This window comes from Rhinichthys klamathensis, unplaced genomic scaffold (genome assembly GCF_029890125.1).
Source record: "Rhinichthys klamathensis goyatoka isolate OS25496 unplaced genomic scaffold, OSU_Roscu_1.1 h1tg000191l_1, whole genome shotgun sequence".
NCBI classification, from domain to species: Eukaryota; Metazoa; Chordata; class Actinopteri; order Cypriniformes; family Leuciscidae; genus Rhinichthys; species Rhinichthys klamathensis.
This window is the reverse complement of record NW_026606717.1, coordinates 1,270,049-1,386,787: the sequence shown is the minus strand read 5'-3', so window position 1 is coordinate 1,386,787 and position 116,739 is coordinate 1,270,049. Positions and strand designations below refer to the sequence as shown.

The following is a 116,739-nucleotide window of genomic DNA, read 5'->3' as shown; positions in this document are numbered from 1 at the left end:
TATTTTATAAATATGACAACAATCAAATAACCCATATAGAGATCACACTGTTAGAGAGTTTGGGAATACTCATACATATACACATAAAAACACGATATCAGAGTTTTAAATTCAAACATTTTAAAAGAGAACAATACATCACGGTTGTTTAAACCAATGAGCATTAAGCTGTATCGTCAGCTAGTCTCCCATCATGCTTTTGATCAGCGCAGTCGGTGGAGAGAAACTGCGCTCGACTGCAGAATCCGACACGTGCGCCTTGCGATCGCGAGAGTCAGGATGATATCAGAGCAAGTTTCAGGGGTACCGCACTAACCGGCATGCATCTCGCGGTGATCGGTTCTGCGCAGATTTAGCTAATCTCTATTGTTGAATAATGGCGTTATTTTTTTTATTTTTTTTGTGCACAAAAAGTATTCTTGTTGTTTAAAAAAAAATCAAGGTTGTACCACTGTAGTCACACTGTGTAAACATCAAATAAAAATTTAACATGAATTAAAAATAAATAAATAAATTATCATAAAAGGTAATGGACATTACCTTTACATCTACTGTAGTAAAATTAAATATATTTATGATTTAAATATTGTTGGCAAATTGTTTTGAATAACAGATATTTTGCATAACAGTCAGTGGAGAAAGATTTTGTAGCCAGATGGACTGTGATAAATACCAATATGTTGCATGTGCTACAGTAAAATATAGATTTTATGAAAATGCTTGAACAATCGGAATCAAGTAATCCGAAGAGCTGTGTAGTAAACATGTATTATTATTACAACCAAATCAGAAATCAATATTTATCTGGCACAAAAGGGAGGCTTTCACTTAGATTGATATAGGGCGAATTAAACTTGAGCGTGGAATTTGATCAGTTCTTTTCATCAATACGAGTTAATAAGTCTACTTTTAGATTTTTAGAATCCATTTTTTGACTGTATGTAATGTATGTTGCAGAACAAAACTATAAAGTCATTTCAACCACATAACTTTTTTTTTTTTCAAATTTGAAAAAGAGCGTCGAGAAAACGCATTATTTTGGCAGTTCCGTTCGTTGCCGCTAGTGGTGCAGAAATCACACATTTCACCTTTAATGGTTCAATGCTATAAAAAAGAAAAACTAATTTGTTCTTGCAAGGTCAGACAAAGACACTAATTAGTTTATTAAGTGGTGAACGCCAGCTGCTCGCTTTTCACAGAGAACAGAAATGCTGCTATTAAAGGGTTTGAATGATTAATAATCTTGATTGCTTATGTTATGCACACTGCATGTATATTGCTCATTGCTGATGCATTTGTGTGAATTTTATGTTCCTTGAACATCTTCAAGGAAAAGTGTGTAACGCATGTTAAACATGCAAAAAAAAAAAAATTCAGATTTGTATTTTGTATTATTGAATAGTTATACTATAAAGAAACGGGATGTGTATACCCATCTGTTATATCAGCCTGACAACATACGAATCCCATTCTAAAACAATAAATAAATAAAGAGATGTGTCATATAAAGTATCCTGACAGTTGTGCGTCAACAAGATCTTCAGTGACGTGCTGCTGTTTCTTGTCTCTCCAATACGGTAAAGCATTGTAGCAAAAAGAAATGACTGGATAAGTGACAGACCAGTTTACAGTGACAGGATGCACTAACTAAACTACAATTAAGTCTGTGGCATCAAGACAATTATATGACATGTCCTATTACTTGCATAATCTTGCTGCATCCTAAAAGTGCGTATACTTTCCCAAAGAAAGTGCATTGTATAAATAGGTGAATTGGCCTTGGCAGGCGTCATTGCCATCATGCCTTGATGGTACTTTATCAGTTTGATGACAGCATCACATATGGTCAAATTGTCATAAATATATGGGTGCGTCTCAATCAGCTCCCTAGCTCCCTACCTAGGTCGTGAATCATGTAGTAAATTCAAGCACTGCAAGGACAGTAAGATCCCTGGCTCACTACACATTGGGACACTGATGGCTCTATTTCCGGCAACATGACAACGTCCTCATTGTATGTCACTATTGGTATGAACCCCATGCAGCAGCACAGATATCTTTCTGACATGTTTGTTATTTAAAGTACTGTAGATTATGATAAATACTTTGATTGTTACATATACCTGCAACATTTCATTCGTAAATTATGTTAGCTAGGCCTAGATTGTTTATTATCTGATGTATGTTTAGGTAAAAGTATAATTAAATAAAGGTTAAAAGATCCATCACGTGTCATCATGTGTAGTGAATTGTGTGCTTCAGAATTTCCTTTAAGGTAACATAGGCTGCGTCCAAAATCTTAAAAACGCTGCCTTTGGAATATGCTTTGCAAGTAAGGTAGGAAGGCTTCAATGCACGTCCGAATCCAATGTTAGCTTCACTTCCTGTCTCCTGAGATCCCTTCATCTGATCGATTTTTGAGGTCAGCATAGATCCACCTCTGCCTTTGATATCCCACAATCCTGTGCTTTCCATTCTGCGACAGTTGAGCTAAAAAATAAAGATGGCGTCTGAAAGTTGTGGTTGATGGTCAGTTTGTGTGTAAATATGTTTTTGACCAACGTTTTCCACTTTTGATTTCATTCCTAGCGAGAATTTACTATTGTAGGTATTAAATATTCGCTTAGTTATCAGCAAAGCTTGCTGTTTTGCTGTAGATCATTAAACCGTTACCCTGCCTCAGAAGTCTGTCCAAAATCAGTTTCTTGAGGTGCCTTTGTATGCAAAAGTTGCCTGCAAAGTCAGTCCCTGATAAGGTAGCGAGGCAACATGTCAGCTGCCTATAGGTTTTCGGACGCAGCCATAGTGGGCATCGATGCTTCCATGGTTTTCATAGTGCATTGTGAGACTTTTTTAGGGAGCGAACGGTTTAGTCCACTGGAAGGATTTTGCGATTAAGACAGCCCTTAAAATGTCCAACTCCCTGATCAGTGCTCTGACTACTGAACCAGGGAGCCGATTGATGTAGTGTGCATTTACATCTTTTTGAAATTTCATAGTTTCTTTTTTTCTTTTTCAAAGTTTTTCAGTCTTTACCTGTTAATTTAAGTGGTTTCACCTAAATGCATTTATTTCTCCAGAAAAACAAATCTGCTGATGAAGTTTTTGTGCACTGACAAACCTTTTATGCATCATTGTGAATTGTACCATCATTGCAATGCCCTGAGAATATCAAATAAATCTGGTTAAAATGTATAACATTTTAAATAATGGTTCATTAGAAGGTATTTTCCTCAATTCACTTCTGGTCTGTGACCAAAACAATCTACATGATCATAGAAATAATGCATACTATTACTGTGCGCAGCCTTATAATTGCTGCTTGCATTAATTAATGGTTAAAGTTGTATTTTGTTATATCTGATTTATGATTACCCAACCAGACTTTTTCATGATTAGTGGTTATTTATTTTATCAACAGAAGCAGTTATTTTCCATATTTTATCACAATTGAAACTTACTTCATGTGCAATGATAAGTGATTTACAATTTTTTTCTAAATAAAAAAAAAATGTACAAATATTTTAGAATCATAATTTACTGAAGATTTACCGTGTAAAACTGTTACTCAAATTCCATTTCGTCACAAGGACAATAGAAATGTCCATAATTCAAAATTTTGGCTGGATTCAATGCCTTTAAATCTATGTAGCATGACCATAAACTCAAGGGCCATATCAAATAAAGATTATTTCATGTTCAAAACCAGTTCAACTACTCCAGCACTTTCTTTCAAAGTCAAGTTATGCTAACAATATTATTAATGAAGAAACATAAATAAAACTAAATTAAATTAAATTAAATTATTGGTTTGTTTTGCAGCAAGAACATTAGAAATCTGTCATACCAAACAGAGGTCAGACAGTTATTATAATATTATTTTTTACAAAGTATGATGAGGAGAGCAAGAGATCAATTTCCCGAGAATCTGCAATATTTTGTGAACATATGATTTAGTATAAAGCACAATTAAGACATAAAATTAGCCTACTTCTTGAAATTACAAATGTATATGATTTTTCAGGATATACATTCAACAGAATGCCTTCTGAACTGTAGCTCAAACCGTATCAGTTAAAAAAATCTAATATTATTATGTTGTTATTGTGAGAAAGACCCCTGTAGTAGAAATATAAGATGATAAAAGGCTTGGATATGATCATACATTCTTAGAAATTGTAGTGGTATTACATTGGTTAACCACTGGAACCAACGAATATACAGCAAGAGATCGCATCAAATGACATTGACATGTTATTCAAATAATATTGGTTAATCTGCATGCTTCAGATCATAATTCTATTCCTTTAACAACTGTGAACAGAACAAAACATCACTGAAGTCAGAGCCACAATATCAACCACTATCTGAACTTTCACACGAGAAAAAGAAACACAGAAACATTGATATTGAACATTCTTTTCGTAAGAGGTGGGTAAATTAACATTTCTTTTTATTTTTTTAATTTGTAAAATGTACATAAATTATATTTGACTCATAACCGCCGAATGAGTAATTCGGTGAACCTCTTTGCAAAGGGAAGGAACATAAGTTAAGAGATAAAGAAAGAAAGAAAAAACGGTACAAGGCATTCCTTGTTGAGATAATTTTCAAACAAACATTGGTCAAACATTTTTTTTTTCTCCAGCTGGAAAAGCAATGTGCTACTGAAGACAGAAGAGGTCATCACACACCTTCATCATTAGAATCATCCCATGTATGTATTTAGAAGGGAAATTAAGGATACATATTCATTGCCCCTAACCCAAAGGCCTTCACACCCCCATTGTTTCATATGCCCATTTCTGTAACCTGAACAGAGACGAAACGGGGTGGCAATTATGACATGAACGTTCACAAAAAGTGCAGACAGGATATATAACTGCTGTGTGTTTCCTTCACCTGGGTGAAGTTTGTTCATTGAAATTGGTTTCTTTTCCAGATACAGACCTTTTTTAAGTGCAGATAAAGGCTTTAAAGAGAGAGAGAAAAAAACCTTTTAAAGAAATAAACGTGGAATTCAGCCACATGCTTTTCAAATATTAATCATATATTTAATTGATATACATATATTGCCAACATTGGCACGTTCAATATTGCACACAGTAATGAAATATAGCACTGGGAAGAGAAAATAAATCCTAAAGTTTCCAAAATGACAAATTACATGAAGCAACACTGAAAGGTTGGGGAGAAAACAAAAATCCTGGCCACACCCCTCAACTAGGCTTTTGGTCTGTGACAATGACACATTACTGCCAAACTACAGAAAGGCTTCAGTACGGAAGTTTTCCTCACATTTTTGCCTGGTACAAAGCATTTGATAAACTAAGGGAAGATTCATCTTGCTTTCGTCAAGGTGGGGGGGAAAACGCCTAGGTGATTTCGAAATCACGTGTTGTGATCAGAATCTGCAAATAATGATTTGCTTCTCAACCGAAAAGACCATGAGTTATGCAATAGCATCCAGGAGGGCCAGGACCAAACAAAACCAGACGAGGAAAAAAAAAGAGGGAGGGGGGAAGGGCGGGATGGGGACCCAAACTTAGATCCAAAGCACCAGCCAGTGTATAAGCATGCAGAGTCTGTAAGGCACCAGGTTGTTTAATGCTGAAGAGTATGCTCCCCAACAAGTTTCATTAAAGTCAGGGTCCTCAACACAGGTCCTCAAGGGCCCCCATGGAAAAAGGGCTTTCGTTCCATTGATGTCTGATCAAACAAGTGTTGATATATTATCTTATGTACACTCATTCTTTGAAAGAAAAACGAGTATCAACTACCTGACCAAACATTACTGACTTCATAGACATTGAAACCATTACAGAAAAGAGTCCTTGAGGACGAACATTGAGAAATCCACCTCAATGTGGCTGTGTACAGGTAAACATGCAACTGCAGCATTCCTTGGCGCCACTCATCCTCTCATTGGTAGACTGATATATATCTATATATATATATCTATATATATTTCTCTATATATTTTAAACCCTTTAACAGATTGTTTGTCAAATTCCCACTAAAAACGTGGGTTGTTTTCTTCTCCACTGAAATATATCTGATTCACAAAATCATACTTTGTATGTTTTTCTACATGAGCATTTTCATACGACTCTTTGTATGTTTGTGTCGAGGGGTCCAGTTTCGTTTACAAAAATGTTTTCGAGAGCTCTTTCTCTTCTGTTGTCATTGCTCTTACTTATCGAGTACCTGTTTTATACACTGAATGACAACGAGACACAAATACATGGCATATCATCTGCAAGACAACTTCAATTAAAAAAATACACTGGTAATACTCCTCAGAATGTTTGCGAAGAGGTCGACTACCACCTCCAGACACCTGCACACAGGACCACTCTGCTGACCTCTGTACCTCTATCAATCAACAGGTTGATTTTTTTTTTTGTTCCCCCCCCTCCCCCCCATCAGGGTTCCTATAGCTAGCCCTCAGGTGATGCTTGGAAAATCTAGTAGTGGCATGACAACCTCTTCAGTTGATTCGAAAATTTGGTTAAAAACTAAAACTAAAACATCTGATTTGTGCTGAAGTCATAGCGTTAAGGAACCATTTCCTCGTAATCTCGGCAATAACTCCATTGCAAACACTTCTATAATATCTTGGAACGTGTAAAAAAGTTCTCGGTTAATAAGGGAAAGAAACACTCAGTTCTGTTGTCGTCAAGTAAGAAACACAGTTCATATATAATGTTATTACTTGGTTTAGCAGCCGCTTACTGGTATTAATGGTGGGTAAGTGGATGACATCCAGCGATGGGTGGACTGTCAGTCTGTGGAGAATTGTATTTTTTGTGGGTAGTGCTCCCGTGGAGTTAAACAGTTACTTATCTTTTATGTATCTTTCTCTTTTTTCTTTTTTTCTTTTTTTACAGCAAAGTACGTATAATTTCTCTTTAGGTTATTCGGATTATTATTTTTTTTGCATGTTTCCCTCCACTATCAATCCTCGTCCCCGTCGTCGGCGTGCATCTCCTCTTGCTGCTGCTGCTGAAGCTCGCATGCCCTTTTTTCCCTCTGTTTCTCTTGAATCTTTTTCATTTCGTCTGCGTATTTACAGAACGTGCTGCCGAATTTCGACCACACTTTGTAGGGCACTGTGATAGAGTTGCGATAGGTGGGCTTGACCTCGCTTACCCTCATGAACACCCCGTACTTATTGGAGCCCACGTCAAAGAAAAAGCGCTTGTTGTCCACAGTTAACGAGGTTCCCTCGGGCAGCTCCGCCGGCTCGTCCTCCACTCCGTAGTCGTCGATGAGTTTGGCGAGAGCGTCGCGAAACTCGATAAGTCCCTGGGCTGGAAGAGCGATGGTCTGGCCTTGCGTGGATCCCAAGCCGGGCCCCCGGTTGACGGTTTGCCTGATCCTCAGAAAGCGGCCCCTCTGGTTCTCCTTCAGATCCATGTAGTACTTCCGATTCTCCCGGACCAGAAACTCACTCTTCAGCGCCCGCCGCGGCTCGTCCTGCGCCACGTCCGGATTGCTCGGCCCTAACTGGGCATAGTGCTCGATGAAGTCTCCCAGGTAGTCGCGGAACTCGACAGCAACAGACATTGAGAGAGTGAGGCGGCTCTTGTTTCCCCCGGCCCCGACTTCTGCTATCTTCAAGAAGCGGCCTTTCGCGTTCTGCTTTACGTCTAGATAGAAGCGCTTATTCTGGATGTCAACCCGCTTCGAAGCGAGCTCCTGCGTCTCGTGCTGCAGCCCGGAAGCCGAGCCCGCCCCTCCTGTCACTGGGTGCATGGAACCGACACCCGGGCCCGTGGCTGCTCCTCCCTGCTCACTTCCACTGTCTCTGTCCGCCATGATGCTGCCTGCCTTCTCCCTCTGTCTTACTGCAAGCTACTGCCAAGCAGCCACGCCACCGCTCTCGCGAGATCTGCGTGAGGAGAGAAGACGAGCGCTGTTCAGACTAGTGCAGATTCCCAATAAATTCATCGTGCTGAATTCAGGGCTAACGCTGCAGCCGTGATGTCTAATCACATATTATCTCTGTCCTGGAAAATGAGGATAAATTCACTTCAGAGCGAAACTGAAAATGTAATTAATTGAGTTCCGAGTTTTGTGCTGCCTTACCGTGTATCTTAATAGGCTAACACAGCCTATATTTCACAGCCGTCGATATTCGCTATAATATCGACATGGAAGTCCTTTGCTGACGTATTCGTTGTCATCTAGTTTTTATTATTATTAATTTATTTATTTTTAATATTATTATTAGGCTGTTATTATTATGTTACAAGCGGCTAATTTTAAACGATAGTTAAAAAGGTAGGAAGATTATGCCGAAAAACTGATTTTTCTAATTCTGAAGTGATATAAACTGGTTTGGTCTCATTCTTTAAGATCTCGCTGGAATTTAGGAATATTTAATTTTGATATTAAGAAATATAAGAAATTATTAAGACATTTTTCAAGATATAAACTGGACAAATATGGATGTTTAAGGGCAGACCGGTTGTGCTTGGAGTCATTTAGTTGTTCATCCTTCATTCAATCTAGTTTATTGTCATGTCAAAAATAAAAATAGATTATTGGAAATATATTTTAAGATGCATCCGTATTGCATTAAATGGCTGGGATTTTGAGCTAATAAATAGATTAAAGCTTTTGAATGGTTGCATTTTATTTGGGTTAAGGTATGCGTTATGATATAGGCTATTAGCCTATGTTCTGCAGGTTTGTGTTACGTGTAGCCTATATTACGTTACCAATATAGCCTATTATTTAACATTTGCGTTGCTGTATGCATTTATACCAGATGCAAATCATTTATAATCATATAAACCAGAATATTTGTTGTTTTGCAGTTATTCACCTTTTATTTTCTTATAGAAAATATCTCCTTAAAAAAACAATCCGAGGTTTCTAATTAAATAATGTTCACCTTCGCCTGCATGTAAGAATCAAGGCAGTTGGCGTGAAAATACTTTTGTGGTTATTTTGTTTTAATGGCCTGCAAGAAAACAACAGATTAATCTTAGTAGTCCATCAATATTATGTTTTCTAATTTACATTGGTGGTTGTTTGTGATGGATGCTTTACATGAATATGTAGGCTATGTGTTGTGTGACGGTTAAGCAGAAGAAAAAATCTCGAGCTACTAAAATATGTAGGCTACGTTTAAAAAGAACAATAACAGTTCATGCAGTTTGTCCCAATGCAACTGTATCGTTTCTCGGATATTATATAGGCCATAGCTTGTACAAAATATTTGTCATTCGTATATGCATATGCAATTGAGTAATGAGTTTCAGACATTTATTTATTTATAAAAAAACAAATACTAAACTAAACGAGTAAAATAATATTATTTACTATATAGCCTATCTAAAATGCATAATGTAATAAAATCTAAAGGCCTTGTTACTATTCCGCACAAAATCCTTTCATATGCTTAATTTTAATGTTTGGCAATGTAATACACAATTAAATGATGCATTCGTTTCTAAACATGTTTTTCTAAAGCAAACTGTTTTATAAACGTAGACGAACATGACTTTGATTACGATTATTTTTATCAGTTATTTGATTTATTTGCGTGTATTCCTGTAGTTGTAGTAATATTGCCCATATTCAAGCGCACAGTTATTTTACAAAAACATCCAACAAAAGTAGAAACTGGATAATTACACAAATGTTTCGAATGAATTTTCTTTAATTGAATTTAACAGTTCTTTAATTTAATTGAAATTATAGGTTTTAACCCTAGAAAGTGATTACCTTTTTTTGTGAGCGTTACATTTTTTTTTGCGCTCCAAGAATGATCGATTCTCTTTAATAATTTAGAAAACATTAAAAAAAATTCATCTCTAAAATAATTCATCAGCGTGTTCGTTAACAATAAGTCAAACTGAGATAGATTTGTATCGGTTTCGACACGATATATATATATATATATATATATATATATATATATATATATATATATATATATATATATATATATATATATATATATATATCACGTCATCATTAATAAACAATTTTCTTGTATTTTGATATTATTTTAATCTTAAAGTTGCAATCTCAAGTCTCAAAGTCTCAAAAATGTTATCTATAGGCCTAAGTCTTCATTTAAGAAAGAACCAAAAGTTAAAATATTTCCAAGATGAAAAGTCTGCATTGTAATAACGTAGATTAAAATGAGATATTTAGAATCTCCTTCTAAAAAGTTACAATTTAGATAAATATACTCACTTTATGCCTTGGAAAAATGAGTGAATATATATATATATATATATATATATATATAGCCTATATATATAAGAAGGACAACATCCAGATTACCCAAACAATATTTTGGTAGGCTACCTCTTTACAATAAGTTAACATTAGTTAACATGGACTAACAATCAACCATACTTCTACAGCATTTATTAATCTTAGTTAATGTTAATCTCACACATTATTAAAATCAAAAGTTGTATCTGTTCACATTAGTTAATGCAAAAGATGAAAATTAACAAAGGGTAATACATTCTGTAAAAATTGCTCACTGTTAGTTCATGTTAGTTAATGCATTAACTCTCTGGGGTCGGCGGTCTCGCCGGCGATACCAGCTCACTTTTTTCCTTATCAGTGCAAAAGAGACTCAAATTACTCTGTTAATTTTGATCTTACATATAAGTGTTGTACATCATTAGATCCTGTTAAGTTTCTATTTTTTTTGTGGATACTCACAATAAAAACAAAGTGTTGTGCTTTTCACCAAATAAAGAAAAACAAACATGATGCGAGTTCTGCGTTCTCTCTGTCAGTGAAGTCCATTCTGAAACGCGTCCTAAGATTAACTGTAACTCCGCGATTACTTGTCACACAGGCACGAGAGGTTTTTCTTTATGAAGCTTAAATTCTCTTCTTTTAAATGAAGTAATTTATATAAAAAACAAATATTCTCAGTTTATGCAATCTGTATGAAAAGAGAGTGCTGTCAGTATTTTTTCCCCCAGCTCATTACACTTCATTACGCGTTAATCTGACACGCCCACGGAGGACGCGCGCTATTCAAACGCAAATGTCGAGGCAAGCCATGACAATGCCCACATCAGCCGTTCCACCGCGGCGGTAAAATGTGTGGTGTATTTGATGCCTTGTACCGCTAAGAGGCGCTACAATCATAGACTCTGAAAAGTGTTCGTTTATTCCGGTTTATTCTCTCTAATGCGTAATCTGCTGCCGCACCGCGCTGATTCAGAGCGATTGAAAGCTGGTAGCAGAAGAATTCAACAAGTGAAACGTAGTTAAAATAATTCATAATCACAATACTGAAATTAGGCTACTGAAATGTAATTGAATAAATAATGAAAACATTTCAACATAAAACATTGCAATAAAAACATTTAGGCTACATGAATGAGGCTTTACAACTTAAACAGCATACTGAAGACAGCTCAGTGATCAACGCAACGAAACGAGCTTCGAGGAGCTTCAATCCACCCGAGATCGAATCTCAATGTAGCATACATGTTGTTAACCGATGTTGTCCTACGTTTATATTTTCCCACCTTGATGCTTAAATAGGTAACTGTTTATATCTGTTTACTTATTTAAAGTCAAGAGTTTTGTTTGATTATCATTACAACATAAATTTGCTACATTCCTGTAGAACCGCAGCCGCTGCACAAACGACAAAAACTGATGAAGATTGTCAGCCGATCAGAAAATGAAAATGAAGAAGCTCGTCTTTAGTCTGCTAAATTATTGTGTAATGTAAAAGAACACTAAAATTACTTAAGTTTGAAACCAAGTTCGAACATTTCAAGGTTTAAATTGTTTAATTTAAAACAGGGTTGCATCTTGTTTAGAGTTTATTTCTTTTGCGATGCAAAATAAGAAACACTAGGCTAATCTTATTCTTGCGACATTTTAAATTTGTATTGCCAAAGAAATTACAGCTAAATTAATTAAAACAGTAGGCCTACAAAACGAAAATTGTCCAAAGTAACATAATTAAATTAAAAACATGCGTTTCTCTTTGCCTCTCTCGCGCTGGATCTCTTTTTAACAAGTTTATTTAGTCTCCCTCGCTGCGCGCGCGGGTCTCTCTCTCGAAATTAATCATTTCAGGGTAAAAACACATCATACAGCTGATAATACTGTATATGTCGCTGCGTGTCAGCCATACAAATCACGGAAAAATTATTTAACCTTTAATTGTTGCTTCAAAGACACAGCATGCCTTGTTGAATTCACCTTACAATAACTTCAATTGAAATTTTGTGTGAAAAAAAACTTTAAATAGGCTACAATAAATAAACTACAATATTTATAATTTAATAAGATATGGGGCCTACATTTGGACACAGATTTATCCTTACAATAATTTTGCCTGCTCATCAGGCTGGCTATCCGACACTCTCCATATGAAAGAGGAACATTAACACCTTTGTCCAGCAACTGTCCCTCCAACCCCCCACAGGCTATCGGAGTCTGAGGCTGACTTAACACAAAGAGAAGTCGCAATTCACACTTAAATCGCCATTCTAGACAGTGTTGATAATGAAGGAATTAAATGATTTAAGTTACATGTAGCCTAGTGATATTTCTGTCATAAAAGTTTATTACTAAATATTTCATTATTTCAATAATTGATGAAATAAAACTGGTTTGGGGCAGCTTTTTCCAAGCAAAACTAAATATAATCTGAAAAAACGCTTGTGAATTTGTTGTCACTTAATATTAAAGTCTACAGGGATCTTTGGATCCTTACAACCAGGCATGCAATTTGTGAATTAAGTTTTTATTTTATTTTGTATTATTCAAATAAATATCGAAACACGGTGCTTCGTGGTAATGCTGCTAAATTAAATAACATTTATAGAATAATTATGAACTTAAATGAAACAATATCGCAACATTTCGACAAATACATTATTATGTTTTTACATTTTAATTCAGGGCGATTTAGCCTACATTTAATTAGAGTGAGATTTTCACCCATGTCTTGTCATTTTCTCATTGGGAACCGCATGTTTGAGTAGATCCTCTGTACCTCTCGTTTTCATATGGATTAGCCTACATAATCAGATAACATTTATTAGCCTAAATATTTAGACATTTAAAGGCTTTAGACATAGCCGATTTCTTATTGTGACTGAGCTGAAGTGGCTTTCGGTTCATTTTTGTGACGCTCAGTTCCCGGAGACAGAGACGACAGATATACTGTTTTTGTCGTTAGCCTAATATGAATACAAGTTTACAGTTTTGAACGATGTAAGCTATACTCTACTCTTATCTGTATGACCAAAAAATTACGGAGTCGCCTATTAAGTTATTTTAGCTGTAATAATGAGATAAATAAATTAATCTAAATGAACGCTCCGCCGCGTTTGTCGAACACTAACTCACGATGCCAGAATAAAACCCGACTTTAGAAAAATGCATAGGGTCACTCGGCGTGGTGTGCCAAAACACTTAATTATAAACTTCAATATTTCATTCAAAATAATCTCAACACGCTTTGTGAAATTTTGAAAAGCCGTGCATGCATTAAGGCCACTAATGAACAACTGAAACGCTGGTTTTGATTTTATTGTTTTTCGTTTAAACGTGCCTGTTGCATATCTCTATTTTATATATTTGATATTGGTGAAGTAGCCTATAGCATTGATTAGCTGTGGAGGGAGGGGTGTGGGGATTAAAATAATTCAGCAGAAGTAGGGATGTTTAGACCAGAAGGAAATCCCAGTCCCCCCTGGCAAATCACACTTTACTTAAAACCATGTTTTTAAAAACTCTAGGTTGTAGGGAACAGACCTCTCTGCCATGCGCGCGCACGGTTTGGAGCACAATATCTGTCTCGCATGCACGCTCGCTCTAAATAGATTACGGAATATTTTAACTAATTTACGGTATAACTAGTCGATCACGAGTGGCTCAACAGGTAGATCTATAGATAAACTATATCTTTCAGGAATTTGACCGACCGGGTTGACACTTCAGCGTGAGAAATCGGGGGTGTGGCGCTCAATGCGTGAGAGCCTGGAATAAATAAATAAAAAATATATATAGCCTATATAAAACAAAACTGTATGGTGTAACAGAGTTTTAGAGCTAGACAAATCTCTCTGCAATAATAAATATAAAATATACAGCAGACCATGTTAGTGCGGGATTTGAACCTGTGTCATCTTGATGATCGAACCGTAAGTTCTACCGCTCGGCTATGAATTTTGTTACTGAGAAATAACCAAACGTTTGATTCTCACATGAGCGAGAAAACGTTTTGTCTTTAGCCTGTGAGTGTAGGCCTACTTTAACCTTTTACAGTTTTAAAAGATTATATCTTATCTGTATGACCAACAATTTGTTGTAGGCTTATTTGGAAATTACCATAACTTGTAGTATTTCATCCTTAGGCTACTGTTAATAGACATTAGCCCCACTTACGTTTTGCTAAATGTCCCTTTGCGCCACCTGGCGGTCATTTCGCGTACGACTTTGAAATGCGACTGGTTTATTTTTACCGCGGTGGATGGCTAAAAATGGTATGTGGATGGCTAAAAGGTGTGACTAAAAATGTGCTTTTGGCTTTCATTTATATTTTGATTGTTTGTATATATATATATATATATATATGTATATGTATATGTATATATATATATATATATATATATATATATATATATATACTAATGAGCCTTTCATTCAGGGGTGTCACACAAGAAAGAATGCAAGGACAATAAATATATATAAATAAATAAATATTTATATACACACACACACACACACACACATATATATATATATATATATATGTGTGTGTGTGTGTGTGTGTGTGTGTGTATAAATATTTATTTATTTATATATATATATTGTCCTTGCATTCTTTCTTGTGTGACACCCCTGAATGAAAGGCTCATTAGTATGCAGTCTGCTCAGGTGAGAACTGCCTAATTATTCATGAGGGGGTTGGGCCGATCCGCCCATCCGCATATTGCCTTTGCAAACAAAAAAATGTTTTTCACAATTTAAAACAATCTATTGTTTTATGTGAATGATTAGCCAGAATGATTTTCAGATCAATTTGAAGCAAATACTCTAGGCGACAACATCCACTAGTCAAAAGTCTTGTGGACAGATATTTAGTATGTTATTTGTGGCCATATATTAGAAACTTTATTTTTTAGTTTTTTCAATAACCACGCATAAACAATATTCTCTCAAAAATACAAACATGTACATACATGTTGCTCACATATAATGGTAGCCCTGTGTGTGCTATATAGAGTGTAATTTCACCTGTGCCATTAATATGTTTATAAGCAACTGAAAAAAGCACAAATGTCAGAGCATGCCAAAACATCTCAAGGACCCCGAAAACACCTCAGACCCCAGAGGGTTAATAATGTTAACATTGTAAATAGTTACCAATATTATTATAATAGTCCAGTTGACAGAACCTGACGTGTTTTCCATGCAGACATTGTTTGTGAGGGAGGTAATAAACAGATAAAAAAAATATTTACATGCAATTTTCCTTAATATAACAATAAAGAACGCCTTGAGAAGAAGAAACTCTATACTTGAAGTGGGATTCATAAATGCAATATTTACATGTTGCATTGCAATACCATTTTTCCCTCCAATGTTTAATGTTTCAATCCATAATCTAAACACCGAGCACACGTCGAATACAAGCAGCATTCACGTTGAAAATTTCACGAGTTCGTTTGCCCATATTATCTTTATGCTATTAAGGTTAAACATATTGCATTAGAGGGGCTCGAGGAAGCAGCTTCAACTAGGGCTTAGATACTCCTACTAATCCTTGGAAGATGAGTCTGGTAGCCTAAATGATGTTTGTTGAGTTGGGGGGTGGAGGGATGTCAAAACAGCTGATGAAGAAGCAAGGTGAACTGCTTCTTATGCTCCGGCAGTTAATTGAAAGATTAGATGGCTTTTAGGCCTACTTCACGTATTCAATTGCTTACACATGTATGTCTACTCTAGCATATGCTTTAATAAACAAAGTGCATGTATTTTGTTTGTCATTCAATATATTTAAATATACAATAAAATAAATATACAATAAATACAAAGCATCTAAATAATAGGCCTATTTGCTTATTTTCCCCATGATTAAAAGAAAATTATATTACCTCATGGCAAACCATTTAAAAAGTTAGTGGTCACTAACTTTGTGTGGCCTGTTGCTTGCTAGAATGAAGAATATCTTAACTCGTTATTCTTAATTGAAACTTAACATGTTCTTATTTGCAACTTCTAGTGCACGTGTAAACTGCTTGTCATGGGCCTAACATAAGTGACAGTGCGTAAAAAAGACACTGAGTGAAGGAAAGAAGGACCGTCGACTCTCAACTCATGAGCGTTTACTCAAAGGTGTGCTTGCTTTTGGTCGAAGGTGAACTCTGCAAGCTTGAACTCATAACGGTATATCACAGTCACATTAAATGGCATTGGATTTGCCGCAACCGACAGAGTGTGTGTCAGCCTCGCAGTCTGTCAGCACTGTAAACAGTTAACGAGTTTGCGCAAGCTGTCTGTGCAATCTGCCCACGGCTGCGGATATTAATTCCGTGGTTATACTGACCAGAAAAAAGGTATACCGCGGAATACCATGACATAGATCGTAAGTGCAGTGCTGTTGCCAAAGTCGCAGACCTCATAACGAGCGACGTGTCTCGGCATATCTTACCCCGCTCAGTCTGCAGGCAGAGCGTTAGCCCCTGTGCAAGCCCTTCGCAGTTGAACACTGTCAAAAACAAAGATGAAAACCTGTAAGCCCCGAAGGCCTACTGTAAACACTGTCGCGGTGCTGCTTCACCGATGCGCCGTTCACAAGATGGAACGAAAGAGCGAGTCGTGGCATGGAGACGGACGCACGCACGAGCTCAACGCTGTGCGCGTGCAGTCTGATGTCAGCACGCTCAGCTGGAGAAAAGCTCGTGCGCCTCGCAGTGTTGCTTTCGCGAAATTGCAGATGGGGATGCTATTGAATCTGGCAAACTTGTTCATATATTGTTCACATACATCTCATATGAGATTTATTCTACATTTTATGGGTAGATTCGCTGAGCTAGAAGTGGTTGTAGAATCGAAAACCAGTGTCATAATAACCTTTTTACTGGGTTGCGAATTTAATATGCACCGATTGTGTTTTATTATCTTCCTTAAATGTCACAGTTCTTTATCCTAGCCTCCTATGAAAAAGTTGGTTTTACCATATCATTGTAACATAATAGGTTGTTTCAAATAACTCATAAGCTTGTATTGTCAACGGATGATACCTAGAACTAATTTGTTTGTAACCTGATGGAATTTTAATTCTCCAAAGAAACATATAGGCAACTCAGAATCTGGGGGGAAAAAAGAGGGTGCTGTATTATACTTACAGTGCTTCAATGAACCATTAAATTATCTTTTTATTTTTAAGGGTGTAGCAAGTGGAGATTAAAATGATTTATTCAAAAGTTTTTAGTGTTTAGAAAAGCGTGATCGAGATGTTTATCATGTTTGATATGATCAAACGATTTATAGAGATAGGTGGATGTGTAGCTGAGGACACGTGGATTGTCTCAACTCATGTCAGGCCTAAGTTGTAAGTGTTTTTATGGTATAAAGACTTTTATGAATAATTTCGTTAAACTGATATTTAGATATGTAGGCTGGAGTAGTTTTATCGGGGCAGCGCAGTTTCAGAACCATGGACAGTAACCGCTGTCTCCGTCACGCGCATCGCTGCGTTTCTAATGATCTATCGGTTTTGAATGTTGTCTTTAGCAAGTTGGTAGTATGCCTGTGTAAAATTAACCTACAATTAATAAAGAGATTTGTAACTCCAGTACTCAACCTTCACATTACTTAAACAAAAGATCTAGAAGTGTTATAGCCTATTGATTTCATTCCACGAAAATGGTGCCGTTTGTGTCAAAACTCTTATTATATTGAGCTGTTATTGTGTGCTATAAGGCATTTTCTGAACATATCAACAAAACAAAATGACATGTTCGTCTTTCGCTCTTGCTGTTATTACTTGCAAATATTCTTTTGACTGAAAAACATAGATAAAAGAAATGTTTGTATCTAATTTAAAAAAAAAAGTCCTTGTTATTTGTTACCTATCACAAGTCTATTAAGAAGAATGCACTATATAAACACTTTCTTTCAAGATATGCCCTTTAAAGTGATAGTTCACCCAAAACCCACCCTCGATGTAGTTCCAAACCTGTAAGACTTTCGTTCGTCTTCGGAACACAAATAAAAGTATTTTTGATGAAATCTAAGACATGTCTGTTCCTCCATTGACAGCTACGCAACTACCACTTAGACGTTACAAAAAGTTAATAAAGAGATCGTAAAACTAATCCATATGAATTGAGTGGTTTTGTCCACATTTTCTGAATTGACTTGATCGCTTTACATGATGAACAGAATTTAGGATTGTATTTATATACAGTATAAACATTGATCAGCGAACTTAACCTGCTTGATGCGCGAGAATAAACCTCATTGGTTCTTGCGGAAGCTCTGGTGAGTAACACAAGAATGAACCTCATTGGTTCTTGCTGAAGCTCAAACATGCTGTGTAACACGAGAATGAACCTCATTGGTTCTTGCTGAAGCTCAAACATGCTGTGTAACACGAGAATGAACCTCATTGGTTCTTGCTGAAGCTCAAACATGCTGTGTAACACGAGAATGAACCTCATTGGTTCTTGCACATAAAACGATCATGCTTGAGCTTCTGTTTACCATAACTGCTCTTTGCATTGATGAATGTGTATATGTGAATGACATGTGTATGTGAAAAGGCTTAAATTAAATATGTTTAGTGTATAAAGCGGTTGTGTCTCTTCGGGAAATTTGGACTAAACCGCTCTCTATTCATATGGATTAGTTTAACAATTTTTATGAACTTTTTGAAGCATCAAAGTAGTTGTGACTGTCAACAGAAGGACAGAAATTACTCATATTTCATCTAAAAGATCTTCATTTGTGTTCCGAAGATGAACGAAAGTCTTACGGGTTTGGAACGACATTATCCAATTCATCTTGTTACTTTATTTGCGTATTTATGTTTATCAGCTGGAGACAATCGCAAATAGTCAACCCTGTTACAGATTTATATCTGATTATTTAAAAACGTGGCATTTGTAGAAGTATTGGCATTAACCTTATTCTTTTTTTCTGATAAACACCCTGAAGGTGTCATTACCTTGTAAAACTGCCTATATCAGCATCATGATCATTTTTTTTTACCAATTTAACTTGAGATTGCACAATATACATCTTTAACACTTAAATACGTTCTTTGTCTGATAGAATGCATGAAATATAAAGATGTATAGGCCTATCTTAAATCACTTGACAGTTAGGCAATGAACAGTATAGCTCAGTTTATTACAATTTTGTCTTGAAGAAAGCAATAAGCATCCTATGAGTAGTAAAAACTCGGCAAGGGGCAACTCATGAACTATTACCACTGTGCATTGAGCAAAACCCTATGACCCCAAGTTACTCCAAGGGACACTGGTCCTGTCCCCCTACTACCAATACTTTTCGTTAAATTACAATTGAGTAAGTAGGCCTATAAGTTTGAGGGACCCCAATTTGCGCTATTTCTGACCCATGTTTCCCAGTCATCTTACATGTTAGAAAAGGGTTGTGGCTCTGACGTTCTGTGCGCAGAGAACAGCAGATGTCGCCCTTAGTGAATTTGGAGCTACGTTCCTTTGCAGATCCACAGGTTCAGCCTTCATTTAGTTCAGGATTTAGGTTATTTTATACATCGTTCCTAACCGGTGAAAGTCTAATATTGATATCTATCATATCCTTTTAAACATTGTGTGTCTTTTTCTACCATACACCACAGTATGCGTCTATAAATCTTTTACCGTCTTGTTCACATATTTTGTGTTTGATGCAGTCTGCTGCTTCATCCGTGATGTTCCTTCCTTTCATTTGTTAAAAATGTTCTCACTCGGCCAGGCATCAACAATGCAACGAATACCAGACGTAGCCTATAGATTTGATGCAACGCCTCACTATAATTTTTTTCTTCTCTGAGGCAGAGCAGCGAATGTGACCTGAATGCAGGGCATGATTTAGTAATGGAATGAGACGCAAAACTCATTCAAAGCTCATTCATTCGCACTGTTAGCCATCGTACTCAAAGCAGCGCAAACCTAAAAAAAACCTCCTCTTTTTTTTTATTCGATGAGGATTGGCGATGGGAGAGATCATGGACTGACCATTTTTCTCGGGGTGTCGGAGACTAAAGACGCACACGCCGGCGCATGGGCGTTCGTTTCAGCACCCCAGCCGTGAATCTGCCGTTTGTGCGGGGAATCTTGCCCTGATAGATCGGGGTGGCGGACAGAGACGGGGCGCGAGGGATAGCCTACGGCAAACGCGTTTTATCGCTACGAAAGTGGATTCTTACAACGTTTGTGCTGAGGGGATATCGAAAGTAGCCCTAATAGTTTACTGCAGTATTTCACATTCGACTGCAGTGGAAGATGCACAGCACCAGTGGCGAGTAGGGCGCTCACCACTGCAATTTCGGGGCAAAGATTGACTGGCGGCGTCTTGCGGATACCTGCTCGTGTCTTCGGAGGAGGCAGCGTCCACGACTTTACCTGTATTTTAGGATGCGCTTCGGCAGAATGCAGTTGAGGGATCTGTATTAACCCAGCAGCATTACGCCGTTTCCGGTTCCCAGCTGGTGTTTCCCGATTGCAAATCTATCGGAAAAAAGCAGCGGATCCCGATGGCATGGACACTTACGCAAGTTCTGCCGCGCCGCCGTGCTACTGGAGCCTATTCGCAGTCTCTTCAGCCTTCAACCCAGCTCCACCGCCATCGCCCCGCAGCCCTGCCGCAACGCGACCACCGACCATCGAGCCAAAGCAGGCGGCATGAGGAGGCTTGATTCGGTACACTTATCCATGCTGCTCATCGGGGTCTCCTTCGCCTGCTACTCCCCGAGTCTGAATTCCCTGCAGGACCAGGCTTACAGATCCGCCGTGGTGATTGAGGGCAAGGTGCAGTCCGCGCCTCAGAACGTCTCAGCGGAGCCGTACAGTGTGAATGTCAAAGTCCTGGACGTGTGGCCGCGGAACAGCGGGGGTCTGGAGCGGGAGCAGCTCGTCACCGTGGGGGAATTTGGCTCGGAGGCTCCGTGCGCTAAAGTGAAGAAGAATCACAAGTATATATTTTTCATGGACCCAACTGATGAACCCTTGGTTTTTAAAGCGTCGTTTGCGCCCTTAGATACAAGTGGGAAGAACCTGAAAAAAGATGTTGGGAGGATCTTGTGTGAAGACTGCGGTAAGTTTATGCCCACAAAATGTTTGTGCAGGGGCTTGCAAATTGACTTTGGCCGTCGGCATCGGTTGTATGCTTATGTGTAGTGCGGATGACATCCAAATGTTTGGTGTAAGTAACAGATGGGGGCTTGTGGGGGCGTCTCTGCAGCAATATTGGGCAGGAATAAAGCGCTCAAAGGTTTTTCATGGTATCATCAGGCATATGCAAAGACATACGCTGTAGGCACACGCGCGCTCCTTGCTCATTTGTAGGATCCAGAATTCTTTCCTTATAAGACAAAATTGTAATAAACTGATATAATGTCCATGGCGTCACCATTGACAGGGCCCATAGCCAAGTAAGGCTTGTATGTCCGTGAATGAAAAGGTGCAGAAAGTCAGAATGACTCAGAATATCTTCAAACGTGGCCGTCAGGACCTACAGCTCATTGCTCTGTTGGGAATAGAAAGTTGCTGGTCTGCGCTTGTGTAATGGGCCTTCAGAACAACTGCACTGGGAGTGGAGCCTTAAAAACTCCACTCAGGACGCAGGGAATATCTTCCAGCCAACAGCAACTGTTTTGTGTCACCTGTTTGCACGCCGCATTCGTATTATATTTTTTATAATAAGAAATAGGTTCATCCCATCATTTTTCTTTTTGACGGGATATTCCTCGAAAGCACATTATGTATTGGAATGGTTACTTATGGCTTCAACGCGGTAACTCAAATATCACTATAACAATAAAAAACACAAAAATCCACCACTGCATCTTTTCTCAATGTTGTGATACAACTAGAAGATGCTACTACTGTGTCAGTAAATGTTTTCCACAGGCCTACTGTCAGAGGGCTCTGATAACGCGTTGAGATGGTCGCTGTCCAGGGTGCTGTAGGGTCAAACAAGGAGAATGGAAATATGCGAATGTAGGCCGTTTTCAGATGTATTTCTTTAACATTACCATTGTCTATGTTAATGTTAATTGTGCTTTATATTAACTACTATTAAGTAACTATACTACTAAGTAATCAAATAACTTCAGGTGGTTTTTTTTTAAGTTTCACGAGTAACTTTTTTTTTTATTAGATCGCCTATACTAGTTCTTATTCTTTTGTTACTAGTCACTGTCCCAAGTGGCAAGTAACTATTCCATTGCTATGGTTAACAAATAGCAACATTTTGTGAATTTTATGGTGATTCAGATATCAACTTTGCATTTCAATTGTTGCTGTAGGCTACCAATTCCAGTTTTACTATTAACTCTAATACTTATTGTTTAGTTACATGTAACTATTCAACCATTGGTATTTCAGTTGCATGTTAATCATAATAGTAAGATATTTGTGCCATTTAGAATGTTCATTTTATTTGACAAGTAGAAAATCAATTGAGATGGATAAGAATCTAGTGTGTCTCATTAATAGGCACTAGTATCTAAGTACTATAAAATCTAACCATTGGGATAGTTACTAATTAGATATTGAATGCAATGAAAAATACTACTATCTATAAGTTAATAGTGAAAAATAATGGTTTACTTAGTAGTTATTAATGCAAATAAAATTTTAAGAAATAAAAGTTTGCTTCAAAATGCTTTCATAAGCTGCATGTGCTAGCATATTGTAGCACACAGAGGCCTTGAATGAACTATATCGTTTTGATTTTTCTAAGCACATCAATAATTTGAGAATCTTGTCCCATGGTTTCTTTTCAAAGATCAACGAGTGCTCACTAGATGACTTTGCAGTTTCTTCTCTTAAGTTTCCAGGGGAGGTTTCATGAATCTAACCTCTGCATTGAACTAACTTGTGTGATTCCACAAAAATATTTACACCATTTGCCTTGCAATGAGACCGCAGCCCACCATTCACTTACAGTGTTTCTGTTCATCATCATGCTTAAAGTGACCATACATGTTTGACAGTGATGTGAAAGGGTTCTGTAAGAAATTTAAGGGGTAAAAACAAACATGGCCACGATCTGACCTCCACTGGCATGACTGTATGTCTCTCTACGATTCAGACAGGAAGGCACAAGTCTTATTCAAATATGTCAGGTCTAATGGGTGCCTCAAGTTTTGTGTCAAAAAAATATGTTTCTTCTTCTGTCCCTAATGGCTCAGCCTAGATTGAAAGCCTGTAAATGCAGGTATTTTGACGAGTTCTTTTCTTTTCTTTTTTTTTGTAGAGGGAGACATATCACCCATGAGGAGTGACAAGTGGGTGGGTGCTTGCTGTTGTGTGGCGTGCTTCTCCTCCAAAATGTGTTTTACAAAAGATATTTAGTTAATTATGATTTGAAAATGATGATAGTGATGTTTGGAGTATTTGATGCTCCTCTTTATGTGCGATCCTGATTTTCCCTTCCCCCTGTGTGGAGGTCACAGCTGTATCGAGGTGGCGGTCCAGAATATGCCGGTGGCTCAATATCATTGATCCGAAAGAGCTCTCGGGCAAAACTGCATGACACAGGACAAGAATAACAGCTGGTGATTGACATGCACAGAGGGAAGGACTTATTTCACAGATGCATATGAAGGATTTTTGGCCATGCAGACCAAACGCGGAAATTTTGTCGTAACAAAAGCCAGTGTATTTTTTTCATTCTGACTGACATGGATAATTTACCTCAGGAAAATAGCGCATGATTTAAAAGGCTGTAACAAGAGAACTGCCTGAGGAGATTTAGTTATGATTAGCCACATCTCTCAGCTACAAGCTGGATTCGGCTCTGGGAAGGAAATTGATGATTGCCGTCTTATTGCTGAACACTCATGGTGGGTTGTCGTCTTGTTAATGGGATGGCGGCCATATCAAAGCACTCGTTTTATAAACTTGGTCATATTTAGGAGGATACTCAACTGGCATTATGAACTCTCTTCTTCAACATGGCCCACTTTTTAGCTCCAAGAAAAGGAAATCTCTCTCTGCAGCTCGCCCACACATATTTCATGAGCTGGACACAAGTGAAAAAACCTTCTTGTTTTGTTGCATTCAAAGTGTAAAACAAACCAATATTGATATGCTTTAGTCAGTGGTTTGTTAGACTTTCTCATTGGGTTGTAAAAATTCCGCCATTGTCTATTATTACCCGTCATTTGAATTTTTATATCTTAATAAGACAATATTTTGTTTTCGTTCCAATTTTCATTTTTAATCATAAACTTACAGGACGAGCATGTAGGCTATTTATTTATTTATGAAGAGAACAGATGAACAGAGACTGCGCATCACTTTTCATGTCCACACGAAGCAGATTCTTTGACAGCAGAGGCCACTAAAACACGGTCGATGCAGTACAAAATACAGTTATGATTAAAATATGAAGAAAACATGAAAAAAAAAAAAACTGAAGTAAACTCATTCAACTTTCTGTATCTGCCTGAACTCAAACATGCCTCCTGGCCCGCATGGATTTAAACTGTACGCTTGCCTCTGTGACGGTAAACGATCATAGACAGTATAAGTAAACGATAAACATTGTCTGTTGTTTGTCCATCATCTTCAGTGCTCGCCACCAACTGGACAGGGGTGAGAATTACAGTTACAAGTTAGATATAAATGATGGACAGACTTCAGATTCTCACGTCACTGCTAAAAAAATTCCGACAGAAAATATTCGGTTTACGCGACCACTGGCTTTAGTATATGAAATTGTTGGCAAACGTGGGCCTACAGTTTGGCTAAAAGGCAGTATAGCATCCTCTCTCTGTGAAGGGATATTTCACCCAAAAATGAAAAAGTCATTATTTAATATGCTTTTTGTCCAAAGTGCCTTTTGTCCATTAAACATAATGTTGCTTTGGTCCCCATTGACTTTCACTTTTTCAACTGGATTATTCGATACATTCTTGTAAATATTATCTTTTGTATTTTAAAGGGATAGGTCACCTAAAAATTAAAATACTGAAAATAATTTTAGAAGAATCTGAAAAAATTCCATTACGCACACACACACACACACACACACACACACACACACACACACACACACACACACACACACACACACACACACACACACACACACACACACACACACACACACACACACACACACACACACACACACACACACACACACACACACACACACACACTTTGGTGCACCTATCATTATGAAGACATTCCATGCGTAATGGTTTTTATACTGTACAAATTTAAGGGGTAACCCCTAACCCTAACCCTACATTATATCCCCTACACTAACCACCCCTAAACCTACCCATCACAGAAAACTTTTTTCAGAATTGTTACTTTTTTAATACTTTTTTTTAGTATGTTAAGCCATTTTAATTACTCAAGTAATGTCCTCATAAACCATGTTTACATTGTAATAGTGTAATACCCATGTCATTATATATATATATTTGTGTCCTCATAAATCCTAAAAACAAGCATACACACATTGAGACCTGTATCAAAATATCTTCTTTTTTGTTCCACGGTCATTAAGTGGCGAGAAAACGATGACCGCATTTTTATTTTTGCATTAAGTATCCCTTTAAATGATGATGACAATGTTTTTTTTTTTGTGTGTGAACTCTTTAAGATTTTCTGGTAACACTTTACAATAAGGTCCCATTAGTTTGCATTAGTTAATGCATTTGCTAATGTTACCAAACAATGAACAATGCATGTGTTACATTCTTTATTAATCTTTGTTAATGTTAGTTAATAAAAATGTAATTGCTCATTGGTAGTTCATGTTAGCTCAAGTCATTAAATAATATTAACAGACAATTTGGACAGTTTGTCCCCTGGTAGTCAAGTTGGGTTTTCCTTTAAGCATAATATTAGCTATTTCATGCCTGGAAGATACAATTTGACATATTCTGCTTCTGAAATGCAATTTAAGACACAATTAATACCCTGTCTTGAACATTAGGTTGCGTATTAGGTTTTCATACAGACTATCTATACTGTAGGTTCACTTTTCTAGGTAGAGGAGAAAACAAAGCAATCAATTCATAATAACATAATTCATAGTTACGATTCACCACAAATTTACAGCAGCTGATTTTGTCCCATCTTCTTGGTTTACGAGCCTGTCCATCCATGTGCAGGCCTGTACTGTCCGTCCCTCTGAGCGCCTGCTGTTGAATGACTGCTGTGAGTGACTCTCGGGTGAAAGCAGCGGTGTGGATCGACTGGCTGAAAGTGGAATACCGAAGATGGGCTTCCCATTGATCCTGGTCACGCATGATGTTGTTTGTGTTGCTCTGCATCCTCCCTCTGAAGATAGATTCATATACTGTGACCCTCTTCGTCGCTGTTGTATGGAGTGTAGGGCTGACAGGAGACATATGGAGGGCCTCCCGAGTGTCAGCTGTACTCTGGGACATATATTGTTACCTAGACTTAATTACTGCATTGATAATGGCTTTCAGCTCTCAGTCCTGCTCTCTGTAACATTTCAGCAGATCATTTCAGTTTTGGCACGTTTAAACAGTAGAAAACTAGATGATTCTTATGTAGGACTTGTGCCATCGCTTGTTTTAAATTGAAAAGAGTATTTTCTTGTGGAATATCCATTTTTGCATATAATATAGAATTTACCCCTTTATTTTATTTATTTTTAAAGCCGGGTTCACATTGTACGATTTTGGCAGCGATTTTGCCCTCTGAGACAAATTTTGTGAATCCTGAAAGATTCCCCGGAACCTAGGCTAGAATCGTTAGTTTGACATGTTCACTGACAGCCAAATTTTAACTTTGTTAAATTTAACAAAATGATGGCACTGTCAGAAGATTTCACACACAGTCCTGCAGTGTGGCTTCTCCTATGACAACGGTCAAATCAAAAACCATAGGGGTGCTTTTGTTCACATTTAAACATTGATCAGCGAATATAAACAGAAGCTCAACCTAATCTGCTTGATGTGCGAGAACAAACCTCATTGGTTCTTGAGGAAGCTCAAACGTGCTCACTCAAAACTCATTGATTCTTGCACGTCAAGCGAACATGCTTGAGCTTCCGCTGATGTAAGAGTTGATGAATGTTTATATGTGAATATACAGGACCGGCGAGTGCACTTCTGCCGCTCTAGGCGAAAAACAATTGTGCCGCCCCTCTATTTGCAACGTACCAGCAACAACACACAAAGACCAATATGCCATACATATAACGCAAAACCACCAGCAACAAAGACCAATAGCCTATGCCATTCATATAACGCAAAACCAGCAACAACACACAAAGACCAATAAGCCATAGGCCTATATAACGCAAATAGTGCGCAACGCGAGTGTGCCCAAAATGTCAACAATATTAAAGTTTATGCAGGATGCAATGCCTGCTGGCATTTTTCTTTAAAGGCACAATATGTACGATTTTTTCGCCACAAGAGGGCGCAGTTTCCAACAATAACAAAGGCGTAGGTTGATGACGCAGTGATGAGCTGAATGATGGGACTTGCTGTCAAGCTGATGGATCTAATAATGTTTATGAATGAGTGCAAAGATTCATGTTTTTTAACATTACAATGGGATGAAGCAGGTCACGATTGCTAAAGAGACAGATATCACACGCGAGTCCCGCGGATATAAAGGAATAAGGACATTTAATTCTTCCGAACTACCCGCAAGTGCGGGATTACTCACACAGGTCAGTTTATTAGACGAATTAAACTTGTGAGGTAACGCAGCGCTGCTTCACTTGGTCTAACGTTACACTATCACACTAAACTGCATTTAAATGTGTGTTGAAAGTTATAATGTTATACTACGTGTTAGTTCGTTTGCTATACGAAACTAGCAGTAAGCTAGATCAACATTAGAATAAGATACTGATCATATTCTAACATTTTATCATGTTGAGCTAACGTTATATAACATTGATTTGTTTTATGTACATTTGCTCACCTGTCTAATAAAGCTGTCAAGTCGTGACTCGTGAAGCTCTGTCAAGTCCAAGTTAGTCGCGGACGTGGAGCTCTCGGCATCTCAAAAACCGAAAAAGCTAATATTGATCCTCATTTTAGTTCTCCTTGTTTGTCCCAAATTCTGCTTGCCATGGTCTATGTTTGAAAGAAACAAGAACTGCGTGCCGCTAAACATTATGCACTACGCAGTTGTCCACGTCTGTCTTCATGGTTACGTCATGGCTATGGCAGTATGAACGGAAATCCAAGGGGGTAATCCATCGACCGGAAGTTGAAGCCGGCCGGGTGCCGCCATCTTGTAGCAGAACGTCACTTGCGTTAGCATTTCCATTGACTCCCATTCATTTTGGCGTCACTTTGACAGCGAATAACTTTATATCTGAGGCGTTTAAAGACTCCATTTGTCCATTATTTATTTCTAAAGAAACACGACAATGTATAAAGGGCTCCATTACCTTCTATGTAGGTAATGTACCTTCTAATGTAGACCTTCTTCTACATTATGGCCCAGTAGAAACAGTTTTTGTAAAAATAGGCTAACGATTGCGTCATAACCACTCGACTCTCTGTCGCGCTGTACAGAAATTACCGTACAGACAGGAGGAGAAGCTCGCAGGCAATCGGGGGGACGTCCCGTCAAGGGAGAAGCCCATAGATAATGAGTCCATAAAAGCAACGGAATACTTACTCCTGCTCACTTACACCAAAGAACTCTTTGCTCAAGTTCCCCGTCTCTGCAAGATTAACGTTGGCAATTTTCACGCACAGCTACTAGAAGATTTACGTCTGTCAGACAGGTTGCTCACGTCATCAAGCTTAGTTTGAGTCGGTTTGAAACGGAAGTGCTCAAAAATCGCTAAAAATGGGCTTCAACTGTCTCAACTGAGTTCCAATGAGATGGCTCTGTCCACTTCTTATACTGTCTATGCGGAAACCGAGGATAGCGCTGATATTGCGTCATTGACAGGCGACATTTTTTTTCTGGGACGGCCACTTCTTTAAAATTGGAATTTCTCTGAAATAAAAAATCTTTGGAGACTTTTGGGATATTGTAAGTACACAACTGCAGGAAATATATCACACTGTGCAAGTGATTTTTGGATATTTTATTACAAAATTCTTACATGTTGTACCTTAGTCATGACAGCACTTTTCCAAATAATCACATTTCAGCTCCTCAAATTACCGTTGCAAATATATTTACACCACTTTCTTATGTGCGTAAAACACACACAAATTAAATGTCGGCAAGCACATTATATCAGCAGGTTCAGCATCTTAAACAACTACTAAAGAGCAAATAAAGCTTAACTTACCTTTCAGAAGCGATGCGTTCATTGCGTTAGCCTGGTTAGAACCAGACCATTCTCAGTTGTAACTGAGTTGGTCTGGCAAAGCGTCAAATCATTTCCAGAGGGGCGTCACCAACGGACGTCGCGGATAGACCTAAAACCAATCAGAGCGATGAAGGAGATGACGTATGCAGAGCGGCCGAGTGTTGTTCTTTGCTCGGTTTTTAACAAAAAGGAAACGTTCAAATCGCTTAAAACAGACGCGATAGCTGATTCGAACGAGTGATGTTCGACGGCGGCATCCATCTTTGTAATGTAGGCTACAAAATCTGCTTCAAAATCCCAGCGCTGCCTGTCGTCATCGTGTAAAGCTCGCCCCAACGTTTCTGATTGTGCCGCGATTTCGACGGATTGGAAATGGGCTTGAATGAGCTCTTTGCCAGACTAATTTCAGAGCAAATCTAAATTTGCCGGAAGTTGTCTGGGTTTTCCCAGGCTATCATTGCGTATGTTCCGTGAAAAAATTAACGAAAGACTCGGAAGGTAAAGTAATTATTTATGTTCCCTGTAAATTATTTTTGACTGCATTATAATGATTTCTTAATTCAGAATATGATCAACATTGCGTAGGTGGATGTGATCGGGCCGGGGAATTTGGCTGTTAAAAGTATAACATTTCATAGCCACTTAATTTAACGAAATGACTCAAATAAAGATTCGTTCATTTTGATGAAGGAGATCGAACAAGAGAGTCAGTAAAATGATCCAAACTTCCCATCACTCAGTCATGACTCGTGAGAGCAGGGGGCGGGGCGGGGCGGGGCAGCGGAGGAAAACGGGATTATGGCAGAGTCTTCAAAATTTACTGTCCTCTCTGAAACGAAACTTTAATACGTTTAGATGTAATTTTATATATAGTTATGTTTATTTAATATAATAAACACAGAAGCATAAACAAAATGAGGAGTGTCTGTTTTGTCTGTTTTTGTGACTAACGTTTCTTTAGTATAGCAATAGAGTATAAAAACCAATATAAATTCTCGGTATAGCATTGGACTCTACGATCGGCGGAAGTAATCCAGCATCCTTAGACCTTCACCGGAAATACCGCCGTGCATAGAGCCCATTGCCTAGTTTGCATATGGACGATATATAAAAATGCCTAAATTCAATATTCATCATATAAAGCGATCGTGTCACTTCAGAAAATTTGGACTAAACCGCTCAATTCATATGGATTAGTTTTACAATCTCTTTATGAACTGGTATGAAGTGGTAGTTGCATAGCTGTCAACGGAGGGACAGAAAGATCTCAGATTTATGAGTTTGGAACGACATGAGGGTGAGTAATGACAGAATTTTCATTTTTGGGTGAACTAACTGTTATCACTTTAACGTTAGAGGTTGGTTTATTTTGCTAGCCACCATTTCAATCTCACATGTGGTAAATGCAGCTCACACTCAGTCACCGAATGTGTCACAGATTGATGATGTAAAACTCCTGACGAGTCTTCTTGTGTGCGTCCGTTTTTAACGTGTCTTGACTGCCGTACAGTTTGACATTAATGACAGCTGAGATCCTAGAGTGACATGGCTTACAGCGGGTATCATGCTCATACAGTCTGACAAGCAACAGTCGCAAAGGACTATTATTAATCCTACAGTGTGCACCCAGCTAGAATTTAAAAGTGTTGAGGATGAGAGAGAATGTTTTGCTCATTTGCATGGTCGCGGTTACCCCCGCTATTCCTACTACACCTAATGGGGCATTCAAAAGAATGTATTCAGACTAAATAATTTTTTTTAAATGATCTAAAATCAATGTTTTTCTTACAAAAACACACACAAAAAAAGCATTTAAATTGCAATTAATTCATTAATTATATTAGTAAATATTTTACCAGTGCCCCGATTTTTTAAGATCTTAAAGTCATAAAATCATATTTGATTATTATGTATTTATTTATTTTAAATATGCTATGTTGCACAATTTCTGTTTCACGCTGACTTTAGAAGTTAGAAATAAACTTATATTTTCCCCTGTCTGCTGCTTTTGACATCACAGCTCAGGATAGTGCACGTTCATGTGGTGCGATCAGCCAATCAGAGTTGTCATGATGTAATTTACCTGCAGCTCCAGAGTCATTAGCCACATGACATTTTTTGCTCAGGTGATTGATTCAAAACCTGGCAACAGAACTGAGCCACTATGAGCAAAGATGTGAAGTCATGTACTTCTGCAGAATCCAAGAAAGTGGCAGTTTGATAAACAGGAATGCTAACTTTGTTATTAGGCTACAGAACTTCTTGCTTGAGTACTACTCCGACAACCAACCTTCTTAGGATGGACTCATTGTATAGACCTCATTTAGCCCTGCCACTTTTCAGCATGAGCTCTTTGTATTCTATCTTCCGGTTTGTATTTCCACAGCATGAAGGTAAGATCTTACGGATTTGTGAACGAGCCGTTCATTTTAAAATCTTCTCGGCCTACTGATATTTGTTATGACATTACAATGATAACTATCATTAACTTTACAATAGGTAAATCTACTTTACTAGCTAATTACTCTTCGACAGCGATGCCATAGAAATATTCAGAGCTACCGCAAAAACGGAAGTGCAAAGACAATATTCTAAATATGACTGCACGCTTGGTTCTCTGGCGCACAAGGTCTATAGGGAAAGAGAATCTTGACTGTTTGGCCTCATTCTGTCTGTTTTCCTCTGGAACTTTTCGCCAGCTCATGTCTCCTCATATACTGTAGCCCCCGTGTGCATATTCATTACTTCTCCCTCTACTTCGGAAACAATCCACCTTCTATCTCACAATGTGATATCAACATCCACACAGAACAGTAGAGTTCAGAACTTATACGATTCAGTGAACAAACACACCAACTACAGAATGCTGAACTTCTCTGTGGAGAATGCATGTACTTCATGGTCTGAATGGAGTTTACATTTACACTAGACCCTAAAATTGGAATGACGTCTCACTCAAAATGTGTGAAGATCATTGCATTATATTACAAATTCTCAAAACAGACATTTGCTCTTTGTGCACCTTTTGAGACTTTCATATAAAACTTTTATCTTCTGAGAACCGACATACTAATCTTGTGATTGTTGCTGTTTGTTGGTGTCGTGTATATTAGCCTTTAGAATGATTGATTGAATTTTTAAAATGCATTCACATAGAAAAGTTATTTCAAATTCTAATAATATTTCTTAATATTACTGTTTTTACTGTATTTTTGATCAAATAAATGCAGCCTGGGTGAGCTTAAGAGACTTCCTTCAAAAACAAACTTTTGAACAGTAGTGTATGTAAATTATTTAAGAATTGCTGAATTTTTCATAACATAAATGCCACTGTCATCCCCCAATGTAATTATATTAATTTTATTTAAGTGTGGCTAAAGTGACCACTTAAGAACTATATTTGGGACTACTTTTACTTTAACTTTAAAAAGATAATCTCTACATACACTCACCTAAAGGATTATTAGGAACACCATACTATTACTGTGTTTGACCTCCTTTCGCCTTCAGAACTGCCTTAATTCTACGTGGCATTGATTCAACAAGGTGCTAAAAGCATTCTTTAGAAATGTTGGCCCATATTGATTGGATAGCATCTTGCAGTTGATGGAGATTTGTGGGATGCACATCCAGGGCACGAAGCTCCCGTTCCACCACATCCCAAAGATGCTCTATTGGGTTGAGATCTGATGACTGTTTAGTACAGTGAACTCATTGTCATGTTCAAGAAACCAATTTGAAATGATTCGAGCTTTGAGACATGGTGCATTATCCTGCTGGAAGTAGCCATCAGAGGATGGGTACATGGTGGCCATAAAGGGATGGACATGGTCAGAAACAATGCTCAGGTAGGCCGTGGCATTTAAACGATGCCCAATTGGCACTAAGGGGCCTAAAGTGTGCCAAGAAAACATCCCCCACACCATTACACCACCACCACCAGCCTGCACAGTGGTAACAAGGCATGATGGATCCATGTTCTCATTCTGTTTACGCCAAATTCTGACTCTACCATCTGAATGTCTCAACAGAAATCGAGACTCATCAGATCAGGCAACATTTTTCCAGTCTTCAACTGTCCAATTTTGGTGAGCTCTTGCAAGTTGTAGCCTCTTTTTCCTATTTGTAGTGGAGATGAGTGGTACCCGGTGGGGTCTTCTGCTGTTGTAGCCCATCCGCCTCAAGGTTGTGCGTGTTGTGGCTTCACAAATGCTTTGCTGCATACCTCGGTTGTAACGAGTGGTTATTTCAGTCAAAGTTGCTCTTCTATCAGCTTGAATCAGTCGGCCCATTCTCATCTCAACAAGGCATTTTCGCCCACAGGACTGCCGCATACTGGATGTTTTTCCCTTTTCACACCATTCTTTGTAAACCCTAGAAATGGTTGTGCGTGAAAATCCCAGTAACTGAGCAGATTGTGAAATACTCAGACCGGCCCGTCTGGCACCAACAACCATGCCACGCTCAAAATTGCTTAAATCACCTTTCTTTCCCATTCTGACATTCAGTTTGGAGTTCAGGAGATTGTCTTGACCAGGACCACACCCCTAAATGCATTGAAGCAACTGCCATGTGATTGGTTGATTAGATAATTGCATTAATGAGAAATTGAACAGGTGTTCCTAAAAATCCTTTAGGTGAGTGTAGGATAGCAAAAGTAGCATAAAAGTAAACCGGTAATGATCCAAATGCCATTCTTTTTTACTGTGGGCTCTAGTTCTCAGTATTTTCCCCAGCTTGGCTCTTGTTGTCAAATCCCTGACCATTAGAATCAGACATTTAGTTATTTTTTTGTAACTGGTTTTGCCTGCTGTTAAAGTTTGAGTGTTTTTAATCAATTCAGAGTGGGTACTTTAGATTTCTAAAATTGCAGTTTATGGGTTACAGTATTGTTCTTAATGATGGCTTACCTTCAATGCTTTGATTTCACATTAGAAGCTGATCAAAATAAACATGACCATGAACAGTGATCATACTGCAAATGGGTGCAAGGTTAGTTATATTGTGGTCAATCTTTCTTTAACAAGGGCTACCCTCTTATAATTAAAGTTTTCAATGCACTGGGAATAAATGAATCCCAATCCCATAATAAAGAACGACCTCCATTAACGTAAGTGGTGCATCATTTTGCTGAAAATGCTGACTTGCATGAGGGTTAACTCTTCTGCAGTCCTTACCCATGAAGGTAATAATTTCTGGCTTTAAACACAGTATCAGTGACTAAAGTGACCTTGCTGGGTTACAGTAGTGGCAGAGCTGTCCATCGTGTGATAAATTCAAAGAGCTCTGAAAATAGGCCCACAGGGATTGGATTGTCTGCAGAGTGTTACGAAGGCACAGTGGCGGCAGAGACAAGCCTGTGTAATACCTTGTAATTGACAAGCTGTAAATCTGAGTAAGGGTGTTTTAGGCTCCGGCTGTAAAGGCAGTTGAGTGTGAGCCGTGTGTTTTTATTGGAACTCAATGTACTGGTGCATTGTGACCATTTGAGAGAGAAACTGCACACCCTTTATGAGTTAACTGCATATTTATATTGGCAATGAAAACATGTTCTGCAAATTACGTTTAAGAACCTAGTACATGCTTCTTTACCCATATGGGTAATAAATACCAGCAATATGTTATGCGTGGGCAGTGTCAGAGTCAGGTGTAGGATGAGTGTGTTTTGCATTTTACATTCTCTAAGAAGTAGTTATGTATGAAGGAAACACTCAAAGGAAATAATAAATGATTTGCTAGAAGTACAGAATTTAGAACATACTGTATACTTGTTATGCTATATTAAAATATATAATAATAGAATGCATCATTGCTCACTATTTGTTTCTTTTTGGCTCTCTGGGGTTTTTCCACAGAAGAAGGGACAGTATTCACCACTTAGAGGCAGTATATGAACAGGATTCTGACATCCCCCAAAAAATTACAAACAGGCCCAAGAGTTTGCACCCTGCAGCAGACGTGGTGTTACTCTCATCAGGTCTGACATTAACACACTGGGAAATCATGGCTAATCACAAATGTTTAAATTTCTCTAATGCACAAATGAATCTTGTGCCTCATTGTCTTGCCATGGAGAATTAATTTAAACTCCTCTGAAACATTTGGCAAGTGTCATATGTGAAAAGACACGTCTGTAAGTCATTAGAGGTCTAAGCAGTGAAGCTGTTGGAACCCTGTTCTGTTTGCTCTGAATTTGCTCTATTCCCACCCAATACTCATCAATTGCATATCAGGCAATGGTTCAGATAAAAGCTGATGCTATTATAAACACATATACATTTCTGCTACTAAATCTGTTTCTGTGTCTGTTTTTAGCCCAAGGCTGTTTGTCTTAATACACAGATTTTGGTCAAAATTACAGAGCACCTGGTGATGGAAAAAATATGAGATGCAAGGGAAAATATATTTCAATGCTTTTGCGTTCACTCGCACAATTTTTGCCTTCCCCCAAGAAACTTTGCATTCCCTCGCAAAACTTTTGTGTTACCCAGAGAAACTTTGCATTCGCTCACAAAACTTTTGTGTTCCCCAGAGAAACTTTACGTTATTTTGCAAGCGAACTCAAAGTTTCAGGGGGGACACAAACATTTTGAGGGAGAACGCAAAGTTTCAGGGGGGACTCAAACATTTTGAGGGAAAACACAAAGTTTCGGTGGGAGGACGCAAACATTTTGGGAGAGAATGGAAAGTTCTTGGGGGGGGGGGGAGGAATGCAAAGTTTCTGGGGGGACCCAAACATTTTGGAAGAGAACACAAAGTTTCTGGGGGGACGCAAACATTTTGCGAGAGAATGAAAAGTTTCAGGGGGGACGCAAACATTTTGAGGGAGAGTGCAAAGTTCCTGGGGGGGAGGAATGCAAATTTTCTGGTGGGACCCAAACATTTTGGGAGAGAACGAAAAATTTCTCAGGGGAAACCAAAACATTTGCGAGAGAACGCAAAATCATTGACGTACTTTTTCCTGCCATCTCATTTTTTTCCCTTCACCATGTCCCTTTAGGGGCTCCGTACAAAAGTTTGGCCTCTTATGCTCACCAAAGCTGCATTCATTTGATCAAAAATACAATTCTTACAATTTAAAAGAACTGTTATTTATATAAAAATGTGATTTACTCCTGTGAAGGCAAAGCTGAATTCTCAGAATAAAATCTAGGGACACACGGCACCTAACAAAAACATTTCTAAATAATTTTTATTTGATTTTATTTGTATTCTGCAGATATGAAGCCATGCTTTTTCCGTGCGTTGTTTATAATGAATTGACCCGTGTGAGTCAACACGATGTTGAAAGTTGCCACCAAAACAACTGTATCTACAGGATCTTTTCATGCGAATTTGGCAATTGGTTCTAATTTTCCAGTCTGCTCAGACTTGATTGTTGTTTATGGTTATAAGTGCACTTAGCTTTAATATTCTGAATGCTTTGTTCAGGTTAATTCAGATAAATCATTTGAGCTGGCAGGTTGGTGACAAAAAAAAAAGACTTGTACTTGTGTGGCGAGCAGTAAGCAGTTACTTAGCCGCAGCTGCATGAAAACTGACATCACTATTAGAGGAAGCGGTGATCATGGGAGGTGATCTGGCAAATATTAGTTTTAACTGAACTTCTGGCCCCCTTTTTACAAGACCTTCACAGGGAAAATAAACTGACAGGCTGCTTGAATGTTTAGCTGGGAGTATTTGGGTGGAGGGGCGTCAGAGTTGACATTTTTGTGTTAGTCTTTGCTGTTTGCTATTAAAATGTTTTCTTTTGCCTTCTATTCAACTGAAAAATTTAGGAATTGGTTCAATAATGAAACTTTTACACTATTACACTTTTGGATAAACTAATCCTCTTGGAAAGCATCACTATCACTGCACATAACCAGTAATATGACTTGAAAACTGTTGATTTCTCATTGTATTATTTAGTCATTTCCCTCCCTGTTGCTATGTTTCTTTCCTTATTTTCCGTTGTGGGGAATTCCCCATTATTATCCCTTGTATTAAATAGATTACTCTTTGGAAAGGTAGTTGTGCTTGTTTATGCTTGTGATATTTAGCAATATTACAGAGGCTACATTTGTTCTTAAGTGCAGACTAAACCCAGCTGTCCATTTACTCTGCTGTTTACTGAACTAAACGCAAACTGGGCTCTCAGATCAGGGTCTCATATGCTCAAGTGCTCACTCTCCACACGTCATCTCCACTAAAAGTAATGTTTTCTAGATTCCCTGCCTCGAGTGCGTTTCTCTCTGTAGTAAATAATGTATCTGGTGCACATGTAATGTAGGCGCACATGCGGCAGAGGAAGGATGTCATGACAGGTGAGGCGTTCACAATGCACGAACTGAGGTTTTTATGCTGTATGAGGATGCATGACGCTTTTTTTCTATCTAACAAGTTATTAAAAATGTATTACTTTCTGTATTAAAATGTTTTTGATATCATGTGGTACGACCTTGACAAAGAAACATGCAAAAAAAAAAAGAAAAGAAAAGGAAGTTGCATCATAGAGAGATACCTGGAGACCCTCATGACTGTATTGTGGTCAGAAATATTGTAAAATAACATAATTTGACCTTTTTTATGACAAGGTAATTTTAGTTCATGTTGTAAAATGTCATGTGGGGTGACTTCCAAAAATATAAAATATTTATGAATAAAAAAATATGTATACTTTTTCACCCCTCTGTATTTTAAAACAATATTAATTTGTACATTCACATGTATTCAGGGTGTATGGAAAATTTGTTATTATTTTTTACCTAAAGGGTTAGTTCACCCTAAAATGAAAATTCTGTCATTAATTACTCACCCTCATGTCGTTCCAAACCTGTAGGCCTAGGCCTCGTTGATGTTCAGAACACAAATGAAGATCTTTTTAATGAAATCTGAGAGATTTTTGTCCCTCCATTGACAGGCGAATTTGCTTGAGCTTCTGTTTACCATAACTTATGTGTGAGTTGATGAATGTTCATATGTGAATAAAAGACAAAGTTAAATCTGTTCATCATATAAAGCAATCGTGTCTCTTCAGAAAATTCTCTTTATGAGCTTTTTGAAGCGTCAGAGTGGTATTTACATGGACTGTCAATGGAAGGACAGAAATATCTCAGATTTCTTTAAAAATATCTTCATTTGTGTTCCGAAGATCAATGAAAGTCTTATGGATTTGGACCAACACGAGAGTACTAAATGATAACAGATTTTTCATTTTTGGGAGAACTAACCCTTTAATGGTTACACTACATGAGTCATTAAACTTAAACTTTGTCAGCACATGTTTCAAACTGTTATTTTAGTATCGTCGAGATACTATTATAGATATTTTTTTTTTCATTTTAATTTTAGTTAAAGTTTGTCATTTTTTTATATGTCTATATTTCAATTATTTTCTCAGTTTAAACTAAATGGAAACGAGAAATGTTGCTTTGGAAAAATAGCTGCAAATTAAGGTTACACTATTTTATGGTGACGTAATTACATTGTGCTTACTCAAATAAGTATTGAGCAATATTAATTAACCAGAAGTACTTACTATAGAGTTATGGTAAGGGATAGAGTTTGGTTTAGGGTTAGCTACTTGTAATTATACATAATTTACTAAGTACAACTAGTAATGTGTAACTACATCACCTTAAAAAAGTGTTACCTAAGTTTAAGTTTTGAATTTTTATTTTATTTCAGTTATTTGTTTATTTTATTTCAAATATTTTTTTTAATGGTTCCGGTTTTATTTAATTTATATATATATATATATATATATATATATATATATATATATATATATATATATATATATATATATATTTAACTATAATAACCCTTGTTTTAAACTTTCCTTCTTGTAGCAAAATTTGTCCTTTTCTTGACAATGGACACTTTTTTTATGTCATTGAACCCCAAACACAACTCCTCTCAGATCTGTGGTTGAGGAACATTCAGTTTGGTTTTCTCCTCTGTAATCATCCAAACACACAGCCTTCCAATAAGGCACAGTAGTGCACATGCAGCCTTGACAGCAAGGAGAAAAAGGAGTGGAGATGTTGAAGGAGAGAAGTATACAAGATGTAAATGAGAGAGAAAGAGAGAGGGAGAGATTGTAGCTAGGAAAAAAAAGGGAAAAAATGCCCCTCTGCTTTCCACCTAGAAGCTGCTCATCAACTATTCATCATTAAGTCTCTGCACTTTTCTACTGCAGTATGGCATGTGTACAATCCTGCCACTCAGGACTGTGTGTAGTGGTGTTGCGCACTCGTGCACACCAGGGAGGTGACCTCCTGCTGCACCTGCACTCAGACCGCATGCATGCTTCTCCACACACGCGTCTGCAGGACACTGCAGCATCATCTAACTTGTCATTTCCAGAGGCTATTAATATGATGCCACGTAGAGCTGCACGATTCTGGATGAATTGAGAAGCACAATTTTTTTTTAGACAACTAAAATAGAACAGACAACTATACCAAATAATGTAATTTACTAGAGGTTCTGACAAAATGCTAATTGCTACTGTCTACTTAAAAATGTTTAATTAATTTAAATGAATTATATTTTTTAAATGAAGTTCAAAACGTAGGTCCGGGAGGAGCCTAAACATTCAGTCCTGTCAATTATCATTACGAGCATACTATATAACCTTTAAGTCTGAATGGGCAGGCGAACTAGTGAAATCGGTATGATTCAATGACTCACTTGTTTCATTACTGGATGAATCAGCGTTTTTTAAATTTTTTTAGGAATCTCTTGAATGAACGATTAATGGGCTCTATGTACGGCGGTATTTCCGGTGAAGGTCTAAGGATGCTGGATTACTTCCCCCGATCGTAGAGTCCAATGCTATACCGAGAATTTATACTGGTTTTTGTACTCTATTGCTATACTAAAGAAACGTTAGTCACAAAAACAGACAAAACAGACACCCCTCATTTTTGTTTATGCTTCTTTGTTTATTATATTAAATAAACATAACTATATATAAAATTACATCTAAACGTATTTAAGTTTCGTTTCAAAGACGAGAGGACAGTACATTTTGAAGACTCTGCCATAATCCCGTTTTCCTCGGTTTTCCTCCGCTTTAAATCTCCCCAACCGGAAACGCAAGAGCATCCTTGCATCAAACCGTCCTTCGGATGAGACGTTAAACCGAGGTCCTGACTCTCTGTGGTCATTAAAAATCCCAGGATGTCTTTCGAAAGAGTAGGGGTGTAACCCCGGCATCCTGGCCAAATTTGCCAAGTGGCCTCTGTCCATCATGGCCTCCTAATCATCCTCATATATATATATATATATATACACTGATTGGCTTCATCACTCTGTCTCCTCTCCACCAGTGAGCTAGTGTGTGGTGGGCGTTCTGGCGCACTATGGCTGCCGTCGCATCATCCAAGTGGATGCTGCACATTGGTGGTGGTTGAGGAGATTCCCCCTTCCACGTGAAGCGCTTTGAGTACCTAGAAAAGCGCTATATAAATGTAATGAATTATTATTAAACGCGCAAGTTATGCGTGCATATACCCCATTGACAAATACATTTTTTAACAGTCACTTGTCGCCACCTACTGGTGTAACGATGTCATTGATACAATTATTTGAAGCGCCTAGTTACTTTCAAAAGGTGATTTCCTCTATTTGATCGCATACATCCATGCATGTTTATCTGAACTGTTTACTTTTATCCCAGTACTTATGTAATAATTTGATTATTTGTAACAGAAATAGCCATACTGTGATGTTGAAAAGACTGAAGCCATTTCATTACCTATACATGATAACTGCTCTCTCTGGCTCAGCGGCAGCACGAACACAGATTTGAATGTTCCGGTGTGATTTTTTTTCCCCAAAGGTTTAATAGACTTAGCCGATTCATTAGCTGTCATTTAGGAATGAGATCGAGTGGGTGTTGGAATCGAAATCGCGATATTTTAACGATTAATCGTGCAGCTCTAATGCCACGGTTGCCAAAGACACGGGGTGTGTTTCTGTAAACAATCCCATGAATAGCTGGTGCTTGAAAGCACTGTTTGTGTTGCATGCAAACTATTAGGAATATTTGTATGCTTTTGCATATCGTAGTGCACATATTCTTACATATGTCTGTAGAGACTGACATATTTCACTGATCTTTACTTTAAGTTTGTCCTTTTTTCTAGACGCCATGGTGGAGTGGTTAACACGCTTGCTACTGTTTAGCTCCTGTAGCTATTTACAGGTTTGTGTTGTATCTTTTTGCATTATATGTGCCCACTTTCTCCACCAACAAAATCCTGTCATTCTTTATTGTAAAACTCTTTACACAATCAGATATTTCAGGGCACAGTGAAACAACCTATGCCAAGCCAAGGGACAATATGAGTCATCAGCAGACCCACATCTGCCATAACTCAATATCTCTTGTAAATTAAAATACATATTAGACCTAACTAGAAGGGGGGAAATACAGCCCTCCCAAAAAGGCCTTTTTCTGTTGTGTTGCTATTTACACTGTCAGATATTTATAAAAAAAAAAAAAAAAAAAAAAAAATATATATATATATATATATATACAGTATATATGTAACCAAAAACACCATATCATTGTGTTGTATTTGCTTTAATGCTCCTGTAGGCATTATGTGTGTACAGCAATCCGGCGTGATATGTGTCCGAAGCAAAACCTGACAAACGAAAGGTTCAGGAACAAAGGAGCATAGGAAGGGCGTCCATGTGTTTGTGTGCGAGTGCCAGATAGTTGAAAAGAGGGTCTGCCGACACTCCCGTTGCGAGCCTTGCGCTCCACTTGAGGGACGTGTCCGGCCATGTTTGCTGCACACTCCATGCACAACGACCGCCGGTGTTTGCTTCCTCAGGTATGTCGTAGGAGTGGATTGATGTGTGTCTTAACATGAAAAGGCTTTAAAAACGAATGAATAGTTGTCCTTTTGCTTGTGTTAAGAAGTGGACAGAGAAGGATTTTGCTGTGTGTGATTGGGCAGTAGCTGTCCATAGGGAGAGAGTTTGATGAATGCAGGGACCTGCGTGAGATTGAAAACCATTTATCAGGCCTTATTCATCTAAAGCCCAGCCCATTAAATGACACATTTTACATTACAGCAAAAGTAGAAGCGGTACAGTAAGAGACAATGATAAAAAAAAAGTTTGTTTGGGAAAGCTTTTCCTTGAAATGATGATGAACTGTTGCCTTTGATATCATTATGCAGATGATATGACTTTTGTAATGCATTTCAGTTTACATGAACTTGCAGGAGCACATCCTTAAAATGAATTGAATTGTTTGTTGGCGTGTGTTGGTGTGTGTGTGAGTGTGCTTTCCTGTATGAGTTAAGGAATAAGTTAAGAGATTTTTGCTTGTAAACGCTGTGACCCGACATAAAAAAAAATACAATAGCTATTATAATTTCAAACAAAATACCTACCTACTTGCTAACTTGCTAGTTATTTACTAATGTGAAACCATAATAAATGTATGTGTGATCTCTTTCAAAGAAAAAGCTTTCTGAATCTGTCTGCAATTTTTATTTTATGTTATTCATTATTTTATTTGAATAGGAAAAAGTACAAAAACATGATTCCAGCCAAAAGCTGAAAAATATGCATTGCACATAGAGAGTATAGCATATGCTAATTTGCATCTCAGGGCCCTAGAGAGGCTTTTCTAAGAATACTTTTGGCTAATGTAATATACCAAACATACAGTACATATATATATATATATATTTTTTGTGTTTATCAAAATTTAAGGTGTGAACCTAAAACAGACCTAAAACCTTAAACTCGTCTTACCTCCTCTATTTCTTTGCTATGTACCCTTTTTTTCTTTCTTTTTTTTTTTCTATTAAAAAAAAACATTTTAAAAATGTTTTCTTAACATTTAAAGTGAGATGATTTTCCTGGAGCCACATGGATATCCTCTCGATATCTTTATTGAAAAATCCTGCAACTTTCCTCTGCATTAAGTTGACATTCAACATCTGGGCAACAACATGGCAAATCATTTATAAACTAAAAAGCAATGGACCTAATACTGAGCCTTGAGGTAAACCCATTTTATAGTTCATGAACAATGACTTTACATCCTTGGTTTTCACACATCGCTCTCTTAGATTTAGATATGAGGCAAACCACTCAATTGTATGTTTGCTAAAATTGAATGATACAAGAATAGTATGGTTAACTGTGTCAAATGCCTTTTTCAGGTCAATGAACAAATGATCCAAAGATTGCCTTACCTTTTCCAAAAAATAACAGTTTGCTGTGTCTGTGGAATGTTGTGGTCTAAAACCAAACGGATGTTGGTGGAAGAGGTTATTACTCTCTGGGTTATTAATTGTTCTGCTACAACCTTCTCTAGAAACTTGGACATGACTGTTAAAATTGATATTGGGGGATAATTGGAAATCAAGCTTGAATCCCCTGATTTAAAAACTGGTGTAACTACAGCCTTTTTTCTGAATTTTGGTAAAACACATTCTCCGATTGATAGATTTATCAAGTGAGTTAATGGAACTATCCTCAAGGAGCTGTATTTCTTAATAAAATTAATATCTAAATTGTAGACGTCCTTTGCTGTTAAACGTTTTCTTTTTGTTTATATGAGCCTTACTGTAGCTCAAACAATAGAGCGTTGGCACTTGCAACGCCAAGGTCATGGGTTCGATTCCCAGGGAAAGCAAGAACTGATAAGAATGTAAATTTGTACCTTGAAATCCAATGTAAGTCGCTTTGGATAAAAGCGTCTGCCAAATGCATGAATGTAAATCTGAAGATCACATTAAAACTTTCCCCCATGCCTTCATATTTTGTTGTTGCTACTTTTAAAATGACTTTTTTAATTTTAAACTATGAAAATCATCATAATTATTGCATGTTTAAAGATATGATGATCTAAACAAAAGTGTCTGCTAAATGCATAAATTAAATATTTATTGTGTGGAAATGTGTGGGTATTTATATTTTTATTTTAAAAAATTGCAACTACATTCCACCTCAGCAAACAAGGTAATTTAAAAAAAAAATTGTTATATGCATCTTTGATGCATTAAAATTGGCAAGACAAAGGAATCTGACATTTTCTTACAAAAATGCATCCTTTTCCATCACATAATGCTATTGAACAAATGCATAATATGAGTGCTGAAATTGTTCATGACTTTCAGAAATAATAAATGATTTCTCCTACGCAGTTGAACATTGTTTGTAGACAAATTAAACTAGTGAATGAGAAACATGTGGTCTAAGAAAGTATAGAGCCGAATATGCTTATAGTTGAAGAAACACTCTTATATTCTCATGTTGCTGACAGTGTGACTATAAATTTAACAACAACTATAAAATGCTCTGCCGGTATTTTGGTGAAAACTATGGTTGCCATAGCAATTTTTCATAAGGGCCTATCAGGTCACGGGGTTTACCATGCGAGAATCTCTTCAGCGACGTGTTTGTGGAATCTGTTGTTTACGTGGAATAATTAATCCAGTAATTATGAGGGCTTTGGGAGGAAATGTGACGTGGATGCTTTTCCTTTCACACTAGTCACAGCATGTCAACAACGCTCATATTCCCTTGTGGTTTTTATCGTGTTGTTTTGGCTCTGTAGCTCTCATTTCCGTTTTTCTCTCTCTTTCGCTTTTTTCATATTCATAGTCTTTTCTCTTTTTTTTTAGCACCCTTTCTTATCACAAACTCTGTATTTGTGAGGTGAGAGTCACCTGTGTGCCACTGTGCAGAGCAAGAGGTGAACTCAGTGGAGTTGGCTGGAACTGTTCCCAGAATACTTTGTCATTGAACAAGTTGCCAGGAAGAAAGTAGATGCATACAGGGTGATTGCCTTCTCTCTTTGTTTCAAGATGCTCTCTGGCATTTTTGTTGCTTGGAAAGCTGTTTCTCTCTTTAACGCAATGCTGTGTTTATCTGAAGTGAAAAAAAGAGAGAAAGAAAACATTCCAGTGATTTAAACAGACATCGATTGAGATATTGCCTCTGTATTGATTTACCTCCAGTTGTAGATCTTGAGCATTGGCTTGAGCCAAGTATCTGGGCAAAGGTTGTACATGTTCAGAGTGTCAGCAGAGATACAGCTTACCGTAAGTCTTGCTTTCATTCCTGTCTTATATTAATCTCTGGCTATGTTGCTGATGTCATGTTGAGTGGCCCAGACTCAGGGGTTCAGGAGTGTCTATCTTCCCGTACAAACACACGCTCTTTCCGTCTGGTCTCTCTCTTATTGTTGTTGAAAGATAGTTGGGACTGCAAAAATAATTTTCTTAATCGGTGTTTATTTTACAAATATCTAAACATCTTTAAAACAATTTATTGACGCAAAGTTACATACGTTTTTTTAAGGGAATTATCTAGGTTTATGCTTAAAAGCAAGAAAAAAATTCAACATTGCTGACAGTGGAGAGCAAGCAAATAAAAATGTTATGCCCTTGCTGAAAAATTGGTATGAACAATGGTGGCTTTGGAATTTTTAGGCACTTCTCTCTGCGAGTGCAATGTGTGTGCATATTTTGCTAATATTTTTATTCTCTGGATGCTGTGGAATGCAAATCCTCTCCCCCGCGTGGTCCATCAGAGAGGAGAAGTGAGCCAAGGTCAGGGACATTTAGGGCTGAACGCGCCATATCCCACAAACAAAACTGCTCTACACACAACCCAGCATTCCCAAACCTTCCCTCGCAGTTTGTCGTGTTTCCATGAATTCTAGGCTGCATCTCAGTTTTGCCTGGGCATCAGCTTTTATCTAGAGTGCAGTATGTTGTATGTCTTATGTCCAGTTCAATTTCGTCTTGCATTTTTATCTATTTATTTATTTCCAATCACTTTATTTATTTTACCCAGACAGCAAAGAATAGCCAGTTGAAGACGATGACTGATGAGGGACTGAGTCCGAATGAGTCCGTGCGCTTCTGGCATGCAGTGTTGCTGTCGTTGAAACAGCAGGGAGCGTATCTGTGACCGGGCCGTCTGCCTGTCCCACTGACATGGCACAGTTACACTCCGGGTTTCCTGTAATCCCTCCTCCCAAAAGAGCCGGACCATGGAGGGGCCGTCCTGCCACTCGTACCCCGGGGCCACACACTTGATCTCTCACCAGCTCTCCCCTCAAATTATCTGAGGCCCCTCCGAAAGAAAACCTCAAGCCGTTGGTTTTAACCAGCCGAGCCCCAGAGGACGCTTGCCGCTAGCAAAACTCTGTGTTTTTCAGGAAGGCTCTGCTACGCTGGATGAGAAATTGAGAGATAAGCTGGGCCCTTGATAAGACACAGCTCTTCTCGTAGAATCGAAAACAGAAATGCAAATGATTGGTGTGTGTGTGGTAGTTTGGGGGGGGGGGGGGGGGGACATGTGTTTTTTTGGCAAGCATAGAGACTTTTGGCTTCCTCACTGTGACATGTTTGTGCTCTGCTCTGCGTACATTCTCCAGATAAAGGACGAGTTGAGAGCTCGCAAGGAATTTGATTTGATTTGAAGAATGCGGAGCTGGGAGCGGACGTGTGTGTCTTTGTGTGCGGAGGGGTATTGATAAGAACTGGACCCTTTCCCATGAGCATCCATTTCTTCTCTCCTTCCTATCAAATCCTAGCAAATGTCACTACGCTAGTTGCCTTTTTCACAAACTAGACCTGGAAGGGCAAAAAAAAAAAAAGAGCATGAGTGCATGTTTGTACACTTGCATGTTTACTTTCGGCCAAATATACATTTGTGTCATTTGACTGGTGTTTGGCTGGCTACGCATTGGCCCTTTCCGAAGGCATGCATTGCGAACATCATGTGTATGTGTTTGTGTTAACGCTGCGTGGTGATGTGGGCACTTGTTTGTTAAACTGCGTGAGAGTGTGTGGGAGTGTGTTTGAGAGAGAAAGAGAGCAAAATCATGGATGGATTAGATCTCTCCCCGACACTATCTCAAAAACAATCTGTCGCACACTCGGGTGAGACTCTAATGTATCATCCAAAGACTGCGGTATATCTGAGTGCCGCATATTGAAGAGACTTGAATAACTGTCATACTGGATGGAGACAAAAGCCTACCACAAATAAAAAAACATTCCAAAATTAGACTATTGTTGGCATAGAGTAAAAGTATAGAGCTAGAAAACGTATTGTGGTTAGCATACTATAGCTCAGAAAATTTGGTGTTGGAGAAATATTTTAGGTGATACTGAATTGAATGCCAACTGTTTTGGCAAAAAAACAGAGCATAGTTTGATACATTCTTAAAGGGATAAAAAATATAACTGGACTGATAAAAACGCCCCCAAAAGTAAATGTTATCATCATTTACTCACCTTCATGTCATTCCATACCTGTATGACTTTCTTTCTTCTGTGAAACACACAAAGAATGTTTTGAAGGAACATTATACAATGAAAGTTGGTCTACAACAGCATTGGACCCCACTGAATTTCATTGAATGAACAATAAATAAATAAATAAATACAAAAATAATACTCTTCGTTATGTTCAACAGAAGAAAGAAATGCATGCATGATGATGATGAGAATTTTTTGGGTGGACTGTTCCTGTAATATCTCTTCTGTAACTAAAGTAGAGCCTTGTTAGATTACATGGTCTTTTTGTCAGGAGAAGAATCAGAGAAGCCATTCTCCATTTGATGTCATCTCTAGGAGAAACCGATATTTTCTTGTAATTTTTCTTTCATACAGGGTGTCATATTTACGCAAATGCCATAGGGATAGAAATAGACCTTGGTGTTGATTTGTCTTTTATACCAAAATTTAAATGGACAAAATTCAGACTATAAATAACATCCCTCACAGCCTTGTTTTTGATTGCATCAAATGAAATATTGAAAATACCCTTATTAAGGTCTAGGATTATGATCCTAATCAACAATGGTGGTACAAACAGAGGATGAGCCACACTATCATGACGTGCATCTATGAGGATCTTGGATTAGGTTAGTAAACCTTAAACAAGATGTGCAACTTGTTGTCGTCGTGTCTTTGACTTCATTCCATTAGGCTTTACCTGTGTTTGTTTGTACTGTCATAGCTCTTAGCAGACATGTGAATCCCTCTGTGATCCGATGCACCTCGGTTAGCATAAGCTGTGAAAAGGCGCCTCACAGCACTTGCCAGGGCTAAATTGTGCCCTATTGGCTGCCGTGTTGCTATGCGTATCGCTATATGTCCTTTCTGGTGAAATGAATCTTTGATACATTGAGCACTCATCAGGGATACACTCTGATGGGGATGCATACCAGCCAGCCTTTCTGCCATCCTTTCATTCATAAATCATTTAAACACTGGCTGGATTGATTTGCCATTGCAGTGTGTGGAAGGCAGGGTATACAGTAGGGGCGGGGCTAAGCGGTGGCAGCTCTGATTGACAGCTGTGTGATGGGACAATCTGACAGCTTAAAAAGTGAGGATTTGGAATGTCACTCTGCCTGTGAAGCATGCTCTCTCTTGCCGTCTTTCTAACTGCTGCCTGCTTCTCTCGCCGCAGTGTTTCCCTGTGGACTAAGCAGCATGGACGTCTCTGTTTTCATGTGGTGCAATGTCTCTCTCTCTCTCCTCCCTTGTTCTGAATGGTTTCCATGGTGACAGCTGTGCACAGTGGAAACGGTGCAGGGATGAATTCACATCATCTCACCATTAACCACCTGAACGTATACGCATGCACACAGGGGTCAAGCTTCTTTACACGCAGTGCAGAAAGCTTACACACATAACCACTTGTACTGAAACATATGCAGGTTGCCTGTGAACAATCCTTAGTCTCTGTTGCATGCAATGCTTGCAATCACTCAAACTCATTCTGCCTTTTCATTCACACGTCTTATTGCTTGTGATCACAAACACAGATGGTTGTTTACTACAACAAACATGGCTGTGTGGTTAGAAGTTCAATGGCTCATCTGCCCGAGATTTGACCACTGCAGTGGTACAAGAGGGTCTTTCTGACTTTGATTGGTCAAGCTTTTGTAAGTGCCCCGAGACATCCCGTCTTGGACCCCACACTCTGCCTGTGCGTAGACAAGGGCACCTGGAACCACAGATCCTTCCTTTACCATTACGGATGTGTGTGATTTTTCAATGAGATTTACCTTCAAAGAGATTGACTAGAGATTCAACCCTTTTCCGACCCTTAAGGAGCTCCACATTAGAAACATGCCGTGCTCCCTGGCAACGGGCCTGGGCACCATGATCGTTCACAGATGATCTACGTACAGACTAGTTCAAGCTGTCTTTAAAATGTAGGGAGGGCACAGACTTGGGCCTGATTGTGCACATCTGCATCCAATGATATTGTGTACATGTCGTATTTAGAATCAGCACCCCATCATGGATGACAATCACCACGGTTCCGTCCATCAAGGTACCACCTAATGCAACTGTTGGGCATTTCAGCAGTGTTACGAAATCGACAGTACATCTACAATTTCTCCATTTATCCTTGCCTCTGCAGTGCCTCTGCACCCCCCGGGTGCACTTGATTCACCTCTGTCAAGTCAACAGGCGAGTGTTAAACGCAGGGATCTGCATCCCTTTACCTCCCACTCAGATCCACCATCTCCCCCCACACACACCATGCCCTAGGAGAAACACACTGATCTAAACAACCAGATGGGTGTTTAAAACCATTAGGTCTCCAAAGATAAACTCGCCAAGCTTGTGAAATGCCAGCAGTGTCTTGGGGCGGTATATATTTGTGATGGTGTGCAGGTACTGCGGGAGGCTGGTAGAGGGGGAGGTGGGCTACACTTATCCGCTGTGATCTTTGAGGAAGTAAAGGGGGGGGGGGGGGGGGGGGGGGGGGGGGGGGGGCAGCAAATTGCATGGGGCCTGGTGAGGGTACAGGAGTGGGAGTGATCCAGGAAAATCCAATCCAGGACTTTTAAGAGGGTGGCTCCACATTCTCTTTATTTACTCTTAATGTCAGGCATCCCCACCCACCCGATCAGAGCAGCGAGTGCCTTGGGGCAACCTAAGTTGAGAAACAGCAGATGCTTTTTAATGGAGCAAAAGAGGAATATTTTGAGAGATTTCCAAGAGAGGGAAAGAGAGTGGGCGACGGATGGGAAGAGAGCTAATGACAGAATAGAACAGGGAAAGCTTGACAGTGCCCCCTATTCCTGTATTGTTTTTGTTTGAATGGCTGTCATTACGGCGAGCAATCCGTCCATACAAATGCTTGTCAGTCTTTTATTTCACCTTGAGCTGGAGGGCTTTGTGTTTCTTGCCAGTTGGGTGGTTCACAGCAAAAATAAAGCAGAGCAAGTGGCTGATACACCCAATTCTTTTTCTCTTTCTCCTCCTTTTGTTCGGTAACAGCATATTGCAACATAGCACTGGTGGTATTGTATCCTGTGATGTTAGCCCCACCCACCAGAAATGCTCAATACCTGTGTTGTAAATGTAACATATTCACTTATGCTGTACGTCAGGGCATATCTAACACAGGAGCCTTACTGCATTTCAAGGAGGATAATACTCTTTTAAGGGAGTTCCTCTTTGAAAGAACAGCACCTGTATTCGGATATCTCACACTTCTGCATGTATACGTACACACACATAGGTGCCAGAGAGGAGAGTGCAGGTCGGGTGACAAGTCCCATCATGCCTGGCAACGAAGGGAGGGTGACCCACACATCGCGCTCAGTGTCATTACCGTTGACAGATTCACTCACCACAAGGAGGTTGTCGTGAGGGAAGCACTTCCAGACACACGCACACACACACACACACACACACACTGTTTATGCCTGCAACGTGGTCCTTTGATCTTCTCTAAAGTGAAGGCTTGCACTGAATGGTCAGATGTGTTGGGACATGCCAGTTAACGCCCCCCACCCCCCTGTGCACACACACACACACACACACATACAATCCCATCAGCTGAATGATGACATGGCTGTGAGGAGGGTAGAGTCATGAGAGGCCCCATGACGAGGTCCTGATACCACAGCAAGTCCTGTGAATCACTTCGTATGGGACGTAATCCTCCACTTCCCCCATCATGGTTTCATTCTCATCACCATCTTCACATCCTTCTATTTCTGCTAGCACAATCCTGAACTGTTTATGTTGATGAAACATTGCTCTGTGGAATTATGAAATGGCTCTATTTTTGGGATCAAGGTGCCGTTTCCTTGATGGGTGTTTTTAGATGACAGGATTCTTTTGTTGCAGAATGATGTGGAGAGGTTTGTTTACAGAATGACATCATGTCAGACAGATGTTGGCCTTGATGTATCTTGCACGATTAGAATGGTGATACGAGTTTGTTTTGAGGAAACCCTTATAAAGACACTTTTGATACTATATCTTGCGTCTCTTATCTAAGCTTTGGTGCCTTGCTTAGAGGCACAACGATACCACGTGCAATCACAGGGATTTGAACCCGTAACCCTGTTGCTGTCGGCATTAATGTTATCTGAGCTTAGCACTCACCCTTTGATTGAAGTGGAAAATGTCTCTTCTAAAATATTAATTCTTTAAGTGTATCGTCATTGTTTGTTATTTGAAAATTGCATTCCACATGGGCCCTGACACGACATAACCTGTATGTTATAAAGCTCACAATTCATAGGAAACTTGTCAGTATTAGTCACAAGGGATAAGACAGAGAATTGAATGAATTGTACTTTTATGTGTACTTTATTTGCTGCACATCGTAGAGTTCAGTGCTCTTGAACATCTTTCATTCCAGTGCTGGTGTCATATAAACGTCAGTTCAGCTGTTTTTCCTGTTTAGCTCTATATTCCTCCCTAGTAATATTTTTTGGAGAGGGGGTATGATGGCCTCTGATATTTTCATCTCAAGAATCATGTGACTGGCTTCCAGCCAACCAGTGCCCCAAGCTTTTGGATGGACCCTTTAAAACGGTCCATGTGGGACTGCTAGATTTATACCAGATTTATTCCCATAGCTGTAGTTTAGATTCCTGCACATTTCTTTCTTTTATTTTTCCTCACTATCTTCATAAAGGAAGCAAGGATAGTTCTACCTTCCTGTCTGTCTTCCTGTCTTTCCTTATTTCTTTCCTTATTCTGTCCATCATATCTTTTTGCCTGTCTTCCTTTCTGTTTTTCCTTTTTATTAACCTTCCTGTATTTTTCATTCTTTCATCATTCATGTCATGTCTTTCTGCCTTTCCTTCCTTCCTTCCTTCCTTCCTTCCTTCCTTCCTTCCTTCCTTCCTTCCTTCCTTCCTTCCTTCCTTCCTTCCTTCCTTCCTTCCTTCCTTCCTTCTTTCCTGTCTTTCCCTTTTCCTAATCTTACAGTATTTGTCTTCTTTCCTATCTATCTGTCTGTCGCCAGTATGTTTGTCTTGTTTGTCTTTTTCTGTCGCTTCTTTCCTTCCTTTCTTTTTTCTTAAACTTTTTGTTTTTTTCCTTCCTTCCTGTTTGTCTTCTTCCTGTGTTTCTTATCTTTCCTTTCTTCCTTCTTTCCTGTCTCTTTTACTAACTTTACTGTATTTGTCTTCTTTCCTATCTATCTGTCTGTCTGTATGTTTCCTTCCTTCATTCCTTCCTTCATTCCTTCCTTCTTTCCTTCCTTCCTTCCATCCTTCCTTCTCTGTCTGTTTGTCTTCTTCCTGTTTCCTATCTTTCCTTATCCTTCTTTCCTGTCTTTCTCCTAACATTACTGTATTTGTCTATCTATCTATCTATCTATCTATCTATCTATCTATCTATCTATCTATCTATCTATCTATCTATCTATCTATCTATCTATCTATCTATCTATCTATCTATCTATCTATCTATCTATCTATCTATCTATCTATCTATGTCTGTCTGTGTGTCTTGTTCCTGTCGCTTCCTTCCTCCCTTCCTATCTCACTTTATAGATTTCCTATCTATCTGTCTGTCTGTCTGTATGTTTCCTTCCTTCCTTCCTTCCTTCCTTCCTTCCTTCCTTCCTTCCTTCCTTCCTTCCTTCCTTCCTTCCTTCCTTCCTTCCTTCCTTCCTTCCTTTCTTCCTTCCTTCCTTCCTTCCTTCTTCTCTGTCTGTTTGTCTTCTTCCTTCTTCTCTGTCTGTTTGTCTTCTTCCTGTTTCCTATCTTTCCTTATCCTTCTTTCCTGTCTTTCTCCTAACATTACTGTATTTATCTATCTATCTATCTATCTATCTATCTATCTATCTATCTATCTATCTATCTATCTATCTATCTATCTATCTATCTATCTATCTATGTGTCTTGTTCCTGTCGCTTCCTTCCTTCCTTCTTTTCTTCCTTTTTTCTTAAACTTTTAGTTTTTTACCTGCCTTCCTGTCTGTCTGTTTGTCTTCTTCCTGTTTCCTATCTTTCCTTTCTTCCTTCTTTTCCTGTCAGTCCATTTTCCTAACCTTACTGTATTTGTCTTCTTTCGTATCTATCTATCTATCTATCTGTCTGTCTTTTCTTTCTTTCTTTCTTTCTTTCTTTCTTTCTTTCTTTCTTTCTTTCTTTCTTTCTTTCTTTCTTTCTTTCTTTCTTTCTTTCTTTCTTTCTTTCTTCTTTCTTTCTTTCTTTCTTTCTTTCTTTCTTTCTTTCTTTCTTTCTTTCTTTCTTTCTTTCTTTCTTTCTTTCTTTCTTTCTTTCTTTCTTTCTTTCTTTCTTTCTTTCTTTCTTTCTTTCTTTCTTTCTTTCTTTCTTTCTTTCTTTCTTTCTTTCTTTCTTTCTTTCTTTCTTTCTTTCTTTCTTTCTTTCTTTCTTTCTTTCTTTCTTTCTTTCTTTCTTTCTTTCTTTTCTTTCTTTCTTTCTTTCTTTCTTTCTTTCTTTCTTTCTTTCCCACTCTTGTAACTGCGGGACAGGTATTGGAGGTGTACAGTAACACTGTGGCCTTATTTTTTCTGTGCTCTCAGTAGGTTCCCACTCTGGTTGCGTGCTCACTGCTGGGATTCCTGACGACACTCTAGCTGGGAGAGACACTATCAGGAACGTGTTCTGACTCGTTTACAGTAGAGGATGGGAAACTGGAGCAAAGCTGAGAGAGAGAGAGATAAATGGAGAGAGAGAGAGAGATAAATGGAGAGAGAGAGAGAGATAAATGGAGAGAGAGAGAGAGAACAGTAGGATTGTTTTGTGTCATGTCATACATGCATTATTTGAATTAAACGCCAAAATCTAAAATAGTGGAATTTTGACCTTTTTTGTTACTGTGTCACTGAACACTTTTGCCTGGATGAACTCTTTTTGTATATATCTGCGGGTGCTAGAGCAGTGTGTGTGGGGGAGAGATCAGGACAGGGGTCAGCTTTACAGATCAGCTGAGGTGTGGATTCTGCAATCTGCTCTCCTGCTGCCCTGAGACTCGGGAAGAGAGGTGGAAAGAGGGACAGGGCCACAAGGTGCATGTGAGCTGAGAAGGCTTGATCATTGTGGTTTCTCCAAGCAACAGCTTCAGGGCCTGGAAGACATTGAAAGATCTGAAAGATCCAGGCAGGGAACAGTTAATTGCTTGACAGCGATGGGAAATGCCTCCCTTTGCTCCCTCCCTCCCTTTCTTCCCCTCCCCTTCTCTCTCTCTCTCCCTCTCTCTCTTTTCTACTGTCTTCCCCTCTCTATTTGTGATGTGAGAGAGTGAGTGTATATAGGAGCCCAAACGCTCTGACAAGGTTCAGAGTTTCAAGTGCGCCAGTCACACTCCCATAGGACTATTTGTATTTCCTTTCCATTGTGGATTTACATTTTCTCTCTTATTTTGGTACTGACACAATGTCAGAAGGTAAGAAGAAGGAACGGCTTGGGAAAAAAAAGGGAGGAAAGAAAGGACGAAAGGAGAGCAAAGATCCTTCACAAGGTAAATAGAAAACATACACAAGGTAATGTGTGCCTGTGGCAGAAGGGGGTTCTGGGGTGTGAGACATGTGAAAGTATCTCTTCCCTTGTCTTGTCAAAGCTTGCTGCATAATGCTTGTCACACAGGTGGACATCTTAAAGCAGTCAACGTGTAGCAGCATATCTAGTCTTTGTGCATAAGTGTGCAATTGTTGTATTACTGTGTGTTTTGCGTGCAAGCCAGATCCCCATTCAGTTTGGCGTGGTTGATAAACTCCTACTCCTGTTTTCCTATGTCACGAGTGTTGGCGGCTTTTCCCAGCACTCTCACCTACACCACTACACCTGGTTTCAGCATTTTGTCGCCTAATGAGTTGCATTGTTACCGAGATTCAGCCAAATTGTGGGCTGCCTCTCATAGACTTTCGTCCCTCAAGTACTTGTAAAGGGCTTGTCTTATTTCTGCACTGGTGCTGACTCTCTGCACTTCTGAAAGTGGCTGCCACACATTTTCTCCATTAGATTGCACTTCAGGAGATGGTCGTTGCTGTGAAACCTTTCAAACGTCATGGCTTGGATTTTCTTGAATGGGGGCTGAAGAGTTTGAGCTCCTTCTCTTTCAATCTGCACTGCTGCAAGTCACGGCTTGTCACAGGAGTCTGACCCTGAGGTCGAGGAGGGAGACTCAGCAGGAGAGAGGCAAATCCCTTATTGCCTGGTCACATACCCCACTATGCTAGTTTATGATGGGATGATTCACACTTCTCATAGAAGACTCCCGTCTTTCCCCTGTTCCTAGAAACATTATGCCGATTCAAAGTGGCACATGCCTTATAGTTTTTAGTCAAGTGTATTGAGAGCAATTCAGAAAAAGTGTTTGTTTAAAAGGTTTCACTTTATTTTGATGGTCCCTTTAACACATTATGTTGACTAATGTTGCATCTACATGTCTACTAACTCTCATTAGAGTGTTAGTAGAGTGGTAGGGTTGGGTTTAGAATAAGTTGACATGTAGTTGCAAAGTCACTTAGTCAGTAGAATGTCTTTTGGAGGAGCATCATAATAAAGAGTTAGCAGATATTAAGCAGACAGTCTACTTATAGTCTAATCAGAGTTAGTTGACATGTAGTTCCAAAGTTACTTATTGTCATCAGAATGTTCAAAAGGGACCATCAAAATAAAGGGTTACTGTTTAAAACACTGTGACAGAAGTCACCCATTCACGTCTAAATTTAAGTCCCTTATAATTTACTCTAAACCTCAACATTCTGACATCATTTTCATACCTTGAAACACATACTGTACTATTTAGCAGGGCAGTACAACAGGAGGTATTAGATATGGTCAAAGCTGATATTTCCCATCTAACCAATGTGCATTCACTCTGGCTGTCAGTTTAATTTGAATTTTGTTTAGTATATTAAAAAATAGATTGTATATTAGGCTGGGATTTGAACCTGGGTTCCCTTGTTTGCTAATCAAAAGCTATACCACTAGAATAGTGCATCTTATACTCACAAGAACAACTACTAAGTGTTCGTCACATTGAGGTGAGGAGCTGCTACAGTCCAAATGGCAGGTCCCTTCTGAGTTATTTTGAGTGCTTGGTAGAATCACCTTGATATTATACTCTTCAATTACATTAGCGGGTGAGGACAAGGAGGCTTAGTATTGTGCTGTCTTTCTCTCTCCCACAACTCCCCCCCTTTCATTCATTTACAGACATGTAAAAGTCTTTCAGTGTCTGATCCCTTCATGATGGTGTTCTGTACCCTGTGTGCCCCGAGGCTTGATTTGAAGGGAACTCTGAAAGAGAGAGTTTGTGTTTCCCAGCTTTTATGTGGTCCTAATTTCTGACGTTTGACACGCTTGACCTCCCAATACAAATACAGGTGTAATTTAACAGTGTGCTTGTGGCTGTGTAAGACATAACATTGTATAGATGGTGTTTTTTGTCTTCTCCTGTCTGTGGTCATAGATATATACGTCAAAGTGTGTCATGTGGTACAGAAGAACAGTGTCTTAGAGTGATACTAATCACCTGTGCTGTGTCTACGGAAACAAAGCACAGCTGTGAATAAAAAAAAAAGAGTGCCCAGGAGAAGTTTTATATACTGTGCCTCCTGAGAGAAAAGACATTCATGTTAACCCTGTGTAGTTGTGTTTTTCTGGTTTGGTTTACACTACACCTTCTTGCTAAATTTATCCGGGTCCGGATTTAGCAGGTCTGAATTTGAAATGTCATGAAAGCATAGCGGGATTTATGACTGACTTCACAAAGTACTTAACAAACTACTGAATCAGAGAATGCGCAGTTGATAATTCTGAGAGATGGCGTGCTTTCCTCTGTGATCTATTTAAAAAACAAAACAAGCAAAAGGATTTTAAACTATATACACATTTTTGAAGTGATTGATTGTGTTAACATGTGGCTATATTTGGCATACGCACTACGAAACTGATTGCCAAGACCACACATGCATATGGGTTTCTGTCATTGTGTCTAACTGAATCGTTTCTCTCCGAGTGATAAACCACATTTTAGTTTATACACAAGAATATCTGGAAATTGTTCACTGTTCCTGGATATCTTGATACAGATATTCTGCTCAGTTTTGTACTCTACATATTGATTGGGTTTTATTTAGTCTGTTGAATAACTGTGGCTAGATAGGAACTGCTGATACTTGAATGTTCACACTTGCCTCTCAGATTTTGATGGTCTCTTTAGATTTTATGTGATAATTTTCAAGCTGTACTTATCTTGTTTATATTAATAAGTGTTTGAATAAGGAAGAGGAAACTATTAAGGGGTTTTTATGTGATGAATATGATATTTACATATCATACCTATTTTGGATATTATGGAATCCTATCTGATTGGCAACACGCGAGTGGCGCATTGGCCGTGGCTCTTCATGACGGTTGAATCGCTCAAAGTCGTGAGAGATAGCACGGCATCTCCTCAGGCTATAGATATTTACTGTTCCTCTAAAACAGGCTTTGCCTTCAGTAAAAATGCATACGTGTGAATTGTGTGTGGGTGAAACATGCTACTTGTTCAAAAGGTATATCCCCATGTGAAGAAATATACTGGAGTTAGGAGGGTATATCCTCATGACAGAATGTTTTGCATTTGTTATTTTTTTTTTACCATTTTTTGCATTCAGAAGTGTTTCCATTTCCAGAATGGATGAGGAAGTGTTTCAGGATCATGTTTGGCACAAAAGGAATACCTTCTTTAACTAAGTTGTAAAATAAGCCTTCTGTCAAAATATTTCAGATTTTTTACAATTATTTTTAAAAATCTTATGTTTGGCAAATGAGGGGCGAATTTATGAAATTATTTCATTCTTTTTTTGTGTGGTATTTTAGTCCAAAAACAACTAACCACATGAAATCTAATAATTCACATAATTCAATTAAGTAATTGTCATTTTAGCAGAAACATGGCTTTTTTTTTTTTTTTTGCCTTTTTTAATGCAAAACTCTATATATAAAGCACTATTTGATTGGTGCAATAAATGTCACACTATTACCAACCGCAGAAAACATACAATAAATGAAAATGTATCATATTGTTTATATTTTCGGTTTATTTTTTTCACAGCGATACAGTATACAGTATTTCAAAGCACATATTCAATGTTGATCACAGTGGTGGATGAATGCTGTACAGACAGTCCCAATAAAGTATGCCAGATTGAGGTAGTGTGCTGCATCATCTACAGCCAGTACTCAGACCTCATGTCATGCAGTATATGTTCAACACAACATTTTTGCATAAAATATTTACATAGGACTGAATTAGGTACTCAAACAACTGACAGTTCCTTCTTAGTCAATTCCCCCCAGAATATCTATTCAGTATGCTAGCATTTTAATTTTGCATTGTTACATCAAAAGAAAAGTAAGCAGCCAAATTCCATTGCACAAGCACATTTGCATTTTTGCCCCGTTGTGAAATATTTCTTGATGAACCAGGTTTTAATTGCAGCTGAGGTTGCAACTCTACTTCAAATGTTGTTTCAGAGAAAAGACAAAAAACTGTACACTTGATTATAGAAAAATAAAAATTTACAATTTACACAAATGTAAAAGTTTAGATCTCGCAATTCTGAAAAAAGTCTTTCCTCAGAATTGGACTTTATAACTCGTAATTACGTGTATATCTCACAATTCTGACATCATAACTCGCAATTGCGAGTTTGTATCTTTCAATTGTGAGAATAAAGTCAGAATTGTGAGATAAAGAGTTGCATTTATCTTTTAGGCCTATTTTTTTTTTTTCGTGGCAGTAACTAGTTTCCATAGAATTCATTGAAATGGAATTGTTATTTTACAAAAATCAAATCGATTGCAATAAAGAGAAGTCTTATTAAACCTGCTGCAGCAGGACCCTAAAATAATGCTAAAATAAAGTCCCAAGCAGGGTTGCCATGTCTGTGCAACAAAAGTAACCCAATGGCCAGTCAAAAGAAGCCCACAAATAACCCAATGCAATTTTCTCCTGAATTTGTATGTCTGGGGGTCGTTTTTGGGGTGTTGGAGCGCTGAAATCGTGCTTACGGGGGTGGAAATCAGCTCCTCCCCCTTTAAAAAAAAAAGCCAATAACGTTTAGTTTATATCACAGCTCGGCCAGAGCCGTTGAGATGAACTCAGTAAAGCCCACTAATCTCTAACCGTTTTTCCTCCTGATATCCTCCCTTATTGCTTTAAAATATATAATTCTGTGCAGAATTGACCCTTCGCTAAGCCACGCCCGAAAACCGCCACTGGCCAATCGTGTCTTAGCAACCGTAACTAGGCGCGGGAGGTCTGGCAAGCTTTCGAGCAAGGGAAACATGCCGAAGCATTGTGGGTATGGATTGTGTAAATCTGATACCCGGTATCCTAAAAGTTTGGACGGGGAGAGGAATTTTTTTCCTTCCCGAAAATCTAAAAGCCGAGGGGAGAAATGCCGGGCGTGGATCAAGCAGTGTGTGAGACCCCATTCACAACTACATGTCCACAGGATTAACAAAAACACCTATTGCTTGGAAGTTGGAAATGATGACGGTTCTTTGTTCATAATGCATATATTTTAACGTAAAATAAGACGATTAAAGACAAGATGGAGGCTCACTGACATACTTTAAAATATATTTCAGCATTTTGTTAATCGACAGCCTACTACCCCTGACTGAGTAACGTTAACTTTAACCCAATCCGACCGCGGCTCTCCCGGTGTTGTTCCACAAGATTTATTTCCTGTTTGATTTATAATTATTCGATTATTTTCACATCACTTACCCTGCTGTGCACGAACATAGCTGTTCCTCAATTTGTGTGTTTCCCATTTGAATGGTCAGCGTATGAGGCCTTGCGCTGGGACTATAGGCTTTAGCTTCAATTTTTATGAAATTATTCTCTAATCGGTTGCATATTATGTCGTGGATATATCCCTCGAATGCATACTGCAGTCCCTTTTGTCTTGCTCTCTCAGATATTTCACATGTTCGCCAAAAATGACTAATTATCTCCTTGGGAATGTCTGACACCGGTGCATACACACTGTAATAGACGTGTCAGGCACGAAAGCTTGACAGGCGTAGCAACAGTAACTAGGGAGGGCGGGGCTTAGCGAAGGGTCAATTCAAATGGGTCCAGTTCGTTTTTGTGGTCTGCGCCAACTCACGCATATAATCCGCTCTCTAATATTGTATCTTTTGCCCAGAGCAGACTGTGTTCGCGTTGCGGCGGTTCGGCGGTTCGGCGCTTCATTTGCTCCAATGGAAAGCATATTTACACTGTCTGAAACTCTGAATCGTTCCCCATCCCCTATTTAGTGCACTATGTGCCGTTCACCATGTAGAAAATATTGATTTGACGATTTTAGCCTAAGCTTCAGCGTCCATTTATAATGTAGGGGGCTGGACGCTTCTGATTTTAGAGAGCATTTGATTGGAGAGAAAATCTGATGATTTTTCAAATGCTAATATCTTCTAGATATGAATTGTGTCATTGTTTTGGAGCACACTTGCTTATAGATAACAGTAAGGCTAACATATCATATTCCTACTAAAAACCGAAAAACGTCAATTTTGATTTCATGGCAACTTGGCAAAAATCCAGTGAATTATTTTGTGTTGTCACTCTCAACAGGAACACAACAGCCATAGACACAAACTGAGATCTTTAAGAACACACACACATGCCACACACCCGTGTGTAAAACATACACCTCCAGCACGATTCTGCACCTCTGACAGCTATTGCGTGAGGAATTTTCTTGGAATACTTAAACTATGTATCCAAACGAGATATGTGTCATAACATGAAAGTGAAAATAAACATTCGGTTCCTTGGAAACAGCGGGAAGGTGAAAGAACTGCGATTTGTGCCATGGCTAGATAGCAAAGATTGTATGGTTATACCTTTTTTTTTCATAATCCTTCCCGTTCTCCTGACTGCAGAATGATTCCGGCAGCTTAAACTGAGCTTTGGCACTGTCCCTCAGGTTATGCATTTCCAAGCCGTTTCTGAATTACAGACAGGGCCACTGAGACCGTGTCATGTGTCTAGTAAAAGTGTGACAGTTGTGTTAAAGCTCTGATGAAATACGCTACCTGAGGGGTGGTATGGAGAAATAATCGACATGCTCAAGAAGCGCAAACAAACATTCCCGCCACAGTAGCAGAAGCCGCATTGCTGTTAAATGAGCAATAAACTCTAAGAAAAATGGTTTATTATTTAGTCTGTGTAGTGCTTTATTCTTTCTTAAATTGAGACATGATTATGCGTGATAAATCTCGTGCACATGTGGCATTAGTTATGGCTTGCCATTTAAGTGTGATTTGACAGTTTTCAGCGCCTAGTTTAATAAACCACATACTTCTGTTTGATCTTCTTTATGAGTTTGAATAGTCTAGAATGACTCTGTCATGGAGTATGACTACATAAAGCTCTGAGTATTACTCTGGAGTCGGGAAAACATGGAACGTACAAATCAGACGCCCCACCCTTCTTATCTGAACACGGGCAAGTATCACCCTGCATGTACAAAAGCAACTCGGAACAAGATGCCTCATGTTAGTCATTCTCCATAGAACCCTCACATACATGTCATATCCTTAAACACGACCTCCTTGATCCCCAATTCAACCCCAATGCACCCTACTTAGCCAGTATGCGTCTGTCGCTCACACTTAAAAAGTCTCAGTGACAGATGTTGGGCAGCATGTAATGCACACACACACTTATTCGGCATACATTCATCATTGGATGTGTTGCACAACACAGTCACTCCAAAGGCATGCTGAGTAATGATGCAGGTGCCCTGAGTTTGGGGTGAGAAAAAGCTACAATTTAACAATGAAAGAAAGAAAAGAACAGACCGTTGCTTACTCATCCAGCTTCACGATGGATGATAAAATCAGTTTGGGTCACATAAAGGCTCAGATAGCAACGGTTTCAGGTTGTTTTTCACGTGACTTTTTGTTGGGTATCATAAAATCGAATTCCTACGAAGTTTTTTTCTGAGCCAGTGTTGATGTTTGTTTCTTTATTAAACGACGTCTTAAACTTTTCTGTTTAATTAAATGAAAACTGTGCTTATTGCATTCAAGGGGTTTTCAGGCGATTAAACTAGTATGGCTTTCAGCACAAATATACAGGGAGATTACAGTGGAAAAGAATTGCGTTGCTGGTGCACTGTATCTCATCGGTCTATTGGCCTCTAATGGGTAACCACAGCAGAGAGCATTAAATGGTGTGGAGCAGAACTACATCGGACACTTGGTGGTTTTTCTGAGAGAATGCACATCACTAGAGGCTGTCATGGGAAACCTGAGACGTTATTCGACTGACAGTACAATCCAAACATTGTGCCAGAGACTGTCATGTTACTTTGAGGTACGCAACATCAGAACAGACTGCACCGTTCAGACATGAAAGCAGACGTTTGGATAAAACATCTGCCTTTACTGGGACGGGGAATTGGGACAGTTGTTCCAAAATTAGGATGACTGCTGATTATTTTAGAAACCTCTGTCAAGATTGTAATTGATGTTAATGCTTGTGTATTCTCATCTGTTTATTTTTTTATGCTTGCCATCTTTTGCAATAATAGCTGAAGACTTTAGGCATTGATCGTGTGCGTTGTCAAGTAATGAAGAGGCAGCCATTGTAAAAGTGTATATGCCTATTTGGATTCACTTTGAGGAAGCCCAGTGAGATACACAGACTCATGCCCTAGCCTTGGGGCAGCATGCGCCCTTCTCTCATCCAGGACAGTAGGGTACAGCCAAAGAGCATCGCCCAGTTCTGCCCTTCGGTTGTGGAACCACAACTCTTTGAAGCCGCATGATTGCTGTCTGAGACTGCATTAATCCCATAATGCATTTGCGGAGTGACTATGCATGGCAGCGTCTGGGCATGTGGCGGCCCACATGTAGCAACTTCATCTCCTCTCAGTGCTGTTGTCCTCCGTTCCGTTGGTGTTTTGACTGTTGTCTGAGATTGAGTGTCTCTTTAGGATTTATGAAGGAGCTGTCAACAGTGGCTTGTTGCATAATTTCAAAAGACGTGCAAAAGACAAGCTAAGTCTCTCAGCTTAATTCCAATTTCTTCTCAAACATTAATGTTCCACATGCTTTTTTACACAGCTTTTTTATTGAAGATCATTGACTTCTTGGGATTATGTCTGGGATTGGATGTATTTTGTTGATAAGATAAAGTCACCATGTCATAATTTCTAGGGTTTCCTTCATATGAGGAAGGTAATCGTGAGTAAAATACTGTTGATTAGCTATGCTAAAAACAAAGCTAACTTAAGCTACTTAATTATTTTTAATCAGAGCAATGTTTGGGCACAAAACAATGCATGATCAAACTGATAAAAAGCTGTAAACTAGAATACACACTATTTTTATGTAACTAAAGTTGAAAACATAGAAATTAAAGTTGAGTTAGTAGTGTCACTAACATAGTTAGCTATTCTCACCAAAACTTGAATCACATTGTTGTTGTTTTAGCATGTTCACATATGTTGTAAAGTTAATGACAGCGAAGAGCAGCTCAAAATGCGTGGTTGTGAGTGTTGTAATTGTGCTGCATTGATCCCTGAGAGCCGAGAGAGCTCAGCGCTGGACTGCCTCACACTGCCAGTGTCTCTGGTGACATCATCTGGCCAGCTAAGAGACTTTTCTGGATTTTTCTCTCTCTGCGTCCCTCCCTTTAATTTCTGCTCCATCACTGCATCAACCCCATTGGTGTTATAAATAAGAAAGTACCGTAACACAATATTCTTTCTTTCTATTGTTCAGCTGTTGCTCCTACACTGAAGCATATGAGGAATCCTGTGTTGGTGGACGAAGGAAGCAGGCTGATTGTGAAGTGTGAGGCCTCCGGAAACCCCACCCCGGAGTATAAGTGGTACAAAGATGGCGCTGAACTGAAGAAGAGCAAAGAGATCAGAATAAGGAACGGCAAGTGAGTCAGCATGTCCACTACTAGCCCACACCAGCAGAAGCCAACCTCCAGTTCTAGACGTATATCAGAAGTTCTCAGACTGGATTGTGACCTTTTCATGATGAGACAAGAGCTTACTTCGGGCAGTGTACTAGAGACTGCCTGTGCTCTTGCAATTTAAGTGTAGTGTTTCAGCATGCATGTCTATTATATTGTTAATATCACAATTAAATAAATGGTTCACAAGAAATGAAATCTCTGCTGAAAACAACATTATTAGTTTAAAATTGTCTTAGCTAGTTTAAGTTGGTTGTGTCTCATCTTATGGGCAAGCTAGTCTCCCAACCTGAGGATCCAAAACCTCTCTTAAACCTGTAGAAGACTGTTTTTTTTTTTCCCAGCAGGGAATTCTTTCTTTATTATTATTTAATTACTTAAGCTCATTCCAAAATGATATAATGGCACAACAAATTTCACAAATAAAAATAAATCATAATGATAAAAAAATTATAATAATAATACATTCATATAATTTATTTAACAAAAACAGTAGACAATTTTCAAATTTGTAATTTAAAATATATATATTTATAGTGACTGAAGTAATCTTTGAAGTAACATCCATCAAAGCTTCAAGGCTGCATTCTGGAACACAATATTTTTAGTGAATGGTGACTTCAATGTTTGTCTGTCCTCACGCAATGCTTTTGTATAACTTCTAAAGACATGGATAATATCACACAATTAATATGGAGTACACATTTATGATCCTTTATGGTGCTTTTTGTCCCAATCCTTGTTGTTCTTCCAATCCAATTTTGTGCCCTATCTTTTTCCTGGAGATTTACCTGCCTGTAGAGTCCAGGGCTGAATCCGAAATCGCCCCCTATACCCTCAAATAGGGCGTTATTTGAGGGGACAGCCATTTGTAGTGGTGTCCGAAACCATAGTGGACGTTATTGAGTGCACTTATTCAATCCCCCATTGCACTGCAATAACGAGTGTACAAACGATGTACGCTCAACGGCTGTCCGAATTCACTCACTCCTTCAAGTGAACAGTGTTAGTGGACTAACGTAGGGAATAGTGAATGAGGGTTTAGGGGGCGATTTCGGATTCAGCCCAGATCTAACCCTGATCAAACACACCTGTCTGTAATTATCAAGTGCTCCTGAGGATCTTAATTAGCTGCTTCAGTTGTGTTTGATCAGGGTTGGAGCTGAACTTTGCAGGAAGGTAGATCTCCTGGAACAGAATTGGGCAGCTCTGTTATATAATATGAATATGATAGAGTTGTGCGAAGATTCTTCCAAAATACCTACTTTTTGGGTTCAATAAAAAATATAAAGGTTTGGAATGACATGAAAGTGAGTAAATGATTTCAGAGAGATCTATGTAATTGGCTTGAAATGATCTACAGAACAGACATCATAAATAAATGATTAATGGTTAAAGGATATTTTTGTTTAACTTCATTGATTCATTGCTCACGTTTTCACACACAAAAAAAGAACCACCTGTGGCTGTGTTACACCAGTGTGAAGCTCCCTTATAACAAACCAGAACACTGGGATTCTCAGAGTGTCATATGGCTCTCTTCTATCTCTGTTTATAGAACTTAATTTATACTGAGTTTTTTTTTCTGGAGAGTTTCTCCCTCTTCCATATGTATAGTGGAATCCTTGACTCTTTCCTGTGTGTCTTCTTCTTGAAGGAAAAACTCCAAAGTTCAGATCGGCAGTGCAAAGCTGGAGGATTCTGGGAATTACACATGTGTAGCAGAGAATACTCTGGGGAAGGAAAACGGCACCAGTACAGTGCACGTACAAAGCAGTAAGTACAAAATTTGGTTTAAAGTAGTGGATCAGCATGGTGTACAACAGAGAAGAAGACAAGAGTGTGTCTTTGCTGATTTTTGGTGAATGCCAAATATATATTCCTGACAATGTGTCGTGATGAGAGATGAAGACGTGTACGTGAAGATCACAACATGGGCAGAATCCTCAAAAAAAGAAGAAGGTGTGTTTGTATGTTTACGTCAGGCTTTTGCGCATATCTGTAAGTGCATAGTTGGCTGCTTCCAAGATGAGATTACTCGTGGAATCTCGCCCCTGATAGAAAATCTAGTTTAAGGTGGTCTAGCTTAATCTGGGTTTTGGAACATGGTAACTAGTTTCTAGCTGGCCTATAAAATGTTTTTTAGCTGGTCGAGCACCCACAGTGTTCTCAAAACCAGATCGACCACCTTAACTCGGTATGAACAACTGATGTCGGGTTTGTTGCTGATCCACGATGGTCTACTAGCCTAGATACTTGCTAAAAACCAGCTACTATCCTAAGGTGGTCAAGATCATGTTCCAAAAACTCAGTAAAGCTGGATTTTGCAGCAGGAATGACTCAAACATCACATTTTGAAGTTGCGTGTGGATGTTTACAGCAGCAGGAGTGTTGGGAGAGGTGCGTGCATACGTGTGTTTGTGTATGTTTCACTCTGATTGTTTGTCGGCATGTCAGGCGCCCCAGAACAAGTCTCACAGTGTCACGGCAGCCAACTTGCGCACACACAGATACGAGGAAGGTGGAGGCAAGACCAAGCCCATCGAAGGTGGTGTGGCCCCAGGCCCTGGGAGGGGCCTGCCCCCAAGACAATCCTCAAAAAGTGAAGAGAAAAAGAGAGAGCAACATAGATCAACAACCTGAATGAGGCCACCATCAGTGAAGCGCTCAAGTGCCCAGGGGAGGAACATAAATCTAGCAGCTTAGGAAATACCTTCACCTGATTGTACGATACACTGTTTTCCCAGCCTCCTACATTCTGACGGTGCAGAAAAGGGCGATTCTAGGATTTCTGTCTCAGGGGAGGTCGTGCTCCACCTGAGCAGGGGCTGATGTAAGGAATATTCCTTGCCTGAAGTGCAAGAGGTCTCAAGTTCAACTCATGCTCAACTGATCATTTTAATACAAACGTTAAAACTACATTTAATTGCCGGTAGATGCATATCTACCGCATGAAACACTTTTTTTGCCTCAGAGTAAACAATAAAAAAGATAATTATGGGAATAAACAAGATATAATGTCACATTTACGAGAAAGAAAGTTGCAAGATGTAAAGTTGCATTTATGAGAAACAAAGTCACAATTGTGAGACAAAAATTGTCATAGTGAGATATAATGCTGAATGGCGAGACATGAAGCCACATTATGAGATATAAAGTTGCGATTGCAAGAAATAAAGTTGCTGTTGCCAGGTTTAATGACGCAATTATGGGTAACGCTTTACAATAAGGTCGCATTAGTTAATGTTAGTTAATGCATTAAAGGTGCTGTAAGCTATTTCTGATAAGCGCTGTTGATATTTGAAATTACCAAGACAAACACGCCAGGATCACACCTCTATCTTGATCCCTCCGCCCCCACATTCACGTACACGCTATGCAACACAGGCAACAACTATGGCGGAATTTGCCTGTCGTCCGAGGGTGTGATGTCATTAGTAAGTGAAAGCAATATGTGTTTCTATGATAATTCGGGTTGAATGTCTAATTGTTAGTAAGCTACTCTACTCATTCCTTACAGCTCCCTACATAACCCGATAGTACAAGTAACTAACAATTTAAAAATGTGACAAGATTAATGGGTTGTAGCGATCACTAAAAGGGGAACCAAAAGAAAAAAAACATATATTAGGAATTTTATCTCACTTTTCGGAAATACTTTGGGAGCCAATGCTTGAAACAGGCGGTGGAGGAGGTTTAAACGTTCCAGGCTTATAATAATAATAACAATGCAAACAAGCAAAGCGAAGATGGCACGCAAGTATATATATAAGCAAAAGACAGCACCTCTTAGTTCTGTGAAACAGCAAAACCAACGTTACTCACGTATCGAGAATAAATAAAGCAACCTCTCTGTCCATTTTCAGGCCTTCCCGCACCTTAAGGTCTCTCCAGCGCTGGAAAGCTTCTCCGATATTAATGTGGGTCCTACCTCTTGTCTGATTTTAACCCTTCTTTTTTAAGTTATATTTCCCTGGCTTTGTCCTCTTTTGTATATTATCTGCCATCTCTCTCATTCTATAGTCTTTCTGCTAATGTCTGTCTTGTGCACTGAGCTCTCTCTCCTCCCCCATCATGAGTGTATGGGGTTAATCCTAACAGCTGATTGGCTACAAGTGTGTTTTGGTGCTCAGTCCGATCCATTTTTCAACAGTGTTTTTTAAAAAAATCACTTACTGCACCTTTAACAACTAACAATGACAGTATTTGTTAAGCTGCATTCACACTTTGTCCACTGAATCAGTTTTCTTTTTAGGGAAAAGACTAAATATAAATGGAATCAGTACATAAAATGCTTAATATTAAAGATGAACAAGAAACAGCGAGTGCTCTTTGCCATCATGGCTATTTATCTGCATTGAAAACGTAATGGCAAAAAGTGTCCCAATCAACCTGAATTCACCCAAAGAAAGATGTTGACCGTGAAAATGAACTTCTCCTCCATCTTGCCTCGACACTCCACTACAGGATGTAGTTGATGGATCACGTGTGCTCGACTGACTTCACTCCTATTGGACTTCATTTGCATAAAGTTGAACCTATCTTGTCGCTGGATACTCCTACATCACTGTCGCTTGAGTCGCCGGAAATCGATAGTTCTCTATTGAATTGAATGGGATCATATCGCTTTGTCGCTGCAAGTCGCTGGCAGTGTGAATGCAGCTTTACAGTATTATTAATTTTTGTTAACATTAGTTAAATCAAGCTTTTAATGTTGTTTATTTGTCTATGTGGTGTTTTTAATATGCTTTAAGACAAACCATGTGTAAATTCATAAGTCAACACCATTGCTGAGTGGTGTCACAAACTACCTTGTAACCAATCAAGTCATGGTCTGATCATCAACAAGTGGATCTCTGAGCTGGTGTGAGTGAGTGGAGGCGGGGCTAATCTGCATATTCATAGAACCGCATATACTAAATGAGGCAATTGTGTAGTATAAGTTTTTTTTTTAAAAAATGTTTAAATATGTAATTATGGTGATCAAAGATGAGTTTTAAGTGATCAAATTATTGACTTCAGGGGAACTTTAATAAAAATACAACTGTTCATTGTTAGTTCATGTCAGCTAAGGTCCATTAAACAATATTAACAGATCGAACTTTTGACTTTATGTATTAGGGATTGTAGAAATTAACTACGATTAATAAATGCTTTAGAAGTATTTTTCATTGTTAGTTCATGTTAACTAATGAAGTTATCTAATGTTAACAAAGGAATCCTCACAATCGTCTCACAGTCGATTCACACTGACTTAATGGGCCCTATTTTAACGATCTAAGTGCATGGTCTAAAGCGCACGGTGCAAGCGCAGTTGGGGCGTGTCCGAATCCACTTTTGCTAGTTTAACGACGGGAAAAATGGTCTAAAAGGGTTGTCCCTATTCTATTAATAATGGGTGTGAGTAATGGGTGAGTAATCAGAATGTAATTTCCCATTCCCTTTAAAACCCAGCTGTGCTCGCGCCATGGCGGATTCGCTATTTACATGGCGGAATTGGCAAGCGGAAAGACTGAACGCGTCTCTAGAGAGCAAATAGATCTGCTCGTGTGCGAGGTTAAAGCGCGCAAGCAGACCATCTACGGGACAAGCCGGATTCCACCATATCTTTATATTAATCTTTTACATTTTAATCCTTTTATTTTTAATAAAAAAAATATACATATATATTTTACAGTATACAATATACAGTCTATTTTAGTTGCCTCAAAATAGAACGCGCCAACAATGCGCCCAAACACACCTCGGTTTCAGACCAGCACGCCCATGCTGCACACAAATGGGTGCAAATGCATTTGCTATTTAAACAATGTGGCACAGGACGTAAAAAATGATAACTGCGTCAGGCTGAAACTAGCAAAAAACACTTGTCGCGCCTGGCGCTGCATTGCACCAGGTGTATGATAGGGCCCAATATCTAAAAGTCACAATTAATGTGTGGCAGAAACAGGCAATCAGTGGCAAATTTTGTAATTTTTGGTATTTGATATTTTATTTTCTAATTTCATTATGTTGCAATGCAGAATATTCGTAAAAGTGACAAAATGGAGAGCCCCCGCCTAAATCTGGTCTGGCATCTTTTATGGTGCAGATTATGCGGAGTGCTTGTACTGTTTGCATGATACTCTGTTGAGGAGGACACAGGCTTTTCATTTATTCCAGTCGCTGATGAGATTGATTTCTTTCTGAGGTCATCGGTAGAGCGGCTACTGTTGGGAAAAGCTACGCCGTTGGCAGCCTGTGGCAGCTGTGCGCACCGGCACTATCTGTGAATCTGCCTATGAAGAGGAACGAGAGATATAGAGGTCGATTTAGGGAAAAGAAGCATTGGGTTGGGGAGGGGCTGTAAGGGAAAGAAAAGAGGGGGAAACAGAGCAAAGGAACACAAAGATGGAGGGAGAGCAGAAAACAGAGCAATTAAGAGGAGGAGAGCCAGATGCTTTGCAGAGGCAGCTTTTTCAAACCAATTTTATAATGCAGTTGTAGATCGCTGGCTCTATCCAGGCACTCGGCCAATCGTGTGCTGCCTCTCACTCCATCAGCCAATCAGATTGTAGGACTCCCAGGCGGATTTTTGTCACTGCTGCACTAGTGGTATGACACAGGAAATTAATCTCTCTTTTCATAAAGGCTGTTTTTCATCACACACCTCCCTTTTAAACAACTCCAGTAAACACACACATGCATATTTTGGCTCTTCCAGCAGGACGTTTAACAAGATAAGTGAGCTGAGTAATTGGACTCATTAATTATAGCTGATCTGGGCTGAAGTTTAATGCCGTTCAGGGGAGGTGAACCGAGGGTGTCCAGAGACCCTGTGACCTTGGGACTATAATTAATGAAGACAAACAACAGACTATTTTAGAGCCCACCCCCTTCCCCGGGGGGCAGCTGCCTCCGAAACACTGCTGCTTCTGTCTGCACAGCAGACCCATGATAGCTGTCTCTCAGTTCAACACCACAGCACTGTCACCCTTCACTGCCTGCTGCTCCCGTGTGTTTGTGTATGCGTCTGTGCTGAAGGTGACTCTGGTTTATCAAAGCATTGTGGTGTCACAGGTCACCGGACGGGTCAAGCGGGACATAAAAAGGTCAGAAGGTTACACGCTCCTCTGCTATGGACGAATACTTAGTGGGCAAACAATCAGCCCATGCAGACAGCAGTATTAGTGTTACAAATGTACTGCTGCACCAAAACATGCTCAAGCCCTCCACTGTTATCTCATTCCGTATTAAAGAATAGCATGTAGACTAATGTTCATAAGCTCAACCTCTTCATTTCCTTTGCATAATCGCTAACAATCTGACCTTAAAATGGCTTTCACAACCCATTTTATTTGCATATTCTAATTGATTTAAGGAATGAAACAGGATTTCCAATGAGGAAAAAATGTAAGGTGGCTTAAATAACTACAATATTAGTAATATTAAGCATCATTATAGTTTTTATTGTTGTTATTATAATTAATAATAATATATATATATAATTAGTTACTAAATATGACTATGACATTTTGGTGGTACTGCTTGTAAAATGTGTAACATTGTAACAAGTGTTACAATAATAATAATAATAATGTTATATAATATATAATAATTATATATATAATATAACTCACTAATAATACTGGTACTAACAAGTTATAGTAATGAACTCACTATTTTGGCGCTACTGCTTCTAAACTTGCAACAAGTGTTACAATAATAAATATAATAATGATAATAGTATTGTTATGTTGTTATTGCTATATATTATTAATATATAATGCATTAATTATTAATTGTTATTATTATTATTTACATGATCCCAAGACTAAAACAATGGAAACATTTATTATTATTATAATTAAAGGATCATGTAGTCATTATTTTGTCAAAAAGCAGAAATCAAACAATTTAAAAAATCTGTTCTGCATATCGGTTATCGGACACTTGTTCATTAATAATAATTATAATGTATTGCATTGAGGCAATATCGGCTGATGCCTAGTCATGTACAGTATTCCTCTAATATGTATTAAGTAAATAGGGGACAATTTGACTTTTGTTCACTTTCATGTGTAAGGGAAGTTTTAAGATCAGTTTGGTCATTATATTGCATTTATGGCAGGCTCTTGTTGAATCTACGAAACCCTAAACATCTGCTAAGTTCGTGCTTTAGGATCTCAAAATCACATATTTTGAAATTGGATTCTGTGTTATTCCGAAACCCCCGGCTAGAAACGAGTCGAGGTGATTCCTCCCTTAGATCTCCTCTATGCCGACTGCTGGACCCTTTTAAGGAGGGCTTGGTGCAGTCTTCATTCTTCAGTGTGCACGCGATGCCCGTTTCTCAGCCTGTGCGTGACACTTCTATAGAAAACTTCACAACTGGGACTTTATTTGCATAATACCTACGGCAGTTGTACACATGGATCATATTTTCAATTTTGTAATTCAAACCAAATGAAAATAGGGTAATTTTCCAATTGCACGCAATCAAAGATCATTTTCTGTAGGAAAAATAGGATGATGTGAAATCCAGGCTGTGGTAGTATAGATACTGTATGAGGATATTCCTGCCACAAATGGCTCTAGTCTTTCTGTCCATCACATAAAAATCACATCCCTAGGGGGCGCTGCTTGCAGCCGCAGAGTGAACGAGTGGGACAGAGGGAAAGCGTGAGGTGAGAGGAATGTGTTTGATGGAAAACGCAGCTGGGCGGCCGATTGTTCCAAACTCATCAGTCATGCTGGGGCCCACCAGCAGCAATCCCTCTCTCTCCCTCTCTCTCAGCCGCTTTCCCGCTCTCACACACCAGTGTGAAGCTCCTCACAAAACTTCACACACACAACACCTGCCTCTGTGATGAAAGCCAATCCATTTCTGCTTAACTTGATGGTCTTATATAAACCATTACTTGTCTTTAATGTAGAATTTTAACTCCAGGCATTGGCCAAGCGCCAGCGTCAAACTGGGGATAAGCATGGTAACCTGTCTTTTTCAGGTCTGCCATTTCTTTCTTGTCCTCTCAAGCAGTGTTCTATATAACCACCCAACCTCTCTTTCTCGTTATGTTACAAAAAACTGGCCCTTCGTTTTCTCCTCAAGCCCAAATGACAAGATTAACTGGGTTTAAAGGATGCTAGAAATCTTTTTGGGACGTTTGGTAGTGGCTTAGGATGTCAAGTACCTGTAAGGGAACTGAAGACATTGATCGGTGTGGGTGAGCGGTACGGGCCGTGTCGACCATCAGTCAGGGAGAGTCATGGCAAGCGCACTGTACTGTATTTACAGTCCGACGCGAACAACTGGTGACAGCAGCCCTAATTCAACACAAATAGGCTGGCTTTACATAACACATCAACAAACAAAAGACTGCCAAGAGCCCAAATAGCTCTGCTGAGTTTTCTTTATGAGGACTGAGAGAGAATCTCGTGAAACTTGTCTTGGAATATGTACCGTCATATTTCATCCAAACTTTGAGAGAGAAAACGTTTTTTTTATTATTATTAAAGCTGCAGTCCGGCGTTTTTCCTCTTTGTCGCCATCTCTGTTCGAAATCTGCAATTGCAGTCATTCGCGGAATTATCAACTTTACGTGAGTTGTACTTCAACACCCTCGACACGGCACAGCGCGGATGAACACAATGTTTGAGTAGAGTGTGAGGCTGTCAGTCACCGCGCCGGTGTGGATACTAGTATTCAGAATCACAGATTATTCTTTTTGGAAGTATGACCAACATAAGAATTTTCACCGGAAAATTTCATCTGAACTAGTAAGAAATATCCACTTTTGTTCTGGTTCTGACATTGCAGTAAATCGCGCTGATTAAATCTAACAATCACTTATAAGTTATCTTATCACATAAAACCATGCAAATTATACTTTGTTCTCAAATTGTTAATGTTAACAACGTCAGCATTGCGTGACCATGTAATGTCCTTCCGAAATGTATCCTTGTTTTCGCACGGGCCGGTTGCAGTCTCTTTTTTTCTGTAGCCACTCCGAAGTCCGAACGAAGTCTTTTGCATTTTACAGCGGGTGAATCTGTTGTCACTGGTGATTGTCGTTTGAACCTTTCTGGATCCGCCATCAAATTGATAAGTTTAATTATATCAAGTGCTGTGAGAAAAGGTTATAAATCTCCACCTCCAACATCCTCACACGCAATATAGCTTATACTAGCCGAGACTCTTCTTTATGTGTACAGATGTATGTGACGTAATGACGCAAAGACATGCTCGAATCTCCCGTGGAAATCCACCAGTACCACTGGAATTAAAAACATTATTACAAGCTTACCGTTTTGAATCGAGCTAAGGCAAGCAGATAGTTTTGAACACTGGCTGGTTATGTATTTTCTCAAATATGTATTTTGGATCATTTTTAACCCAAAAAAAGCTACGGACTGCAGCTTTAAATATTCACTGATTTTACAATTCTGCCCGTTAAAAGTAAGCTTATAATTTGTTTCCATGTTACAGCTGGTTAATGACATATTGAAAATCTCTGCCATTTTTAATATATACAAATAAAACACACGCACACAAAAAACTTAAAACAGTTATGTTGGGCAATGTCAAATGAATTGAACGTGAATTAAGGCATCACAGCGTTATCTCAAGTTATCTATAATAAAAACATTACATTACAAAGTTGAAAAATTAATTAATACAATTATCAGTATGGTCATTATATATATATATATATATATATATATATATTAATTGCATTATCATATCATTTTTTTTATGATAATAAAGCTATTTCTACAGTATTACATTTTTGGTAACACCTAATTTCACAGTTTCCTTCTTGCCTGTTTCATGTCTCACAGTAAATGATGCATAATTAAAATCAACTAAACCAAACCCTAATCCTAACCCTAACTCATATAGTTAGTACATGTTGCTAATTATTATTACTCAGTACTTAGTACTGCTTGTATAATTACACAGTGACAATAAGGAAACCTAAGTGTAACTGTATCATGTTAACGCATGAATAGGCTGATGTGTCGCCATGTCTTAAATTATGAAAAGAATGCAAACTATTTAATATTCCTAAATTAGGCTTAATTTTAATGTGATTTATTAAAGTACAATCTAATATAAATTAAATATAAGTGTTTTTTTCCACCTTTGAGTTTTGGGGGAAATGTGACCTGGACAGTCACATGTTTTTTTTTTTTTGTGTGTGTGAAATTCATCTGCAAGGATGCTACCAAATATTCAAGGTTGTAAAGTCCAAGAATTGGTCTTTGAAAAACCCACAATAATCAACCTCACATTATTGCGAGAGATGTGTCCCCCTCAATGGTGCTTATGGCCATGTGTGTACAGTAGAGGAGTTTTGTATTCGTCAGGGAGCGTGTTTCGGATTACGAAGCTTTGCCCATTAGGTGCCGTGTGTGACCTTTGACTCGGGGGTCAGATTCTTTATGCCTGTGTGCTGTGTTTGAGGCCTTCTATCTGTTCACATAAGGAATACATATATTTCCCATTCCTGCTTGCTTCTTTTAAAGGTGCTGCCCTTTGTAGCCGCCTGCCACAGCTGTCCCTCCCACTCCCCCATGCCACATGTTGCTGGTGGTCTTGCCCGCAGTATTCATTACTTCATTAAGTGTGTTTGGGTGGGAAGAGCCCCTCTGTTTTCCCCATCAGACCGGATGCTGGTATATATGTGGGTGTGTGAATGTGTGCTCCAGCGGGGTGGATTTGCTGCAGCTGGCTGTGACCATCAGAGCTGGTGCAAGAGGGGCAGTCGGGCTGGTGCTGCTGTTTCTGGGTGGGGTCGTCCCAGATCTGAAGCCCCACATCTAGCGATCTCTTTCTGTCTGCCAGCTCGCCCCAAGAACCGCAATGCCGCAATTTCACGCCCGGTAGTGTGTGAGGGCGGCCTTGTTTGAGTCCTGACAACTGGCTCCAAGGTATGTGTGTGTGTAGGGCAGTTTGAGAAGTGTGCAATGGAGATTTCGTACTGGACACGTTAGCCCTATGAGCGCTTGCGGAGGGAGCACGAGCAGGGAGGGATCGAGCAGGATTTGGACAAGCCTCCGATGGACCCAGATGTGTCTGTCTATCCGCTGCCCGTCCTTCTGGTGTCTCTTTGTCAGGGGCAGAGCGTTGGGCTCGTATCAGGGGCTGGAGGTGAGCGTTTCCCTCCGCCACAGCCGACCCCGCGCCGCCCTCCAAGGTCCTGCTGCCGGGGAGCATGCGGAGGAAGAGCCCTGCTCCTTGTACCCGCTTTGCTGCTTCTGCTACTGGGACTCGGAGCCTGTTTGCTGCTTCTCCGCCGGGCTTTGATTCAGGGAGCTGGTCGTAGCAGGGAACCCGACTGGCTGGATCTTCTCAGGGGAGAGGATGAGGAGGAGGGGCTCAGCACAGATGATGCTCCACGGACGCACGGCAGTCCCGTCTCTTCCTTCCGATGGTTCCCTGAGTCTCTTCCCACGCTCACCCCGGGCACGGCCTCCTCCGAGCCTACCTCCAGCCCAACGAGCACCCTTGCCCTTGCCCTCACGCCGCCCAGCAGCGCCCCACCCCCTCTGGGTAAGTGCCCTGACTCTTGCTTGTTTACACTCGCGTCCTGTTGTGCAATCCCGAGAAATAGCGCTCTTTGATTTCTCAGAGTCGTCTCTGAAATGATTGTGGAGGACAAGACCAGACACATCAGCTATGCAGCAGGAAGCATGCAATAGAGGAGAAAAATAAAGACCTGTTAATGAAAAGGAAAAAATACAGGACAGAGTTCACTGGCTTCTGTTATTCTTGCGTTCATTATTTCTGTTTCCGCTTGGGTGGACTGAGGGTAAAGAGTACCCTTTAAGTATTTTTCTGAAGTTGGGGTGCGTTACTCTTACAAGGTTTTTTGAGCAATATGATACAAGTCATAGAGATTCTTTGGACAGAGTGCATTTTAGTTTTGGCCTCCTGCCTAAACAGTGACTGGAAAGACATGTGTCTCATGCATTTGCTAAACTCCCTTTGAACTTCTAAGTATGCAATATGCAAATATGTCTTACCTGCTTGTTCTCATGCTTGTGAAGCTGTTATGGAAGAGGGTAATTTGTTTAGCATCTCTTTAGGCGTAAATATTGAGTTTTTAATCTAAGGACTGGAGTTTTTTTTTTCTTTTTTTTTCACTGACTGGTCCAATGTCTCTTTTTACAAAGACTTAAGTAAACATCCAAATACCGGATCACTATAGCAATCACACTTCAGGGAAAGCTCTGTTTCCTTACAGGCTTGCCTTTTGTTGCTGGTGTGCGTCGTTGTTAATGCAAACATGAAGAGTCTCAAGTCCACACTAAAGGTCTTAAAGAGATAATAGACACAGGGCCCTTAAAGCACTGCAGAATGCACCCACACCACAGCTGTATTCTACATTCACCGCACACATGTATTTGTTTTACTACACATGGAACACTCTGAAAGAGAATTATGTAAAATAGCACATTGGATTATGTGTTACCTATAGGGATTATATGTTAGCTTGTGTGGGCCGTAATAGGAACTGTAGCTTTGCCTTACGTAATGAATCTGCTGGTTAATTGGTACAGTAAACTTACTATTTTATTTTATTTTATTTTATTATTAAAAATATGGGACATTCTCTAACTTGTGTAGAAAATATATACAAGTTAAAGAATATATATAATAAAGTATATATATAATATACAAAACATAATTGGGAATTGGTTCACTATATAAAACATTTATATAAAATATATTATTTCTTTGTTTCTTGTTTTATTTTATTGCTCTTTGTTTGCACTTGCCCTTGAGCACACAATCATGCATACTTGCCCACAGATAAAATGACATCGGTTCCACAGTTCAGCGACACAATCAAAACACCACTGACATCTGAACTCTCGTGCCCTGCAGTGCACCAAAGCTGTTGCTACAAAACTGATAGTGTGATAGCTGTTTTTTCTTTACTTGCTCTGGGCCATATGATTTTGTTTAGAGGCTTTTAATAAATGCAGTGGTGCACATATAAATGTGAAATTGAGAAGACCTCTCTGAAAGGCTTTGGCAAACCCTTTAAACAAAAGGGATGCACATAATGGTTTCGCATAATGGAAAGCACTCAAAAGCTGTAAGATTGCATGCTGTATAAATTGAACTCTTTGCAGTGATGGGATTCTGCTCCCAGCTGTAACAAGAGACATCTCCTGGCATAGAGGGTTAACCATGGCTTCACTATCATGATCTCTCAAGCATCATTTGTCATCCGCTGGAGCTTTTGAACTTTTTCTTTGGCTTTCAAACTACCAAAGGATGTATCAGCAAATGTGAAAGTAATTGGAGCTAGTGGATATTATTTGGTTTAAGTCCTGAAATAACCCTCATGTTCTGTTAAGTTGATTTGGTTGTTTTATGTTTGGGGTCCCAGAGACCTCAGTGATTTATGTGTAATATAAAAAAGTAATTTGTATAGGCCTTACTTAATTGGGGCATTTAAGTAGATTTTATAAAAATGCCCTGGAAAAAACATTACTGGTGTGCATCTTGAGACAAAATAATGTCAGTGACCTATTTTAAGATATGTCACTGCAAATAGCATTCAGTTAAAACAGCCCAAACATGCCTTTTAGTCTGGGACTAGGCTTAAGAAATGTGATTTATCCATTTAAAGTAGAGAATCAAATGTTTTATATATGGAACCTCCAGGACCCCCAAAATAAGTATTGTAACATTTTTCGTAAAAGACTATTGAAGCATGTTATCAGGTTGAATTTGTTAATAAACATAAATCACAAGATTTGGAAAGTCATCAACCTGATATTTCACTGTTAAGTATATTTTTTTAAGCTGTTAAGCCATTGAGTCTCTGAGTCTGCAAACAGAACATGAGGGTTAAGCCTGCAAATGAATACAAGGGGCACCTGTCGAACATCCCTGGAATTACTCGTTTGGACCTGGTGAATGTGTCTCCAGAAGAAAAAATTAAACACTCTCAGCAAAGGGACCTCTCCTTTCATTTTTACGACTTTCATAGAACCCTTTGGAGAGTGCCGAAAGATAGACATGTTTATGAAGCCTTCCAGATGGCCCCGTTTTGCCCCCACCCAGGCCCTCTTTTCAGTTCCTTGGCCATGAAGGATTAATCAAACTCAGGGCTAAGCTCGCTGACCAAACCCTTGGGTTTTGAAGCAGGAGAAAGTGACCTCTCATGGGAGCTGTAGTAAAAGTTGCTTAGTGCATGCCATTAAGAACTTTAGCATGTCAGGGATAGAAACGTAACCTAGTCTAGCCAGCGAACATGAGGCTTGGAAAATGACCTGGCACTGCAGCTAAATGTAAAAAGAGAGTGAGTGTGAGACTGAATAAACAGCAATTGTCAAGGACTGTAGTGAAACTGACCTTGTTAACTTGGAATGCTTTGTTGATCATTTAGCGTGAACTGTGGCGTGAACATGGCTAGCCTAAATCTGGTTTAGCTTAGAAGCAACTGAGAATAGCAAACTGACTTATTTTCTACTCAGCAGCTTTTCTTATTTTTCCAAATCAAAAGATTTATTCATAAAAGGTTTAATAGCTGGATAAGTGTGTGCATTTGGTTTATACTAAGCTGTCAGTTATTTGCTAGTTAGCATGCCATGCTAACAGATGACAAACTTAATCTGTTTGTATAATCTTAATCTGTTTGTATCTTGATACAAAAAAAGCTTTTTTTTTTTTTTGCATTCACCAATTGCCATTCAGAATTACTAAAATGTTACATTGGAAGGCCCTAAAAGTGAAAAACCATACATGTATATAAATGTATATATTTTTAATATGTGAAAATACTTTTAATTTATATATAATTTATACTATAAAAATTATTCATAATAATTTATATTGTATAATTTTTATAATAAATTATTTATAACTATATAAATCATTTAATTTGTAAAGTGCTTATGGCTGTTTGCGTTAGTGGTCACATGTCCAGCTCAAGTGATTGGCACAAAAAGTTCTGTGGTCTTATGCTAGCAGGATGTGAAGAGATGGCAATTCAAATAGATAGTTTTTGTCTATGTTCCCAAAATGTTCTTAAACCACCTTCCCCCCAAATCTCCACCCGTTCTCTCTCACTCTCTGCTTCACACATTCTCCCCTCCAGCACATGCAGCCTCAGCAGGTATTTGGCCAGTTTTTCCAGATCTCTAGCAGACAGCTGATGGTAACCTCAGAAACAGGAGGGAATATTGTACAGGCGTGTAACTGTCAGAGCTCAATTACTGATGGAGGGATATTTTTTGAAGTGTATTACTAGACCAGAGGCATAAACATGACAGACATTGGCAGAATTACCCCACAGGCTGCTGACACGCAAGTCTTCCTGCAGCTTTGGAAAAACAGTCCTAGTAACATTCTTCTTTTTAATCTAACTGTCAGTGAGTACTTTGAAACTTTCCGTTCTGAAAAGTCCAAATTTGTGTAATGCATAAAACAAGGAAGAAAATTTAAATGCATAGCATACAGCTGTCCAATTTCAGAATTTTTGCAAGCACCAGAATACTTGCTTGCGTTTGCGTTAAATAGTCGAAAGTGAATATCGTCTTACTATTGTCAGCTTCACAGTCCACCCGTTCACCCTGAACGGGATAAACAGAGTCGACTGTAAAGAATACAAACATGCCCGTTCCTAAAGCTCTGGGAGAGTGTGCAGATGTTTAAAAGGCCGATCTGAATGTTTGAGGCTCTGGATGTGGTCTTTATGAGGCTCTAAGGGCTGCTCTCACTCCATCTTTCCATCCAGGGAGGCTGAGTCTTGTTAAGTGTGCTGTGCCATTAGTCCTCTAGTGGGGTAAATAGGCACTGAGATATGCTAAAACTCTCAGCGGGCATGGAGGGGAGGAACGGGGTGGCAGGGAACATGTGCCTCCCAGCAACCAGCTGGATCCTGGCCAGCATGTTGTTGAAAGGAGTGTTATTATAGTTGTAAATTGCTGTTGTTTTCTCTCTCCCTCTTGAATGTCACACAGCTGAGTGAATTTCGAAATATAAACATTTAAAAATGTTGCAAGATGAGTTTTCTTGGAGCCTTGGTGTTCAAATGTGTGGCCCTATCCAAATAGAAAGAAAAAAAAACTTGACCAATGGCATGTGTTTGGGGGCGGGACTATCTCTTTGGCTGACCAATGGCAAATGTGTTCGGGAAACCGGTTTGAAAACAGTCAATATTGTCACATTTCTCTTTAGTGATGCTAGTTGGTGTGTGGTGGGCTTTCTTGCGCAATATGACTGCCGTTGCATCATCCAGGTGGATGCTGCACATTGGTGGTGGTTGAGGAGATTCCCCCCTTCTATGTAAAGAGCTTTGAGTACCCAGAAAAGCGCTATATAAATGTAACGAATTATTATTATAGTTGTGCAGAAACTGCATATTTTGGAAGGCATAAAAGTAAAAAATAAATAAATATTACATTAATAAAAACAAAGACTTCAGCATTTGAGAACGGTTACTGTGAAATAATAACTGTAAATGAAAACAAGTAAATAAACTTGTTTGCTCAGTAAACATCTGACATTCACTCAAGTTATGCAAGACAATTACAACCAAATGTTACTGAAGGTGTTTTCTTAAGTCCTCTTTAAAAGAACCAAACTCCGACTCCTTTAGTGGACCAAGAGGTGAACCAAGTGAAAAAAATAGTTCTCTTTACGTTCACACTGTCCCTGTCCCTGTCCCTGTCCCTGAAAGAGGACTCAGATCCTTTTGGTCCACTTTAAGGGTAATTCAACCCCTGGTCAGAGCCTGACTCCACCCACTGGCAATATTTGAAAAAATGCTGGAAAAGTGGGGAGAGCCCAGCGAAATGGGGGTGCGTGCACCTGAGTCGCGTCTCTCTGTAGGCAAGGGCGTGGTTAGCTGGTACCCTCTTACGTCACAGGGCACCACAACTTCCAATAGGAAAATTCAACTGCAGTAGCCACCGTTCAACCTGAAGAGGGCAGCACTGAGACGTTTTTACACCATATATTGTAGAATTAAAACACTTTATACCCAAATGTCAAAAAATTTACTCGAATCAATGAACAGCATTAATAAAGCCCCAGTCTTACAGATCATTAACTAAAAAAATGTTGTTTTAGGGTTTAGTTACCCTTTAAGTAGGAATGTGGTCTCAGACCTCTTTGTGTTCATACTGTTACTTTTTGGATCTAGTCCAGGTCAGTGTTTGATGGCTGACCAAAATGCGACCTCATTCACTTACATTGTATGTGCCTCACTAACCAAGATATTTGTTTGTGAAGATTATTATTATTTTTTAATTTTTATTATTATTATTTTGTAAAACGACATGCTGTTGAAAGAGCTTAAGTCTAAGTTGTTTATCTTTTGCAAGAAAATTAGCATTTTGTTGCAATACTACATCCATATTCTTGCACTATATCACACATCCGATCCAAAAATGTTTTTTAACATAACATCAGCATAGAAAAAAAAAATAGGACACAATATACAATAAAAGAAAGATGCAAGTGAAATAAACTGCTTTAAATTTTCCAGGTATAGTAAAGCAGTATTCAAGAAATGGAACAATCAAATGAAAAAAATAAAACTTCATTATCTTCACTGTATGAATACAACATATGATGATTCTACTGATTCTTATATTAGGCTGCTGTCACTTTAAGAACTACAGTAATGCACGGATCCAATATACTGATACACATACACGATTCCTATCCCAGATGTTTACATTCACTTAAGACAAAATCAACTGTTTATGTGAGCCTTTTGTGTTTTTTACACTTTAAACGCAATAAGACGCTAAAGAGAATTTAGTTTTGTACACACTCTGTAACAGCTGGCTTTCTGTTTATGTGCTTAAGGTGTGTGCGCTCGTAAAACTGTATATCAGAATTTTAAACTGGCAAGGCACAGTTTAAACAATTTGGAAGCGGTTGAAATTCGTCTACGTTGTGAAATAATAATTTGTAGAGATCTGCCAGAAGCAGCAGCCATGATGAACTGCCGATTGGTACAGAGGCATCTGATGACCAAACTTTTGTGAATAGAAAAATCAAGTTAGCCCGGACTGATTTTTGTTTACAATGGACATTTTTAGCAAACCGTACCATTAGCTGAAAGCGTAACACATTCAGACACCTCCCGAGATGGTCTCGGTTCGCTTAGCTTTTAAGGGGTTAGAGACCGCTTGTAGTGTTCACATATGGGCCAAAAAATTCACTCAAACTGCGGTTAGACCCCTGAAAAGGACCAAGTGTGAAAACACACTGATTTTCCACACCGTCTGTTTTAATTGTTTCAACAAACTGGCACAAGATGTTCTGTAAGCTGTCTAGGGTTCCAGAGCCACACAATGTGATTATTACGTATACACAAATACACAACCTGACTAGACATGCAGTTTCGTGAACATGAAAGTCACCAAGAAAGTTCAGAAACTCTCTGCCCCTCAAATCCAAACCACAAGGGTGCTCTGATTTCACTTATTTGATTTGATGTGGTAACATTAGTACCACTAGATCATGTTTGATATCAGGATGGGCCCCGATACGCATAAAGTGCATTTCCACATCTGCTAACGTTTCACTTTTCTTGGCCTGACTACAGCTGGGTGTTACACATGTGTGTCTGTGTGTGTGTGGGGTTGCCGTAGTCCTACGATGAGCTGCTCATGGTTGGAAATCCGGTGGATTATTTCATTCGCAAAGAGAAAGAGGAGAACAAGATGGCTCATTTTGTTCTGTGCTGAATTCCTGACCTATTTCGTCTCAGGCCTTAGGCTACACCGAAGACAATTGCCTTCGAATTTTTGACTTTGCCTTATTATCACACTTTTCTTTTCATTCGGAACAAGACAGTCTTCAATCATGTCTGAATTCAAGGGGGAAACCCCTTTGTTTTATCCATAAAGTTTTTATTCTTTAAGAAATCTTACACTACCGTTCAAAAGTTTACTTTTTTGTAAAGAAATTGCATTATGCATTAAATTGATCAAAAATTACAGTGAAGACTTTTATATTGTTAGAAAAAAATATTTCAAAAAAAAAAATCCACAAAAACAGCACAACTGTCAACATTGATAACTTTATTTATTGTGCACTTTACAACTTTGCAGGACGTTTACATTTACAAACAGCTGTATTACACACTGCATTAAAGGGAATATTCGACAAACTATAATAGGGGCACTTTAAATGTAGTGTATATAATTTTCAGTCCTTTATTCAGGGTTTTCAGATCTTATCAATATTGTTGTACTGTATCATTGTGAATGTTGCCTTATGTATTATTGAACATCATACATCATACGTATTATTGAACATCATTATTGATCATCTCTTATACAGTGTCTGACACTGAATTGTAAGTCTGGCATTCACGATCTTAAAGCTGCAGTCCGCAGTTTTTTCCCCTTTGTCGCCATCTCTGTTCGAAATCTGCAATTGCAGTCATTCGCGGAATTATCAACTTTACGTGAGTTGTACTTCGACACCCTCAACACGACACAGCGCGGATGAACACAATGTTTGAGGAGAGTGGGCAGCTGTGAATCTCCAGTTGTCACTGGTGATTGTCGTTTGAACCTTTCTGGATCCGCCATCAAATTGATAAGTTTAATTATATCAAGTGCTGCGAGAAAAGGCTTAAATCTCCACCTCCAACATCCTCACACGCAATATAGCGTATACTAGCCGAGACTCTTCTTTATGTGTACAGATGTGACGTAATGACGCAAAGACATGCTCGAATCTCCCGCGGAAATCCACCAGTACCACTGGAATTAAAAAACATTATTACAAGCTTACCGCTTTGAATCGAGCTAAGGCAAGCAGAGAGTTTTGAACACTGGCTGGTTATGTATTTTCTCAAATATGTATTTTGGATAATTTTTAACCCAAAAAAAGCTACGGACTGCAGCTTTAATTTAAACCTAAAAAAAGTAATTTTGAAAAATTTGAAACAAACAAACATTATAATAAAAAATGAACAAGAAATGTTCAAGATTCTTCACTGCTTCTAGGTCACTAGTCAAATAATCAAAAATGAATTTGCGATCATGTGACCTCACGATCAAATGTTCTTTCTTCCACTGAAGCACAAAATGGGACATCTCAAATCATGCAGGAGAACATGTAAAGCCATGACTCATTCCAATAACGTTAGGTCCCACCCTCATGCTTAGCCAATTGATTCACCGTACTGCCTGACATGTTCATGAGTCAATGTTTGTGTAATCTGTTAGAGAAATAAACGTTTGGTTGGAGTGTCTCGAACATGAAACAAGACTTGAGTTCAACGAATATGCCTGGTTGCTTTCAACCTTAGATTTATAAGCTACCACATGCTGTCAGTTACCTCAGACCATAATTTCAACTTGTCCCTCAGTGTATAAATGAATAGGAAACGCATTTAGAAATAAAATATACATGTAATGGAAATATTCAGTGGTGATTAGAATGCCGCACATGCAGTGTGTGGAAAAATCTCTCTATGGGTCAGTGACATAACTCCTTTTTTTTTTTTTTTTCTAGATCTATTTATCTGCGAGATGCGAAACTGCAATTCACATACATTGGATACATGTCTTCTGTAATGAATTTCTAAATTAAAATGTATTTTATATATATTATTTTTGGGAGCATAATGGTAACTTTTTTAAAACTTTTATAGTAATATGTTTCTTGCAGAAAAACATATTTCAGCATTAATTTACCCTTTATATTAATATGTTGCTTGCAAAAAGTATAAAAATACATACATTGGATTAAAACCTCTTTTGTAATGAACATGTTTTTAATTTTCAAATTAACATAAATTATTATATATTATTTTTGGGGGGCATAAATTGACCTTTTTTGACCCTTTATGTTAAAATGTTGCTTGCAAAAAACTGCAAAACTACATACAATCCTTTGACTACACCTCTTCTTCAATTAACATGTTTTTTGAAATAATAATTTATAAAATGACCCTTTATATAAACAGACCCTTTAGGAATATGTTCCCTCCAAAACCTGGGTGTCAGAGAGATGCTTTTTAGCTCCCAAATGGTGTAGTAACGTTATCTACCAGCAGGGGCAAACTGAGTCACGCTAACCAGCAAAACCAACAACATTAGTTTGGAAATCACAATATTTCTTTAATTACATAAATAACAGTGGGCTTGATGTGGTCAAGTGATGCCGTAAAAACCGCTGGAAGAGAGACATTTGTCTTTTTCGTTGTGATTAGCAAGATTAAATAAGCATGTTCCTTCAAAACATTTGCTTTGAATGCCGTTTCAGCTTGACAAAGATGCTCCGCAGTGCTGTGCTAAACAAAAAGCCATTGCGTGTTTGAAAAGGCATCAATTGGGTGGTGATGACATGAGTGTTTGTAGACATGTTCAGTTTAACAGCGGTGAGAAACGGCGGAGGTATGTGCCTAATGTGGCTGCGGGAAGCAGTTTGCCCAGTCACTCTTCACGTTTTCTGCTTTTGATTACATTTTCAATAAACATGTTCTTGCATCCCAATGTTAGCCCATTGAACTGGTACCAAAGGTAAACAAACTGCTGTCAAACTGGCCGTAATGTGATTTCGCCACATATACTGCAATTTTCTGCAGGCCTCTCATCTTTTCTTACCCGTGAGGTGCAATATTCCCAAAACACGTTGAACGTTGCTCTGATAATACTGCGGGATTACGGATCCATTCCAGACCTGTGAATCAGCCGGAGCAGGTGGCGTGTGCTGGGGGGTTCCCGCGCTTACTGAAACACTTATCTTCGCCTGTCCAACGTCTCGAACTTTAGCAGCAAAGATGTACAGAGAGATTTGCGAAGGAAACCAAAGAGTCATTGTTCTATCTAGTGAATGACTGTTATTGTAGGGAATGGGACATGAACTGAAGTGTGATAAATGATCAGTAACTTGTAATGAATGCTATCTGAAAAGATGGCATGCGTGTGTTTTGGTTCTTGCACAACCACATGGTTGTTCTCTTTATTGTTTACTAGGCACTCACTAAAAGCTCTGTCTATTGTGTTTTGGTTGGCATGCCTTGTTGATGTCTTAAGATGTTTGTGTCTTTGTTTCCTGCAGTAACCACAACGTTTTCTACCGGTTCGGGCCACGCCAGAAAATGCAACGACACAGAGAAGGCATACTGCGTGAATGGCGGTGACTGTTACTACATACATGGTATAAATCAGTTTTCCTGCAAGTGAGTTTCTCTCCATTTCCTTTACTCTAATGTCAGTCTATTTCCACATGTATTATATTTGCTCTTAATGTATATGGGTTCTTCTTAAACTGTAGGCACTTTAGGTTCATCATAATGTTTCCTCATAAGTGAGAGATTAAGAACTGCACGCTAAGTGAAGTAAGAATCCCTTGCCTTATTCCAGCAATGGCCAAATGGTATCTATCAACTTGCCCATCCTTTTCTTTGTAAACTCTCTCTCTCATTCTCTCCATCTATCGCATCTGTCTTCGGTCGTGTCCCTCTTGTGTCGAGGTACTGCGTGTTGACTCACTGGTGCAGATGTTGATGAGTGCGATATGACTGTGATGTGCTTGGGGATTTTGAAAAAACAGACCTCTCGTCCCCCTCCGCTGGCCCACGTTTAGCGTGCTGGAGCGGTGTGCATCAAACCATTGTGAAATGCCATGTCATGCTGGTTTAGAGCTAGAACAAATATTTACAAGAGCCAGAGGCCTCCCACAAGGTAAATAAGTCAGTTTGCTTACATTTCAATCACAGGGGAAAAGGACACCGATTTACACAGATGCCTTTAAAACGGGGGTGCTCAAGACATCTTGTTATGGGCCGAAAAATTTTTTTCGCCCGCATTATCAAAACAAGACCAGGGCGATTAAGTAGCTGCGAAGGGCAAGGTAACAAACAAGGATGCAGGAGCACATGGAAACGAGTTTGTGTTTGTTACCAGCTCTTATAGAAGGGAATGTAAGGTGCTGTTTCTCCTCTACTTCTGCTTCTTCTTCTTCTTCTTCTTCTTTTAAAATCAATTTCTGACCGCATGTTGCGCCATGTTATGAGTGCACCTCCTGGTGTTTTCAGCCCAGATGCACGCCATGCGTGCTTGCGCGTGTGCGTCCCTGGAAAACTGCTTGGCAAGCAAACTGCCGGGACATGGCTGCAACAGCCATTCAATACGTTGTGTACAAATTGGAAGGAGCAATAACTCAATTGCTGCAGCTAATTCACTCATGGGTGAGGCACAGGTCCAGAAAAGTCGGATAATGCAGTCGAGGCCCGCTGGGAAATGTTGCCCCAAAGCTATCTCATTCAATATAGGCCAGGCTTCCATAGGAATTACTCACCGGCTGAACAAGTCTAGCCATACAAGCTACCTCATATTTATGGCTGCCTCCTTTTCATTGAAATACAAAGTTCCACACACACATATGGGCTGAAGGAAGAAGTAATAAATGACCAGGGCTAAAATTATTTTCTTGCTGGATTGATGGGGGGGGGGGAGAGTGTATTTCACAGCCCTGCCAAGTTACGGCAGCTCCACACCCCTGTCATGTTTACATAAGACTGGGACAGATGACAAAACTGAGGAGGAGAGAGAAATGCCAGAGGAGATTCATTGCCCGCCACTGAGGGGGGCCCTGTAGTATTCGGCTCTGCATCAAGGACAAGTTCTGATCTGAAGACTGTAGGTTACTGAGTTTTGTTTTTAGTGGCCATCTTTAACTATATTATTCACTTCTCATGAACACAGTACACATTGTTTGTGAGTGAGTTCGGTTATAGAATGTGGTTGTCACTCCTGTAAATGACTGAACTGTGTGTGACCGTAAACACAAATCGCATACCAAATACAGGACTGACAACCGTATTCTGCTGTTTTGTGAAAGTCTCTTCTTAAAATGGTTATTTTGGCCTGTCCCACTTCTGATGTCCTGATGTTCCTGACTGTATCCAGCAATTAAAATCATAGAACAGTGAAAAGAAAAAAAACATAACATTAAAAAAAAAAAACTTAAAATATTTTGTAACATTCCTTAAACTCAAGAAGAACATTATTTGGACATTATTTGTGTACAGCACAATGATAAAACAAGTAAATAATCTGATTCTATTCTGAATTGTAACAAAAAAAAAATTGGTTTACTGCACCCATTAAGGTCAACCTTCAATTCTACAAGTTACTGTAAGAAAAAATACCAAATATCTTTTCTTTAATTAATTGAAAATACAAGTTTATTGCTAATTATGAAAGTGCATTTGGTCGCTAGCATAGACAGTAAAAGAAATGGACAGAGCGATCTCATTGGAACTCAGTTGAGACAGTTGAAGCCCACTTTTAGCGATTTTTGAGAACTTCCGTTCCTGACGCGCAGACTCAAACCGACTCAAACTAAGCTTGATGACGTGAGCAACCTGTCTGACAGACGTTAATCTTCTAGTAGCTGTGCGTGAAAACTGCCAACGTTAATCTTGCAGAGACGGGGAACTTGAGCAAAGAGTTATTTGGCGTGAGTGAGCAGGAGTAAGTATTCCGTTGCTTTTATGGACTCATTATCTATAGGCTTCTCCCTTGACGGGACGTCCCCCCGATTGCCTGCGAGCTTCTCCTCCTGTCTGTACGGTCATTTCTGTACAGCGCGACAGAGAGTCGAGTGGTTATGACGCAATCGTTAGCCTATTTTTACTAAATCTGTTTCTACGGGGCCATAGTGTAACATAGAAGGTAATGGAGCCCTTTATACATTGTCGTGTTTCTTTAGAAATAAATAATGGACAAATGGAGTCTTTAAACGCCTCAGATGTAAAGTTATTCGCTGTCAAAGTGACGCAAAAATGAATGGGAGTCAATGGAAATGCTAACGCAAGTGAAGTTCTGCTACAACATGGCGGCACCCGGCCGGCTTCAACTTCCGGTCGATGGATTACCCCCTTGGTCGCTAGCCTATTCTGCATAACAACTTAAAGCTGCAGTCCGGCGTTTTTCCTCTTTGTCGCCATCTCTGTTCGAAATCTGCAATTGCAGTCATTCGCGGAATTATCAACTTTACGTGAGTTGTACTTCAACACCCTCGACACGACACAGCGCAGATGAACACAATGTTTGAGGAGAGTGTGCAGCTGTCAGTCACCGCGCCGATGTGGATACTGGCATTCAGAATCACAGATTAATCTTTTGGAAGTATGACCAACCTTTATTCCAATCTTTGGTATTCCAATCTTTTGGAAGTATTTTTACCGGAAAATGTCATCTGAACTAGTAAGAAACATCCACTTTTGTTCTGGTTCTGACATTGCAGTAAATTGCGCTGATTAAATCTAACAATCGCTTATAAGTTATCATATCACACAAAACCGTGCAAATTATTCTTTGTTCTCAAATTGTTAATGTTAACAACGTCAGCATTGCGTGACTACATGTAATGTCCTTCCGATATGTATCCTTGTTTTCGCACGGGGCCGGTTGCAGTCTCTTTTTTTCTGTAGCCACTCCGAAGTCCGAACGAAGTCTTTTGCATTTTACAGCGGGTGAATCTCTTGTCACTGGTGATTGTCGTTTGAACCTTTTTGGATCCGCCATCAAATTGATAAGTTTAATTATATCAAGTGCTGTGAGAAAAGGTTATAAATCTCCACCTCCAACATCCTCACACGCAATATAGCGTATACTAGCCGAGACTCTTCTTTATGTGTACAGATGTGACGTAATGACGCAAAGACATGCTCGAATCTCCCGTGGAAATCCACCAGTACCACTGGAATTAAAAACATTATTACAAGCTTACCGTTTTGAATCGAGCTAAGGCAAGCAGAGAGTTTTAAACACTGGCTGGTTATGTATTTTCTCAAATATGTATTTTGGATCATTTTTAACCCCAAAAAAACTACGGACTGCAGCTTTAATTTAGGATATATATCACTTGTATTTAATCTTTTTTTTTTTTGCTAGAAAAATACACAATCAGGGTTTTAAACGGCATTTTTCATGTCCCAAATTTTGTTAATCGATAAAACCTCATATAAAATGAACAGAAAATAAAACCACTTATAAAATATTTAGTTTGACCTCCTGAGGTTGACGATCAACAAGTTAAGTGCCTCCTTTCACTGACCATTTGTTGAAAAAAACGCAAACTTCATTTTTTTAAGAGCTTCAGGCACTTTTGTGTACTCTGTTCGTGGAAAGAGCCATTAAACTTTCCAAATATTAGTGCATGAAAACAGCTGCATCGAAAGTGTTTTTTTTTTTTTATAACAGCAGTTCTTTTCGTCAGACCAGATGCTGCATCCTTCATTATGTAACACAATGAAGATCAAGAGATCAGGCTTCATTTCCATGAGAATGTCGTTTAGGTATGACGTGTGCAGGAAAAATTCTACATTATTTTAATTAATTCTGACAAATTCGCCGGCAGGATAGAAATGATGCAAAGCCTTCTGGGTCAGAACGGACTTCTTTAGGCAGTGCTGGTCCTCTCATTTTACAGAGTTACAGTGACCTGATCGAAGGCAACAGGACGCAGAAGAAAGACCCCCTTTGCTCTTCTTGTTTTTTTTTTCTCTCTCAGCGCTTTAGTGCAAAGACCTTCTCATGAATACGGCAGCGTTACCCAGTGAAACTTCAGCTACAGCCTTCAGCTATTTGACTGAATAGTTAAAGAAAACTGATTAGCAGAATGACAAAACATAAAGATTCAGTAAATAAATATTCTATGTAAGTACAGTTGCATTTTAGCTTTTGATGATTTGATTGATATTTCTGTGTAATTTGCCAGTGGTGCTGGTTAGAGACTGATGTGTGTTTAAAACAGGATTAGATGATGTTATAACTAGCAGACTGAGGGAGCTATGTTTAGGGTTTAGGTTTTTAGTCTGCAGTGATCTCTATTACAGTGTATTCCACTGTAAGTGTGAATATGGGTTGTTCATTTTGGGTGTGTTCACACTTGTCAGGTTTGGTTGGATTAAAACGAACTCTGGTGTGATTGCTCTGTTAGTGTGGTTCATTTGAATAAGTGTGAACGCTGCCATCTGAAACCTGGTGCGCTCCAAATAAGCGAAAAGATGGGTCTCAAGTCCACTTCCAAACCAACTTATGGTGCGATGTGACTGAAATATGAACGCAACATGGACCAAAGACATCTAAACAAACCAAAAACAGGATGTGATGGCATGGACATACCTGAAGCATACCTGTTTTTTTTCTGGCCATTTGAACTATGTTGCCCATTGCAGTTCGGTACGGGCGTCAGAACTAGCGTCTCTTGCAGCAGATTTTCGTTTTTGTGCAACAGAGGAATTCCTGCTGGTGTTTTGACTCCTTTTCACAATTTATAAGCGTTTCTGAGTTCTCAGCTGGTGAAAATACCATCATATGTATGAATATACAACAAGCGTATTTAGCTCTGCACACCGCATTGTTCTGGATGTTCGGTAAGTCCAGTCGCAAAATATACATCATAAAAGCAGATTTTTTGGCTCTTTGGTCTTAAATATGACAGTGTGAACGCTAAGCGAACCAGGGCTAAACGTATTTATTTTCTGGTCCATACCAAAAGAACCAGGAGAACCGAACTACAAGTGTGGACACACCATTAAATAACTCTTTCTTCCTGATCTGTCTCTTAAGAATTGCGTTCATTGCTCTAATTCAGATCTTACCCCATTATTAACTATATCTTTTTCACATTTTCAATTTGTGAAACCTTGTTGAAAATGTTTAAACATCCTTAAAACAAGATTTATAGATTTTGTCCTTGAGAAGCAAAATAGTTTAAGACTTTGTCTTTTTAATCCAAATCTACAGTACCTGTCAAAAATATTTTTGGAACATTACAATTGATGTACAGTATTTGAAAGAAGTCTCTCTTATGCTCACCAAGACTGCATTTATTTAATCAGAAAATACAGTTAAAACAGTAAGGTTGTGAAATATTACTGGACTTTAAAATGAATGTTTTCTATTTTAATGTATTTTAAAATGTAATTTATTCCTGTGAATTTTCAGCATCATTACTCCAGTCTTCAGTGTCACATGATCCTTCAGAAATCATTCTAATATGCTGATTTGCTGCTTATTATTATTATCAATGTTGAAAACAGTTGTGCTACTTAACATTGTATATGTGTGTATTCAAATAATTTATCTTGAATTATGTTTATTTTTCTCAAACCATTAGGATTTGTTTTCTTGTTCTACACACAAACCTCGACTCCTTAAATGTTGTGGTTAAAACTGGACCATAAATAAACCATATTCAAGATATACTTCATTATTATCTTACACAATTTTGCTTATCAAGTAAATTCATCTTGTTTTATGGAATTTAGCTAAAAGAAATACTAAATAATACTGATAATGTAAATGCATGGGTGTCTTTTGAATATACAAATGATGCAATAACTGGACGGTTGTGTACTTCCCAGTGTGGTAATGGTTCAGCTTCAGTACATGTGCTGCGTTGTGCGATATATATATATATATATATGTGGTTATATATGGTTTGGCCACCTGGAACTGGATTCTTGGAACTGGTATCTGTGTCCCTGACGTCTAGGCTTGTTTGGAATATCATGATGTTTATCTTCTTCAGGTTTACTTCTACAGCCCAGTTCTGGCAAAAAAAAAATCTACCGCCTTTGTAGATTTTCACTAAACGGGAGTTTTTCGGCTCCCACTGCCAGGGAGAGAGGGAATGAAAAATGCATATACAAAACTGAGGAGGGGCACTCGGGGTTGAGGCGGAGGTTAAGTAGGGGAAAAAACTAGAGGAAAGAGACAAAATATGAAGTAAAAAAAAAATGATGCAACGATCTACAAGAAATAAAGCGTCAGGGAGAATAGAGCAGGTGTTTCTGACTGTACCAATCATTAGTTCGGATACACCTACACCAATATTTTATTATCTTTATTTTATTTATTTAATTTTTATTATACAAATTTCCGCCACAAAAAATAAAGGTAATTTTGACTTTATCTCACAATTAAAATTTTTTTTCTCTCTATTGCAAGTTTACATTTTCTCAGAATTGCGTGATATAAACTCACAATTGCAAGACATAAAGTCAGAATTGGCGTAATATAAATAATGTGAGTTTATAATATATCCCCCAATTCGGACTTTTTTTCTGGTAATTGCAAGTGTATATCACGCATATAACGGGATATAAACTCGCAATTGCAAGAAAAAAACGTCAGAATTTTTAGATAAAAAGTCGCAATTATCCGTAAAAAAAATAAAAAAATAATAAAAAAAAAAATTATTCCGTCGCGGAAACAAGATTCCAAAAATAATAAATACATTATTGACAAATAAAAATTTATATTAATAATAATAATAAGTATTAAGTAATAATCAATGCATCTTGCAATAGTTTTCAAATTTTGAATATACATAATATTATTAATAGTAATGATGAATATAAATAATAATGCCAATGCGTCCTGAGATGCTTTTTTTATGTTTAGAGAGAAAAAAGTTTGTGCGAAAGTTTAGCCGCTTTTCTTACATGAATGAAAGTTGATCTAATTTATTTCAGTTTTTTATTGTAAAACATTTGATTTTGTAAAGAAACAATTCATAATTTATCACTAGTTTTTTTGGTGTATCAAATCTAAATTTCAACCAACCTGAAAATATCACCACATTGACCAGTCTTACTCTGTACGCTTTATGCTAACAATGAACATTGAACAGACAGACGTAATCGAATCTGTTCTTCATATGGAGAAAGGAATGAATGGAGTTGAGGAGTTAAAAATCCCAGAGGACCTCTCCAGACTGAGAGGCACACTTGTGCACACACGTCGGTCGGTCTCTCTGGCACTCTCCAGCAGGATAACATTGTTTCCACGACCTTTGACCCCCAAAGCGGCGTACATGTTACTTAAAGCATGTCTGCGCTCCGGTGCATACCCCAACTTCTCTCCCTCCTGCATTCCCCTAAAGACTACAACATCTTACGATCTCTCACCATCTCTCTGTTATTCCCAGGGTCTCCGTCGTTAAAACTGCAGTGTTTTACCGCGTGCCAGGCAGTGACATGGTTCTGTAGCAGCACAGTGAAGAGATTACGGCCTGAACCTCGGCTCATTTTACACTCTATAAACTTCGTGTGTGTGCTGCATGTATAGTGTCACGCGTAATGCCTCACATCCTACTTCAAAAGGGCTTTTTTAACTTTTTTAACAGGGGCCTTGTGTGTATGCGTACCCGCTAAGTGCTGCTTTAAGCATAAATCTCTTTAAATTGTAATAGATTTAAGCTTAAAGCAAGAAAAAACGATTTGCCAGCAGGGTACAAAGTCATATTCTCTGAAAACAAGTCTTTAATGCTTCCCAAGTAAATGGACATGTTTTGAGGATGCTGAGATTTTACTGGAAAACGAATCATTTTGAGCCTCTGGCGGGGCAGCGTGGGATGTGCAGGGAGACGGGCGGCGTTCAGAAGATGAGCTGGTGACGGAAGATAACACTCGCGCACGATTTCTGTTTGTCCTGAAAATTGAAGGTGGCCACTCATCAGTGATTGATCGCTGACTAGAGCAGTTTACTGAGTTAGAGGAATTAACACTGTGAAAACATTACCCTCATATCGCTCATTGCGCACTGATGAGGCATAATCTGTTTACTGGAATGACATGAATAAGCATAATTGGCCAATCAAACTCATGAATGAGAGCCATGTCATAATCAGGCGACCATATTAGAGATGTGCTGCTTATAGGCTCAGAGACAGCTTAAGATGTTGGTGTTTGCTGAATGTTTTCCAGAGAACAAGATACATTTCTTGAGAAAGTTGTGTAATAATTTTAAAAAGAGATTAGCTTTCAATGAATATATCTTTAATCAAAATTAGTTAAATATGTTGAATTACATTTTGTTTATCACTTCAATGTTTTTTTTTATTTATGCTTGCAAAGACAAATAACTTGTTTTCAGAGAATATATCTTAGCAAACTGTTCAAAGGTTTGTGGTCAGTTAAATTACTTAAAAAAATTAAGAAATTAATACTTTTATTCATTATTGATTAAAAGTGACAGCAAAAAAATATGGTTGGTTTAACTTAGAAAAGTAAGTTACCTAGTTGCCTTAATTTTGAGTTCATTGAAATTAAAAAATGGAGGTAAAACAATGAATGAGATTGGTTTAATAACAACATAAACTCAAACACATTATGTTATCTGAACCACAATAATTATCTAAGTTGATTTGACAAAAAAAAAAAAATTGTATAATAACAAATCATGAAAATATGTTTTACAGTGTAAAGACTTTGAGATTATTAAAAAAAAAAAATTCTATGTCAAATAAATGTTGTTCTTTCGAACTTTCTATTGAAAAGAAAAATGTATCATGGTTTCCAAAGAAAATTCACTTTTGCTTTCTCAGTAAATCATACATTTTGAAATATATTCAAATAAGGCAGTCATTTTAAATTGGACATTTTAAATAGTGTTTACTATACATTTTTTACACAATTGTACTGTACAAAGACATGCTACCTAGGTGACTTCTTTAAAAAAACATTTAACATCAAACTATTTAACAACATTTTTAACAAAAACTAATAGTGTAAATTCAAGATAAATTCTCTGAAAAACTAAATCTTAAAATATTATACTGTAAAATCATCTTATTTTAAGAATGGTTGATAGATACTTAGAAAACAAGACTCAATTCATTCACAAAGTGTTCTTCTTAAACAAATGATCGCTGGATAATCGGCTGACCATCCGATGTTTGTGTGGATGTGTTTCTGACATCGCTGTGTATAATATCCTCTGTGTGTGTTTGGTGTATATCTGTATTTCATCACCTCTCCTTCCCCCAGATGTCCGGATGGATACTTCGGCCAGCGGTGCTTGCAGACAGAGCCCAAGCGGTTATACATGCCCAAACCTAATAAAAGTATGTTGACTTGAGATGCACAGCAGCAAACAGAGGACCGGCTGTCACTGGGTTACCACTGTTGTCTCTCCTTTACCTCCTTCCGCCTCCCAAGGCTTGCTGGCTTAAGTCTGTCCTGAAATAGACACAGTGGTTCCTCCAGTGGGATCCTCTGCTTCTGCTGTACATAATTGTGCTATTGTCCTAATGTTCTCTCTGCTTTCTTTTCCCCTCTCTCTCTCTCTCTCTCTCTTGCTTTCACCCTTTCCTTTTTATCTTGCATTTTTTCTGTCTGCTCGACACTCTCCAACCCCCCCTCCCCCCCTCTCTCTCTCTCTCTCTCTCTCTCTCTCTATGGTTTTGTCTCTTTTCATCAGGTGTCCAAATGACTTTACTGGTGATCGCTGTCAAACCTACGTTATGGCCAGTTTCTACCGTATGTCCATTTCTTCTTCTGTCTGTCTGTCCGGTTTGCATGCTAAACCGGAGATGTGGAATGTGGTTCTGTAATGGTTATTAATCTACTTCCTGTTCTAACAAATCCATTTTTTTTATTTTTTTTTACAATTATTGAGTTTTATTTGGTCCAGTGTCTCATTTACCCCCTGCATCACTGGTTAATTGATTCTACATTACATTACCTCTTAACATGATCAATGATGCATGTTTTCAGTTATGATGCATGTTCTTTAATAAATTGAACCGTAATCATAATGGCAATAAAACACCACCAAGATGCTGCATCATTCCTTAACATATACGACAGAAATATAGTTGCTGTCAATTTACTAACCATAAACACATGCTATAGAAGATGTCACAAACATGTGACTGGTCAGCTAATAATTTAGATATAAAAATGCACAATAGCTATTACGAAATGACTTTTTTTTTATAAAATGTCCATAACAAAAAATAAACCTTCATATTAACACAATATATCAGTGCCATGTTGGTTATGTATGTTTTATTTATCAGTATCTGTTAATATTGGATTAGATTTAGATTACATTTACAATTCAATCTTTAAAAGCACTAATAATTGAAATGTTCATTAGTAAAGCTTAAAATGAATATCCATTTGTCATTCTGTGCATTATAACATTGTGACCCCTTCACAACATGTAGAATTAAAATGATCAATTTTAGTTTTTAGTGTTTAATAATTTATCGGCCAAAACATATAAATAGTTATCGGCCATCATTTTTATATTAATGCATCACTAGTTCCTATGGTCCAAACAGTGGAGCATAAGGCTAGCAACGGCAAGATCTTGGGTTTGATTCTCAGGGAATATATGAACGGTCAATCCTTGAATGCAATAAAATGCATAAAGCATCTTTCAAATGCATAAATGCAAAAAAATTGTATAGTAAATGTATTTCAAATTATTATTGAGTCTGCAATTTCATAATTGCATAGATTTAGTACCGTAATATGCTGCCATCATTAGTTCAAAGTTAAAAAAGATATATATATTTTGAGTTTATAGACAGATTGTTGTAGTAATTTGTATATAATGCATCGTTCTGTAGTTTCACAAGCGAGTGCGGTGTAAAACGAGCGGCTTGCAAAGTACAGCCATTGTTTCCCTCGAACAATCCTGTCACAAATCCCCTCACAGTTCAAAAATCCACCCCTTAATTATGCTGTGAAATTAAACAGCTCCACTGCCCCGAGGAGACGCATTTTAACCGTATAAGGCTACACCTCGGCGTCTCCACCGCACATGCCCATCAACTACAGAATAACACCTAGATTAGAGGGAGGCGCAGGGATCACTACACCTGACAGCTCATGCCTGTGAGCTATTGAGTCCGCATAGTGTGTATAATCAGGCCTTTGTGCTCTCGATGGTGTTGCTCTGCTGCCTCTGTTTACATTTTACCATGACCTTAAATCTCAACATATATTTAGTCGCTTTTAAAAAGACAGGAAGTACAGCATGAAAGATTGATGTTAACAAAATGAACCGCAGATGGAATGCCTACAAAGTTGCATGTAGAACGGAATAGATTTCCACACCATATAAAAAGGAATCGGTTATGACGTGTACACAAAGTGGTGCAAAACAAGAAAAATGATCATTTGACACATGCTCTACCTGTGTCATGTAATGTCAGGTCATGATTTATCAACCTATATCAGGAAAGCGCTCGGATCTTTGCGCGTGTGGATTGTTATAGCTTTAAAAACAGTCAACAACCAGGCTTCCTTTCCGTACTTTGTAGCGCTGTTCAATTTGGGAGGTCTGGAAATGGTTGTCTGTCAACATCAGATGTTGAAACAGTGCAGGTATTGAGGCTTTTAGACCGGAGGAAATGGATAGAGCATAAATGTAGCACAATAGGTGCGTGTACATACAAGCAGAGTGAGGGAAAAAAATGGCTTTGGCACCAGGGAGCATGGGTAGAAGAGAGAAATGAAGGTGTTTCCCATCGCAGAGAACATCTGACAAAATGTCATTTCTATTCATGTAACGCCCAGCTGTAATTTTCAGGTTGGAGGTCGTGCACGAGGGCAGACGTGTCCTCAAAGCTGTCCTCCCTGAGAGAAAGTGATTTTCTGTCACTTTCTGTTCAACTCGCTGTTGAGAGAATTGTTATCGCTCTACCAATTAGAGTTATAGAGAACTAAAATATTCTCTGGCAGAAGCACTGCAACAGCCCAGGGGATTTTAGACTATAGGATCCCTGAGAAATTTGACAGAATATATCTATTTATTTATTTTTTAAATAAAATGTTTGGGTTTTTTTGTCTTTTTTTTTTTATTTACTCTGGAATAGTTCACCAAAAATATAAAACTGACTCACTCTCATGAAATTCTAACACAAAAGAATAGATTTTAAAGAATGTCCAAGCTACTTTTTTTTTTTTTACCATACTAGCAAAGTGAATGGGCAGATGAGTTCCATAAATAATTTTTTTTTTTTTTTTTTTTTAAAGTGTAAATGGGTCTTTATATATAAGGCATCTGGAATAATAATAATTTTGTTCTCTTTGTTTTGGTTTTTGTTTCTTTTTTATTTTATAATGCAAAAAAAAAAAAGCGTATCTCTACCTGACGATCGCTTAGGCATCTGTTCCACCTCTATCAAGCCTGTGAAAGTATGTTGTCATGACAACAGTGGGAATTTCCTGCAGCTAATATTAGGCATGTTAGCTGCCCAGAAAAGTGCTCATCGCTCATCCATTAATTCAAATAATCGAATTATCTTGATCCCAGGGGCCCTTTGTGTAAGAACATATTTTGATGCCATTATCAGCTACAGTACACCACCAGTTATGACACGCAGACTTCCCCAATTAAAACCACGATGACTGCATTTGTGTCTTGTGTTCTATAATCTATGCAATCAATCCAGACTGCAGATAATATAAAATATAGCTGCACGACTCTGGATAAATTGAGAATCACGTTTTTTTTTGGTTTCAAAAAGCGATCGCGATTCACCCATAATTCTGAAAAAGCAACAAAAAAAGCATGTAATTTACTAGCGGTTCTGACAAATTGTTTAAAAAAAAAGTTGAATGAATGATTCAACGACTCACTCATAAACGCATCACTTGTTTCATTACTAGATTAATCAGCGTTTTTGAACAAATCTCTTGAATGAGCTGTAATGAATGATTCATTGACAAATAGATTTTTTAACCATCATTTGTCGCCACCTACTGGTGTAACGATGTAATCAATGCAATCGTTATTTAAGTGCCAAATTACTTTTTTTTTTATCTCTATGGTAGACGTGTTTATATCCGAACTACAAACTTTTATCCCAGTAAGTTAACACAGAAATAATGATACTGTGTTTCAAATGACAACTTCTCTCTCTGGCTCAGCAGCAGCGCCAACCAGATCTGAATATTCACTGTGATCGAAAGGTTTAATAACCACAGGAGAATCGTTTTCATTTAGGAATGAGATCACATGGGTGTGGGTTTGAATCGATCTTTTAACGATTAATCACGCAGCTCTTATATAAAAACACCTAAATTGATTTGTCTAGCCATGATATTTGTTGCACAGCGCATGTTTTACTAATATAACATCCCAAAGTGCAAATAGCATCTTGTCATTAACAATTAACATAAACAAACATGCATCAAATTGTTTTTTTATGAATAATATCAGCTGTCTGTGTGCCCCACAGGTAAGACCCATCAGAGATATTTGAATTGTGAAACTTAATGAGCACTTGAATGTATATCCGTTTACTTGCATTCCTGCATACTTGCTGTATAACAATAATTACATTAATGATAGAGATGAAATAACACCCCTAAAATAACATAAATTAAAGTGTCTAACAATGCGCCCTGACATTACCCCACAATGACATGAATTCATAAAATAAAATCTACTAACCTAGCTGCTCGTTTCAAAATCTCAGATCCTAATCCATGCAATAAATACCGAAATAAACTACTAGTTTGATGATTTTGATAATAATCCTTCTTTATTATTTTCTCTTACCCATTAATCCAGATCTGTTTTCAAGAAACCCATTCATATGTGCTCTAACCTGCATTATCTAACCACTTATACTTTTTCACATTATAGTATCTGCATGATGTGTCTTGATATGACTTTCATTATGCCAATATGTGTTCCTGTGTATGGTGGGATATCTATCTCCTAAATCTTGTTCTTGTTTTTCCTCTCTGTCTCTCTCTCTCTGTTTTTGTTTTTGCTCTTCGTTATCAACTCTTTGCACTGGCAGAATCTCTTGGGATTGAATTTATGGGTATGGACCAATCCTTCATTCCGTTTTCCAGATTGAACTGTGTAGCTCTCATTCCATTTGACACACCTCCATAGCCTCTCTCTAATGGACTCTAAAGCAAATGAACAAATTGATTAAGAAATAAATCTGTCAATCAGCCGTTGCTCTGTATAGTAGCTCCTCTTTCCAAGAGTTAGCATGGGGATCATTATCTGCAGCCCTCGTCTCGTCACAGAAGGATTTTAAGGCTTTGTTCAGACAGGCAGAAAAAATCCAAATCTCATCCGTTTAGTAAAAAAACAACATGAATCTGATGTTTATAAACATCCATATATGATCTAAAATCTGATTTTTGGAGAAAAAAATTTGAGTCTGAACGATACCAGAGTTCAAATGTCTATATTTTTCTGTCTTTCGTGACATGACGCACATGTAACATCATACAAAGTGCACAATATTGAGTTTAGTCATGTTCAAGATGTTCATTTTTATTCTTTCCTCATATAGTAAACTATGTGGCATTCATTATACAGGAATGAGTGAACAAATAAGTGATTTCGGGCGCATCAAATGCCTGACATTATACTCTTAATTGTTTTAAAGGAAAGTCTTTGGCAACCAATGCACATATAGATGATATTAACTATCACTATTTGAACAAATGGATCCAATTTTATCCCTTAAAAAAAATTCCAAAAGATCAGATTCGATAACTAAATTGGATTTGTGTGCAATGTGAACAAAGCCTAAGAAGTTTCAGTCCGCTCACTCTTTTAAAATTAGCCGTAAATTTTCTATCAGCCCAAGAAACGTTGCCAAAAAGTTTTACTGTGAGCATTTAACAGTGTGCGTAGTTAGTTCAAGTTTTACGTAGGACTTTTGACAACCATATATTTTGTTGAATTGGTTGGAACGACATAAAGAGTCGGCAAATGAGTCAGTTTTTTGTAATCAGCTTGAAGATGTACACAGATTTCTTCAAGTGTATGCAACTAGTCTCAGGTTCTTAAGGAGTGAGCATTATGCGGGGGTGATTTGTGTAAACCTCTGTCAGTTTACACACCAACCTTGTATTTACTGAACAGTAAACATAACAAGTGTGTAGCTTCAAGTAAATTTATGTGCACTGGAGTAGTACTAACATTGAATCGAATTATGTTATACCTTGAAAGCCTTGGCTCACGTTGAAGAGTTCATTTTCCCTTACGCACGCACTTTCAGGATTTCCAGCGAACTCTTTGGGTTTCCCACTTGACACTACAAAAAAACATCAATAAAATTATGTAACATTAAGACTTTCAGAGAATATAATTTAGTAATTGTATTATAGATGGATGGATGGATGGATGGATGCTATAATTTCTCCAGATGGTCTTTTATTGCCCAGTTGATCATGCTGACTTGACCTTCAACACAATATGGATGAGTGCTGCAGATAAGAGTCCCCTTTCTCAAACAAAATAGTTCCTTTACTTTCATTGTCTCCCCTTATTCTAATCTAAGTTCTTCTCCCTGTTCCATCTGGCCTCTTTCCCGTTGTCTTTGCTGAATTATTTTTTCCCCTTTTACTTCTATCCTTGCACGCTACTTTACCATTCTTCTGCTTCACCAGTGTGATTTCTGCATCTGTATTTGATGAGGGTTCAAATGAAATGCAGTTTCTTTTTTGTTTTCTGTTCTTAATTTTATCAGGCTTGGACAAACTGAATCCCAGTGCCCTAGCATGCCAAACTGCATTAGTACCATAATTAGGTTGTTTATATGACCTCTCCCAATCGTCTGTTCTTTGCTTACAAAAACAGCCTCTGTTTTTCCATGAAAATGATCCATTTTATGGTACGTGTAAACTAGGCCCTCTAGGAAGTCACGTTGTGTGCTTAAATCACATACTCAGCTCTGTTCCTACTAGCACAGATGAGGCCCTTCAGAAATAATGTCCTCCTCCTCGCTCTGAGCGAACGACAGCTGGATTATTTCATTATTGATTATGAAATATTTCTCCCCTAACTAGCCCCCATCCCTCTCGGACACACATTCTCTTCCTTTTGGAATGTCTGTGAGACCAAACCAAGGCCCATTTCCAAGGGAAAAGCAGAAGGCTGTGGTTTGATATTTGAAAAACATGTCCTTTTAAATTGTACCAAACATTCAGTGTGTTTTATAAGAAGTTATGCTCGATCTACAGCATGTGTGGCATAATGTTGATTACCACCAAAAATAATCCATCCCTTGTTTTCCAAAAAAAAAAGAAGAAAAAAAAGAAGGTTGCTGTGTGGCACTTACAATGGAAGTAAATGGGGAGGATTTAAAAGCAGAAATTAAAGGCTTACATTAATTCTTTAGTTAAAACGTAAATGTATTATTTGAGCTGTGAAACTGTTTAAATCATTTCTGCAGTCAGATAATGGATTATGGCATGTTATCATGGCAACAAAGTTTACATAGAAATGGTTTAGTAATTCATGAAATCAAAATCATGTTAATGTTTTGATCATGGGACCATGCTATTGAAAGAGTGAATATTTTAATGTTCAAAAAATGTAATAAACCCCATTCCGTTATTTTGCGAATGTCCTCATTGTAGAGATTTTTGCCTTTTTTTTTAAAGAAAAGGAAGATTTTTTTTTTGTGCTAATCAACATTATACCACAAATGCTGTCTAATAAGCTTAACTTGCACTGTATCCAAAATATGCCTTTGAAAGCTTGCTAAGAATCCATGCTTTGACTGGTTATGAATACATAAACTATAACTGACCAAGCCAAACAAAGACCCTGATGATTATATCTGTGCCTCCATGCAATCACCTCTTAAACCAATTTGCCCCGTATATTCATCCACATTTCAATTGTCCTCTTGAAATGCGGTTTGAGCTTGTAAATTGAGCTGAATTACGATGCCCCCCAGTGGAGGAAGGCATCCATGGACTCTCAGAGATCATCAGTGCCCATTGGGAGATTGTTCAGACAGCCCCGTTTCCCTCACGTCCACGATAATGATACGCATTATTCCTCGCGCAAGCAGTTTCCACTGCTGAGCTGGTCCATTAGAGCCCATGTTGAGGCCTGAGCCTCGTTCCCATCCCAAGATTAATCCTCATATCCACGCAGTTAATGAGAGCGTACGGGATCTGAGTCATGCTAAATGCCCGATAGGAAGAACATGTTAATCCGGGCTGTACATGATATATCTCAGACACTATGAAATGAAAGAGGACCGCCGCCGCAGTAGGGACTGTTTACGAGAGAGTTTAGAACCAGTTGTAGTTTTAAACGAGACTGATAGTTGTTCTCTGGTTTTGTTGTGTGTGTGTGTGTGTGTGTGTGTGTGTGTGTGCGCAGAGGCAGAGGAGCTCTATCAGAAGAGAGTCCTGACAATCACCGGCATCTGTGTGGCTCTTTTGGTGGTGGGCATAGTCTGTGTGGTGGCCTACTGCAAAACCAAGTAAGTATGAGTCGATTTAAACTTAGTTTAGAAATTAAATGATATATCTTTTACTGTAGCAGTAAAAAGGTGTACTCAAAAAGATGGGGTTTTTTTTTTCAAAATGTATCCATTTCAGTTGTATGACAAATTTCTATCAGCACTGAAATCCCTCGAAAACGAGATGATACATCTCAAGGGGTTTATCCTAATAATAAACCAATTTGAACACAAATCACATATTATTCAAGTACTTTATTAAAATCGATTAAAAGTATAGTCGGTAACATGCTCTCCAAGGTTGCATTTATTTGATGCAAAAAAAAAGGTAAAAACAGTAATATTGTGAAACTATAACGATGTGATGCTGACATTTTCAGCATCATTCCTCCAGTCTTCAGTGTCACATGATCCTTCAGAAATTATTATAATATGCTGATTTGCTGCTCAACAAACATTTCTTATTATTATCAAGCTTGAAAACGTATTTTTGTGGAAACTGCGATGAATAGAAACAGGATTTTTTTGATAAATATAAAGTTCAAAAGAACATCAATTATTTTAAAACAGACATTTTTGTACAATGTCTTTACTGACATTTAAAATCAATTTAATGCATCCTATTAAACTATTCATTCACTGACCGCAATTTTTTTTTTTACCGTATTGTATTAAAGTAAAATAAGGTTTGGTAAATGGTAAAACAACATTTGCTTTGGCATTAATTGAACTAATGTTTATAGAAAATTAAACATATTTAAGTAAATGTATTTTACATTACATTATAAAATATCAGTTCAAGTGGAATGTATTTTAAAGAAAGACAGCATTTTTGAAACTTCATTTGAAAAAATCATTTGTTTGCAGATGGCAATTGGTTTAATATTTCGCCATACAGTAAATAAATAAATAAATAGAACTTCACTTAAAATCAGCATTAAATCTAGCAGCGGCGTTGAGCGTTAGTTCCGTAGTGAGCTTTTAAGTGTGACGTAATGGTTGTGATTCTGGGCCGATGTCTGAGAGAGTGACACTGCCTCACTGTAGCCTCCCCCCCAGGAAACAGAGGAAGAAGATGCACAATCACCTGAGGCAGAACCTTTATGTGGATCATCCCAACCGAAACCTGGCCAACGGACCCAATCACCCAGGCCCAGGCCCTGAGGAGATACCCATGGTAGATGTACGTCACTCTTCTTAATAAATGGGATTGGTTGTGATGTAGTATCTTCTGTCGGTAACAAAAGGGCTCTTTTTTTTTTCTTTCTCAATCGCAGTATATCTCCAAAAATGTACCGGCAACTGAGAGGGTCATTAGACACGGAGCAGAGGCACCTTTTCCAGGCAGCCGGCAGTCTTCCAGATCCCACAACTCCTCCACCCGGGCTCATTCCTCCACTCACAGGTACATTCCTGACAACGTGGCATGTGTGACCAGAAATGAGCAGAGGATTTGTGTGTGGATTCATCATAGCCAGGGGTCATGGCCCATGTCATACGTCTGCTTTTATCGCATTCAGCATTTTTCACCCCCTTTATTTTCACCCGCTAGGTGTGGAATCCGAGTCAGGCAGCCATTATTCACCCCTTTTAGAATCAAGTCACAGGTGTGAGTGAGTGAGTGCAGAGAAGCTCAGAGGTTATACACCATGATCACCTCGCAGGGCTTCAAACAGATTCTTACACACATATGGGTTAAACTAGTGGTTCTCGTTTGTTCTGTCATGACAAAAACAACCTTTGTGTGCCCCCCAACATTTTCACTTTCCGTTATCAATCAGCCGTGTTGTTGCAAAATATTGTTGCCAAATGTATACTTCTTGAATAAAGCGGAATTATTTGGAAGATGTTAATTTGTCAAAAAGCAAATTAGCAATATTAGCAATGTTATGGTTTTATTGTGAAAACGACATTTTTAGTTTGTAAATTTTTCAGTTATGCATCGAAAACTGTGCTTTGTCAGTTTTTACTGTTGTGAATAATGAATTGCCTAAAACTTGAAAAAAAAGAATGAAATTATCATCACTGGATATACATTATCTAAAGTTTGTGTTGCCCTTTGCCATAACTTATTCACCACCCTTGCAGTGTTTTCTTTATTAACTGAAACATTTTTGTTCATTGAAATAAAACTTTATTAGTAAATATGAGGTGAAAAACTTTAAGTAAACACAAATTTGAAATGTTGCCTTTAAACTATTAATATATATTAGGGCTGTCAATCGATTAAAATTTTTAATCTAATTAATTACATACTCTGTAATTAATTAATGTAAATTAATCGCATACACAATCTTACAATGTTTACATGGTACAATTTCTGGTAAGCTACGTTTTTATTATTATTGCTTGACACAAATTTCACGATTTCAATATAATTTAATTCTTGTGATTTGATGCAATATTGACTCATTTGGATAAATAGGTACACAAGATAGGCATTCATTTTTCTCAAGAAAAAAAAATCTCACAAAATGCTGTAAAAATAAAGAGAGCCATATCAGCTGGAAGTTTTTTAAAGTTAAAAATAGCTCAAATTAAATATAATGCGTGTTTATTACAAATAACAACTTTGATATAAGTAAAAATATAATACATATGTAATATAGTAGTAGGCTACATAAATTTAGAAAAATACTCTCTATAGCTCTTTTTTTATAGCCAACTAACGTGCTATATGGTCATGAAATGGCTTTCCTGAGGTAACTTAGGCTAAATGTTATGTGACATAATTGTTCTCCAGCTGTTTTATTGACCTCTTTTCGCGGTTGAAAAACACTGATTGATCGAGGAATATACATTTCGGTAAGTTTTAGGCGGCCCTACTTTATCTTTCAACATTGGTCATTCGTGTTTATTTACTATTAGCTAGAGATGATCGGTTCACGTGCCGCTATGGGATCTGTCATGACTCATGTCACATTTACAAGCGCCAAAACGGTATTTATTGTTTGATTTTCGTAATAAAATTGACAGAATCTTAGAGCTAAAATTTTTTTTAAATATCATAAGTAACGTGCTCTGTCTTGTCTGTTTCCGTGTCCTCTCTTTGGTGCGCGATATTTCTGTGCGTGAGAAAATGGTTGTGTGACGTGAGAGCGCGTGAAAAGTTACAACACACACACACACACAAGCGCGCTTTCTCTCAGACACACTCACCGACTCACGCACACACTCCTGGATGCTTTGCATTGATGTGGTACTTTAGAGTTGACGAACTCCGTTTGTTATAAGTAAATGTTCCAAACAATGATCCAAGCAGCGCGTTCTTGTCTCCCTCATTCTTTTTACACGAATGGTGGCTACGGCTAGAACGGCTCCACAAAGGTCAAAACGGATCAATGGATTAATCTGCGTTATTTTTTTTAACGCGTTATTTCTTCTCAGATTAATTAATCGAAATTAACGCGTTATTTTGACAGCCCTAATATATATATATATATATATATATATACATATACATATCAAAATTACTAAAAATTCAACTAAAATTAAAATATAAAAATAAAAGCTAGTCCAAATTTTTTAAATAAAAAATAACAAAATAACACTGATTTGGTGTCGTTCCAAATCATACTTTTTCCAATTCGTATTTTCATCTGTGGAACACCAACGTAGACGAAACATGAGAGGATTGTGACTGACTGTCCTCCTCCAAAAAGCACATATGAGCATGAAAGTAGTTCACATGACTGAGTCGCAATCTGAGTCTTGAAGACAAAGGACATCTAAGAACTAGCCTCCCGTCCCCCCACACTTTGAGAACCACTGGGTTAAGCATCTTGTGCGCTTTTTCTGTCCTGCTTTCTTTCCTTCCCTTTTCTTTCATTCTTTTTCTCTCTTTCTGTCTTTCTCAGACATGAAGGGAGAACGTGGAGTCTGGAGCGAACAGACAGCGTCCTCTCCGACTGTCCTTCCGACATGATGTCGTCCTCAGTGGGGACCAGTAAATGCAACAGTCCTGCGTGCATGGAGGCTCGGGCCAGACGTGCCGCACACTGTGGCTTTACTGAGCCCCACCGGCCGGCCCTGCAGTACGGCGACTCTTTCGACTCGCTTGGGGACTCTCCGCATAGCGACAGGTGCGCAGGAGCACCCCCTCTCTGCAGCCATGGCACCGAGAACCATTTTAGTGTGTGCAGTAAGACTCATCTGCATTTCAGTGCATAGTCTCCTTTACCGCGGGAGATTGGCACGGGTGGCGTGAAAGATTCGATAGCAAATTTCACAGCACGTACCATCGGGGTTTGGGTCGTTTGGAAGGGTTTGGTGTGGTCTAATATAATTTAATTTAATTGAAATAATTTGATAAATGTTGATAAATAAAAGAAAGCTAGTGAGCTAACTATAATAAAAAATTCTAAACAAGAATATATAATATGTGACCCTGGATCACAAAACCAGTCACAAGTAGCACGGTTATATTTGTGGCTATAGCCAACAATACATTGTATGGGGATATTAAGTAAAGATCACGTTCCATGAAGATATTTTGTAAATTTCCAACCGTAAATATTTCAAACATTTATTTTTGTGAGTGAATGCAGCACAACCGCGAACATAAATGGAGAACTTTAAAGGCGATTTCTCAATGTTTCGATTTTTTTGCACCCTCAGATTCCAGATTTTTGAATGGTTGTATCTCGGCCAAATATCCTAAATGTCCTATCCTAATAAACCATACATCAATGGAAAGATTATTTATTCAGTTTTCAGATGATGTATAAATCTCAATGTCAGAAAATTGACCCATGTGACTGGTTTTGTGGTCCAGGGTCATATATATATATATATATATATATATATATGTATATGTATATATGTGTGTATATATGAATATACAAATTTAATATTATATTATATATAATGAAATGTATGTGCATGTGTGTGTGTATATACACTCACCTAAAGGATTATTAGGAACACCTGTTAAATTTCTCATTAATGCAATTATCTAATCAACCAATCACATGGCAGTTGCTTCAATGCATTTAGGGGTGTGGTCCTGGTCAAGACAATCTCCTGAACTCCAAACTGAATGTCAGAATGGGAAAGAAAGGTGATTTAAGCAATTTTGAGCGTGGCATGGTCGTTGGTGCTAGACGGGCCGGTCTGAGTATTTCACAATCTGCTCAGTTACTGGGGTTTTCACACACAACCATTTCTAGGGTTTACAAAGAATGGTGTGAAAAGGGAAAAACATCCAGTATGCGGCAGTCCTGTGGGCGAAAATGCCTTGTTGGTGCTAGAGGTCAGAAGAGAATGGGCCGACTGATTCAAGCTGATAGAAGAGCAACTTTGACTGAAATAACCACTCGTTACAACCGAGGTATGCAGCAAAGCATTTGTGAAGCCACAACACGCACAACCTTGAGGCGGATGGGCTACAACAGCAGAAGACCCCACCGGGTACCACTCATCTCCACTACAAATAGGAAAAAGAGGCTACAATTTGCAAGAGCTCACCAAAATTGGACAGTTGAAGACTAGAAAAATGTTGCCTGGTCTGATGAGTCTCGATTTCTGTTGAGACATTCAGATGTTAGAGTCAGAATTTGGCGTAAACAGAATGAGAACATGGATCCATCATGCCTTGTTACCACTGTGCAGGCTGGTGGTGGTGGTGTAATGGTGTGGGGGATGTTTTCTTGGCACACTTTAGGCCCCTTAGTGCCAATTGGGCATCGTTTAAATGCCACAGCCTACCTGAGCATTGTTTCTGACCATGTCCATCCCTTAATGGCCACCATGTACCCATCCTCTGATGGCTACTTCCAGCAGGATAATGCACCATGTCACAAAGCTCGAATCATTTCAAATTGGTTTCTTGAACATGACAATGAGTTCACTGTACTAAAATAGCCCCCACAGTCACCAGATCTCAACCCAATAGAGCATCTTTGGGATGTGGTGGAACGGGAGCTTCGTGCCCTGGATGTGCATCCCACAAATCTCCATCAACTGCAAGATGCTATCCTATCAATATGGGCCAACATTTCTAAAGAATGCTTTCAGCACCTTGTTGAATCAATGCCACGTAGAATTAAGGCAGTTCTGAAGGCGAAAGGGGGTCAAACACAGTATTAGTATGGTGTTCCTAATAATCCTTTAGGTGAGTGTATATATATATATATATATATATATATAATATTAAAATGTTATATGTGTGTGTGTGTGTGTGTGTGTGTGTGTGTGTGTGTGTGTGTGTGTGTGTGTGTGTGTGTGTGTGTGTGAGTGAGAATATAACATTTTAATATTATATATACACACATACATTTTATTAGCCTATATATAATGTAATATTACAATTGTATATATATATAAACATTTTAATATAAATATTTAAATATGCTATTATACTTTATTACATATATTATATATTGTAATAACCACATTATATATTTTTCTTGTTTAGCATTTTTTATTATAGTTTATTATTTCTATTATATATATATATATATATTCATTTTACATATATAATATAATATACAAAAATAAAAATACATTTTAATTATACATTTTAATTATTATAATGTATATTTATATTTTTTATCATATAAATATATTTTTACAAATATCACATATCAATAAACATCCACATATTTAGTTTCTTGTGCCACTAGCGCATCTGATCAAAACCTCTCCCGATAAGAAAGCTGACCCCTCAAAACTCACTATACAAAATCACACACTGCGTACCATGACGAATATAATAGTAAAATTCATTGCGCAAATCGTGCAGATGCTCTGGCCCAGCTGAGAATGTCAGAGAGGGAGTCAGGGTCAAGCAAAGCTTCGCTGCTCCAGATACGCAGTATTTGTATCAAGGCAGAGAGAATCTAGCCCACGGCCAGCTGTATTTACAGTTATCTCTCGCCTGCGAAACGCCCACACCACCATGTAAGGGCCAAAACAGGAGAATTTATACCGTGAGGGGTTCATTAAGTCAACAAGAGCCGAACAACACATTATCTCAGGGGTGAAACAGGTCTCTGGTGTTCTGCTCTGCACTATTTCCCTCTCTACCTTCTCTCCTCCTCTGCAGCTGACTGAGCTGTTGTGCATACGGCTATCTGCCCTCAGGCTCCGAAAAACTGTGACCGAGCAGCCAGTGTTAATTTATCTGCTCCGGTTTGACTGTGGCCTCCACTCTCAGGGCACGCTCACTTTAACTCACACAGCACAGGCCAAAGGAACAAACGCAGATAGCGACTTTATTTTATTTTTTTCTGTCAAAGGCATCAGGGAAAATTACCCGCTTACATGATTAAGTGTAGCATGATGCACGCTAACGGAAGGGAACTTGTAAGGCAAGCTTTGTCATCCATCTGGTGGCGTGCTGCAGTAACAATGCTTAGCCTAGACTGGGAGGTTTGACGTGGCCTCATTTGTTACTGTAGCACGCATGTCTGCTGTCGTTTGCTATTGAGCTTTCAGCCGCCGAGTCTTAGTGTGCATACTATCATTTTTCTAGTGCCATAGCAAGGTGGGCGTAAATTGATGCAATTCTGCACAAATACAAGACAGGAGCACTGCGAATGAGCAGCTAACACAGAACAGGGATCCCACACCTTTAGATGAGTGAATTGTCCATGTTGTTCACAGTGCAGTAAGAATTCATTTTAGAGAGGTTGCACTCAAAAAGCAATTTCTAGTCAGTATTTAAATAAAAAATATATATTCAGAAATTCCCATCATTTTTTTTTAGGATTTAATGAATTTCATGATTTTTCCAGACCTGAAAATCACAATTTTTAAAAATCTAGGTTTTCAATGACCGTGGGAACTCTGAAAGAGGTTCTCAACCTTGAGGACGCCCACATGGGGTCAGGCACAGGAGATTTCTGTGAAATGCATATAACTTATTTGTGATTTTTAATGTTGTTAGCATACGTTTAATAGTCAACAATTAGACCTACTGTCTATATTATTTTGTGCTTAAAATTTTAAATATTACTTTCTATTGTTTTAACTTTTCGTTCAAATGTACGGAGCCCCGCACACAAGACATCCGGACAAAAATATATGTATATCGTGGCCACAAATTAAGAATTTGTACAAATTACTAAATTGTGTGCATGATTTACATGATTTTTTCCCCGCATGTCATGTGCAGGAATCCATACTACGGTATTAAAAATAAAATATATATAAATTGTTGGCCTATATATTGTGTATACATAACCGTTCAAAAGTTTGAGGTCAGGTTTTTTTTTTATAGAATAGCATATATGCAAAGACTTTTTCATTGTTACAAAAGATTTATATTTCAAGAATCGAAGAATCTTGCAAAAATGTATAATGTCTTCCACAAAAATATTAAGCAGCAAATTGTTTTCAACATTAATAATAATAAATGTTTCTTTAGCACCAAATTAGCATATATTAGAATGATTTCTGAAGGATCATGTGACACTGAAGAATGGAGTAATGATGCTGAAAATTCAGCTTTGCCATCACAGGTATAAATGACATTTTAAAATATATAAAAAATAAATCAAATATCAAATTGTAATAATATTGCTATTTCACTGTATTTTTGATCACATAAATGCAGCCTTAGTGAGCATAAGAGACTTCTTTAAAAAAAAAACTTATATACTGTGTATATTATTTATAGATCCAACTTAGATATACAGCAGAGATAAAATGCCCAGTGAAAAGGCATCTAGTCTTTAGAATGTGATTTGCTATTTGTGAGATCCTAAAGTTTAATTCTGTTTGGGTGAATGTCAGACCTGTTAAAAAAAAGGAAAAAGAGTTCTGGACCCAAAAAGTTGAGAATCCCTGAATCCAACTTCTTTCTCTGTGGTGGGTTCCTTTGCTGTTATCTGTACTTAAAACCATTGACTGATGTCCATATCTGTTCCACACAACCTTCTTTTCTCCCGCTCTTCTTCCTCTCTCTGTCTCTCTCTCCCTGTCCTTCTCTCGCCACAGGTACGTGTCAGCATTGACCACGCCGGCTCACCTGTCTCCCGTGGACTTCCATTACTCACTGCCCCCGCAGGTGCCTACCTTCCAGATCACGTCTCCCAACGCCAGCCACGCCATGTCTCTGCCCCCCGCCGCACACGCTCCCTACCCCCCGGAGGAGGACCAGCCGCTGCTGCGGCGCTACCAGGTGCCACTGCACGAGGCACGGGGCCACGAGCCCTACCGGCAGCAGCAGCGTGGCAGCTACCTGCGGGACAGCACGGGCAGCCTTCCCTCCAGCCCCTACCGGCTGGCTCAGGAGGAAGAGTACGAAAGCACCCAGGAGTACCTCTCCTCCATGGAGCAACCAAAGAGAAGCAGTCGCCGCTGGCGCAGGTCCAGACTCAATGGCCACGTGGCGCCACGTGGCTACCAACCGTCCCGGGACTTGGGCTCACGCACCTGCCTGTCGGACAGTGATTCGGAGGAGGAGGAAGGTGAGAGCACGCCCTTCCTCAGTATGCAGAATATGAACGCCGCCGAGCCCTCCGCCCTCTACAGGCCCGTGCCCGACACACGGACTTCTCACGCCCAGAGCGGGCGGCACGGGCCACGTGCCAACACACAGACCAGACTGACGCACTCGCGCCCCAAACTGGACAATGCACCCCACTAGAGAGACCACCACCTATCCACAAAAAAACCCGATCTACTATAGACATGCACCTATAAGAAATATTTTTATTTTATATAACTGACAGATATTATAAACAAATGAAATATTTATTTTCATTTTAGCAAAAGTTGTCTACTAGTTAACAGCAAAGACTTTTTTTATAGGGAAAACTCTATTTATATGTACATTTTGATTTACAGCATAAAAAAGATGTGCCAATTTTTTCACAACTTAAAAAAAAAAAATAGAGTAATATTGTGGTGCCTTTTGCTGTATGCTGATGCCAGAGGGCCAGTGGAGTTTTTTGTAGCCTTTCTTATACGGACGCCTCATTTTTTATACTCGTTTACTCTTTTGTTGTCTCTTTTTGGCCTTTTTTTCCTTTCCTTTCCTTTCCTTTCAAGGTTGTGTTTTTTGGGAGCTGACCCCCATTTGAACTGTGACATCCCCCCTCCACCGTCATGCAATATAAACCACTCTAACATAAGGTGTATGTTTACATGAATTTGATCCACAGAGATGTGTTTATGATCATGTTGCTTTGCCAACAGGAAATCAATGACAAATGCAACCGGGGGTTCGGAAAAAAGTAGTGTGTGTGTGTGCGTGTGTGTGAATGTGAGCGACCAAAAGCGAGAAGCCTCGGAATGACTGTGGCTCTGAGAAATATGCTGCTGTTGTCCAGAGTTACACATGTGGGCAACTGATGTCGTCTTACAGTTGCACTGCCTTGATTTGCTTTGCATCCCTACAGGGTAAGGTTTGTCACACAGGAGCCTTCTTTTTCCAAAGGGGATTGTGGGTTAAATGTGAGTGGGCCGTGGGCCGGGCTGTCAGTGCTAATAGCTTTTGACAGATAACAAAGAAATAAAGAACATATAGTCTCTCCCACTCAGCCCACTTTCCCGTCACTCAGTCGAGTCGCCCTCATTATCAGCACATCCATCCGGTTAGAGTGGCCAGCGGGAGAGATAGACGGGAGGAATGGAAGGCCTCACAGCGTCTCAGGACTTCATTCCACTCCACATCTTCATCTAGCGCAGGACTGAAGAGAGACTGACACCAGACTGACGGATGCGTCCCCTCCATCGTTTGGTCCTGGTACATTGGGACAGCAAGAGTAAAGGGGCTGTTCACACAAGACACGTTCTTGTGCAATTTTTTATTTTTGCTTTGTTTGAGGCATTCCATTCGACATCAGATGTGGGATATTCCTACTTTATATTTCCGACTTGTGATCATAAATGCGCTACCCTTGAAATATGATGCCTATTTCAAAAAGAAAGAAACAAATTGCAATTTTGGAATTGTATATATGTGCACTTATTCTAAATAATAGAATAAACAATGTGTGTGTATGTATATGTATATATATATATATGTATATATACACACACATAGTTTTATTTCTTAGACGTAGTGTCAAGTTT

General features: G+C 38.6%; 2 protein-coding genes across 11 annotated transcripts; one reads left to right on the top strand and one right to left on the bottom strand.

The window, feature by feature from the left end:
* Positions 1-5,588: 5,588 nt before the first annotated feature.
* On the bottom strand, positions 5,589-20,855 carry puraa (purine-rich element binding protein Aa). Of its 2 annotated transcripts, none has more exons than XM_056262021.1 (2): positions 20,767-20,855; positions 5,589-7,894 (listed from the first exon to the last, which is right to left on the bottom strand). In XM_056262021.1, exon 2 carries the CDS (start codon positions 7,819-7,821, stop codon positions 6,958-6,960), a length of 864 nt encoding a protein of 287 aa, XP_056117996.1. In that variant the 5' UTR covers positions 7,822-7,894; positions 20,767-20,855; the 3' UTR covers positions 5,589-6,957. The 2 variants fall into 2 exon arrangements, with proteins under 2 accessions (XP_056117996.1, XP_056117995.1); XM_056262020.1 differs by lacking the exon at positions 20,767-20,855 and adding an exon at positions 16,676-16,876.
* Positions 20,856-20,897: 42 nt separating this feature from the next.
* Positions 20,898-115,796, top strand: nrg2a (neuregulin 2a). 9 transcript variants are annotated; one of them, XM_056262012.1, is made up of 11 exons: positions 20,898-21,309; positions 64,538-64,703; positions 66,397-66,515; positions 87,781-87,901; positions 97,944-98,002; positions 102,292-102,315; positions 105,636-105,738; positions 106,777-106,900; positions 106,995-107,122; positions 109,575-109,799; positions 114,658-115,796. In XM_056262012.1, the coding sequence occupies exons 1-11, from the start codon at positions 20,898-20,900 to the stop codon at positions 115,307-115,309; spliced, it is 2,133 nt and encodes a 710-aa protein (XP_056117987.1). In that variant the 3' UTR covers positions 115,310-115,796. The 9 variants fall into 9 exon arrangements, with proteins under 9 accessions (XP_056117987.1, XP_056117994.1, XP_056117988.1 ...); XM_056262019.1 differs by having other exon boundaries at positions 106,765-106,900; XM_056262018.1 differs by lacking the exon at positions 20,898-21,309 and adding an exon at positions 55,023-55,253 and having other exon boundaries at positions 106,765-106,900.
* Positions 115,797-116,739: the final 943 nt, after the last annotated feature.

Bases quoted from the DNA above. Each gene is read 5' to 3' on its own strand.
- puraa (XM_056262021.1), bottom strand. From the start codon at position 7,821: ATGGCGGACAGAGACAGTGGAAGTGAGCAGGGAGGAGCAGCCACGGGC.
- nrg2a (XM_056262019.1), top strand. From the start codon at position 20,898: ATGAGGAGGCTTGATTCGGTACACTTATCCATGCTGCTCATCGGGGTC. The intron at 87,902-97,943 runs GTGAGTTTCTCT...TCTTTTCATCAG, and splicing joins ATAAATCAGTTTTCCTGCAA to GTGTCCAAATGACTTTACTG. The intron at 107,123-109,574 runs GTACATTCCTGA...TGTCTTTCTCAG, and splicing joins GCTCATTCCTCCACTCACAG to ACATGAAGGGAGAACGTGGA.